The following is a 118,777-nucleotide window of genomic DNA, read 5'->3' on the forward strand; positions in this document are numbered from 1 at the left end:
ATTTTTGATTCATTTTATATCCGATTCAATTCCTATCTAATAATTTGACCCGACCAATTGCCGCCCGTAAACTTATATATAAGGTGATGGCTTTTCATAATTTAATTTATGTAAAACAGGTGGTATCACCAATAATTCATCATGTAAGGGGTCTTGCGCAATACTTAAATGTTGTTCCCCATCTAATCTTCCAAAAATCAACTGTCTATCAGCCCGAATCTATGAAGTAAAGAATTTATGAAATATATTTATTAAAAAAAAACACTGATCATGGTGTACTTGACCACATTTTTCAGACCATCTTCTTTTTCCTCTGGACCAACAATGGTAGACGTTCAACATGCAGCATTAGTCCATAATTCAGGATAAAAGAAAGATGGAGTCCTTTTCTCAACCTTCTAATAGAGACTTGTTGCTAGATAGGGAGAGCTCCTGGTCTGTACTCAGTTTTCAAGATATATGCCATGCCCAAACTGTAGGAGAGTACCAAATACTTTGGGCCAATCTTTTCGCCACAAGGATAGATACTTAGAAACAAACCACAGAACTGCCCGCTCATGGCTAAATGAACTCATCATTGATAAAAACATGAGATTAAACAGCACAAATTGTTTTTTTTTTTTTTTTTTTTTTGCTAATGCGGATGGATCATACCTGACGGGACCAGATACACCCAATAAGGTCAAAAAATAGGATACCTCGGAGTGCCAAGGGCAACTCTCCATCACCAATCCACAAGGTACCTCCGAAGTGACAAGCTACATACGCAGCTACCCAATCCGTAGCACCATTACCTTCACGGTAAATATGCTTGGCCTGAAAGGCCCATCCATCCCTCGCCATAGCCCAAATGTCACGGAGCAGGGGATGGTCACAACCGCCACGCCTTGGACCCCCCTGGATCCAACTGACAACGGTGGCTGAGTCACCCTCTAGGATAATGGACATAGCCCGTAAGACACACCGGGCATGGTGAAGGCCCGCCCAGGCTGCTGTCAGCTCCGCACTCGAAGCCGAAGTGTCAAATAACTGACTGCCACCGGCATAAATTGGCTTTGCCTAGATAAATCAAGCAAGTATCTGCCCAAGCCCTTGCTACCAAGGGCCCACTCAGTTCATCAAAGGCTGTGTTTGGTGATATCTATCTTCTATTATTTCCTTGAAAAAAATATCCATCTTCTGCTATTTAGACATATGAATTTATTTGCATTACCTTGAAGATAGTGTGGTATTACTCGGGATTGGTGGATGAAGAAGGATGTTTTTCTTATTACTTCATTATTTCTCCAAGTAATTCAAAGCCAAATATAGTTCAGAAGAAAGTTAGCATGCCGGATTTTCTCTATGATAAAATATTGTTGTTTTGAAAAAAAAATATTTTAGGTAAAAGGCTAGCTAATTAATTTGTATGTTCTCAACAATAATAGAGCTGAATATTTGTATATTAAGGTGAAGCATGTATTTAGAGAGGCCAATAGAGCCGCGGATTGGGTAGCTTTTTTTCTTGCCGACCACTCTGAGACCATCTCTGAGTGGAAGAAGCGGAGCTACTCGGTGCTCTCCACCATATTTTACTTTTTGACTTTCTTGGTTGTATCCGTACACGTTATATATAATACTCCCATTTTTAGGAAAAAAAAACTAATAACAAAACTATCTCGTATGCAGGTACACTATATCCAAATTTTTAGCATAACATCTTCTCGAGCTAACTGGGCCGTGGGCTTGGTTTGGTGGCCCTTTATGATTGGGCCCCAATGTCAGGTAATGCGTCTCCGAGCTGCATTGGAACTTGTTGGCCCATCTCTCACTCCGAATGGCCCATTGACACTGAGTTTAGTCCAGGGCGCTCTCTAGCTGGAGATCACATTTTATCTCCAGCAGAATTATGTTCAAAAGATTTACAGACATAAATCAAGAAAATTCGTAAAGCATAAACATTTAAATTTAGATTCTATGAAAAGCTACAAAAGGTAAGGTATTTTTCTTTATTAAGAGCATAAAAGTGTGACGAGCAAATTCTAGTCTTGAGATGTCAAAAAGTGCAAAATCAATTTTACATATTTTTTTAGAAAAATAGATACTTGACCAAATATAAGTTGCTCTAAAATATGCCATTTTTCCATCATCAACTAAACATACAAAAACTATTTTTATAGGCATCATTTATTCAGAAAAATATTTTACAGAAAACATATTCCAGTGAAAAAAAATTCCGAGCAAATCAAACGAGTTCTATAGATAAAATGCTCTTTTTAGGTGCGAGGAATGAGGAAACCTGATGTCAAAGAAGCAATTGGAAGAGGAATGAGGAAAAACTTGGAAGGATATGTTCTTTATTATCAAGCTTCCGAGGTTGTGGCTCATATTTTCTCCAACTGCCCCACCATGAAAGAGTGGACTACTATGCTGTGATATGCAATGAAATGATGCAAATATTCTAGGTAATTTCTGGTCTGAATTGTCATAGTTGATGTCTTGTTAGGGGTTGCACTCGTGCGCCAAAGAATGATTCACCTTCTTTTGCATAAATCCATCGATGGATCGCACAAATATCATTTCAAGATCTGTGTAGGCTGATGAAAGGAAAAGCCGGGAGTGCTTTGAGAGCGGTGTGGGTGCATGATCCAACATGCGTAAGAATTTTTAATTAAATAAATTATCTTAGGTGCCCATCATTGTGAGAATGCTATTTATCCTGGGCAGCAATTTTTTGAAGATAATAAATATGATTGCAGTGGCATATCTTAACGATTATTGTGATTTGGACTTTTACAGAATGGATGCCGACATTATTTTTATAATCTGCATATACTAAATGCAATTGGCAAGCGATGTTCTGAATATTAGAATCAAACGTTCATTACAAGTGCAGTATGATCGAGGTGCATGAAGACTTATGTGCTGATGCTGAGGAAGTTCTCCTCTTTACTGTGGGTTGTCCCATTGGCACTTCAATCCTACATATCTTGCAATTTTTATATAATCTTTTATATTATAATTGATTGATTGATTGATTGATTGATTGTGTTAAATTTAGTCAGCCTTACTAAACTTCATCTTGACTGATTTGTAATTGATTGTGCCAAACTTCGTCGACCTTACCAAACTTCGTCAGCCTCCTATTTTATATAAAGGTTGCTCATGTACATTATAACTAATGGGCAGAAATATAATTCTCTTCTATCATTTTTGTTTAACATTATATATGTTCATATATCTATTAAAAATTTATGTTTAAGTTGGAGAATGAAGTCTTTCCAAAATTCTGCTAGCAGCTATCAGTTGTGGTCATGTGCTGATGGAAGAGAGGAATATGACCCAAAATCTTGTAAATTATGCTGATGGAAGTCTTTCTTAAGCTTGTAAATGCATCTACTTTTCTTACTCCATAATCAAAGCACGCAACTTACTACAGCATCGTCATATCATCATACCATCACACTAAAGTCATGCTATTGTTTTTTTTTTATTATTCTTTTATTTTATGAGTGCCTAAGGTTCGTAGGTGATTTCTAGAAAACGCCTTAGATGGATTCCAGCAGTCAAGAGATACTATCCAAATAAACAATAGAGCCTATGTTCCAGTTCTAAGGGGGAGTTGCAAGATGGACAGATAAAAAGCTTCCACGTTGTCCCAAAAGGTCACCAAGTCTTGCTGTTCTTTAGTTTATCTAAGGGGTGGTGCTTCTACCGTGTATACACGGCGAGTATTGGCGCTCCTTGCCCATTTCAATAGCTCGAGAGGAATTCAGAATTTTTAAACTGAGTTCCTAGTAGCCTACTTCCAACACAAATTTGGACTTCAACCATGAGGCTGCCTATCAAATTTATGAACCCGCAGAGTTGCAAGTATTAGGCCATAGTTCGAGTGATTTCACGATCTGTGCCTTTTGAAATAGTAGCTGGAATAGTGGAGAAAATAAGAATGGAGCTAACGATATTTCAATTCATATAATTCTAACATAAGTACAATCTATCAAATCAAGTAAAAATAAATAGTATAAAAAATGTAAAATACTAGCTAAATTTGTTTATTTTTTTTTCGAAATGCCGAGCAGCATAAAAAAACGTCCCATTCTACTGTACTGTTTATTTTTGGATACACACGAGTTATTTCGGGGGAGGTCAGCTTCTCACCATCGAGAAATAATCCTCCAGAGAGAAACTTACAATGATTGAGACTTCACCTCTTAGATGCAGGGAGGAAGTCAAAGCAGGAACCTTTTTATATAATAATATATAAAGGAAGTACGAACACTAGCGATAAAAGAGGAAAATCTAAAGGGAAGGAATACCAGATGCACAGTTTCCGAAGATCTCGAACACCAAGAAACCTAGAGGCATGTGAAATAATGGCCAGTTTAGGATCCCAGTTGGAATTCGTCGATAGCCACGAAGGGAAACCCAAGTATATACTTTTATGGTGTTCGAACGAGCTCCACGTCAACACCACGTGCCACCAAGTCTTGTTCAACGGGGGGGACGGACGGAGGCCCACCGCGCTCTCACGTGCCGCCTCCTTCCCCTCCATCCGCGCGCTGTAGCTCTCGTGGCCGCCCACGCGTTTCCCGCCGGAAAAGTGGATCGCGTCACACGTTCCACCGGGAGTCTATATTCCTCAATGCCATCCGTTTGATAATAATAACAATCGAGTCGAGGTCAAGCAAGCCCCTGGTCCAGCCATCTTCAAATCCAGCCATCTTCAATTGCGACTAATTTACTGAAGGAATATAGAGCTTTATTGACATTTGAGAGATGCTAACAGCTTAAGTAGAGTATAATCTTTGCTCCTTGGTCCATCCAACCACTTATATATTGACTTGTTACCACCGGATAACAAAAAAAAGGTCTAATTGCATGTGAACCTCTAAATGAACAAATTTCAAGTGCTTAGTCAATGGACACAGGCTATGATCCCATGTACCAAGGCTTTGTATGTAAGAAGGGTGCAGGTTGTATCTTTTGCATGAAGGAATGATTCACCTCCTTTTATGATTGGATCCAATGATAGCTACTTTAAAATTTGTGCAAGCAAATGAGAGAAAAATTTAGAGTGCATTGAAAGCTATGCGCGATGCAATTCTACGGTTGATGTCGTAAAAGGAGATGAATTATTTTAATTTTGTGCTAAAGATATATACAACCCGAAGCCATGTACGTAGGAAACCTCAACTTAACCTGCTAAGAAGCTAGCAGCCAGGAAAGCAAATCATGTGCGACCTCTTAATTGAGCCACATTAGTAGAGCGAAAGAGCTGGCGGTGCAATTAAGGAGCTTAGACCAAGGAATGCAGGCTTTTGGTTTGTTCACGTGAACCCATGACAGTTTTGACGGCCTCTCTCTTTCAAATGTCCACCTAACCCCCCTAGGGCCACCCTACTATCAAGAGAAAGGAGGCGAGAGCGAACAAGAGGAGAAGGCGAGAAAGAGAAAGGAGAAGAGAATGGCCACCACGAGCCTCTCTTCTCGACGACTGGCGGCCTCCATTCTCCTGATCACGATCGTTATGATGATCGTCGTGGAATCTCACATTGCATCCGCCATGGAGGACGGCTATGGCAGCGTGATGATGGGCCATTTCCTCGGCCTCAACCCCCGGTCCGGCAGCCGGTTCCTTGCCGAGAATGTGAAGAAGGGGGACCGATGTGATCCGGAGACCAACAACATATGCTCGGGGACGAAGGCCAAGGATGGCTCCCAGCTCCTCTACTGCTGCAAGAACCATTGTCGCAACGTTCTCAGCGATCGCAACCACTGCGGGGTCTGCGGCAGCGGGTGCAGGTTCGGGCAGCTCTGCTGCAATGGGAAGTGCACCGCCGTGGCCTACGACATTAAAAACTGCGGCAAGTGCGGGGAGGTGTGCAGCCCTGGGGAGAGGTGTGAGTATGGGACTTGCGGGTATGCTTGATTTCGTAGTGTTATATATCCAGGGGGAGTTCATGACTATGTTTCACCCTTCTGAAGTATAGAGAAGACACGAGAACGCCCTGGTATGGTTGGGTTTGGGTTTCTGAAGTATAGAAGTTCTGTGTCCAATAAGCTGTTTGAGTCTCTGGTATTGTTTCTCCCATGAAGGGTGGGGATGGTATACGAGCGTTATGTAAGCATGTTACCTCTTCTTTGAGTAAAAATAATGATAAGCGCGAAGGCATGGCTCATGCCCCAAATTACTTCCTTCACCTTTTCGGTCATATCCCTTATCATCATCATCATCTTGGCATCATCTTGCTTCTCTTTGTTTACTTCGCAGCGTTATAGGCAATGACTTTGCTTCTCTTGGTAGGAAACAAGAGAGCTTATATGCGATCTCAAGAGACCTTCGAGTAAGACCTGCATCGTAGATTTGTGGTATGGCTTTATTGGTATTGCTACGGGCTCACTCATAATAAAGAAAAACTCCTCACAGCCGCATCGTAGATTTGTGGCATCATTTCCTGCTAGTAGTGCATAGGTTCCTTCGCTTGTAGAGCGTGGGCCTCGTACCAATTTTTTTCTTGTAGTTTTCACCCGAGTTCCTACGGCCTTAGGAGATAGCTAGAGGATCTAATGCCCCCCTTCCACAAAATATTTTTTTTTTTATTTTTATTTCTTTATTTTTACTTTTTATTTATTTTTGAGAACTTGCCGCATCTTAGTTGTAAATTGAAGTTTGGTCATTTGATATCCTTATTTGATTCACGTTTCTACGTTTTGGTACTGAATGTTATGAATATTTAAATTTTCTACGTCCAGTATCATGCTAAGAATTACAATGCATTAGCATCACGCTGTACACAAATTGGCAAAATGGTTTTCAAGGGTAAGGGCCCGTAATGCTTGCTGGAAGTTGGATGGATGGAAGAGACAGTGAGAGAAGACATAGTAGAAACTGTACGCAAATCCAGAAACTCAGACTGCAAGTAGAAGCACTCATTGTCACATTCAGATTTGTCCAGATGATGATTAGTGCATGAAGATACTGGACTCACTCTTTCAGCTAGCTTCACAAGGTAGCTTATAATTAATATTGGTGAACTGCATCAAATATACTCATCATAGGCTGCTATGTGAATGTATAATACCCCTGAGTAAATTAAATATCTGATCAGAAGAAAGGCTATCTAGTTCTGCCCAATTTTGAATATACCACCAAATTCATCTCCTTTACAAATCTGAAGCTTGAAGGAAGAGAACACAATATATAACATGAAATAACATATTGATCCTGATTGCACATAAGCAGCTATAGCATAAATGCTGACTACGAAACAACAGCTACCCTAACAAAGTACAAATCAAACCAAGAGAAAACTCCATTATAAAAAGTAAAATCAGCCAGTATTTTTCATCAGTAAAAAGTTAAATTAACTTTCTCTCCAAAAACAAAACTTAAATTAGGTAACAGCTGAACTGCTGTTTATACAATGAAACTCAAGAGACCTGCATATTGATCCTTAATAGCTTTTGAAACCTGCAGTAAATTTAAATGCTTAGGTATATACTGATATGAATTCGAGAAAATTCATCCTCTTAAGAGTGACGGCAGCTTATAAGCTAACAATCAAGGGATATATGAAATAAAGAACCCAGTACCATAGATTGAGCAGCATCTTTCTCTTCGCACCCGTATTTTGGAAGTTATACGAGCCTATGATAAAGAAATAACTCTTGGATAGAAAATCCTTGGAAGCACATAGTATGAAGCAGGTGAGGAAGCAAGTTTGGGCCTTGCAAATCCCAAGGAAAAGATTGAGGCGCGTAATCAGGGTGGAAGATGCCCATCTCAATCATAGCCCAGCTTTTGAAACATTGCCCATATGCTCCATAAAAGAAAAAGCCCATCTAGGGGTGCAAGTTGCCCATTCCAGGTCAAGTCAACTTAGCGGCAAACAAAAGCCCGGTCCAAGACCTAAAGCCTACTTCTAAAACTGAGCTTGCCCACCCTTTAACTGAGCCCAACTTGAAATTGTATATAGATATAGATATAGATATAAATATAAATTTTCGTTGGAGAAAGAAAGGGAATCCATTTTTCCTCTCGAGATCCAAGTCAAGTTGGCGTGGATAACTTGCAAGCTTCTTCGGTCTTTGAAATAGATGTCATGGAGAACTCATGAAAGGGGTGGCTTTATGTAATGTAAAACAGAATTTGAAGACCTGCTGCGTCAAGTATATATGCTGGTTTCGAGTGTTTTGGTCTATGTTCATTGTTTGTCGAAATCATGAGCTTCTATTACTGGTTTGATTGCAATACATGACAAAACTTTAAATTTTTTGTTTTTATGAAAAAAAATTGCCTATCCAATCAGGATAGTCCTCTTCAAAACATGGTTGCCAGGAAAGAGGATTCGGTCTTATGGGAGTTCACCAGAAGACCAAATTAGGGAACTCTCCAGAACGAGACTTAAAGCACTTGAGGAAAATTTGGAATTTTAGGTAGGAAAAATATGCTGGGAACTAGGACATCATAACTTCAACCACCTGCAGCACATCACAAACCAAAAATAAAAATATTTTATATATGTTAACATAATATTTTTTTAATTAAAATTTGATGGCATCTAAGGTGGCCCTCAATTACTTCCGTAGCTTTTTTTTCATATAAGAGGAATAAATCATACAATTTTAATACGAAAACATCTAAAAAAATTCAGAAGTAAAGGAAAAAAAATCTCCATTAAAATATTTTTTAAAAAGAAAAAAAATAAAATAAACGGTACAAACTCTATATATAAAAAATAATATAAATGATATATGATCTCTAAAATTACTGTAACGAGATTATGTTAGCAAAAAAATAATATAAATTGACATAAAACCATGCTAATAAAAAATATTATTTTAAGTCTAATGCTTCTTCCATAAACAACCTGCATAGCGTTGAGCCAGGAGGTAATAGCAGAATTACTTTAGTAGCTCGGCACTTAGTGGCTGTATTAAAAATTAAGAACCCTAGGAGATGCCCTAATAAAAAAGAATTATTACTGTGGCCGGAGTTTGAGGAACAATTATGAGCTGTCGGGTCCTCATGGGGCACCCCACTCTTTCCCCATCGTTTGACCTCTCGAGAGTGAAACGCCACCGGGGCTGCTCCCGTTCATCGGTCCCCTCCGCGGTGGCCCTCCTTCTCCACTTATTGCGCTGCTCCCTCCCCACTAAAACCGCCTTTCTTTCCTCCTCCTCCTCCTCCTGCTCCTCCTCCTCAGAGCGAGTAAGATTAAAACGACACCCCGACCGGTTGTCGCCCACTGCCGCACCCCTCTCCATAGGTTATAGATGCTTTCATTTGCGGGGGCCACACGAAGGCCCTGTCATTTTCCCGCTTGCGGGTGGGTCCCACCACTGGTCAATATTATATCCGAGCCATGGTGGCCTTTCCATCGCATGAATGCATGATCGTAGCCGTGAGGACCCTTATCGCACATCCAAAAAAAAAAAAAAAAAGAAGCAAAGGGAGAAGAGTTTACTCACCGTCCTTGGATGGTACTTGGGTGCCTTGGTTTCATATATATTTATGTCACTCCACGGAAATGTTCATTTCAGTGGACCACATGGAGGCGTTTGATGGACAGATAGATAGGTTAAATTAAAAGGATTTCCTAAACTTATTGCATGTTATTGCTGGAAAGTATCTTTTGGCGTCAATTTGTGAGCTTGAGGATGAGCGGTCCCCCTCCCCTCGACAAGAGGAAGATCTACGAGGCCATTAACTGGGAATCGGATTCTCTTCTACTTTGGCCCTTCACAAGTCTCATGTCCAACCGAAAATTTGAAATATTTTCATAGCGCATTAAGTCCATGATGGCTACGATCATTAATTCTCGTGGATGACCTTTAATCATCCCTTCACTTTTCTGTAAACTCACCAGCCTCTACATAAATCACACTCACACGCCCCATTTCAAGCGCGCGCGCGCGCGCGAGAGAGAGTTCTTTTTACCAATATACCTTTGCTGATCTAGTTCGGGTTGTATACTTTGCACGAAAAAATGATTCACTACATGCATCATTAGATCATGCAATAGCTGCTATAAAATTTGTGTTTTAAGATTTGCACGATCACTTTCGCGAGGCATATTTTAGGGGCTGACAATATATCCTTTTAAAAGGAGATTCAGCGATGGTGATCGAGTAGATTCGGAATGCGAAGTGACGATGACCACTCTCTATTCAAACATATCCGTAGAATAACGAGAGATTGTGACTCATTTCAAATTGCTCATATGTATCAAAAGACAAATAAAGTTGTTTGCAGTTGCCCCTCTATTTTTGCACCATCTTCTTTTTTTTTTTTCTTCGATTCTACTGAATGTGCTCACACTAAAACAGCCTGAGCAGCGGTTGTACCTTAAAAAAAAATATACGATCAAATTGCTGGTTTTTTGAAAAAAGATGAATTATTTTTTTTTACCTGATGGACGGTTCTTGGTCAGTCGGATTACTCCATTTTACCGTACCTACCACCCCTACCATGATTATTTTGGGATCTGATGGTGGGTGCACACTGGAGAAACCTGAAAGGAGGTTGCATTGCATGTGACTATGAATGGGCTGCACTGAAGTCAATGGCGCATCTATTTCAAATTTTGGATTTGGGACGCAAAGGAGAAGGTAGGGCACCCACGCCTCGTTTCTCTATGGAACCTGCACCCCGTTTTTTTTTTTTTTTTGGTACAAACCTACACCCCGTTGTTTTTTTTTTTTTTTTTTTTTTTGGCTAAAAACGGGTTTTCATACAGTACGTGTACGAATACACCCAATAAAGTCAAAAAAGACTAACTCACGGAGAGCCAGTGGCAGCTCCCCCTTCCCCACCCAAAAGGTGTACCCTGAATGATGAGCCGCGAAGGCAGCCACTCAGTCGGCTGCCCTATTGGCTTCTCTGAATACATGTTTGGCCTGGATGGCCACCCCAACCCCACACATCGTCCCTATATCCCGAACCAAGGGATGGTCTGAGCCCCCACCCCTCAGCTTCTCCTGGATCCAACTGATAACTGTGGCTGAGTCGCCCTCCAAGACAATCGCGCCAGCCTGCAGTACCTGCCTCGCATATCGAAGACCCGCCCAGGCGGCTCGTAGCTCTGCCCCGGGAACCGACGTACCGAAAAACTGACAGCCTCCTGCTGCCACCACTCTGGAGTGCGGATCCCGTATCACAAAACCCGCACCTCCTCGCGCGCCTCCATCCATAACCGATCCGTCGAAATTGACCTTGAGGAAACTCGGGGGTGGGGGTTCCCAGGTGAAAAACACCTGCTGAGGAGCTGCCGGAGCAGAGAGGGAGCCCCAGGTGTCCCGAGCTATCAGAGGTCTATCTGAAGAAGGTCTGATCTCCAATGCCTGGACTCGCGCGAACTCCGCAACGAACCTCGGTGACACCCTGCGCTTACCGAAGGTGCGGGCATTCCTCGCCAGCCAGATCTGATGTGCTGTGCAGGTCGCTCGAATAGCCTCCTGACATGTCCGAGGCTGGGCCAGCCACTGCCGCATCGTCTGTACAAACTGAGGCCTCCCACACCAAGCCTCCTGCGGGAACCCTGCCCACAGCCATGCCGACCTCGCCCACGTACACTGGAAGAGCACGTGGTCGATCGACTCCTCAACACTACATGTCCCGCACTCCGCAGGGATCCCCCAACCTCGCCTGCTCAGCACTGCTCTCGTCGGAAGGCGGTCCCATGCCACCTTCCATAAGAATAGTGCCGCCCTCGGATGAAGCCCAGACCTCCAGATCCAAGCATAGTCCTGCCCCGGCTCATGCTCCTGCAGGATAACATCGGCGAGGTCTCCCAGACTGACACTGGACCGGCAGGAGGTGCCCCAAACCCTGACATCAGGCCCCCCGCAACTTGGCACCGGAAGGGACCGGATCCTCTCGGCTAGACATCCTCCAAACAGCTAACATAGCCTAGCGTCATCCCATGCAGACTCTCCTGGGGCAAGAAGATCGGAGACCCGCAACCCCTCCGCTGCCTCAGCATCGATCATGGTCGGCCAGCACCTCAGTGGAACAGTATCCACCCATGGGTCCGCAGTCACGTCAATACTCCGCCCGTCGCCAATCAGCCACCTGGTATTTGCTGACACCGTCGGCAGATACCTCCCAATCTCCCGCCACATGAAGGAGACACGCCGCGCTCTCCGTGCCGCCTCTGAGCCCCCACGGCCATATCTGGCCGCCATCACCTGACTCCACAGCCCGTGTGGCTGTAACAAGAACCGAGCTGCATGCCGAGCAATGAAAAGCTCGCGCCGCTCCCAGGCCACCAAGTGCACCCCGTGGCCTCCGCCGTATGACCCCCACAGAAAACACCGCAGCAATCGCTCGACCCTCAGCAAGGTCATCTTCGGAACCACCGTGTTGGCCATGAGGTATACAGGCATGGACCCCAACACTGATCTGATCAAGGTCAGTCTCCCCATCATAGATAGGGAGGCCGCTCTCCATCCCTCCAACCTGCTCTCCACCCGCTGCACTAGGTAGGAGCACTCTGCCACCCGCAGTCTGCGGCCTGTGATAGGAACTCTCAGGTAAGTCAATGTCTCCTCCTGCTGAGGTATCTGTAGAATCCCTCGGATCTCCTGTCTGACCCTGCTCTCCGTGCTCGGGCTGAAGTGGACTGCTGACTTATGGAAATTAACTCTCTGACCTGACGCCGCGCAATAGTCCGCCACTACCCTCCGAAGGACCCGTGCATCAGAAACCCGCGCCCTGGCCAAAAGAAGGCAATCATCAACGAAAAGTAAGTGGGAAAGAGGACTAGCCCCCGGGGCGGGGACATAGGCCTCGAGCTCTCTACGGGCACACACCCTCTGCAAATCACGAGACAAAATGTCAGCACAAAGAATAAACAAATAAGGCGATAGAGGGCATCCCTGGCGCAGCCCCATGGTGGACTCGAAGAAAGGGGAAGGGGTGCCGTTGACCAAGATAGAAAACCTTGGCCCCCGGACACACCCCATGATCCAACCGATTCACTGTCTGTGGAAGCCGTACGCCTCGAGTACCTGCTGAAGAAATCTCCATCTGATCCTGTCGTAAGCTCTCTCCATATCCAGCTTAATAGCCATCAAGCTACGTCGCTTCGATGCTCGCTGCAGATCCCACATCATCTCCTGGGCCAACAGCACATTATGGGAGATGTTTCTGCCAGCTATAAAAGCCCCCTGCTCCTGACTGATAATGCCAGGTAGTAAGGGCTTCATCCTACGGACCATTATTCTGGCCACAACCTTATACAAGGTTGTGCACAAACTAATGGGTCTGAAATGGCCGGGCTCCGCCGCCTCCTGACGCTTCGGGATGAGCGTGATGAAGGTAGCCTTCCAGTCATCCGGCATCCTCTCCTGAGAGAAGAAGCACTGAATAGCCTCTACCACTGCTGTCCGAATGATACCCCAATACTGTCGGAAAAAAAACGGGGGGAACCCGTCCGGACCCGGAGCCTTGTCCGGAGCCAAGGCCCAGACTGCCTCCTGAACCTCCTGAGCAGACACTGGTCGGACCAAGGCTGCGTTCTCAGTGTCCTCGATTCTCGCATCCAACCTCATGGGATGGTCTCTGACGCCGGACTCCTCATCCGCCGTCCATCTGTCACGGAAGAAGTCCAATAAAACCTGGCGAATGGCAGGCTCACCTTCCACCCGATGTCCAGACCCGTCTCGCAGCGAGTGGATAGTGCTCCGCTGCCTCCGGATAATCGTAGACCGGTAGAAGAAGCTAGTATTGCGGTCACCCTTATGTACCCACTGAACTCGAGATTTCTGTCGCCAGAAGATCTCGTGCTGCCGTAGTAGTGAGTGGTGGGTCGCTAGAAGCCCCCGGAGATCACCCATGTCATCCACCGAGAGCTCACCTTCTAGATCTTCTTTCCGTTGTAATTCAGAGATCGCAGTCTCTACCCCCTCTACTCTCCGGAAGATATCACCCACAGTCTCGCGATTCCACCGCCGAAGACGCCTCTTGGCCAATTTTAGTTTGCGCGACACCCGGTGCATAGCATCTCCACGCACCGGGATGCGCCATGCCTCACGGACAATATCCCAGGACTGGGGGTATGATAGCCAAACCTTCTCAAAGCGGAAGGGGCTATGATGACTAGGTCCCGATGATGTGGAAATCAGCAGGGGGCAATGGTCTGAGGCGATCCGAGGTAGGTGACTAACTCTGCAGGTAGGAAAATGGAGGATCCAGTCCGGGGACGCAAAGGCCCTATCAAGACGCTCCCAAACCCTAGCACTGCCAAGCTGATTATTGCACAAAGTAAACTGAGGTCCAGAGAACCCTAAGTCCACTAGGCCAGTACGCAACACAAAATCGCGAAACTCCCTCCTGTCCGCTCTATCCATAACGGCTGCCCCGCCCCTCTTGTCGCTCGAACTCAATATGCAATTAAAGTCGCCAACTACAACTGTCGGGACACCCTGGGCTGTAAGGCTGGTAATCTCCTGCCAGAGGACTCTCCTGACCCTATAATCCGTGCTCGCATACACCCCACACAAAACCCATGGGGCAACATCCGGAGCCGAAACAACCATAACTACCTGTTGGGGGCAGTTGTGGAAGACATCAAAGGTCGCCACCCCTCGCCTCCACAGTAGCAGGATACCTCCCGACAGCCCTCGGGAATCGACTGCGTATGACTCCCAGTCCCTCCCTAAGCGCCGTCTCAAGCGTACAAGCCCCTCACCAGATAGCCGGGTCTCGCAGATGAAGCAGATCTCCGGACTATGAACTTGCACTAACCGTTTGAAGGATGACATGAAGGACGGCTTGGCCGCCCCCCTACAATTCCAGGCTAGGATCCTCATGGATCACAGTCGACATAGTCGGCCTCTGACCCATCCTCCCCCTGGGCCGCAGGGCCAACCTCAAGCGTGCTACCTGGGCCCTCCTGCTGCTCAGCAGATACGACCTGCATGACTGCCGACCTAATGCGCTGCACAGCAATCGTGTGGTCAGTGCCCCCTCCCGTCACCATCGGTTCGGCCTGGCACCCCTGCAAAGCGGCACGATATGGTCCCTGGCCCCGCTCCCACTGGGTGCATCCTCCCGCTGCTCATCTCCAACCGGAGGCCAAGGGCCAAACCGGAAGACTCCATCATGGTCAGTGCCCACCCGCACATCCCCAGGCGGAGCCCCACTCGTCACACCCAAAGTGAGAGGAGCATGATCGTCGTGTGCGGGGGGACCCATCTCCGAATCTGCTCCCTGAGGAGGACACCTAAACCGAAAAGGCCCAGCTGGTTCCTCGCTCTGGCCCTGCAGCACCGGTCCAGTCTGACCCCCCAGGCCCGTATCTGAGTGGGCCTGTGGGCCTAATACGGCATGGGCCAAAGAGCCAACCGCAGGCTGGGCCTGAGGGCCCAGCGCCCGCGGTTCCCCAACAGACCGCGCGGCCCATCGGCCGCGCGCGTCATCGCACGGGCCCAGCGTAACCTGGGCCCGCTCGACCCCAGCACCGGGCGCTTTCAGCGCGCCCGGCGCGTCCCTAGCCCCCGGCGCGCTGCTGGCGCAGAGCGCGCCAACAGCGCCGGTTGCGCCGACCGCGTGGGCCACGCCCGCGTCGCGGCTCGCGCCCCGGCCTGCCCCCACCGGCCTACGACCCCAGCGCCCGGCCTCGTGGGCCCGGCTACGCTGGGGAGGCCCGGTTGGGTTCCCTCGGCCCACAGGTACAAGGGCCAACTGGGCCCCCCGCCCGGTACCCCCCAGTGGGCCAAGGCCCGCCTGCGGCCTGGGCCGCTTTTGGATTTTGGCCCGGGCCGCAACCGCCCGACTGGGCTCAGAATCGGCCACAATCGGGGCTTTGCCGGGTCGCCGACTCAGCCCCGGGTCCCCAGACTCGGCCAGGAGGTCATCGGCCGAGTCCACCAGGAGGGGGCCGAAGGATGCATCCGGGTGGCCGTCCCCCCCAACGGCTAGCGGGGACCAGCGGCGAGCCACCTTCACCGGCTTCTGCCCGCCCTCGGTGTCCACCGGGGACACCGGCATAGCTGGTCGAGCCGCCGGAGACATCGGCCGAGTCGAGGACAACCCGGGCCCCGAGTGCGCCTCGGTCGTCTTCCCCGGCCCCGGGGGCCGGTTCTCCCGCGAGACACGCTGCCGTGTCGCCACCATCCAGGGACCGTAGATCGGTCCCTGTACGTTATCCCCGGCGCCCGGAGCTGGCTGGGCAGGCCCGCCCCCTGGGTCCACCGCCGCCGCAGAGGCCGAAGCCGAGCCCCCCGAACCCGAGCCCCCCCCCAGCGGTAGCGGTCGCCGGAGAGCGGCAAGCCGCTACCTGGTGGCCCATGCGCCCACACCGGGAGCACACCGGGGCGTTTTCGAAGACGAAGGGCTGCCATCTCACCTTCGTCTTCCTCTGGATAAGCACTTCCGGCAGCAATGGTTTGGTGGTGTCAACCATCACCCTCACCCGGGCGAATCCCATCGCCTGCCGCTGCTCTGTGAAGCTGTCCACAGCTACCGGCCGGCCCGCCCGAGCGGCTATAAAGAAGATGGTCGACGTCGACCAATATTCCGGCGGCAGACGGGGTAGGCGGAGCCACACCATCGCCGTCTGCACAGCCTCCTCCCCGGGTTCAAAATCCGGAACCCATGGGGTCATGGCGAGGAGTTGCCCGGCCACGACCCACGGGCCCTCGCTCAACGCCCGGTCCCGGTCCTCCGTCGACCGGAACCTCAGGGCGAGGTAGCCGTCCGCAAGCGGGACGGCCACCACCTCTGTCAATTTGGTCCGAGCGGCGACTTCCTTCGCCACCCACTCGGCTGGGACACGGCGGCCGAAACTCCGGACCACCGCTGCCCGACCTTCCCATTCGAGCCGGGCCGCCGTGATCGGCTCCTCCGGAGGATGCAACACCTCCGGGAAGCAGCGGCTCAGCCGCTCGACCTCCGCGGCCGTGGGCCATTGAGTCACCCACGGCCCCGGCCTCGCCCAGGCTCCAGACCCCTTACCAGTGCCTCTCGCCGCTCCCCCCGTTGCCGTACCAGTGCCTCTCGCCGCTTCCCCCGTTGCCGTCCCCCTCCGATCCATTGGGCGCCCTGCAAGGAAGAAGACGGTAAGTTCCGTCGAGCTGTAAGTTCCGTCGAGCTGTTAGCTTGTTCCGTCGCAAATCCCGCCACCCGGATGGACGACCGGCCTCCCGCGACACCGGAGACCACTTCGCCTAGGCCGGCGTTAACACCGACAGGCAGTTCTCCGGCAGGAAACTATCCGTTGGAAGTTTTCCCATAGCTCTGTTCCGTCGTCAGACCACTGCTAAAAAAAATGTGGGGATGTTCATGCTGTTACCTACACCCCGTTTTTCGCCACAGCACCCAATCAACAAAACAAAACAAGCAGACAGATCCCAAGGCCACAACTTTATTTCAAAAGAGAAGCGAACCCAGAGCTCCCATTTATTTATTATTATTATTATTATTTAACTCGCACGCTATTCTGCACTCACTTTCTCCCCCACCTCCGTTCCTCCTTTTCCTCCATTTCCTGTGTTTCTTTTTTTTCCCCCAACCACCCACAAAAGGAGAGAGAGAGAGAGATTCAATACTTCTCTCCCTTTCATTCCTCCCACTCATCCACCACGCCATCTCCAGTCTCCCGATCCTTCACTGCTCCTCCATCTGCTAAAAAGGACGGGTTTTTACCTCAGGCATCAATGGAAAACCACCCAAAAACCCAAGACAAGGCGAGCGCCCCTCTCCAAGCCTCCTCCCTTAACACCACCAGCAATAGCAACAGCAATTACAGTAATGGAGCAACCACATCGTCGCCACCATCAGCTCCACCACCGCTGACTCCAAAATCCATTCCGAAAGCCCCCGAAGTTAATCCCTACCCGACCACCTTCGTCCAGGCCGACACCTCCTCCTTCAAGCAAGTCGTCCAGATGCTCACCGGCTCCACCGAGACCGCCGCCGCCGCCGCCGCCACCGCCTCCTCCTCCGCTGCCGCCTCCAAAGGCCCGATCGCTCCCGCCGCCAAGCCTCCCGGCCCAAAGAAGCCGGCTTTCAAGCTCTACGAGCGTCGCAACAGCCTAAAGAACCTCAAGATCACCAGTCCTCTCATTCCCGCCTACTTTGCTTCCTATTCCAACCCAGATTCGCCCGTCGGCGCCACCGCCTTCTCTCCTCGGATGCAGCCGGAGATCCTGTCGCCGAGCATGCTGGATTTTCCCTCCCTGGCGCTCAGTCCGGTGACGCCGCTCATACCCGATCCCTTCAACCGCCCGCCACACCCGTGCTCGGAGGCCGCCAAGCTGGCGGAGGACCGGGCGATCGCCGAGAAGGGTTTCTATCTGCACCCATCGCCGAGGACCACGCCGAGGGATGCCGAGCCTCCACGGCTCCTGCCGCTGTTCCCGGAGACCTCTCCCAGCGTCTCTTCTTCTCCTTCTCCCGTCACCACTTCTTCTCCCTCTCCTTGAGATTTTAACTTTGGGGACCTGTATCTTTATTTCTCCTTTACTCCTTTGATTTGTTAGAGGGAGATGGGCTTATCCAATATTTGCTTGCTTGCTCGATAGCACAGTTCTCTGCTTCAATTGTACAATTTGACCTCCTCTTCTCGTATTATTATGCTTGTGATGCAAACCGACCACCATGAGATGAATGATCCCTGGAAGCTGGTTTCCTTTCTTTTTTTCCCCCTTTTTTCCTCCCCCCGCTCTTCATTACTAGCTTTCGTTTTCCTTCTTTTACTTTGTCAATCCTTTTGGTGTTGACCATGGAGCAGGGACTGAGAATCTAACTCATATTAAATGAGAGTGAAGAAATGGAAGCTAACACAATATCTTTATCAGTCCCTTCTCCAATTGACATTTCTATGTGAGAGTGTGGAATAAGGATGCTGAGCTTGATGGAGGCGAAGGTGGGCCAGAGTTGTTAAAAAGGATGTCAAATTGAAGAAGTAGAAGGCCCATTTCCCATTCTCGATTTAGGATAATGGACCGGAGCTACGTTTTAGGACCTGATCACATGGGCTGAGGTATCTCAACTTCAAAGGTTTCGTGGGCTTTTTGGATCCCAATGCACAATTATACACAACTGGACAGGCGAGAAAAAGTAAAAGGGCCGACCAGTGGGAGCTATGTCGTCTAAATTTGTATAGGGGTTGTATCTTTTGGCAGGTAAATAGGATTCACCTTTCTTCGAGCGTATATCCTCTATTGGTCGCTTTGAGATTTATGCAGATAGATGAATGATAGAGTTTGGAGTGTTTCGAGCAGTGTGTGATCCACTGGTGGATTTGTGTGACGGAGGGTGAATCCTTCTTTCGAGCAAAAGCTACAACCCTTATCCAGTGGCATCGTGCTCCAGACCAGTCAATGCCTGTGGTAGCAATGGATTGAGGCAGGAGAGAGTGACCAACCTCTCAGTTAGTCATGGACCGAATTCCGCATTGAAAGTATGGTCTCGAATGATGGTGATGGTTATTATAAGAGTTACAACCACTTTTCATTATATCGTGGAGGTAAGCAATATGAAAAAATAGAGCTGTTATTATTTTTTCTTGTATATATATATATATCAAATTTTCTCAAAATTCCCTTCAAAAATGATTGTATGGTCCAAAATATATATTCTTTTATTTAATAAAAATAAAAAACGGACAATACGGTTACAATGGCCATTATTTCGATGATTATTCAAATATTTAAAAAAAAATATTTTTTTTTTGGATAAATAATAGGTGTTATGATAATATCCGTAATAATGGTTTTGATGGGTGCGTCGAACTGTTTAACACTCGAGAGGGTTGGCAAGATAAGGCTTAGCTCCAACCTGTAGACATCGCGCGGAAAAGACTTGTGGGAGAATTAAGGCTGCATCCGAGTCCAGGCTAATACTCGGACACACCACTTGATAGGGGTAGGGATTCTGAGACGGGCATAGTGATTGCTGTTAGGTTTTTGGATAATATATTTTGTGAGCTATTTGATGTGTTAGCAATTAACGAAGACGATTCGAAAGAAATGTATATAGAAACCTAGAAGGAAAAGGAATTAGAAACACAAGTATATACTTTATTAAAAATATGTATGCCAGATTAGAGACGGAGAACCTTCAATTTTTAGCAGACGTGTTAAGATGGAACAACAGACAATCCTACATTTCATTCAAAATCATGGTCAAGTCTTAAATTAATCAAAATAATGAATTAGGTGATATAGATGTCTCGCCTTAATACCTGCAAACCCAATTATATTTGGTCTAAGCCCTACCACAACAACAAGAAGAGAATTGCAGGATGATGGTTTTTATTTTATTTTTTCGAAAGAGATCTAAAAAGAATCATACTTTTTGTTTGGCACTGAACATGGCAGGTCCATGTGTAGGAAAGGTTGGAGCAACGAACAATTTTCAATACAACGTGGACAAACTGATAGTCGTTTTAAATGATATTAAAATAAAAACTCAGTCAAGCAAGAATCGGAAGGTATGTTTCCAATTTCTGATTTTTTCCCCAGAATATTTCTTTAGCATCTGATTCCTGTTTCCTGCCCAAGAATCCAATTCCCCATTAATGATGATGCGAGCATATTGTTTTATGCTCATTACATTGCATCAGAACCAAAACAACTGATCACCATGATCAAAATTAAAGTCAGCCAGAAAATTAAACACATTGGTTCCATAATCACCATGATCAGAGTTTTACGCCTCCTTTTTTTAATTTTTCTTTTCGCCAATGCATCGCTACCGATGCTCGTGTCTGTAATTGCAAGGAAATCAAGAAAGACATGAATCATGAGAGTGGTTGGATCAACACCTAGTTATAAAGTGTTACCTCTGGGTGTTTTGGACGCATAGGGGTTGTGTCTTTCGGGCGAAAGAAGGTTCACCTTACTTCACACAAATCATTGTTGGATTAATCACCGCACAGTTCTTAAAGCATTCCAAATTTTATTATTCCTCCATCTGTCTAGATCTCAGAGCGAGATCCAATGATGGATTCGTGCGAAAGAAGGATTGGTTTGGGACTTGGACGCTGCCAGAGTCAGAGACCCTGTCAAAATAGTCCATCGCATGACCACGCGCGCCTGCGGAGCTTAAGCAATTTAATTTCCAAGTCCCAACTTGAGGTGGGTCGTTATTTAGTGCCTGTAGAGCGTTTAACGAGCTTCGCTCCTTGTGGCAACCTAGTGGTACACGGTTCGCCAAACATGCACGAAAGAGACCACTGAAAGAAGAATCAAACCAAAGAGATGTTTATAAATTAAAAAGAAAAACTAGTAGCCCTGTTACAGAAAACGGCAAATAGTCTACTTTCCACTGATAATTTTTCGGCGTCCCCTAATGAATCTGAAACAAACCCTTTTCACACGCACTCACACACACGGTAGGCTAACAACATCGCCAGCATTGGTTACAAGCTTTCTGTAGTCTCTCCAACACCTTGCTAGCCTCAGAAGCACCTCTAGGATCCGCGACCTACACCATTAACGACACTTCCATGTTAGAAGAAGAAATAGGCGATTTCAATAAGCTAATAAGCAACCAAAGCTAGCAACAAGTGATTGCAACTAAACAAAAATTCATGTTCAATATGGTCATCACCATGGAGTGTATGATGTGAAAAGCCTTGTCGCCGACCACCGAGAAGTTGGCATTGAGAACCGCCCCCCCTTCCTCCTCCAGGACTCGAATCGCCTCGTAGAACAAGAGCCGATCCACTGGGCTACTTATCTGAACAACTCGTAACCCAGGGCCCAGGTCCTGGACCTCTATGTGGGACGACCTCATCCCCTTTCCCATCTCGCTTCCCATACCTCGGCTCGTCCCCTCGGATCCCATCAATTGTTTCTTCCTCTCCTTCATCCTCTCCAGCCTCCCTTGCAGCCCTTTAATATAATTCACAGCTTCATCTAGTCGATCCGGTAGCGGCAACGTCGACGCCCCCTCCTACCAACGCAAGTAAAAGGTCGGTAAAGAAAGAAGAAGAGAACCATTTGTTCTACCTCAAAAAACAAAAAAGAGAACCTTTAAAAGCTTGCCCTAGCCTCCATTTACATCAAAAGAAAAAAAAAAGAGCATCTGTTCACTTTCTCCATACATACTTTTTGATCGATCAGGGATTGACTGTTTTCTGTGTAAAAAAAAAAAAAAACATACCCTTGAGGTTGGTGAGTTGGGGAGGAGGGATTCGAGCTTGGAGCAGAGAGCCTTCATCTGGATTCTTCTATTCTTCTCGACGGTCTTGCGGTCCGGCCTCGTGGAGCCATGGGAGCTCTCCATTTGAGGTGATGGGTTCCAACCAGCTCTACCGGCCGCTGCGGCTGCGTTGGTCTCCATCTCTTTATGTAGAAGAAAGGGCGAAGGGAAAAAGTTGAGCCCAATGAAAGAGGGAGGGCATGCCGTCGAAGTCGTCAGAAGGCGTTATTTAAGTCATCAAAAGGAGTTTTACGTAGTTTCGACACGGCTGCGAGGGCGACGACTCTAGGTTGACATATGACCGGGCCGAGGTGTGGAATCTGAAGCCGTGTATGTTGACCCCAGCTTAGTTACCGTTGGGTTGGTTCGCTGTTTGGGTCGAACAGCGGACTTGAAGTTGATCTTGATCATGACCGTTCGACCTCCATAATTCTTATAGATGGATGGATGTGATCATGCTGATCATTGTTTTGCTGGTGTGAGCTGAAGAGCAAAGCGTGTCGAATCACCGACCATTAGTTTCCGTCGTCGTTTAGTCTGAGAAAACCAAGTTGGTGGAAGGAAGTGAACGGATGCTAATTCCGGGAGCGGACGCTGATTGCCACACTTTTTGAGCGCATTGCATCATAGATATTCGTGAAAACGAAGTGGGGATGAGTGAGAAAAAGAAAAGAGAACACATTCACAGTCAAAGAGCATGCCATTTGATGAAGTTCATAAACATCTACATCACTTTTCTGAGTGTTTTTCCTTACAGTAGCATTGCTCGATTGATGATATACCATAGGCAAGGGTGGGGCAACAACTATAGAACTTGGAGGAAAATGCGGTAAGAAGGACCAAGAGATAATGACAGTGCTAAAATCACTATGCACTTGTCCCAAAAGCTTAAGCTAATAGGATGAGTTAGATTTTTTTGTATCTTTTATATTTTCTTATACTCTCCATTATATGTGGGCCAGATTTTTTCTTTTAATAGGTGAGCCTTACATGTGAAATTTTTAATAATGGAGTTGAAGATTGCAGAGACAGAATTCAAACTCAAAACCTTTGCTCTGATATCATGTTAAAAGCACCATTTGTTCTAGAAGCTTGGATGAGATAGATTTATTTATATATTTTATATTTTTTTTATAAATGGCAGTTGATGGGTGAACTTAATTTATAAGTTTACATTAACGTATGCATGAACCATAAATCCAAATTTATATCCATGTCTGCATGATTTGGTGACAGCCCAACTGATATCTTACAAATTTTTTAGGATTTTTTGCATAGATACCTTTCTAAATATAGGATTTTGCGTGAATACCCTTCCAAAATTGATATTTACATATATACCCTCATCAAATATTTATTTTGCTATTCTACTCTTTTTTATTCTTATTTTTGTATATGTACCTATGCCATCTAACACCATTAAAAAATTAACAGTTTTAAATTAAAATGACAAATATTCTTAATAGGTAGGCGTGTAAATAGAAATTTTTATAAGGATATACAAGTAAATAGAAACTTTGCCACACTTTTGGATAAAAATTTGGGCAAATCTAATAGTCATACCATAATTATGAGGTGCTGGGCGACCCATGACTTGAAAGAGTTGCAATTGAAAGAAACAAAAAACAAAAAACAAAAGGAAAAAAAAAAGCCACCGATCGAGACACTAGAGGTATCAACAGTGTAATAGATCGAGAGAGAATCCTGATGGGCCGAGGTTCTTTTGGATTCTGTGAACTAGCAGTCCTCTCTCTCTCTCTCTCTTCTGGGCCCAAGAGATTCTGAAGCAGAGCACAGCTGTGTGGAGCTCTTGTCTTCTTCTTCTTCTTGGGATCGGGGCGGAGGGGAAGCCGAGCACCGGGGGGGTGTTGAAGCTGAGCATCGGGGGGGGGGGGTAATAACATCATTTCAAATTTTTATTTTATTTTTAATTAATATAAATATGATTTTTTTAACACCGTTAAACAACCATTATATTAGGGGTATTTATACAATAATAGAGTTTTACAAGGGTATATATGCAAATATCAATTTTGAAAGGATATTCACGCAAAATTCGATATTTAGAAGGATATCCATGCAAAAAAAAAAATTAATTTTTTATTAATGTTCTGACTTGTTTGGAAAAAATAAACAAGAACAAAAAAAAGAAGAGCGAGGGAAAAATTAAAATAAGGTCCGACTCGAGTAGTTTGTTGAACGGCGTGTGTGTGTCTCAGGGGATGGATGGAGTATTCGTATCGTCTTTAAACATCATTGTCGTGGGATTCACGTAAATCTAGCCTTCAAATATCATGTGACAATACTTATAATGATGGCTGTTGAAAATTATCAGGTGATCCAAGGTGATATGCTGTCACGTGTACTGTGTGGGGCTTGCTTAGTCACCGCTGTCCTGCAATATGTTGATGAAAATGTTGAAAATTAGACCTTTCTAGTTCAACCTTGGGCGGGTGAGAATCCAAACACCAAATTCCCGTCTACAAACTTTTCTACGAGGAAATGAGCAGTCCTCAATTGGATTTGTTGATTAACTAATGCGTGTTTATAATGGATTTCCATTGCCGGGTTGATCACGGGCAAAATCTTTCCTATTTTGATACTTCTTGTCTTCTGTTTTGACTATCGTCGCTAGGCGTGGCACGCCACCGATACTGTTGTGGATCGCCGGTCACAAGTGCGTCAAAAGCTTTTTTCTATTTCGGAAGGGAGAGACCCTTACAACTCTATGTTCCTTCTTTCCTTATTTTATCTCTCCTCTCTCTACTTGTTCTCTCTCTACTGGACCAATGGCGGGTCTAAGTACTTTGTGAAGTTGGGCCGACTCTTAAAGGGGTCCCGGCCAATATTGTGTGACCTGAAACTTCGAGCTAGTATTGGTCTCGAGTCGGCGTTATGTAGCCGTAGGAAGAGTTCCAGGTCGGTGTTATACGATCGTACAAGGGGTCTCAGGTTTTTGGATTGACTTCTCTCTCTATCTTGGTGTTTTCTTTCTAGTTGTTCCAGAGAAATTATTGGTTAAATGGGACCGATAAGTAGTCCTGGGTTACTACGTAATGGTGGACCCTTTAGTGGACCAATAGAGGTTCTAGGTTATCGGATACCTTGGATAATTTTCGATATTGATTTGATTCTGTAGGAGAACAAATATTGCAGAAATAAATTCAGTGCTTAGGTTTAAAATTACTAGAGATTGTGACAGAAATGTATCATGGCTTGTTGTAATGATTAATAGGGACATGACAAATATTGCAAAAATAAATTCAGTGTTTAGATGTAAGATTACTACATATTGTGATAAAATATATGCACTGGATTTGGTATACGATACGTAGAAAAGGATTGAATGATTTATCTCTAATCATAATAAGAGAGGTTGGTATAAAAAATTCATCATGGCAAACCGGTTATATCGTATCATATTTTTATATTATTTAAATGACTTGAAAGTTTAAATTTGTTAGGGGTGTAATGATCCGAAATATATCCACGGATTTGAAAGCAAATGGGCAGCCTTTTTGGGTGGTATGGGGTGTGAACTGGGGCGTCTTACAATCATTGCCTACTTTTTTTTTGGACGACCCAAATGTTGGATGAAATTGAGCACGTTTACGTATGAAATGGAGCAGGAGAAAAATTTTAAGAAAAAAGTGTATAGCGTAAACAAGAGGATATCATGATTGACTAACTCATGATTATCGATATTGCTTAATTACTTAACGTTTACCAATTTCGTAAATTATCAGTTTCATGTATGTCACGACTTCAGTTTGGTTCAAAGCACTAAGGTTTTTTGACGAGGAAAAAGAAATATCATCAAAGGTACTTAAGATGTAAATTTGATGGAAAACACTGGACCCAAAATTTCCCAACTGTACTTGTTGAGTTGGTGCCTTTCACAACAAGAGCCAAAATGGGACACGATACAATTTCTACGCATCATGTAGCAATTGAACACAAATTGAAACATATTTCAAAAATATCCTATGATCTCAAGATTATTTGCGTCCGACATCCTTGGTTGGCTGGATGCTCATACTACAAACTCGATTGGACATGCTTTTAATTAGGAACAGGCTTCATACTAATGAAGTTCTAGCTGAGCGGGGGATCACCTTTTTCTTCGGTGCACCTTTACCATTCCTTGAGCTTGTTTGAATCTTAAGAGGATGTCCTTCCAATCTTCTTTCCTATTGGACCTCTTGGAGCTTTGAGGCCTCCATTCTTGGAGCTTGGAACGAGCTGTTGATGGCGATCTTATGGCCGGGAGAATTTTCCTTCGCTGCCGATGCTCGCTCTTCTCCGTCCTGCCAAGGACTTCAAACCTTCCGACATTGGGAACATCTAGGCTCAGTTGAAGCAAGGTCGCTGTAGTATTTGGAGTTGTGTTTCTTCTTTGGCCACTAATGGATCCTCGTGACTTCTTTGGCCTTTGTTCTTCTTATTTTTCTTGTACTCTATTGTCCTCTTGGTAACGTTTGCCAAGGTTTGCGGCTTTGAATAAACAATCGTGTGATGTGAGCCTGCACGGGACAAAAATGAAACATTTGAGGCGTAGGCTTCCCATATGACATATTGACCGGGCAAGCGGCCGGAATTAATGTGTTGGCTCTCGTCTATCTTCTTCTCTTTCTTTTCCCTTCTGTTTCTTGTCCACTGAAGACTCTCTGGTCTTAAAACTTTCCATCCTCTATTCATCTATCTTTCCTTTACCTCCCATAATCCTCCTCTTCCCGCGTCCCTTGTGCCTTCACCTCTACGTCCATTCCCCATGATTGTGGAAAACAGCAAAAAGTGGTGCTGTAAGTATTGCTTTTGTAGAATCAGTTAATGAATCAAGAACTCCATTTGTGATGAGAGACTCGTGAGCTGTAAGCTGAAGCATAGTGTGTTTCTTGTGCACTAGAGAGAGACCGAGATAGATGCGGCCATGGTGGGGGCTGTGATAGCCATGGACAAGTTAAATTGCATGGAAATTTGAGGCTCTCGGATCTTACTCAAGGTGGAGATAAAGACAGTTGGACATGGCCTTGTGGAGGCGGCCGGCTCGGATCGTGCAACGATGACCACAGTGGAGACGGTGAACGTGGAGATGGAGTTGAAAGCGACCATGGACGGTGAAAGTGGAGATAGACATGCAATGTGTGCGAGTGGACATCATGCGTAAGACCTGTTTGAGTAATTTGGTAGGATTGGACTGAATTTTTTGATGGATTCGTAGATCGAACAATCTATTTAGTTGTGGTCCATATCAACCTAATATCCCTCGCATAAATCCAACCAATCAAATTCTACTTCAAATCATTTATGAGATTGCTTGGCTTGTTTAATAATTTAACATGTCTACATACAGATCACTATCTTTTGTTAAAAAAATTTATTGCTCTTTTCTATTTTTTTTTTTGTAATTTTTTTATAAATAGCTTCTGTAAATTAGAAAAGGCTAGGCGGCTTCACTTCCCCCATCATAAAAAATAAAAAAAAACAATCCAATCCTACTTTATTACCAAAACAGATTGTACTTCATCCCAGATGGTTACTATTTTCTTCTTTGAATCATGACCAACTAATTTGCCACTTGCAATGCCTGCATCACGACTTCTTACCTGCATATGCGCCAAGGTGTAGCATTACTCCAACCATTTATGATATTCTTGTACGTATCTCCAAGTTTGTTGAACCACCCCAAATTGCTTGGCCAATTCATGCTAGACTAAATGATTTGTTTGGTTTATTTTCTTAAATCGTTAATAAATAACTACTAGCCTAAAGAAAGGCTGGGACCAAACGATCACTTGGGGCACATTTGGCACGAAAGGGACAACAAGATTTTCTTGAAAGGAAAGCTTTAGACAGCCACAAAGCAATGCCAAATAGATTGGCCTCCTTGCATTGCAATTAACAAATCTCTCGTGTTCCTCCTCTTTCTGTAACTTCTCTGTAACTTTACGTATCAAAATGCAAGCATTTTTTACATCATCTTCACTTCAATATGATTCACAAAATACGATACTTTCACATGTATAAGAAATGAAAGTATTATTAAATAACGTTATGTTTCTACCCTATGAAGAAGAGATGAGCTACGTCCAATACTCGGTGGTCCATATGGCTGTTTAATGCAGTATCTGTCACACATCGCACATTTCTACTCTTTGAAATGCTTGGCAAATGCGTGTAGCTTACGTTTTGCTTATGTCATGTGCATCTCAACATTTGATGCCCACACGATACTGCAATATTAAGCGTTGGAGCTACCCTGAAACCAAGAAGCTACTACAAATAAATCAGAAATCATTATGACAATGAAAAATCTCCCTAATTCTAGAATTTGCTGACACGCGGATCCACTCCTCTCGAGCACATCTTTCCACCTTTATGATTGGAAATTGATCACCCACAATGCTAACAATGATCTATATAAGGCCGGGTAAAAATTTTGTATTTGCTAGGCCCAAATCTTCATTCATGGAACCAGGCCATGGCTCAAGCCTGATTCGAATAAAATTTCAGGCTTCAGATCAGATGCCAGCTTACCTTTGTTCGAACCCTGAGCTGGATTCGAAAATCGATTGCACCGGCTCCGATCTAAGTCCTCCTAGCTTTTCCGAGTTTAGGGGAAAATTGTGTGTGAGAGAGAAAATAGAGAGAAATTAGAGAGGAAAAAGAAGAGTGACATACTCAAAGAGAAAGATTGGAAGGGGGAGGGTAGACTTTAGTTGAAGAAAAAAAAAAAAAAAAACGATAGGGCTAGGCTGGGCTGAGCTCAAATAATGTCGAGTCTGGCCTGACCGGTGTCATGCTGGTCCGGGCCTATCTCCAGCCCTTAGTATTGATCTCGGATCTTCCACCTGGCGGAAAAAAGGCACCTTCTAAATGCCACGTCCCCTCGCTTGGGTGTGCCCGAGCTCAGATATACCAAAGAAGCAAGTAAAAACCGATAGCCGGAACCGGAATCTAGAGTCCCGATTCCCTCCCCCCAGCTCGCAAACTCGCTCGTACTAATAAAATCTTTCCATCTACCCCATCTGTATCTGTATCTGCCGCTTGAGAGATCGCTTTCCAGATAAAAACCCCGGTTCGTTCCAAACAAAGAAGGGGCCGGAAGATCTCTCTGCCCCTTTCTTCCCCTCCGTCTCTCCTTCCCCTTTCCCCGATTAAAGTAAGGGTCGCCTCCTCCAATTCTTGGACGAGAGGTACGGATCCTTGCTTCCATCTGTTTCGTTCGATCGCGTTTTCTTGATTTTTTTCCTCGATTTTTCCGGTTCGGGATTTTGTTGTTTTGGGCCTTTTCGAGATGGCATCGTTTTTTGTGTTCGTTGTAGAATCTGGGTGAAGGTCGTCGAGTATCTTTAGGGGGATTGATCTATTTTATAGATCAAGATTGAATTTTTTTGTTTATTTGTACGATTGCTGTCTTCGATATGATTGCTGATTTAATTTATTTGGATGGTGGTAGGTTTTTTACATTTTTTTGGTCAAGGAGGGATTCTTTGGTGATATGATCGTTTATTTCTGATGGCTTTCTTTTCTTTTATCAATTTTTAAGGATTTCTTTTGAATTTTTATATGTTAATTTAGTCTGTAAATCGGAAAAGAAGAATAAAGGGTTTTGGAGGAAGGCGATTACAAAGAGAAGAGAAAGAACACCTAAAGAAACGGTGCACAAACTGGCTCTTTCTTTGTGCATGCATGATTCTGTTTTGCTTCTTATATTGTTTATCTAATATTTTGAAGAACAGGCTTGGCTTATCATTTGGAATGCTTATAAAGAACATGCTTGAGACCTGAACGAACATTAATACTTTAAGCTCAGTGACTTTATGTTATGGATTCCAGGAAACATGTACTTTTGGAATCTTAGAAAGAGCAGCGTGGGGCATAGCAAATATTTCGGTCCACATAATGAGAGAGAATTCAGGAGCAGTTTCCTTGCAGGGAATATAGTTGATAGATAGGACTGAATTGCAAAGTAGATTTTGTTTTTTAAACCCTCAATGGATGCGATGACTGATGAGGCTCATCACTGTAATTTTTTTCCAAATAAATTTAGTTTTGACATGATAAATTATATTCTGAATTGTAAGGTTCAATGAGTTTTTTGGCGGGCGGATATGGGCCTTTTCGGGTAGTGACAAACCAGCTGTATATATTAGTATTATCTGGACACATATCCTTGCTCTCGTGTATACTTGTTATGAGTTATTCATATGTTTGACAATAGCCAACAACTTGTGCTGATATTTAGTTTAAAAAAAATTCTATATGCTTAGATCCTGAGAGATGGTTATTTAAGGAAACTACAGGCAACTAAATGAGCATCCGATTTGGATTTTATGTGCTTTTAACCCAACCCACCTCCCCCCCCCCTCCCCTGCAAAAAATGGAGAAAAACTCTTTTCAATATTCCGTATGTTTTATGAATGTGATGGTTCTTCCTTGCTTCTAGGCTAAAGAGATGTCTAGTGAAGATGACGCTAGGACGTGATATTTGGGAATAGTTGGCAACTACCAATGCAAGCAACAAGGAGGAGCTTTAAGATGATGTATACTCTATATATTGGACTTAAATAGAAAAAAGCATGATTTATGAACCCTTTTTTTTGTTTTTTTTTTGAGAAGCACGGTTTATAACTCTAATCTTAGAAAACTTAAAAAAACGTTTGTGAAGTAAGCCTGCCCCCTTCTTCATTCATCCATTTAGGTCAGAATGGATCCAGGGAACCTGGCTCGGGAATAGCCCAGACTAATCACAGTAAGAGAGTCTAATCTTTGAAATATAGCATTTTATCTCCCTAGTAGTAGTAGAAGGCTTAGTATTTGACTTGATCCAATAGAGTCAGAACACACAATAAATAGATCCAGATTCTACACGTTGCTATGGACTGGGGAGAGAGCTGCTCTACGAAGCTGGGCATTCAGTGTGATGCAAAGCGTCGGGATGCTGGCTCCCGCAGAGGGAAGCCCAACGAATGTCAGATGCAAAGCCCCGCACTTCACTCCCGTTACATAGCCGATTGGTAAGACCATGAGAAGATAAAGGCTATTCATGTCAAAGGATTGATAGGGACCACCCTTTTTCCTAGTATCATAGGTGACCGAACGGCCGCCCTAATAAGCAATGGCAAGGCCGAAGGAGAGGGGGGAGACTCTGGACCCAACTGAGAGTGAGAGAGACCAAACATGGAGAAAGAAGCATCCAACAACAGTAGGACAGAAGCCGAAGGAGGAGGCGATGAGGACCAGGAGCCTAGAACAAGTTCGAGCTTAATCAATTTCAAAGCTGCTGGTTCGGGCTTTAATGGATTTGGACAATCCTTGCTTCATCAATTTCGAGCTTAATAAATTATCTATCTATTGGGGAAAGAAAGCATGAATCTACATGCTAGACAATAAGATAAAAGCAAAGTTAAAGAGGTTGGGTGGACTGGCCCTCTCTATTGACCATTATTGTCCTAATTGTTAATATCTAGTTTGCTCCTCATGTGTTGAGCCTTCTGTTGTTTCTAGTTGCAGGGGACTCATCCAAATTCTAGATTATTCTAATTGCTCTCACTATATATATATATATATATATATATATATATATATATTATACATATATATTGGCTTCTTATATACTTGTTACTGTTAAAAGCTCAGGTCAATTCTGTTCTTAGGATGAAAATGTAGAAACATTTTGGTCAGGTCAGATAATGTCAACTCTTATCTTTTTGAAGATTTCTTGCTAGACTAATTCGATTTCCATTTTTTCTACCCTCAAAGTGGATCTTTGCAGCTGTTGATTTTGCTGTAAGGATCTGTGGGCAAAGCTTGGGTGTGGAGAGTGGACTGCTAACAATTACCCATTCTTTAGTTGGTGGAATAATGTCTGTGCAGCCAGGTTTCCTTTCTTATCGGTCAGGGAAGATGATTAGTTCATGTAACTTTGAAGATCTTATTCATGTTAATATTCCAAATTGTAATGTTTTCTAGGAATAATTCCTTTCCACTCTGTATTTTCCACATGCTTGTTTTGCTTCCCATTAGGGCCATAAACTCACTGATGCTGTATAAGTGTCTGTTGGGAAGTCTTAAATTGAAGAGATGATGTCTTGCTTAAAAATTCACCTGGTTTCTGTTAATTGCCTTCCTCCTCCTCTCCTCCTCTTCCCGAGAAGAAATATAATGCTAAAGTCTCCATCTAAATGTCTACCTGTGCACTTTAATTTTATGACTTTATCAAGTTCTACCATTTGATGGTTTGTTCATTTGTCCACCTGCTTTCTCCTCCTATTCATTCCACATCTCACTTGACGAATTGTTGATCACTCATTCGATTTTCTACTCATGGAACCTCTTTGTGACTAGCATGTGGCACCTTGTCAAATTCCTTGTGATAAGATCTGCAAGCGAATTTCCTTATCTTTTTTCTGCATAGATTTAAAAATAGAACTTAAGATCTGAAAACTTATACGATCTGCAGAGATTTCTACATGTGTGAGAGGTGACTTCCTGGCCCAAGCTCGAAGACAAAGTCAATAAATAGTGAACTGAAAAGAAAAATGAAAGGAATCTTGTCGCTGCCTAATGTTTGACTTTGACAGTTACAACAGTATTTTTTTTAGCTGGAACAAGAAAACAAATTGAATTTCTTTTTTCCCCAAATTTTAATGTTACTCTCTTTTATGTCATCTAAATTGCTGGTTCACTTGGTCTGTAACTGGGTTCATAATTCAAAATTTGCTGTGTGATGAACCTAGTTCATTTGAGGTAGGATTAGAAAAGGTGGATATCTTATGTGAATTGTGAAATCATATATGGCTTCATATTATACATGATCCACATAGAGTCATATTACACATGACCCTATTTTATATATGACTCTCATAAAATTCCTAGAATATGTTACAACTGCCATTGATGCATGGAAGGCCATTATCCTTGTTCTATGATCTTCCGCTCTGAGGTTGGTTATGCTCTCCCAACTTTTTTGAACCCTTTGTAGGAGTAATTTTTATTGGCGAGGTTTACTTTACATGGTCAACACCCGGCCCCTAGATCTAATTGAATCTAATTAAAATTTCATGCCTTAAAAGCCAAACCTTATCTTCTCCACTGACATGCCCAAACTTCTAGTTTCTTAATTTTTTCCACTAATTTATGGGATTCTTCAAACGGTTTTTGATGTGTATTTCACCTGTTCGATTGGAGCCAGCCATAAAAATTCCTCCATTTGGTTTGGTAAGTCTCTTGATAGGTATTTCCATACGTGTAAACTACTACTTTTACCATTTTAGAATAATAGCATCCCAAAATGTTACATTTCGAACTGATTCACAGATCACATAGTTGTCCAGCGAATTAGTAACTCTGCTATCCCCTACAATTTCTTTCATGGAAAGGAAGGGACAAAAAAGGAGAGGGGAAAATTTTTCTACGTTGTTAGTAGGGGTTTTTGTATCATATTGTCCTTAGATTGGCTGAACCCTTGCTTTGAAGGCGCCACCATCCCTTCTTTTGTCTGGGCCAAGCTCTCCATCTCTTTGCTTTCGAAGATATATGCAGGCTCACTCAATTGCCTTTACTTCTAAGCCTTCTCAGTTAAGTTGTGGGTTTGCAACTTGCAAGCAAGTATGGAATAGAAAATATTGTTTATCATAACTTGTAATATTAAACTTTCTCATCTGGTCATACAGGTTCGCCGTACCGGTCAGTACTATACCGTACTGGGCATACCATATCACATCATTTCCGAACTAGTACACAGTCTCGTAGCATATCGATACTCGGTATGCATTGCCGTCTCGTATCGTACCACATTTTGACACTATCATAAGATCGTATGTGTACGAGGTCCGGTACCGAGATGGCGAATCTTGGGCCACAAACGATCTTTTCCTGTAAGTTAAATTACTATTTACTATAAATGTATAAAAACATTAGAACTAGAACTTAGTGTTATGAGTTAATTGGTACTCTCCTTGAAATAAGATAGATGGAACTATTGAAGCCAATTGTGTGGGAGCTTTGCTGATGAAAGGGTCACTAAGATTAAGCATGACCTTGTTACTACTTGGGGTTGTGTTTAATATGGATCAATAATTGTTTTTGGTCGAACCGATATGGAACTTTTGAAAGTAATACCCCCGTTCATGGATCATTCCTGTGGCTATTGTCCACGAATATAGGATTATGGAGCTGTATCAATGGTAGGAGAGAGGATAAAGGAAGCTTATGTGGAGATTAGACGAGTGTGGGGCATTGACTGTGAGTGTAGGATTTTAGAGTGCATTTGGTTTGCAATCGAAATCGCAATTGGAATGGCCATATTTTTGATGCATTTGGTTTGTGACTGGCATTGGAATCGAAATGAGATTTGAATACTAGGAGAGATTTGAGATTGGGGTATTGCTATTCCTCTCTGGAATCGGAATGGGAATGAGACTCCCTCCAACCAAATGGTTGGAATGGGAGTCACTCACTCCCATTCCCATTCCCATTCTACAGACCAACTCCCACCAACCAAATATGCCCTTAAAGTTGTATCAATGATTTTGTGGCTCTAGGAATAAGAGTAGTGCCAACTCCCACCAACCAAACATGCCCTTAGAGTTGTATCAATGATTTTGTGGCTCTAGGAATAAGAGTAGTGCAAAGATGTTGGACTAGTCTATAAAGTGGTATATGCGGCCGCATATGCAGATATGGTCTCTTGACCGCAATGCATTCTTATATGTGGTTATCATATGCGACTAGGCTGCATATGGGCAAATAGACAGCCATGTGGCTGCATATGCATCCCTACTTAACATTATGTAGCGGTACATGTGGCTTGCTTCGCATTATTAAGTTGTGTGCATGACCCACTCTTACGCAAGCCCATGCAATGGATTCATTTGGTTGGTAGGTAGATGCAGGTTATGGCTATGCCAGATGCATGTATTGTCAATAATGTTAATTTATAAAATGCTATGATTATCACTATTCAATTTTAAGTACTAAGTTGTGAGTAGTAAGTGTTACTTATTATTCTTGTTAATGCTGCTATTATTATTTTTATGATAGAAAAACACCAATCACATATCTCCTGCATAAATCTGCATACCACATACGCACTATGTGGCCCCTTGACTGCCCACATATTGTTGCCTCCTTTTAAAGCACTATATATACCAAGAGGAACATTGAGATGGCTGTATATTCTAACAGGCTTCTATCTTGCCTGAGAGTGAGAATGGTGGAGAAACCATTAGGTTCAAGGGTAAGCAAGAAAATGGGCAGGGTTGATGTAAAGCAAATGCATAATTTAGTATCACTAGATCATGCTGAGTAAGTTACAAGGGTTAATCTTAGCCATCTATTTTATTATCTGAAAGCAATGAATTCAGATTGAATAACGCATGTGTTTTCTTACTAACTTTGTAACCTAGGACCAAGTGCACCTCCTTTTTTCTCTCATGCGCATTATGGGGTGCATGGGGGTGGGGGCTTGGGGAGTTAGACTACTTCTGCAAGTGCATTAGTCTTGCCTGTCTGTATGCAACCTTGTTGCTCAGGCTATGACTAAACCTGACCACTACCATCCAATTGGCACCGGCTCAATTATAATATGTCTGGTTGAGAAAACAATATTTGATTAATTGTATGAGATTGATGAATCAGAATCACGCTTTTAGGAATTGTGCTTCTAATCTAATTTCCTTGAGAGGTTAATTGCTGTGTTATGTAGGGAAAGGTCCTTCAACTTGGTTTTGTAGCCAAGAGAAGAAGATTTGATAGATAATGACCTGTTGTCTTCTGCTTCATGTATCATATTCAGCTTGTCTTGGTTAAATGGGGGTACGTCTAGTGGTCATTTGGAAGTGACGAATCTCCGTTGTCTGTGCAAGAGGAGAAAAGTTACCAAGCATGAAAGATGCCTTTTTTTGACATTTACCTTTATTGGTTATTAATGAACTATGCACTTAATTGGCAGAAAACAAAGACATATAGCGACCTGGAAACAAATACCTGGAATCTGACAATTATTTAGACATGGAAAATGGTGAGGATGGCATCATAATCTTGGAAACTTTTCTGTGTAAGAGTTGCATTTTTGACTCTTGTAGTTTCATTTCATCTACCTTAGTTTGAAAGATGAGCTGTTTTAGTTTTTAGTGTGATTGCTTTTTCTCTCTAAGACATTTCCAGGTATTGTTGAGTTCTGTGTTTTTGCCTGCAAGGAGTTGGCTACAACTCTTGGTTAGAGTGAGGTAGTATCTCAAATAATTCAACTAAGCTTGCTTATTAGAAACTTCTATTCATGCGTATATATTTTTTAATAAAATAATGCTAGGCGGTTTTCTGCTTGACATGTTGTTTAAAGAAACTATTATAATAATCAAGAATTTTGAATTTGTCATCTAAGGCCTTAATCTTGCTTTGCGTAATTTCTAGTATTACCATCTATGATGATCTACTTTTGAACATGTTTGTTCTTACACTTGGTGGCATTTTTACTACTGAGAATTTATTTAGTTGCATCTCTTTCTATCGCATGGTGCATACTTGCAAACAAAGTTCGCCATCTCGGTACCGGACCCTATACCGGTACCATCCTATTATTATGTTGGTATGCTCGGTGTGGTATCTAGTTCGGCGTACTGAGTATCGGTACGCCTCCCCAATACCGCATATCAGGTTGGTACCGATACAGTACAAAACGGTTATTATGCATCGGTACCGACTGGTATGGCAAACTTTGCTTGCAAATGGATATGCACCCATCCATTTGTCTTTTATGGGCAATTTGGTATGTTTGTGTGTGCCAGGTGGGTAAATACATAACTCCATGGTTTCTGGAGGTCCATCTTTATGGGTACAGGACTCTGTGGTTTCTGGAGATACATCTTTATGGCTACTTTGCATGAAAATTTCCTTCACTACCATGTTAATTTACAGAAAAGCTTGGGATGGCTTCCATGTCATTTTTGTTTCATTCTATGTAATTGTTACTATATGGGATGGCCTCTTTTTGCTGAAATTAAGGAGGATTTGAGCCTATTTTAATTTGGTCTTTTGTAAACCTTTAACAGAAATTATGGTTGTGGAGACAGTCGGAGCTGATATTACTCCAAGCCAGGTCAAAGAAGGAATTGAAGGAGACAATACATTTCTTGCTGAAATGGATAGCAAGACAAAATCTAATCAGGGACACGGACTCGATGGACTGAGCAAATTTGGTTCAGTGGATGATTCACATGGAGTGAATGGAGAGGGCAAAGAGGGAGATCGTGTTGCCAATGTCAATTTTCCAAAGGATGCTGTAGATGAGTGGCCAGCACCAAAGCAATTCCATACCTTCTACTTTGTCAAGCACCGTTCTTATGAAGACCCAAAACTGAAGGCCAAAATTGAACAAGCTGACAAGGAGATCCGAAAGAAGAATGAACATCGATTCCAAATAACTGAAGCATTAAAGGCCAAAAGGGTGCGCTACTCCCAAATTGATTTGCCGTGCTGTTATTTTTAGTTTTTTGTGGGAGAATTAGCTTTATCTACTTTATTGATTAGAATGCACTGCTATCGTGTTGTGACAACAGAAAATCAAATGGGCCGTGATATGGTCCCATTGATTCTAAACTTTCTTTTCTTTTCTTCCCCTTCTCTTGGTATAGTCTGAGCGAGCACAAGTGATTTCGCAATTAAAGCCTTTGACTGCTGAGGACAAACAATACCGGATGATTATGGATGAGAAGAGAAAAGAAATGAAACCATTTCATGAAGCTTTGGGCAAGCTGCGTAGTGCAAATAATGATGTGAGGGAGAAAGGAATGGGTTTATGCTCTTCAGAGGAAGAGCTTAATGAACTTGTAAGTGAGCTGTTCTATTTCCTCGGTTTTTGGTGCCCTGGCATCTAACTCCTGCTTTTGTTTTAATGTAACAGATTGAAAGCCGGCATTATCATATGCAACATGAGAGCCTCACTTTAGTTGAGGAGAAACAGTTGATTAAGGAGATCAAACAGCTTGAAGGAACAAGAGAAAAAGTTATTGCTAATGCTGCTATGAGAGCTAAAATTCAGGATTCCTTAGGTCAGAGAGAAGCTATTCAAGACCAGGTCAAAGTAAGTTCACATTCTTTCTGCATAAAAGCTTAATCCTCTAATCTTATTCTGTACCCCAAGATCTTGTGATTTCACTGGTTCTTTTTTTTTTTTGCAGTTACAAGGTGGTGACATTGATGGATTTAAAAAGGAGCAACAAGCAGTTAGGATGAAAATCAGACAACTGGAAGAAGAACTGAAGACCATAGATGATGAAATCATTTCCTTACAGGAGGAGTTGACTGCTGTGAATGAGAAGAAGGACAAAGCATTTGAAACTCTCATTGAATTGAGGAAAGCACGTGATGTAGCAGTATGATTCTTTACATCTAACTCCACGTCCTTTTTTTTTTTTTGGAAAAACAACTTTTATTTTTCAGTATACAGGGGTAGTTACTTTTACCTACTTACACCGTATTATTTCAATGGAGGCATGATTTACTTTTCATTATGATGTTTGATATCATAAGCTTTTATCAATAACTCTTTAAAATAAATTTGCAGGTCCCACATAGAAATGACTTCAAGCCTTCCTTCAATTTCTAATTTTAGTGGTCTAGGATCTGTATTTTTATTCAGTTTGGAACAGATAGGCATATGCTGGAATTTGCAGTTGCTATATTAGACATATAGCAAACAGGGGCATGCCAAACTTGCCAATAACTTGAATATCAAGAGATCGCCCAGCTTATCAGCCAAAGTCAAAATATTTTCAATTTGGGGTGCCACACGTGCTCGAAAACCTTATTCTTGCAGATTGTTCTTGATGCCTTCAACTTGATCTCCTACTTGGATAGTCAAACAAGACAGTCTGTGTTTCCATTTTAGTGCTCTTCTTTTCATCATTTTAGATCCGTGCATTATGTCTTTCCTTACGAAACCAACCAAATCATTCATATATGTGGGTATATATATCACTCTACATGCCTATAATTTCTAGTTATTCATGTGCCCAACATATGTAATTCTGGAGCTGGGCTTTCCTCTTTTTCTCTGTCTGCTATGATGCTTGGTCATGGTTTAGGTTATTATTTCGGCAAGTATTTTCTCTCTCTATCAAGGGCACAAAACCATCAGTATTTTATCAATCAAGATATCAAGATCTGACAGGCGTATTAATTTTAGTGGCATTTAAATCTTCTACATTATCATAACAATTTTAATCTCTATCTTTGTTGTCTCTAATGTTTGATCTATGAAAATAAAATTATCGGTGCTATGGTACCTGCTTCATCCATAGTAGAGCAAGATCAAAATTTATGCCAATAGGCATTGTTGGGGGGCCTCAAAACTCCATTACCAGCATCTATTCACATGTTTACATGCATAGACAGCCCTTGGATACCAAATAGTGGAAATGGGTGGTGATTCTAGGTCCAGCCAAGGTACAGAGAAAATCGTAAGCATTCTTAAGTGTGAGAAAATCTCAGTACTTATACTAAACATATGGAAACATTTATGAAGCATTTAGAAGGTCCGCCGTACCGACCGTGCCGACGTATTGGTTGGCGCCGGTACTGGTTCGGACCGGTACCGAACCGGTATCATTGGTTCGGCTTGGTTCACGCATCCAAAAGCTCCCAAAAAATTTAAAACCGGTATGGGCCAGTATTGATTTTTAACACCGAACCGGACCGGTTAGAGCCGGTACCGATTTGGTACGGGCTAAACCGGCCGGTATGGGCCGGTTCAGCATTTCTTGATTCAGATGTATAATGGATGGCATAGAATGTACGTGATCTGACTCTAGGATTTATGATAAGCTAGATAACTATAACCCAAGCTAATTCAAGACTTTTTAATCCAATACTGCTAAAACCACAACCCAAAATGGGGAAATTATTGTTTTGAACTAATAAATATGTGCCTAACTTGTCATCATCAGTTTTATGCGTAACCTTGTCTGGCTATCCCAGCATGCCTTCTTTTTATGTTCTCCATGGTATCTGGTCAATAATTTCTAGTTGATGCAATAGAAGTAGTTAATGGGGTTGCATCATTTAAGAGCCAGAGATCTTTCTTAGAAGTACTACATAAGCCTTGGCATATGTAATGAACTTGGGCTATCTTGCTATGTGGATAATGGGATTCTCTAATTATTGATCTGTAAATTATAGATTGAATGATTATAACTAGTAGGCCTTGAATGTCAGAAATTTTACATATTTATTCTCTAGATTCCTTTCCGAATTACTTTTGGATGCATTTATTTTCTGGTGCAATATACCTTCTTATCCTATTTAAGCTACAGCAAGGCTGTTGGGATGGGTGGGTTACATGGTGTAGCTGCATAGTTGCCATGGCGAATGAGCCTAATGCTGATTTTGATTCTTCGGTTTCAGAATGCATGTTACTTTCAAAACCGTTCACTCTTAAACACTGCCAAGGATCTTGCTGCAAAGAAGGATATAGCAGCACTGCAAGAGCTTGCCCATGCTGAGGTTTGTCCTGGACATATCTTTTCCTTCTTCCTGTCAGTTCAGCTGATTAATCTCTTTCTTCACATGTTAGGAAGAGAAATTTATGTCCCAGTGGAGAAGTAATAAAGACTTCAGAGATGATTATGAGAAGAGGATATTGCCATCGCTAGACCTTCGTCAGCTTAGCAGGGACGGACGGATCAGGAACCCGGATGAAAGGCCAATTATTTCAGAGGCACCATCATCCACAGGATCAGAGACCATGCCAGCTAAAGCAAGTGTAAAACAAGCAAAGGAGGGTGTGAACCCCGCTCCACTCAACGATACTGTCACTAGCCACAAGTTACATGATGCTGGCAATACTAAATCAACTGAGGTGGCATCGAAAAGAAAGATGAGTGGTCCTATGGACACTGAAAACGCTTCAGTGACTGAGATGTCCCAAAAGGAGTCTTCCAAAGTTGAAGAGATTGATACTGTGAAGTTGAAGGAGATGAAAAGAGAAGAGGAGATTGCAAAAGCTAAGATGGCTTCGGAGAGGAAGAAGAGGCAAGCTGAGAAAGCAGCAGCAAAAGCAGCAATCAGAGCTCAGAAGGAAGCTGAAAAGAAACTCAAGGCAAGTGTTGGTTATACTTTTTATTGACTTTACGTACTGATAAACTATCTAAATGTCATATGTTGTCTGCATATTTAAAATCCTTTATCCTTCATATCTAAATGATCCTTTTTATAATTCGTACAGGAAAAGGAGAAGAGAGCTAGGAAAAAGGCTGGGACGTCTGCACCTGCTGCACTTGATGAGCAGACTGAAATGGACATGAAGATCGTGGAGCCGGAAGATACTAATGTGAATATAGAAGCCCCAATTTCCAAACCAAACAAAGAACAAAAAGGAAAAGCTAGGTACAGAAATCACCCAAAAGGTCGGGCTCCGCTCCCTAGGGTCATCCTTAAGAGGCAGAAGTCACATTCATATTGGTTATGGGCTGCCCCAGCGATAGTGGGGGCTCTGGTGCTTGTGTTGTTGACTTACTACTTTTCTTTTGGAAGAAACTGAGCTAGATTAGTCTATGTTCAAGATGCAGACCAGTTTTGCAGGGAGGGGTTACATTGGTAGACGATCGAATTATACTCGTGTCCTTCCAGTAAGTGAATGTGCTCAGTTGAGAAACGTTATATGCGAGGCTCATGCAGTGTTGAGTTTTCATTAGACAGCATGCTGTAGGTTACCCTCTTCGCTCTTTGAGATGTCTATTTACTTTGTTGTTGTAGTTTAACTAACTTTGAAAAATATGCTGCCCGTCATAAGATAGTTGCATGGTGTTGTGAGATCATCAGATATGGATTTTATTTGTTCCTTTATGTCAGATCATTCTTAACAGAGTACTTCAAAGAATAATTTACATCGGTGAATGAATAAATGTTGTCATGTCAAAGTGAAGTTGCTGTTGATTTTGATGCATTTATTTTTTCCGAATGGTGCATACAACAGGTGACATCCAAGTAATGGATGGGGATCAGCGGCCCGGTCTTCTCTCTATAGGTGTTCTTCAATCTGCAATTTGCGGCATATAGATGAGATGAATGGAGATATGTGACTGCATTCAATCTTTACACTTAAATCTTTGTTATTTTACTTCGTTTTTCATGCATACGGGGTAGCATAGGCGAACTGGAGCATAAGAACTAGAATATATGCCTGCTTCTGGACATTTCGGTCGTCAAGGTGGTTTACTGCTGCGGGGTCAACCTCGGGGGCAACAGAACTACAAGGAACTGGCAGCTTCAAAATATTTCTCGGGGAAGTTTAAATGGGGTTGATGCACTAGATCCAGGAGCAGTTAAATGCGCCCAAGGACCTGCGGGCTTAAAAGTTTGGAGACTCGCTCGCAGGAGACTTGCTGTTGAGGACCGAGCAGGTGATCTGCCGCCCAATCAGCTACAAAGCCGGCCTTCCGGCGTCACCTCCGGGTACTCACGTGCGTCTCTCCTCCCCACGCAGGCAAATTATTAACCCCAAATCCAATGGACTACCGCCATATTATCTATATTTTGTACCCTGGTCTCTTAAACCCACCGACTTTCTCTTGCCGCTTGGTCAGCCCAAACCGCCGAGGGTCGTGGCGAGGGACGACCCATTTCCAATGGGAGATCTCTCTCTTATTTTTTGGAGAACGATCTCTCTTTCTCTCTCTCTCTCCCACTATAAGAGTGTTCCGTGTTCGTTCGCTGAAGAGTGAAGAGACTAGAGAGAATGGTTCAGGCGAGGGGCCGAGTGGTTCAGCTTGTATTTCTGCTCTTTCTGATCTCCTCATCGGCCGATGGTGTTAATGAAGTAGAAGAGGAGGCAAAGAGGTTGGTCAGGGAACCACCACCGACACCTCCTCTCTTTATTAAGCCACCCTTCCACCTTCCACCATTGAGGCTTCCCATGGTCGTTGAAGGGGTGATCTATTGCCGGTCTTGCAAGCTCCGCAACTATGACAGGCTCCTTGATGCATCACCGCTTCCTGGTCTGATCTCTTTCTCATGCCTCCACTTTCTTGTGTGCTACCAGGGAAACTGACAACACCGTTGATTCTAGTTTTCATGATTCAGAGGTTTTACTTTGGTTAAATGCCCATGAGCTTTTCTGATGCATTTCTGGGGCGTACAGTAAGTATGTGCTCTTAGATCTTTTGTGATAGGGTTTCAAAGAGACTGATAATGTACATATGTGATCCAAAGCTCATGATAAACTTCAGACAAATTCAGAGCTGGAAGAAGTTATAATTTCTCTTGCATTATAATTTGTAGTGGACTTTTCTTTTTTATATTTTCTTTGGCTTGATGACTACATGCAATAAACAATCCAGGCCCACCCCAAGCTCAAAAAGGCTTATTTTTGACAAAAGCTTGGTTCACAGCATAATAACAGATGTGTTGTGGCTTTCATTTGCACGAACATTCTCAATATTTTATCATGATTTTACCTTCTTGTGGGCTATACAGGGGAAATCTGTGGATCAAAAATGTATATAGCACCTACCAGAAAGAACAACTTATATCAGGAAAAGAAAGCTGATAAACATTCAGAACATTTACATATCTTCATTATCATAATTTCATCAGCAGATGATAAAATTATTAGATCAATATGTTGATTCTGTTAAACTTATATATAGGAAAGGTTTGTAACATGAATTTGCAGGTGCAGTCGCAGAGCTGCGGTGCAATAACAGCAGGCATGAATTAAGGTTAAATGGAACGACAAATGCTGATGGCTACTTCCTAATCCAGGCACCAATGAGGAAGGTGACAACGTTTGGCTCCCACAAGTGCAAGGTGTTCCTGATGTCATCGCCCTTGGCATCGTGCAACCGGCCCAGCAACCTCAGTGGAGGAGTAACAGGGGCTTATTTGAGGTTTGAGAGGATTACAAAGGTTGGCCCCGACCAATCGGCCCTCTTCGCTGCCGGATATTTCGAGTTTTCCCCTGCCAAGACCACCCTATGTCCGCATTTGCCTTGAGGCATCTCGTTTTGGATATTCAGAGGGACTCAATATATGCAGTTGAGATCATTGGTTGTATTGAGGTCAAAGCTCTCTTGGTTTTTTTTTTTGCCTGAAGTGAGGGAAACTAAGGTTGGATTGCTTGACTGAAAAGATATTGTGTATTTTTTTTTAATCTATTATATATTAATAATCATATCTTAAATTTTCAAGGAAGATTAATCTGGAATAAGCATGATTTAAATACAAATAAGACCAAAAAAAATTAAGTTTTGTTAAAGTAGGTTTATATATACTTATTTTATAAACTATTAAGTCATAGACCTCAAAAAAAATAGCTAGGCTGGCCAAGAGAATTTTATTAGAGGGTATGGTAACAAAAATACATACATGCCTTCTTCGAAATGGATTCGGAGAACTTAGCTTTAGATTGCCACCTCTTAAAGCGTAATACCGAAGTGCATCCATCTCGTGCAGAGAAAAAGTCCAATCAAGTAGAGTGAAAGCAATAATTTAGCTCAAAGGAAATGATGTAATATATTAGGGTGGCTCAATATATTAAGTTGCCAAGGTGGTATTACTGGATCTGAGGAATTTTTTATGTACACTTAACCATTGTCTTAGAGTATTTTCTGTTTTCCTAGATCAGTTTATTTAACACTAAACTAGTAAATAAGTCTCACAATACAGGGAATCATGGTCAGCTCTTAAGTAGTCATGCATGATTGGATGTTTAAGTTCCATGTGCTTGGGTACTGATCTAGACCATGATTTTTTACTTTGTTATTGAGGATTAGCACTAAGAAGGGAGGGAGGAAAAAAGGAAAATATTAACTTTTAGAAAAAACTAAATTCATGGAGTCAGATTAAGATAAGACTCCTTGGGACACAAATCTTGAGCTAAGGCAAGCAAAAATTTATAAGTATGGGATGAACTGAGTGCTGATCTGACGCAAACATTTAAGTTTTAGGATAAATTACAAATTGTTTTTGAGATTTATATTTATTATATTTATATTTAATTATCTATAAAATTTATACTTACACCTAGATGAATTAACGGCTTAGTAAAATTGTTTACCTCATACAAAAAATTTATAATTTATTTCTAATCTCATAAAATTTTTTGTAATTTATTCTAAATTTTAATTACCTTATCAAGAAGAAATAACATGTTACAAGTTGATGACTTGTTCGTATACAAATATTTGTAACGTAATGGACAACAAACGCTTACTGAGAATCCCTACCATGCCTGTTTGCCCGGTAAACAAGGCCAATTTGTCAACGACTTGGGCCCTGCTACCCCCCCAATGCGTTGACCCATGAAGTCTGTACCGCGTCAAACGTCCATCATGTGATCTATAAAGTTCCAAGCACTGTTGTGTTCACACCGGGTTTCAAACACCGAGCCATAGAATAGATTCCACTGGCCTAAATTACGTTACTGCCGACAGTCCGTTGCGCCCGAGCCATAGAATAGATTCCACCGGCCTAACTCACGATGCTGCCCGCCCCCTTCCTCCCCTACTGGTAAATTATATTTATATCCGATAGTTTGTAAAATGGTCACTTATCCTCCCCAGTGCTATCAACTCAACTTCTCCCCACCTCAAATTCTGTGAGCAAAAAAAAAACATCCACAGATTTGTTTTTATTATTTTCTTAATTCTACAGCCTAACAGATCCATAGATGAAATTTAGGTTAAAACTAAAAGGGACCTTTAGAAGAAAACAGGCTGAAGATACTACTAGATTTGATTCCTATAAAAAATCCAGCTCTATCTTGCTAGATTTTCCAAATAGATCTCGAGGTTTATTTTATCCTAACATTTAAACCCGTAATTTAATAGAATGTTAGTCAAACCTTTAACCTTAAATAGGATCCAAATATTACATCAGAAAAATTTCAAAAATGATTAAAATAACCTTAAAAGCATGTTTCGCTATTCCTACGAGATTAGACTAAAAATTCTTATCGGATTTGTGGATTAGAGCTTCCTCTGTTTAAGGGATTTAGCTCCCACTAAATTAGAACTGAAGATAGGAAAACGCCTGCTTCCTCATCTCGCGATTGAACTTTTGGCTTTGTTCGAAGATGGTTTCTGGCCTGCCACTTTTTTGCTCTCGAGTTTTAGCGAACCACTTGCTCTACTCCTACATCTGGACTTTATGGTAGAGACGTTCCTTGCTGTCATTCCTTGTCGATGATGACTACGATGACTCTTCGATATTGATCTCGGTAGATCGGTCAATGAAAGTAAGAAACAAGAGCTTAGCCTCTCATGAGTAGTATGGGGTTCTCGTACCATCATCACAAACTTGTTGCATGCATTAACAAATCGCTTTACCCGGACAATAGTTGCAAGGTCAACGTTACCTTGTGTTTTGGAGGTATTGATTGTGAACTCCTTCCTGTCTTTTATGAGATGATACTTCTTCAGACGCCAGTAGATATCTCGATCCCAAATGTACGGAATCATAAGAAAATCCGATAAATATCTAAAAGAACTACTTTTCAAGTTACCTCATCACTATACCTTTTAGATATGACGAATTTGAAGGAACACTGCTTGGTGATCTTCAATTCGACGTCCTTCTGAATCCAACCAAGACGGTAGGGACGTGGATGAGGCTTAGTATGCAATCCTAGCTTCTAAACCATATTTTGAGAGATGAGGTTCTTCTGGCTTCTAGGATCTACAATAGCCTCCATAATGCTCTGTTTCATCTGGATCTTCAGGTGGAAGAGTTTCTCTAGATCTGCTTTAGTTGCTATCTCGAGTTTTCTCGCCATCAGGCTCAATTTGAAGTTTGCTTACTCAACCTCGGGCAGCTCCTCAACTTCTATCGCATTGAGAATCGTCTTTTCCTTCCTTTTGGAATCCTCATGCTTCTACGCCTTTCTTATATTTCTCACCTTTTTTTTATCTTTTCTAGGACGATTCTTCTCCTTAATCCCCATGGCCTTTATGCTGGCTCCGCTGATGTCTTCAACTTTGAAGAGTTTCAACTTTTTTCGAATACTCTCATGGTGGCTTCCAACGTATTTCATAAAAACTATACGATTGTTAATATAGATTTCAAGAGAGATTGCTTGCATGTGGAACTCGTTGGTGTAGTCCTGGACAGACTGATCATACTTCTGCCATAGGTATTGCCACTTGGTCCACCGATCCTCCTTGTGGCCGATTGGATAGAACTACTTCTTGATTAAGCTCTTGAATTTGTTCCATGTCAGATTTGAAATGTTGTTGTTCCTCATGTATGAATTCCACCAGATAAGAGTATGGCTAAAAAGCTTGAGACGGGCAAATGCTACCTTCTGGACACTAGAGTGTCTATAGATAGTAAAGTATGTCTCTAACTGATCTAGCTAGTTATATAGCTTCTTTGCATCAACAATCTCGTCATATATAGGGATTTTGATTTGAGCCCCTACTTTAAATGGTTGAAGAAAGAGAATTTTTGTACCGGTAGGTTTTTCATTTTTATCCTCCTCATTGGATGGTGGATCTTTATCTCGAGCCATAGGAGACAGCTTCGCAACAGGAGCTGCTAGTGCTTATGCTGAAGGTACTGCCAATCTAGAGATGATCTCGATGAGTTGAAACATCTTATCCTCTAGTTGTATGAGACGTCCTTTTGTCTCATCATCCATGGAGGAAGAACCAGTAGCCATACTCATATTTGCCTTTCGATGTATTTGAAACATGGATAGCCTTTCTCTTGATTGCTTGTATGGCTTACGCATCTGGACCATGAATGGAGGCCATCTCTAATACCAACTTGATCTAATCGGAGAGAGAGAAAACTTTCTTCAACATGCTCAATTTGAATATCTCAAAAGAAAACTAGAAGAAGATAAAAGAATTGTAAATGTATAGCTTAGGTTCACTTTTCTTTCATTGATTCTCACACCTCCTAAACTGAGGATATGGCCCGCTATTTATAATATTAGCGAGGTCCCCTCTTTCACAATTTAGGTTAAACTCCTCTCCTAGTTCAAATAGGACTAGGTATCCTTAAAAAATATGACTAATAGAAATTTTTTAGAAAAAACAAAAATTTAGAAATATTCTAAAAAAATAAAATTTTTGAGAAGATAGATTTTGAAGCTAGTTGAATCTTCTTAATTTTCTTGAAACATGCATATATGGATTAATAAATGGCTTTTTCTTAAATTTTTTTTTGCAAGCTTTAAAAGTTTTTAGAAGTCTTTTAACTAAAGTTCTATTATCATTCTAAATAGATATCTTTTCAATCTATGCAATATAGAAGATAAAGATATTTAAAGTTTCTTAATTTTCTGAAACACTCACATATGGATTTTTTATTAAAAGATTAATAGATAGCTTTATCTTAATGATTTGTTGCTGAATTGATGACATTTACTATGTACACTCGGCGATATTCGTTATGTATGCTTGGCCATGATACATGCAATCTCTGCTGAAAAAACCACCTTTTATATTCAAATAATAAGTAGTATAAAATGGCATGTTTTTAAAAAAAATTAGAAGTTTTTGATTGAAGTTCTGTTTATCATTCTAAATGGATATGTCTTCAATCTATGTGGCATAGAAGATGAAGTTATTTGAAGCTTCTTAATTTTCCTGAAATACTCATATGTGGATTAATAGATGGCTTTTTTCTTAAATATTTTTTTATCGAAGATGGAAAGCTTTTAAATTTTTTAAAACTCTCTCCATTAAAGGTCTATTTATCACTTTCAATAAATACCTCTTCAATCCATGCACCTAACAAGATGAAGGCATTTGGATCTCCTCAATGCTCTTGAAACACCCATATGTGGATTAATAAATGGCTTTATCTTAAGAATTTTTCATTGAATAGATGGTAGATTTTTTTAAAATTTTCCAAAATCTTTCATTTAAAATTTTATTTACCATTCTAAATTAATATTGCATCAATCTATGCAGTACAGTAGATAAACATACTTGAATCTTCTTAGTTTTCCCAAAATACTGATGTATGGAATTTCCTAAAAAAAATTATTAGATAATTTTATCTTAAAAATTATTTACCTAATAGATGTTATATTTTTATTATATGCACCTCATAACAACTGAAATGAATAATTTTTAAGTTTTTATATTAAAAAAAGAGCCAAAATATAGTCCACCCACCAGATGAATCCGCCACCGCATTCTAGATGGCGACATCCATTCTATTATTCTTAACGTCGAATTTTCCTTTGACTTTCCAACTCCTCCTCAACGGTGGACCCCACAAACGCTTCAAACGTCCGCACAAGCAATATCGAATGGTGGTTATCATAATAATACCGGTTCCAACTCCTGTTTGTTCCCGTATTGGATACGTCCTCGAATACTTCCAAACGAGATCACGAGAGAGAAACGAACGAGAGAACGGCCAGGAGAAGGAGAAGGAGAAGGAGAAGGAGAGGGAAACGGACGGATTCCGTACCAAACCCCTCCTTCTCCCACCCTTCGCGACGAAGATAGATAGATTCTGTCTTCGAGGGGGGAGAAGGGGTACCGTACGAGTCTCCAGATGCCTGGCTCCTTCCATGTACGCTTCGCGTTATCTCTTTCTTTTCCATTTAGAGCTCCGTTGTCTTTTCGGATTTTTTGAAGCCTAGGATCAGGTTTTTTTTTTTTTTCCGTGATTGGATGCCGGAAAAAAAGTGTCTTCTTTTTTGAAATCTTTGACGTTTCTTTAAATTTTTCGAGAAAAGAAGGATTTGATGTGATTTCTTCGTCACTAGGGGTAATAATGGTGGTGAGTTTGCATGTTTGCGTCCAATGGGACTCTTGGTGTCGCCTTTTCTAATAAATTTTGCTTCTTGGGTGGTTTTTCCACCCCTTTTTATATAATTATTATAGGATTCGTGAAAGGGCTATCAGAGGTGGGGATTTCTTCTTCCTCTGCGAGTGGGGCTCTATTTTTTTTGTTTTTTTTTTTTGTTTGATTATGGATTCATCTGGTGGAGGCCATTGTAGGGAGGAGTTCTCTTTTTTGAGGGGTTTGATTGGATTGGGCGCCTTGGATTGGCTCCTGAAGGGGTTGACGTGGACGGAACTGGGTTCCAAAGCCCTTCTTGACGTGGGATCTGGGTTCTTCTCTCCTCAGCTTCTTTGAATGAGGGCTTCTTGCGTTCGAGGCTCTGCGGAGGGAATTTAATTGGTTTTGGCTCGGATTTCGGGGGTATAATGGAGGAGGAGAGCTCCTCTTGGGTGAGGAGGGCGAAGTTCTCCCACACCGTCTGCTACCGGATGGATTCTTCTCGTTTGCCGGCGATTCCGCTCTCCAGCCGGGCTGATCGGGATTTGGAATTGAAGATAAAGAGCTTAGATATTTCTTCAACGGCAAATCGAGACATGGGGCTGAATCAGAAGGGCTCGATCCGGTTTTCTTCTAGCATGCCATCATTTCCTTTGTCGTTGCAACCTGAGGGCAATAGCGGTGTGAGGTCGCAGAGGTCTAGTTTAAAAGATTCTAGCTTTTCTTTTCACCCTGATATAGATTCTAAATCAAAACAGAAGAGTTTGAGTTCACCGTCTTCTAGTTCCTCTAATCAAGATCCTAAACTGAAGACAAAAAGTTCGAATTCTCCGGCGAGGTTTCCCTTCGATTCTGTTTCTCATAAATCAGGCCCATTATCAAATCAAAAGGAACAGGAATTCAGACCTAAGCGGAGATCTTTGTCTCCACTTCCAGCTACCATCCTTTCTGACGCCTTTAAAGCAGGTAGGGCTAGCAGGGAGAGGTTCTCAACGCCACCACCTAGCAGGAGGGGATCAGACAATAGTGTCTTGGGCAAATTGTTCTCTAGGGAAGCCCGTGATCATAATGCGCTCAAATCCAAATCACCTCCCTTGAGTCCGCTCGAACACTTGTCTTCTATGAAAGCCTTGGAAAAGCGCAAGAATAAGAAGGAGACTCCATGGGCAAGATATTTTGACCATGGTGGAGGGAGGGTTAATGCTGTGGAGACCACGGATCAGTGGACGGTTGATCTTTCCCAGTTGTACGTTGGGCTTAGATTTGCTTCGGGAGCTCATAGTCGGTTATATCATGGCATTTACAAGGATCAACCTGTTGCTGTGAAAATTATTAGGCAACCTGTTGAAGATGAAAATGGAGTGATGGCTACCCGACTGGAGAAGCAGTTCACTAGAGAAGTCACCTTTCTGTCTCATCTCCATCACCGAAACGTAATTCAGGTAGTTGCCAGATATCTGTCTTTTGTGTATTGGTCATGACTCTGCTCTTTGTTTCCATTATATATATTTTGTCAGCATGATCTAATATGCTTTCGGTGCTTTCCTCTTCTGATGACAATTGATGAATACATAACTAGTTAGTTTGCCTGTATGTAGCTGTATATGTTTGCAGAAGTATAATGATCTCCAAACTTATATACGTGAAAGGGAGAAAAATATACATCTTGCTGAGGTGGCCTTATATAGTCGACATAATCAACTAATGAGCTCCCAATGAGTGCTATGTTTGTGCTCTAATGATTTTTGGTCAAAATACTAGCAATACTCTATGCTCTTGATAATTTGCAAATTATGTGTGGAGTGTTATTTGCTATTTCTATCTCAGTTGGACTTCATCGGTGGTTTTATGCATGCTGTTTCGAGCTTGTCAGAAGTTCCTAATGGACTAACATAAAAAAGTGAGGTTGGGAAATTTTTATATGTTCTTTAAAATCTAAATCCTGAATTTTAAAATGAAATTAGTATATATGCCATTTCCTTGGCAAGATGGGTGTCTGTGGATATACTATTTACTTGAAAATTCTTCTGATAAAAATATGAATATAACTCTGGATTTAGCGGAGTTGTAAAAAAGGGGGTGGTTTGTCTCGGTCTTTTGGTGAAACAGTGGCGCAGTCATAAAATGGATAACAAAAGCCATTTTATACAAAGTTTTGTGGAACAGCTTCGCAAACTTTTAATGCTCAAGGCATCCGCCATAATGTGGCAAACTAGGGGAAAAGGAAGGTGGGACCATGGGTGGTTGCATATGGAAACATTTCATATAGTATTTATAATGTGCATGTTAGGTAGGGCCACCACCTTCATAAACTACTATAGCTAAGTTTGGGATGACTACGGGTCTTCTCTCTATTGATTTGTTATATCAACGCTTATGCGGTACTTCACAATCTTGTCTGACTCTATGTATTACTTGAATTTCTACTGTCTCGTGCAATCTTGTATGGTGATGCTCCTTTCTGCCACCCTCATGATTATCTCTGGTCTGGTGCAGCTGGCAGCAGCATGTAAGAAACCACCAGTCTTTTGTGTAATTACTGAATATCTTTCTGGAGGATCCCTCAGGGCATTTTTACACAAGCTCGAACACAAATCCCTTCCTCTGCAGAAACTTATTGCAATTGCCCTTGATATTGCTCGAGGAATGGAATACATTCACTCACAGGGAGTTATTCACCGAGACTTGAAACCTGAGAACATTCTTTTTGATGAAGATATGTGTGTAAAAATTGCTGATTTTGGAATAGCCTGTGAGGAAGCATATTGTGATATGTTAGCTGAGGACCCTGGAACATTTCGTTGGATGGCACCTGAGATGATCAAACACAAGCATTATGGACCGAAGGTAGATGTTTACAGCTTTGGACTAGTATTATGGGAGATGTTAACAGGAAGAATCCCATATGAGGATATGACACCCATCCAGGCTGCTTTTGCCGTGGTCGATAAGGTATGCTCTTCAGTTATGGTGGATGCTCCTTGTCTCTTTATATCTTTCAGTTCTTTAACCTTTTTCTTATACATACATACATAGCATTTTGCATATATTGCCTTCAAGCATCTTTATTGATTACTGTAATTTATTGATGCATCAATATTTGACATGAATCTTTCACGTGTTTCAAAGGCCTGCTGTCATCTACTGAGCGTGTTGCGGAGAAAGAATCACACACACACACACATATATATGCTGCATGGTATAATGTTTTAATAGATCTTTTGAATACATTTTGTGACACTTTTCATGTGAGCACCAAGATTTTTAGTTACTCATATCAAGATTTGTACATAGGAAGCTTTGAGCAGTCTAAAAGTAGCGTAGCGGTGATCATAACATGAAACAACTACAACTGCGAAGTCTCCTATCAGATTATTATTAACTGGAACTAGTATTTTTTGGCTGTTTCTCGTTAGTAAGTTCAGTGTGCTACACAGTGAAGTGGAACTTGTATTAGATGTTTATGTTGATGTTCTGCTATGTTTATTTAGTTTCTTGCGACTCTGTTTACCTTCCTTTTGGTTTTTCTAATGCCAGAAGTATGGATTTTTTCAGAACTTGAGACCTATCATTCCTCCTGACTGCCCGGCGGCCTTGCGAGCCGTGATCGAGCAATGCTGGGCATTGCATCCAGGCAAGAGACCTGAGTTTTGGCAGATTGTGAAGGTGTTGGAAGAGTTTGAATCTGCTCTCGCTCGAGATGGCATGCTGGGCCTGGTTCCGAACCTGACCTGCCAGGATCACAAGAAGAGGCTTCTTCATTGGATTCAGAAGTTAAAACCTTCGGATGCTGATGGCTCAGGGCAACTGGCTCCCAAATTATTGTAACAAGTACTTTCCCTCCTAATTTTTGTTAGCTCCCTTTGTAATTATGTTCATTTCTAGAGCCTCATCTGGGAAATAAGGACCATGGATTGATTCCCCCCTCCCCCCCCCCCCCCCCTTCTTTGTGGCTACTAGCAATCTGGTGCATGCAGCGCTCATTTAAGAGAAATAATAGCAGTCAAAATAAGATGTTATTAGATATATATTGTATTTTATTATTTGGCCTTGGTAATCAAAAATAAATTAAAATATAAATCAAATATAGAAACGGATTAAAGAACATAAATTAGTCAACATGAAACTAAAAATCTATGACATAGAATAAAAAATAAAATGAAATAAGAAGACATATAAAAGAATGAAAAAATGGATCACTTGAAGAAATAAATATTTAAAGTATAGTAAAATAAATAGAATAATAAAATAAACATTCAAATAGAAATAAAATTTAAAAAATTATAGAAAAGTATAAATTGGTACAAATGTATCTAAACCAAAGAATAACAAAAATCAACAATATGAAGAATTCAAAATAGGAAAGCGAGTTAAATAAATAAAAAATATTAAGTAATTAATATGATAGTCAAAATAAATCAAAAGGTTATATGTATTAGCAAAAAGAATGGATCAATTAGCAAATAATATAACAAGATATTAATAAATTAAAATAATATAAAGTAAAAGTTAGACTTAAAAATAAAATCATAAAAGTACAAATTTTGTTAATAAAAATAAAAATAAAAATGTCTCTAAATATGAAAAATAATGAATATAAAAGGGACAAATGAACTACAATAATTGAGTATATATAAGAATAAACTGAAAACAGTGAATAAAAGCATAAAGTAATGTTGATGAAGTTTACTACAGAATATGTATCTAAATAAATAGAGTTGTAGCATTTAAGAGGAGATGGGGGAGTGGGGAAGAGAGAGAGAGAGAGAGAGAGAGGGAGAGAGAGGATGTGGAGGGGAGGCTGGAGAGGGGAAGGAAATGTGAGGAAGAGGGAGGTGGGGAGAGAGAGAAAAGAGAGAGAGGGGAGGGTGGAGAGGAGGGCTCACCCTTTAGCAAAAAGGAGGGCTCACCTGACACTGAGAGCGCAGAGAGCAGAAAGTAGTTATTAATAAGGTAAACTTAATGATAGTAGTAGCAGTAATAATAATAATAATAATTAGTAGTAGTAGTAACAACAAGCAACAATAACGATAATAATAATAATAATAATATTGTATATATGGGTAGATATGGTATTTGATGCTTTATACTTGGACCAATATTAGGCTGCTTCTGATTTGAGTCCGCTGCATTCTCCCTCCTCCCTAATGGAACAGGCCACTTGAAAGGTTCTTGATCCTCACAATTCTTGGTTGCTCTTCTTGGAGTTCGTCCATTTGGCAGCAAGGTTTTAAATAATACCTTATCCTTTTATAGCAGATTTCTATTAAAACAATCATTTGTCATTATAACTGTGAGGATCCGTGCGAACGTGTGTTTAGTCCTACATCGGTTATTCGCTGGGTAAATCTTGAGTACTTATACAGGATTAAGAAACCCAAATAATAATTTCTAGCTAACTATTTTGGATGAGGTACTGAATTGTTACAAATGGTATTAGAGCGGATCCGGCCCACGGATCCATTAGGGCTGACCACGGGTCAATCGTGGTGTTTGTGATTAGATTAAATAGATTTGAATCTTTAGCCTGACAAGAACATCAGGGCTTAAACGGGAGGAGTATGTGAGGATTTGTGCGAGCGTGTGTTTAGTCCCACATCGGTTATTTGCTGGATAGATCTTGAATATTTATACAGGATTAAGGAACCCAAATAATACCCTCCGACTAGCCATTTTGGTTGAGGTCCTGGGTTGTTACAATAACAGTCAAAATAGTCATTATTTATCTCCAACAATTTAGATATGTAATATTAAAATAACAAACATTATAACAAAAATATTGGACAATAATGAAAAAAATTATGGTATCATTTTTTCTCACTTTAAAATAATAATATTTTTTTAAACCGTACTAGAATCATAATTTGCAGTTAAGATTGAATTTGGAAAAAAATATTTTTTATTTAAGAGAGAGTACAAGTAAAAACAAGGCCTGGTATTTAAATTATTACGGTCTGTTATAATAATAATAAAAAAATGACTGCTATATTTTTTATATTACTAAATTTAGTAATATAATAGGAGGTGTCTGAAACTATTATAATAGCGCTATAACAGTTAGTTACAGCACCATTATTTAAAACTATGCACAGCAGCATTCATAGAAATGGAATGTAGTGGAAGCAAAGGAGCGAATCATGCGGCGAAAGAAATCGGAGAGAATTTTATGCCATAGTAGGTCAAGTTTGTTGCATGAGATGATCTTTCAGATGGTCTCTCTCTCTTTCTTTTTCTTTTTTTTTTGGTTCTTTTGTCAGTGGAACATATATGGAATCTATGAAGAGCTTTTACCAGACATTGTTTCAATTCAGACCCTTGTTTAAGAGGGGTCTGAAAGCTCGGATGGTGACTAGGAGAGGTAATAAGGCTAGATGCTTCTTACTTTATGGATCCAGCGAAAACGTGCCAAGGTTGATGGTGGCTAGCCATTTGTGATTAGGGACCACTTTGGTAGGTTGATTGCGGCAGGAGGGCGGCGCACGCTAGGACTCACAGTGGTCGGGGCAGAGTTGCAGGCTGCTTGGGAGGATATATCCTATGCGTGGCAAGTACTTAGTGTGGAGCGGGTTTGCCTTGAGGGAGACTCATCTATGGTTATCAATTGGCTCCGAGGGGCGGATCGATTTGGAGATGGTCATCCCTTCATTCGGGAGACTCGTAGGGTGGCGCGGGTGATGGGCGATGTTCAGATAGGACGTGTTCAGGGAGGCGAACAGAGCTGCAGACTGGGTCGCCTCTTTTGTTGCTCGGCATTCTAGAGATTTTCTTTGGACGTCTGTAGAAGACGTTCATCTTTATTTACAACTTTTACTTTCCCGCGATTTAGCAGATTGTACTCATGTTAGAGTTATATGAAATAAGTAGCCGCTTTTACAAAAAAAAAAAACGTGCCAAGGGATTTATCATCCAAATAGGTTAGGTTATACCTTTAGATAATATACTACATATTTTATAAAATAATTAAACTTGAACTCGTCATAAAAGAAATTATCTCTTTTTTTTTCTTTGAGAAATCTTTTAAGAATGCAAATGAAAAACTTCTTTTAATAACTTGGAATTAGCTTTTCTATAAACATGCTGGGCCTGGGCCTGAAGACAAAGTCGCCACTTGACATGCCTGAAGACAAAGTACAAAGTGTAATTACATCGATGCATTTAAAGGTGACAAAAATTGAAAATAGTAATGCTTTAGAGTCACTGGATCTGATTTGTTGAGGAGTCTGGTTTACATTTGAATCCATACCTTACCCATTTAAGAATTGGATCGTACCAGTTTCGTATGAGATCAAGTTGGGTAGAGATTGGATGCAACTTGGATTGATTACGGATCTAGCTTGATTGAATACGAGTAGGACCAGGTCGACATCTTGAGGGGGTACCATTATTTAAGAAGTTCAATTCTCTTCATGCCCTTAAAATTATTCAACAATGATATAAATCCAAAGTATAACTCATAAGATTTATAAAAAATGTGGGGGATATAGGCATAAAATTTATATAGTATATTAGATAAATTATCAGGTACAGGTCGAGTGATGACCTGGGTCAAGTAGGATCTAGTAATTTTTCAATAACCTCAAAATCGTACCTAAGAGAACATATAGATCTTGCATGCCTTGCATTTTACCTATAGATAGATTAGTCCATAAAGTGTCCATGTCGGATTCGGATGGAATTCAAATCGAGTTATAGGTTTGCGTGTCTCGTTGACAACCCTAACTGAAAATTGTGCTCGATATTATTCTTTTACTGCATTTTTTAATTACATATTATGTTTTCTTGGAGCCCAGCTTCATGCAATAGCCTCCAAGACATGTAACCACGCAATTTCGACCTTTTCTTTTCCCTGTCCATCGCACCATGAAAGGGGCTATATTTCTCATAGATTTTCCCCCTAGGCTTTAACTGTTTCTTTTTGAAAAGCAAAAAAAAAATCAACCATGGTATTGAGTCCTGTACATAGTCTAGACCGAGGCTTTCCATTTACTTGCAGCCTCGAGTAACGATGGATGCACAAAAAAATCACCTTGGATCCACTGACACTAGCTTTGCAACTTAGTGTGTGCAATCGCTTCAGTGTGCAAACACATCCATAACTAGCATCAATTCAAGCAAATTAGAATCGCCCCCCTTACACTACAGGATGAGGGATATTTCCGTGTGCACAAAATGGGCATCTGACAAAATTATTTAGAATGCAGAAAGCTATTGGAATGATCTCAATTTACCCTGAACTTCCTCTCATACCTCAAGCTCCTAAGAAAATCAAAGATGGCGCATGCCCAATCAACCATCGGGTTGGTGAAGTCCTCCAACCAAAACCAACCCAAGAGAGATGAAAAGCTAGAACGATGACACTACAAAAATAGACCCCAGTTCAATTTGACATAGATGGCTAAGTTTCACCTCAATTAATAAATCACTTGTTCATTACAAAGATTCATACTAGACAAGCAATGCAAAGATCTCTATACATCACCCTGACTGCAATCCCACCCCAAAAGCCAAGAGATCCACAATTCCCCAATTCTAACGAAAGCAGCAGCGGTCCTCTTGTTCGACTTCATGTTCCATCAAGCTTATAGCTTGAGCAGTCGTTTCTGCAGGTTTTACTGCACGGCACCACGGTTTGAAGTAAAAACTGGAAATGGTGGCCCACGGCTGGAGGGATAAACTGGAATGGCACCAAAATCACTAGGCTTGGCACCAATTTGGTTACCATTGCCCTGAACTTTCCTAACTTTTGACTTGTCAAGCCGAGCCCGTCGGAAGACTTCTTGGATCTGGCGGTCGTGATCCTTGAGCATCTGATCAATATTGCCTGACGGGCGCGGTAGCGGCCCCGAATAATGGATCTTGTTTCCTTTAGGTCCGTAACTCTGCTGCTGCAAACATAATATTTAACAAATCTTGTGTCAGGGCCCATGAACACAAATTGCAAACAGGAAAATAATAACATACTGCACCTTCAGGTGGTCTTAAAACACAAAATATAGAGCATGCACAATCACTTGTCTGATTAGATGGCAACATGTGCGAGGTTAACACCTGCTAAGTTAATAAATTATGTACTTGGAAAGCACCGAACCACTGACTTTTATTAACATTGGCGCCATTATAAGAAGAAACGATCCTACCTGGCTCCTATGTATGAGATATCATATCAAGGTCATGTAACATCATAAGAAATGAAGTAGGGAGAAAATTAGATCCGCATTTTCAAAAACCTCAATCGGAGTCAGAAAGGTCAAACTCTAGCAAATTTACCTGTATTTAACAAATGTCACATAACTTCAACAAAATCATGACGTCTCATTAAATAAGCACCTTGCATAAGCAACAGCAATGCAAGTGTTCATGCTTCTATTTTAACATATTACAGCTCATCACATCTGCCTCTCCATATGCAATCCATCCGTACAGAGTCCTTTTTGGAAATCTTATTGGTCACAGGCTCGGGAACATGTTTCAATCGATAAGGAAAAATGAAACAACCAGGCCATGGTTACTAATATATAGAACGTCTGTTTTTGCATGTCCCAATTTATTACTCTGTAAAGGTAATACTTATGTTTCTTTAGAAAATAAACCAACAGTAAGCAATAAAATATATTACTTGATGCAGGCAATTTGCCTGGATCTCAAGCAAGTGATGGGGCCCATCACCCAAACCAAACGTTGATAACCTATCAATCACCCTAAGAAGACATCGATATCAACAAAGATTCACCCATCCTTCTATAACCTATTGAATTCAAATCAAATTAAGATAGATGAAAAAATCGTAGCAGCAGTTCAGACAGTTATAACTACTTACAGTATATTGATCCATGTTGCTGTTCCTTTCATCTTCTTTCCGATGATATATTTGAGCATACTTTCTGGTTGCATCTGAGGGTTCGTTACTAGATTCGGACAACCTGCCTGTTGGGGCAACTTCTTCTAAATGAGCACCAATTTTTTCACTGTTCCTCCTTGCTGCCACAAATCCAGACAAAGCTGATAGGTTAGCAACTGCAGTAGCCTTAGGTATGTCATCCTCATTCTTCCGAGCTTTTGACCATTGACTTCGATGGACCAAAGGTCCAGAATGGGATGACCTATTAGGATAACGAGACTGAGAATCCTCAGTTGCTTCTAGGACATGAGTTGGTCGAGGTGGCTCTATTGGAAATCCAGAAGCAACTTCCTCCTGATGTGGATTGAACTTCTCACTTCTGCTTTTGGTATTGAGCTGGCCTTGCCTTTTCTGGAATAACAATGTACTTTCATATTAAAATTATGCACAAGATTAAAGAATAAACTCTCCAAGTAGTTGAAAAAATTCCCATCGAATATGATCAAATGTAATAAGTTTTAAAATAAAAATGAGAGATTAGTATAAAAAAATACTATGCCAACAAACCAAAGAATTCCACAGCTACACATGCTGCAAAAAAAATCTAAACAGCAAAGCAAATTTAACAATCTAATCTTGGACATCAAATAATTTGATGGAAAGTCTAGTCTAAATTTATTAGATTTGTCCTGATCTTAATCATCCCCAAAAAAATCTCACCAAGGAATGATTAGTAAAGTACGAGGAAAAGAAATTGGAGTTAAATGAAGAAAATAGAATATTGTAGCAGAACCTGCAAAAAGAGGGTGGATATTTCCAAGTCTTAAGCAGTATGGATTATTGATCAATAAAAATCAGCCAACGCTGTACCATGTAAAAACTTGAAGAATGGCAGAGAGAAGTTCTGTACAAATTGTGGATAGACATGCAGACAACTGGTCACTCACCAGATTGATCCAGAGGTCTAGTTGAATATATCTTAGTATTATTCTCTCACTATAAGTTCTAAAATAATGTCTCAGTAAGCAAAGAAAACCCGATTCCACATTTCAGGCTTTAGAAAGTGTTGGAAAAAAGCAACCCAAGAATTTATTGAACAAGGTTCTTCATGTGAATCTAATCCTAGTGCTCAGAAGATCAGTGCTTTGCTGGGTCCAAGGATTGCACAAACTGTTATAGGAATGTATCGTCAGGTTCTTTCTTGTGCCTATATTTTTGACACGTTTATATTTTAGGTGAAAATATTTTAGTCTTCTGCAAGACCCATAAGAACCGCGGGAAGAGAATGGGATGGGGAGGGGAGGATATTTCGTACTCAGCTCATGACGATTGAGCAGTTTTATTCACTTATGTCAACTCCTCTCTCTTGATTAGAACAATGTAACTAGACAGAAAAAAGGTCAAAGTTTCCATAATTATTGATTCAGTAAAGCATTAAAATAAAGGAAAGATACAGGAGGGAAGAAAATGAAGTTAGCAGGCCAAGGGACTTGCAAAGCAAAGGTATAGTACATAATAAACTAAAGAAACTTTAATGATAATGAGCAGGCGTGCTTGTGTGTGTTATGTGTGGAAAAGAGAGAGAGAGAGAGAGAGAGAGAGAGAGAGTTACCTGCAATGATGAGGCTAACTCAGCATTGGCATCAGGTGCAGGAATTACTCTAGACTCTCTTAGTCCTCTCTTTTCAAGGTCAAGTCTATGCACCTTGCCTCCTGCAGCCCCTTGCCTGATAATCAAAATTAGGTAGTCTCAGTATTACAACTTTAGTAGGACAAGGCTGTAAGCTAACACCAAATGAGAAATACTTTAAAAGTACATATTCTACAGAGCTAGCCCTAAGCTTCTATTGGACACCCAAACAACTTTTGAATTATGCTTAGGAGGGAACAATCCAAGTAATATTATCTACTAAAATCTGTCTCTGGTTCAGACTAACCAATCACTTTGCTGAAAGGCTACATCAGAGTACACATAATGCAATGCTTCAAAGAAGGAATAAAATGATGTCTCAAGTACTTGGCAGGTGTTAGTAAATAAGCAATCTGAGTCATTCTTGGTAGGAAAAATTAACTAATGTTGAATCCACATAAATACCAAGTTATATGTTCTTAATTTCATCATAATATCTTTAAGATGACAAAAATTGATCTGAAATTATGTGAAAACTTAAAACTTAAGTTTAAGACTGCTTGCTGACAATGATAGAATAAATATACCTTTATTCTCACAATGTAAGAAATATTCCAACAAAATGCATGAATGTTGTGAATGCATGCATGAGTATATATATATTGAAAAAAAAAAAGAAGCAAAAGCACAAACAAACTCAAAATGAAAGAGGTTTTCAAGGGTCTCATCCTTCAAGACCTACCAAATCTAAATCCCATTTAGCCAAAGAACTCCACAGTAAAGAACTCCCATGGAGTGGTTAACCAGGCTTACTTATAACACAGAATTGAAAAAATTCAATGATTCCACACAAACACTCCAAACTCCCCAAAATATAACATGTTATAACATTAGAATAGACTTGGGTTTATGACACCTCTCCTCCAACTTTACCAGGGCTTGTAAAAAGGAAAAAAAAATCTCCCTCAAAACAAACCTCCTAAATCTGAAGATAGTGCTCCAAACACCACCTTCCATGCATGTATTCTGAGCTCAACCATATTATGCAAATAGAAAATATACAGGTATATGGTACAAACCTTCGAGCTTCCTCATCCCGTCGTTTTGCATCAAATTCTTTGCTTGGAGGATATTTAGGCAAGCTTGAAGGATCACAAGAAAGTGGTTTCGTTGTAAAAAACTACAAAATAAAGAATAACTAGCTCATTTTATTTACAAAAGGAAAGGGCACAAAACAAACTGCCCATAATACAAGAATTTAAAAACAATTAACTGATCCAATAAGTAATATTTTATGTATGGATATCCCTCTTACAAATTAATACCAGCATGGTAGAAAGGAAATAAACAGAGCACATTGCACTTAACATAACAATGTATGTATAAACAACATACAAGGAAAGAAAATTGCAGGAACTCAAAAAATTGAAGCAACTCCTCCAATTACATGATGATGGACAGGGTTAGCGATAAAGACAAGGATTCATTCTTGAAAAGTACAAAAGCATTTGGCATGCGCTGCAGCTTAGTATGCAATTTGGGAAATGGCATCTATCTGTATGGCATCATCCTGACAGCTGCAGCACCGCAGACTGGTCTCTTTCAGCATGAAAAGAGAGAAGCTAATTCGTAAGTCTAGAAACACGATGTGTTTGACTAATTGTCTCCTCTTAGCTTCAATTCCTTCCAGAAAAACATCTTGCCATCTTGCTTCTAAAGTGCATTCCTTCATTGAATTGTTCTGAACTAGAAATGGTCACCATATAATAACAAGGAAACTTGCAACACCACAGACTAACCCCTGTTGACATATCTTAAAACGCAAAATGATGTACCACAGGTAATCATGTTCCATTGCCACTATCTCCAAAGCCACTTAAAAAGCAAGGCTGAGATGAGTGTTTTTAAGCAAGTTATTTTCAATGCACCATCTTTAGAAGTTTGACAACATCTTGCACATAAAAATTCGGTATCTGCCTTAATGATCGAAACTCTCCAAAGAAAGTCACTCAGAAGCTTTTTTTTCTTCTAAATCGTAGACTGGCATCATGACAGAAGGAAAAAGTAGAGATCAGTCTTAGAACAAAGAAGCATAATTTCTTCTTCTGATTGCAATCTTAAACCCAATCCTTGAACGTAAGGAAACCCAAACAGGAAGAGAATACAAGAGAAGTACTCAAGGACCAAGCATAGGATGTGCACATATTTGGTTTCGCAATTCAGTGTGTTTGACAATTTTGTTGTTCGACAACTCTAGGTGGAAAAGGACAATATAAGCTTCTCGAATTGAATACATGAGTAGCTGAATAAAATAGATAGCATGATGTTAGAAACATGTAGGACAAAAAAATTAGTTGGAAAAAGCCATTCCCTTGATGAAAGACTATTCCTCGTTACTAGCAGATAAACAATTCCTTTAAACCTTTCCTTAGAAACCCACCTTCAATTGCATAGCAACAAGTCTTAATCTGAGAATTCACAGAATTATGAAATAAAGGAACAGTTTGAATTTATTTACTGAATTCTGATGAGCGTGCTCATCTTACATGCAGAATCTGCTATTTACATATGATATAATATTGAATAATCGGACAGGTTTCAATGCAAGGTTTACATTATGGAGAATAAGTCAGACTACAGTAAAATTAGGACATGGTAAATGGAATGCATTCCCCTGGTAAAGATTGTTCTGAAAGATGAGTTCTCTCTTCAATATTAGGACAGGTAGTTGATCTAGTCTTTAGATTCAACCACAAGCTTGTGCACTTAAAACTTAGAATTTTGCATGATATGGTAATATCTTAACAAATATCTTGAGCAAGGATCGCCGAACCGGTACCGGTAGGCATACCAGTCGACCACCGGACCGGTTCGGCCCGATACCGAACCAATACCACTGGTTCGGCCTGTTTCACACATCCAAAAGCCCAAAAAAAATTGGAACCGGTGCGAACCGACCGGTTCCTAGCCGGTACCGGCCAGTACGGGCCGATACTATTTTTCAACGCTGAACCAGACCAGACAGGTTCGGTACAAGCTAGTTCCGCATTTCTTGATCTTGAGAAAGAAAATTAGTAATATTGAAAATGCAAAACAAAACAATACTTCTCTCATCCTTTTCAATTCTTAAGCATCGACTTACACTTGACATCGTTTAAGACAATCCCAAGAATAGTCCATATACGAAGACATAATTGTCATCAATTATAACAAGTTTCAATTTACTGTAAACTCTCTCAAATATTTTCATAAAACATCATGCATTAATGCTCCCACCAGCCCATTTCATCCAACAAGTTATAAATACCTTGTGAACTTTTGTAGGAGGAAATGAAAGGTGAAAGACAAATTATAAATGTGAACTTAGATACCTAAGACAAGGCATATTGGTTATGCAAGGGTATATGGTGGAGCTAAAGTCCTACATGTACTCAGCTAAATGCTGCAAGGATCTGGAAGGAAACAATCTTAATTGTTGAGACGAAGTTCAGTAAAGGAATAGGATAATAAGCAAAAAAAATAGGAACAAATGTTTAAAAGGAGAAATTGCATGGCATGCTCCTAGGATACTGCAAGAACTCCAATCAGATGAGAGCTAGATTGCAAAAAAATCACAGGAAACTATCTTTTACAAGCTTTAAATACTAGTGAGCTAAAGGAGAGGAAAATAATTATAAATGATACTTGAAAAGCAACAAATGTTGCAAAATAGTAAAATTAAAGGATCCTTATAATCCTAATGGTAGAATAACCAAATAAGATTACAGCAAACATGTGAATTTTTGGATCAATACCAAAAAAGGATCAACAAGACAGACTCATATAATGTAATTAAGAACAAAATGTTTGATATACGGTAAAACCACAATTTGATGATCTCCAAATGGAAAAAGATCTACACACCTCACTCTTAAGGGCAGAATCAGAAGTTCCACGATCTGCTGGATCTATTGAAAGAAGGACATCCATTAATGCTAAAGCTGATGCAGGGAAATCTTTAAATGTTTCAGCAACACATCGCCTGTAGGGTTGTTGTGGTTTGAAAATGGTGGCATGAGGCAATTTAGATTTCCTCCAATATTCATCAGAAGGTGAACCACAAAGCTTGAATATTTTGTGTAACTGCTCCACCTATAGAAACATATAAAAAACAGTTAACTTACTGTTAAGTTAAAGTCATCATAATTCTAAAAGAAAGCTCAAATAAACTATCTGCAAACTATCATAAAAATGATGATAAAAAATGAAAATACTTATCAGGGATGGATAAATAGATATGTCTCATTGACTTATAACTAGAAAAGATAAGGTGAATATATGAGCTAGACCTTCGAAGTATGCATTTCTAATGACTACTAGACTTTTAGATGTACTTTAGGTGATATAACATTTCACTATAATAAAGAAAGGAGCGTGCCTCCGTTCTTCCCGGCATTATAGGCTTGCCTGCATATAATTCAGCAAGAATGCAACCAGTGCTCCACAAATCCACAGCAACCCCATAACTATTGGACCCAAGTAAGAGCTCTGGGGGTCTATACCACAGAGTAACTACACGGCTTGTCAATGGGTGTCGCTGATCAGGATCAAAGAAGCTTGCCAAACCAAAATCTGCAATTTTTAAGATGCCATTATTGTCAATTAAGAGATTGGAACCCTTAATGTCCCGATGCAGAACCCCACGACTATGACAATGATCAAGTCCACGTAGCAGCTGTTGCATGTAACATTTAATCTGTAAAATGAAACTAAAATGTTATAATCTACATGATTATGCTTCAAAATGTTAGTAAATGCATATAATTCCTTACTAAAAGGCTAGAGCATTCTTGCAACCATAAGACAGCACTATAAATGCTCTTCTTCCATAATCTTATTCAAATGTGGAAGAAAATTATATGTATACCATAGTCAAGCTGTATCAGGGAAGTAAATATTTTTTTCCCATTTAGAGATGGTAACAAGAGGAGGGGCAAATAGATATCGGCTGCAGTTTTTGTAAAAAATAAAGATTTTAGCCATCCTAGGTACCTGGGGTTCAGTGAACTTGAGTCCAGGGAAGGAAGCGAGCCCAGCAAGATCGTGTTCCATATATTCAAAAACAAGGTATAAACTGCAAGACATCCGTGATGTTACCAAGCCTTCCAACTTTATTATATTTGGATGGTCAAGCCTGCGCAAAATGAGAATCTCTCTAGCCATAAACTTTACACTTTCGGGCTCCAGGTTATCAAACCGCACTTTTTTCAAAGCGACAATTTTGTCATTATCAAGATCACGAGCTCTATAAACATTACTATAAGTTCCTTGGCCAATCTGCATAATAAGATGCCATTACAAGACAAATATTCTTTAAAATTGTAACAGCAAATTTTATAAGACAGATAAAAAAAGTGGGAAGAGTCTTAATATACTTGTTTTTATTGAAAGAAGAGTACCGCACCACCAAGATGCAATTTAAAGCACTGATCAGCAAAGAGTTTCTGAAAAATATTCGCAATAAGCAAAATTTTGCATCCACCAAAGCATGAGTACAAGCTAGTTCATCATTTTATGGTCAAAACACCTCCTTCTCTGTAACAAATTCTTCAATTATACAAAAAAGAAAAGAAATGATTCCAGGCCTCCTGAAACTAGGAACATAAACATCCTGCACTGACAGTCTATAATCAAAAAGCAAGCATGAGGATTGTATTATACATCATACTCAATGACAACGAAGTACACTGGCCGTTATCTGTTGAAGAAGATGTCAAGCATTTGAGTAACTCCACAAACAACTCAGTTTAGATTATCATTATCAATATGCGCTAAATTTCTAATTTGGCAGTTCAGAATACCTCAAGGTTTTGCTATAGTCCTTTTCAATTGCATAAACATTACTAGACATGTCAAGAGATGGTTAACTTTGATAAAGGAACCTCATAGAGATTATGGATGGAAGTTTTCTTATTTATGTCAGAATACCATCAGTCATTTTAAAAAGAAGAATTAGATCCCAATGTCCAAACATCATCAGCCTTTAAAATAACTATTACAGTAAGAAAATCATACTTCTGTTAATGAAGTAACCTCCGAAAACCAGACATTTGCTGTCATTGTGAACATCTAAGTCTACAAGCTTGAAAATCAATTCTTTCTGAACTTAAGATGATGCTCCATGATTTCTGCATTCAAGTATTCGAATCCACTGGTTCAGCTTAAAAGGAACATATGGAGTCAAAAGTGTACAAATACATGAACCACTACACTGTCCTACAAGAGATTAAAAATGTTTCCATCAACTCTAGTCCCTCATTTGGCCATTTTAGTGGATGTCCCAACCCTTGTCGGTCCATTTGCACCTTGTCCCATCCTGACACTCACAAAGGAAAGAGGGAAGAGAGGGGGGTGGGGGGGGTGGGGGAGGCATAATAAACTTGGAATGAAACCTATCTTCCAAGCACTTGGACATTATGACATCACCAAGAAGTTTAACATGACATGAGCAAGCATAAAATGAAGTTTTTTAACTTCTCTATTTATATAAGGGGCATGGAGCAAAACTTATCTTTCTGCACCACAAATCTATGTAGAAATCTCACTTCATTATTATATCTATGCTGGACATGAGACCTATCTTAAAACTCTTGCACAAACAAAAGATATCCTTCCATCTTATCTACCTGCACCACAAATCTATCTAGAAATCTCACTTCAGTATTATATCCATGTTAAACAAGAGACCTATCTTAAAACTCTTGCACTAACTAAAGATATTCTTCCAATTTCTTGAAGTGCATCTTAGAAGCTGCATCATCCCAACCATTTTTCCGTTAGCATATCTGTCTACCATTGCTTTTTTAACAAAATATCTTCTTTCATAACCAAATAAATGAAAGCGCTGACTACAGTTCACACAAAGCCTCACACGAAACTCCTTTGATTCTAACCCTAACAACAGATCCATTTTGTTGGCATGGAAGCTCCATCTATAAGTTTAAATGTTTCCAAGTTTGGCCTCCAAGGCCTTAAATACCCTCAGTTGGTTCACATGGAGAACAGCAAGAATATCCTACCCCAATAGGAAACAAATCCACATCTTCCAACTAACTGCCTCCATGTGTTTCCAGTATTACGTTAAAGGGCCTCGGATTTACCCAATCTCAATCAAAGGCCTGAGAAAAAAATTGACAGTTTCACAACCTCAATCCCCAACAACTCAACACAATCCTCCACTCTGTTTTCATCCATACAGGTGCATATCAGGGATAATGCTGAAAGTCACCTGCAACCACAAAACATATCCTGTGGTTGCTTAAACCCCTATAGTTAGATGCTCCTACCATCAACTGTATGTCTATATTAAACAGCTTGACCACAGTATAAAAAGAAAGATCGACGGAATCATGGTATCATAGGTCTTTACATGGCCCAAAGAGACCTTCAAGGACCTCCATGTTGTCTACAAAGGGGTTTTGCATCCCCTTTGTATCTCCAAAAAGGCGAGGTATGGAATAGAACAATCATTTAGTGCACCTCTTTCCATCAACCTCAATCACTTATATAGGGCTTTAATCTTCTCCTTCCACTCACAACATATAGTTAAATATAGTCAGGTCTATCTAGATCTCTACCTGTGAGCCACGCCTTCTAAGCAACCATTCATATTCCCTTGTGAGGCAATATCCCAGTTAAAATTCTTTCCTCCTGGATAGTCTTGTCAATTCCTTCAAAGAGGCTATCAAGCCACTGTTTAACCTCCTTTTTCTCAATTCATACTACAATTCTCAGTTCTCACTATATTTGTTGCAAAATGTTACGTTTGATCCACTATTCACCATGTTATCATTTTCCCTCTAGATTACATAATTTCACCACCTGCATTCAAATTTCAAAAAAGTTTAAGCCCTAATCCTCCTAACATAATCTAAAGCAACTATTTTGTGATCAATGGTAGGTGAAGGAAACCGATATATTGGGCTATTATGAAATGTTAATTCCACTTAAAAAATGAAGAAAAAAGTTCTGGCTTTCTTCCTTCAATTGGACCAAGTGAATATATAGCAAAGCAACATGAGTTAGATAGATTTTTCTTCTTTTAATAGTATAAAATAAGGCACTTATACCTATAAAAGTAGAGCATATAACAATAAAAACAGCACTTCCTACCCAACAAAATTCTCCTACTTTGCCTCTCCGACTTTTAAAGTTAACAAAACACAGCCAAAAAAAAAAAGCAGGCTCGCTTTACAAACTCTCTCAATCACTCGAAACAGAAACTTGTCGATACATTGATATTTATCATAAATGACTATTATACCACTGAAATGTCTGCATATTCCCTTTCCTTTGCTCACCCATCAATCCAATCACCAAATCCCATGCATAATATCAACACTAATCATGTTGTTTTTTTTTTAAATCATGAACTGAAACCCTAAAACTTATTCAGCAGCATATTAACCATCTCACACTAGCCCCACAAAACATTATACTTCAAAAAACATATCTATATTTGACTAATCACCTCAAGATATCCCTTTCCCTATTTGAGAATTTTCTAGTCCACCACCTTGCTGATATCTATACATTCAAATCCAAAATTAACATGTTTCCAATTCCAATTTGACTTTATACTTTGAGCTTCTCTCACTGAATCAATTCCTGCGGTCTTGGTTGTCTCCTATTCCAAAGTTAAGAATTTTGTTGTATTATCAGTAATAACATTACAATCTCTCCAATCACCTAGGATTCCATGCTCACATAAACCAACCTCATGTGATCTGCATCAAACTTCCTTAAAAATCAAAACAATAATAAAAAAAAAAACTCTGCATACATGCACGTGTACAAAAAATTACTAGTTGCATATTAGTGTCCGCATCAACCCGCTAATTTTTCCATCCTTCAGACATGGAATTCCCAAAATGCCTTCTCTCAAACTTGGATGGAACCCTGACTTATCCCAAATAACTTGAGACTTCCATTCCCTACCTCTAATAAAATAGGAGTAAAGTAGCTTCTAAGAACACTCACTTCTCCTGAATCTTGAAGCGGCACCCTTGTATTTTCCATCAAAGATATATAGAAGCAATTATGATTTTAAACAAAACTTGTCAAATTCCAAGAAGCCATATGACCTACCCTAAATTTCCACAAGTACAAAAACAGCACACATCAAGGACTTCCTCTACTATTGACAAAAGTGAACAATCCCCAGCCACCCCAGGCCTAGAATTCAAATTGCTTCACTTTCCTCCAGTGCCACCAATCATCCTCGTTAGCCCACACCTGAAGCGAAAAAAAGGAAGAAGAAAAGGAAAAGGAGAAGAAACTGATAGTGGATATGGCAATTCAGCCGAAAGATGTTGCAAATTAGTACATAAATCTAACAACTCAACAAAAGCTTGCATTCTCAAAGAAAATAAGAAAACACCAACAAAACTATAGTCTAAGGAAAATACTAGTAATAGTAGACGGCAATATCCACAAGCTCAAATAAAGTAATCTGCTTAAAAGGGCTTCACACCCTAGCGATGAGTGTGCAATAAGTTGCCACGCCTTGAAAAAAAAATCTACTAATGATTGCTGTATAAACAAAGAACATTGGAGATGAAGATGGTATTTTTCTATCAATGATATTAAATCCGAAGCACAAACTCCTCTGAAATTCTTACTTCCACATTAAAGAACCAACTACACTCTCCACCTAAAAGTACATAACTAACCTCCTCCATATAATACAAATTGCCCCTTTTGACAAAAAAAACATTTGTACTAATGCCACTACTAGTCTTCACGCCCATTCTGCTAGATAAGTCCCTCCACAACCTATCGCAGTCTCTTCGTCAGTTGTGACAGCAAAAATTATTCAACTGGCACAAATATCCAAATGAAGTAGGCAATGCCTTAAGACTCCCAGACATCACTGCACTTCAAAAACAAAGAGAGATTTCCTTCTGAAGTGGGATCATCAACTTATTTCAACATAATAACAGGCCATGTTCTCCTAAATACAATCCCTGTCCCATCTTGAAGAACCCAACAAACACGATCACTCCTTACAAACCCTGAAAAGTGCTCTTTTGAAAACAAAATTGGAGAGACCCACCATACAGCAGAACAAAGAGGCATTCAGCCACCTACCTCATGAATTATCAAACAACATGCTATGCAGCATATCAAGCATTCCCAATAATTGATTACTAACTCAAAGGCACTGTCTGTTCAAATAGAGTGGTTTATGAGTTATGACAACCCGCTGGTAAATTCTTGTGAATACAAGGGCAATATGGGATGTTAACCCAAGAAAGTCTGAATTTGGCTATAAATTATCAAGTGACAGCCTCTGTACTTATAATTCCTTTATCAAGAAAATTAATTAAAAAGCAAAGGATTTTCATAAAGTTTTATTTGTTTGTTAACGGAAGATAAAGAGTACCTCCAATGAACAGCCAAGCGGATAGAAAAGAACTCACTTTGTCAAGTTTTTCAAACGAATCCGCACGACGAGGCACCCAACCCCGAATGGCCTCTCCGGCCACAGCTGCAAGCCAGGGCGGCCACCCAGCCGCCACCTGCTCCCCTTCCATAGCCTTCGGAACACCGCTAGCCACCCTCATAGGATGGTTGGAATAAACCTGCCTCTCCCTCCTCCTCTCAGCATCCTGTCCATTAGCCCTAATCGGACCACTCATGTGCTTCTTCTCCGCCACCAACACCGCGCCCCCATCTCCCCTAACGGACACCACCTCCTCGCGACTCAAAGAAGACACCGTCACCGCCGCGGAGGCCGCGCGCTCCACGGAAGACGAGAGCTTGGCCGGCGCCACCGCCTGCACCGTCCCCGACACCGAATGCGGCGCTGGCGGCCTCTCCCTCGGGCTCTCCCTGCTGTCCTCGATCGCGGAGGGCTTGCCACAGGCGCAGCCCATTGCTTCCACGGGGGAGAGAGAGGGGGAATAACACGAGCCCCCGGCTTATTTACAGAAAAACGCCTCCAGCCGTCCCCCGATCGGCGCCCACGCCACCGCCTCCTCCTCCGCCGCGTCCATCCGATTCGCGGCGGAGAGTGAAGCCAAACCCGCGGCTTTTGATCGAGACGCAAGGAGATCGAATCACCAAGGGCGCGAGAAGCGAGATAGGGAACACCTAGAAGCTTTTTTTTTCTAGGGTTTTTTCGTCTTCTTGCTTTCTCCTCTTTGGATTACTTAAATAGGATCTGTTACCTCAGCTATTAGGGCAGCCCAAACGAAATTTCCGGCAGAGAATATTTAACTTTCCGTTCTATTTCCTCCCGGGAGCGGAGCTCTAAGTAATTACAAAGGACTCGTTTGTTTCGGGCGAAGGAGGGAAGGCAAAAAACAAGTCAACGAGAAATTAAGAAATACTGGTGTTTAAAATTTTTCAAAATAAAAAATAAAAATAATTTTTTTATATTTTATAAAAAATATATAGAATATGAAAAAACTTAGTTTTTACTGATTAAAAATTTAAAAAAAAATCTAACAATACACTTTAGATCGAATGAAATAAAATATTTTTTTATTAATAGTATGATAAATATTTTACATAATTTTTTTAAAAAAAATAGATGCTAAAACAAATATTAGTCATTCTGCAATAGGCATGTTAACGAGCCGAGTTGCTCGGGCTCAACTCATACTCAGCCCAGTAAAAGCTCGGCTCGTTAGTCAAACGAGCTTGAGCCCGAGCCTAAAATGAAACTCGTTTAAATTCAAGCTCGAGTTCATTTTTGGCCCGTTTTTGAGTCTCCCCTCCCCTCGCGCTCCTTTCCTCTCCCGAGCCCCAGCCCATATCCGCCGTCTCTTCCCAGCCTTCCTCCCCTCTAAATCCTTCTCCTCCTCCTCCTCTTCTCCCACTCCAACCACAGCCCCAACTCCCACCCCCGAAGAAGACCTCGTCGGTCTCATCCTCCAATAGAAGACCCCCTCTGCCGCCCTCCACATCTTCCGATGGGCCGCCCGCATCCCCTCCTTCCCCGCTGCCTCCCCTGCCCTCCTCCGATCACCCTGTTGCCGCCCTCTGCCTCCTCTCCACCCTTCCCTCCCCTCCTGACGACACCACCCTCGTCTCCCTCATCCGTGCCCTCTCCCGCACCGGCAAACCCCGCGCCACCTTCCTCGTCCAGCACGACATCGACCTCGCCCGCGACTTCTTCCGCCGAAAAATGGCGACTTTCGGCGTCCACGACGACGAGCGGACCTTCGGCATCCTGATGAAGGGCCTCTGCCGCACGAATCGGATCGCCGAGGCGTTTAAGCTCTTGAAACTCATGAAAGACAGCAGCTTGATGCCAAACCTGGTGATCTACAACACTTTGATCCATGCCCTCTGCCGCAAATAGGAAGTTGGGGAGGGCAAGGAGCTTGATGAGGGAAATGAATACCCCGAGCGACATTATCTTCAACATTCTAATCTCGGCCTTCTACAGGGATGGCAGTGTGGTTCAGGCCTTGGTAATGCTGGATCTTTGTTATCGAGCCCGAGCTCGTGCTCGGGCTGGAGCTTGTAACTGGAGGCTCGTGCTCGGGCTTGAGCTTGTAACTGAAACGAGCTTTACGAGTTCAAGCCCGAGCTCGAGCCTAATACAGAGTTCGGTACCGAGCCCGAGTTTGGCTCGGCTCGTTAATAGGCCTATTCTATAATATGCCATCGACTAACTAGATATATAAAAATTATTTTTTAAGTATTATGTACGTAAATATTAGCTTTTAAAAAAAAATATTTTAGCAAAAAAAAAAATCTTCCTCCAAATCAAACGAGTCCTAATAGTAAGCAAGTCTATTCCCATCCTGCTGCTAATTTTTCAGTCCCTACTCATCGAATTCTTCTTTGTAAGACACGTCTTATCTTAATTGGTTTGGATGGTACTGATCGAGGCAACACAAGATGTATTTCTGATTTAGATCATGTATGGCGATGGAAATGGAATAGTAGACGTTATCCAAAGATCCATATGGTAATCCCACAACAGAATTCCAATGGGACTAGTGAGTTGATGAGATTTGTACCACTACTTTTTGATGAGAAGTAAATTTATTAAATATTCTCCGTATCTTGTTTTTTATTAGAATATATTTATTATATTCATATTGATCTAGTGGCATCAAAGAAATTCGAGTAACTTTTTATGGCATCAATTACTTCAACCTTTCATGCGGTCAGTGTAGATTCGGGTGGTTCTATATACACCCCCCCTATTGCTCAGGACACCCCCCAAAAATTAAAAAAAAATTAAATACTCTCTACACCCCCCCCCCCCCCATTTGCTAAGGACACCCCTAAAAAATTAAAAATTCCTAAATTACCCCCCACCCTTCCCACCCCCTCACCTAAATTGCTCTCTACACCCCCCAAACCCCCCCCCACCCCGCTCTTCCCCTCCAAAACACCCGCCGGCTTCTCCCTTCCGCCCAAAAAACCTCGCCTCAAGCACCCCCCCAGCCATCTCCCGAGCAACGAGCACCTCGCCGGCGGAGGAGGAGGGGGGAGGCGGAGGAGGAGGACGGGGAGGCGGGGGGAGGCGGAGGGGGAGGTGGGGGATGGGGAGGAGGAGGAAGGAGGACGGGGAGGTGGGGGAAGAGGAGTGAGAGGAGGTGGCGGAGGAGGAGGGGGGAGGCGGAGGAGGAGGACGGGGAGGTGGAGGGGGAGGTGGAGGGGGAGGACGGGGAGGTGGAGGGGAGGAGGGGGGGAGGTGGGGGATGGGGAGGAGGAGGAAGGAGGACGGGGAGGTGGGGGATGGGGAGGAGGAGGAAGGAGGACGGGGAGGTGGGGGAAGAGGAGTGAGAGGAGGTGGCGGAGGAGGAGGGGGGAGGCGGAGGAGGAGGACGGGGAGGTGGAGGGAGAGGTGGAGGGGAGGAGGGGGGGAGGTGAGGGATGGGGAGGAGGAGGAAGGAGGAAGGGGAGGTGTACTGAGAAAATTTCAAGGGCAATATGGTAATTACACTAAAGGTTAGTTTGGGTATTTTATTTTTGGTTTTTGGGGGGTGTCCGAGCAATAGGGGGGGTGTATATAGAACTACCATGTAGATTCTTATAATTACATATAAAATTCAACGAATGCAGTTAATGGGAGAAGCATATTTGTATATTATATTAATATTAATCTCCTCTTTTTTTGTCACTTGAAGTAGGTGGCATACAGCTAGTGAGACTATAAGTTCATGCATCATAAAGCTAGTGGAAATGTATGAAGATCAGGCTTGAGATGCATGCATGTCTCTAAATATAGTCGGTAATTTCAGAGCTACTTTTGCTAGCTATTAAATCCAAATCCTTCCTTTCCCTTATTCCCTTTAAATAAACGCTAAAATCAAAAATGATGGATTGGACTCTGTTGTTGCTTGTATGAATTCAAGATTTCAAACAATAACATAGCTTTTATAATTTTTCAGAAAAAAAAAAACATAGTTCTCGTCATATAATAAGACTAGATAAGATACTCAGTCCTCTCTTTGGCCACCATTAGGAAGCTTGAAAAGCTTTAGTTTAAATTAGTTGATGTAAAAAATCCACTGGTGGTCGAGGTTTCATCCAAGAAACTAATACAAATCTTCAAGGAATACTTCAAAAATCCATAAACAACCATGGGAAATCTCAAATTTTCCACTGTCTTCGATTTGAAACTTGTTTCCTTTTTATTTGTGGAGCTATAAGTTCCTACATATATATATTTCTATACCTCGCCTAAGCTTTCAGAGTGTCCTACCCCTCACCTTCCTCCTGAAAGGGAAAGTGATGTATTACTTCTTAGATATCCTCTCGAGAGGCATGGGTAGATTCGCCTGCAGTCCCTTTTGTCTTTTATCCCCAAGTTCACGTGCCATGCAATAGTTTCCTTCGCTTTGACCTCAACCAAAAGCCAAACGCATGCATGGAAGCATGCGTTGTTTTTAAAGATGGAGGAAACAGGAAGGATGCCCCTCTTATCTGTATGGCATTTGGACGCGGAGGCAGGCAGTTGTCTCATTCCACTTTCCACCCCCACTGGTTGCATTTGTTATCTAAAACATCATAAAGCGTACTTGGCTGCTGCTGCTGCTGAACTTTGGACGCCTTTATTACCTTGAAGACTTCAAGATCAACATTTTTTTTCTCCCTTGGATGCTTTCTCGTCTCTCGAGGTCATCAATCATACTTCGTGGGTGCAATGCGTTTGTCATCTTCCCTTCTGTGGTTTGCAAGGGTGGCAGAAGGCAACGCAGTGCGGGCAGTGGGATGTTAGAAGTAAAAATAATTTTCAAACGTCATATCCTGGTGGGTTTAGGTGACTTTGGATCTCGCCAGCTTTGATTTCTAATGCTAGAAGTAGTGCTATATACTGGGATGCTCAGTGTGTGCATGCAGAAATTCTCTCCACACGATGCAAGGGGATCGATTAATGAGAATTGGTATTAATACGCAAAGAAAATTGCATGGAGTTGCTTAAACCCGAGGACTTTTCATGGACACTGATGGCTGCCCCCAGTGCATCTCCCATTGGTCCTTACGATGTTGCCCAATATTTTCTCTCTTTAATTTGGATGACTTTAAAGTTAGAAGTTACAAGTCGATTTCCACTATCAAATATCTGTACAAAGCTAAGCCGGAACGGGCTGACATGTATCGCCATTCTAATGGCCTTTTTTTTTTTTGGCAGGTAAAAAATCGGATTTTATTCATACCAATCTAGAAAAAAAAATAGAATCAAAAAATAAAATATATAAAAAATCAAAAAAAATCTAACATAATAATTCATAAATTAGTTTTATATATCCCCTTCGAAGTAGCAGCACTGTCAGTCTCGGGAAAATATGTCACCTCATAATTAAGTAGAGTAGCAATCAGTCTCCATCATATAGTAATGAATGAAAAGTCTTGGAACGTCATAGATTTAATAACCGATCTCCTCCAAAATTAATACATACAACCATTCTAGTAGCCCAAGCCGACAAGCCTCAACAATCTTTCAAAAAAGAAACACCATTCTCATTGGTTTCTACCTAAAGCCGGGAATCTGCTCTTATTTGATTCCACGTCATTTTGAATCCTCCAAATGCACGCGATATCTAGATCTAGCATGAGGCCACTGTCAGGCCACGTGGGTTTGTAATAGAATATGTTTAAAAACAAGTGTAGTTGACTGTATTTCACAGTTAATGAGATTGAAGTTTCCAAAGCAGAGAAATGGAAAAGTTGTATTTCCGTAGAAATATGATTTCCATGTTTCATTGAAAAATTTTTTCCATAAAAAATATGAAAAAGTTACTTTACTGTGCCGTAAATCACTTCATTTTAATTTTTTTCTCCCAAAAAAGTCCTTTATCATTAAAGAGGCATTAAAAACCTAATTTTTATTAAGGGTATAATAGGAATTACACATAATTTTTACAGAAAAGTGGATAGTCAACCAAACATAAGCATTCTAAAAATCTGTCACTTTTCCATTGTTAACCAAACATGCCAAAAATACTTTTTCATGTATTCTCTTTTCAAAAATCTATTTTTTATAAATCATATTCTTATACTTTCTGTGAACCAAATGAGCCCTTAAAAATTATTGGAACATCTTAGAACTTCATCTATATCAAATCGAGGTGCTTATCTTTATGTGCCTGTATACAGATTAGATTGCCTTGTCTTGTGGTGAGTCTCCTAATGTACGATCCAATGCTTCACTTCTTTTCTAAGGTACTCCTCATCTTAAAGTGTTCGAGTGAGTCTGGCAAGCTTGGTGCTCCTCATTTCCAAATCTTAGATGTATGGGTTGTGCATGACCCAAAACTAAAAACCAAGACTAATGATAGGTGCGTATGGCTTGAATGAGCCTATAACCCTATCATAAAGAAATGAATACAATTAGAGTTGAAACAAAAGTATCATAATCAAGATCCTGAGACATTAAGACTCATATTATGCCAAAGCTGACCCATCAAGCGATTGGTTTAGGTCCATTGTTAGTTACCAGGGAACTTAAAATAACTCTTATATCCTCTAATTATTAGTTTCTTGAAGGCTTGAAGGTCCTAGGATTCGATGTCTTAAGGTTTCGACGATATCATGTGCCCGATGCTAGCGGTCGGTGAATGTCTCATGTAAATCGAACATTAGTTCAGACTCAATGTGAAGAAAGCCAATAATAAAATATGCCCACAAATGAAATTAACATGCTGAACCTGGTCTGAACAGTAAAAGACTCGTGCCGACCAAGAGCCCCAGATGTTATTTTTTATTATAACAAAGTTTATACAATGTAATCTGAACGAAGAACACTTGTTTAACCAGTTTTTTGTGAAGCTTCTCTCTCTTTGTTTCCCCCTAAGTGAGATAGATCAAGTTAAATAATCTGATTTCCTTCAAAAAAAAGTTAAACAAACTGAATAAAACACACCGACTAACTTTCTTTTTGTTTTTCCGCCAAACAATCTTCTTGGCACGGCAATAAATCAGGTTAAACAAAGGATAAATGTCATTGGAAAAAAAAAAAAAACCCACAAGTACCATTTTGCTCTGCTGATCACCCAAGCTCCAACTTTGTCTAGACCTAGATAAGCAGTACTAGTAAAACAAGGCTCAGAAATGTTTGTCACGTTCTTCAGTCTTTTTCTATCCCCCTCTCTTCTCCTGTCGTTTACTTATTAATTTCAAGCTTTGGTGGTGATATACATGAATTTTATGTTCCTACCTCTTTCTCTCCCTCTCTCTTCTCCTGTCGTTTACTTATTAATTTTAAGCTTTGGTGGTGCTATACATGTATTTCATGTTCCTACCTCTCTCACACTCTCTCTCTCTCTCTTGGAAATGAAGTCTGTTAAGTTATCATATAAGGTGAGCTTAGTTGTCCATGATTCGAGTTAAAACATTTCTAAATTTTTTGTTTTTCAAAAAAAGAAAAAAGAATGACCTATGATAGCCTAGCAAATGCCTAATATATATAACGACTTAATCCAAACTCGACTATTTTCAAGCCTATCGTTGAAGTCGAAGTCCGGTGGAGGGTCATATTTTGGATTGTCTTACAATGTTAACTTAATTTTAGTGTAGATATGGTCAAAATTAACTTAGGTTTGACTAATTATCTCCTTTAGTATGGTCGAAAGACCTATTCCTACATGCTTTCTACCTTCCCCTTCTTTCTATGCGGTGGTTCTTGTTCTCTTGTCGGCTTCTTCCCCAATGTAAAAAGAGATATATGTTCAAGTATATTAATTTACTTAAAAAATTTAAATATATTAAATTATCTATCTAAATACATATATTATGCTAGATTATACTTACCCTTGACCTACTCTCTCACCCCAAGAATCTAGTTCAACCAAATATAGTTAAAAAAATATTAAAGCACCTCAAAGCAGAGATGAAATAAATATAATTACTAAAAAACATTAATAAAAATAAATACAGAAAATATACTTGTTTCTAATTTTTGAGGAGTGGAAGGTACCAAAGTGAAAACTATACAAACCTTGATGATTCTCGCATCCAAGCCAAGAATTGTGTTTCCCATAAAATTAAAAATCTAATTTTGCCCTCTACGTTATTACTTGATGTGAGTGCAACTTCTTGCAATTTGAGCATGGTCAGTCCCGCTCTAATAAAATCCCACAAATCATTTGCCGAGTCTCCGTTGTTTCACCGCCGTCGTCGCCGCCCTCAAAACTTCCTCCGATCTTCCTCCCTCCGCTCTTCAATAACCCACAACGAACTCCAATTCCCTGGAATTCATCCGCCCTCTATACACGGGCGGCCGGGGGAAGAGAGTAAGGGAGAGATGATGTTGGGGCCAATGGCGCTTCGCTCGGAGATCGACGGCGCCGCCGCTCGCCGTCCGATGCCATCCGAGGGCGTCCCTCTCGGGGTCGCAAGAGACGGAGGACGGCTTCTTCCGGCGAATCCAGAGGAGTCTTTTAAGGAGAGAAATTGGGATGTTTGCTCATGTACTTCGTCTCGGCTGCTGCCTTCTTCTCGCCCTGTTTTCGCCTCCGCAAAGGTTCAATCTTTGGCCCTTCTCGTCTCTCCTTTTCCGTCCCTTGTGCTCTCGCTTCATTGTTTGTAGTCGTTTCTTTAACTCAAAGGCGTAATCTTAGAGTTGTATCCATTATCTTGATGCCTCGGTTTGGCCAGTTGATCATGTTACGAGACTTAGTAGTACTTTTTTTTTTTTTTTTGGTAAAAAGATAGGAGGGGAGGGGGAGGGACCAGCCCACCCGCGTAGCAGCCCCATTACTGGGCCCCCCTTTCACCAGGGAATGTTCGATACAGGTCGCAGGTTTTCGCGTGCCTTCACCGACCCGTGGGCTCACCCCACTGGGTTCACCGCCTCACGTGTGGGTACGTCACCCCAGCGCCACCTTGGTACAAGTGGAAGGAAAGCATAACCGCCAACAAGCCAGCCGGGCGTGGGGCATCCGGTCCCCTAATTTAATCGTCGCCCGCGCGTTTCGAACCCGGGCAACTTGGGCGGAATTATCGCCCCCTTACCACCAGGCTACTACCTTGGTGGCGACTTAGTAGTACTTTGATAGTATTGATTTAATTCTGTTTTTGTCGATTCTTGATATTTCGTGTGTTTTTTTAACTCAAATTTGTAATCATGGAAGACTGAGCAGTGCTTTGATTCTATTAGTTTAATTGGGTCATCGTTGATTCTATTAGTCAAATATATATCCTTCAATTGAAGGCGGAAAAGAGTTTTGGCTGGCCAAATGTATTTTTTTTTTAATATAACGAACATGGGAAAACTTAACCTTCAAAGAGGCCAGTGTGAGAACCTGTGCGGGCGTGTGTTTAGTCCTATATTGGTTATTTGCTGGGTAGATCTTGGATACTTATACAGGATCAAGGAACCTAAATAATACCTTTCGGCTAGTCATTTTGAGTAAGGTCCTAAGTTGTTACAAATAGTATTAAAGAGAACATGATCCATAATCTATGTAGACTAAAGGACACTGCAGCACGGATCTATTAGAGCTAACCACAGGCCGATCGTGGTGTTTGAATAGATTTGAATGAATTTGAACCCTTAACATAACGAGAACATCAAGGCTTGAATGGGAGAGTATGTGAGGATCTGTGCGGACGTGTGTTTAGTCCTACATCAGTTATTTGTTGGATAGATCTTGAGTATTTATACAAGATCAAAGAACCCAAATATTATCTTCCGGCTGGCCATTTTGGGTAAGGCCCTGAGTTGTTACAGCCATTACCTATGACCATCATCGAAGTTGAATTTTTGTCAAGAAATACATTGTAGTAAGCCTAGTCAACTCACATCTAGATGTACATGATCTTGTGTTGCTGTATCAGGAAAAAAAGGGAGATCTAACTCATCTTCCATTTTTGTACATATTATTTTACTGTCAGCTTCTAGTAAAGATTGAGCTCTGCATGAATAGGTCTTTGCATTCGATTTAATGTTCACAAAGCTGTATTCTCCATTTCAGTAATTCATAATTGGCCAAAGCATAATAGGAAGCTGCTGCCAATAACTATGGAATTTACCTTTCTATCAGTGCATTTGTGCATACATAAGTAATCAGTAACTTGCATATCTAATAATAGGTGCAAAATTTAAACAGAGCACCGTGTATTTTCTTTATAAGTTTTCTGGACTGCAGTTACTTTGCGGTTTTAGGTAACTATCCAGTGACAATTTGACTATTTTCATAATTTAGTCACTTTGTGTCGCTCCTTCATACAAAATCAAGGCTGACGAAACACTAGATAGTGTTGCATTACAAGGTTTCATTGATTAACTGGTTTTGAAGAACTGCAGGATTGGATCAAAGAAATGGCAGAATATGTGAAATCAGTTGAAGAGAAGCACCTTCTGACAGTTGGATTTAAAGGTTTTTATGGTCCCACAAGCCCTCCAGAGAAGCTGATTGCGAAGCTAGGAGAATGATACTGTACTGTAGATCATATTTCATCGGTAACTCTAGATCTCAGCCATGGACTTTTGCCTCCGTCCTTATTATTGCAACTAATGCTAACCAACAAAATTCATGAATATTTTTCTTCTTTGTGTTTTTTTATTGATAGGCCTAAGTAGTCTGCGTTAGTGAATTTGCTAAGCAATGAAACTTTTCTCTTTTTTTTTTGATGGAACCAGGAAAAGAACTTGACTGAATGAAATACTGAAACTTAGTATTTGGATCATTGATGGGAGGTTTTGAATGCTGGGGCTCATTTATTCTCATCAGAATTTGAGGCTAGAAAAAATGTGTTCTTTTGCAAATTATTGGAAGCAGAACTTGATGAAAACTTTGGAGTACATTGCCAAATGGGTGACCTCTCTCACATTGAAGACGGGGATAGAGAGCTAAAAAAAGCCTGTCTTGTTCACTGAATTCGGCTCTCAAACAAGAACAAGAACTTTGATCACTCACACCGAGATGCATTCTGTAAGTCTGCAAGGAATAATGGGGCTGCGGGCAGCTGGCAGTTCTTGGTCCCGGGCATGGAAGAATACAGTGATGATTTTGGAATCATCCCCGTGGAGAGGCCATCAATTGATAGGCTGATAAAGGAGCAGTCATGTCGGCAAATGGCTTAGTGCCACCGGCATCACTTGTCGAGAAGAAGTTCCAAAGGAATATGCTAAAGGAGATCATATAACTGGAACATCATTTGTTTTCCTCTACTTTTCATTTAGACCTTTCTTTTGGTGAAAGATGCGTCTATGATCTGATATTTGCTCAATGGGGTTTCATCAAAAAAAAAAAGAAGATATTTGCTCATTGGAGAGCAAACAGTCTTGTGAATTTATTCCTTTGGATATTGTTCTTTTGACTTCGCTCTTATCCTCTTGAAGTGGAGAGTACAGTAACATACTTTCATTTGAAAATGAAAGGAGAGACATTCTACTTTCATGTATTCACTTGCCATGGTAATTCTATATTTGTTTGTGCTCTCTTTTCAAAGTCTCATGCTGAAGTGTAAAGTTGATACTTTTGCAGAACACTGAGCGTATCATATCTCATGCACTGTTGTTACACATGAACTTCTGCGAACTTCGCAGACCACTGATATTGGCTTATGATGCAAAGAGTAAAACAGAATGGAAAACTAGTGGACTTTAAACTATTATGATGTCTTCCAATAGAATCTAGTTTCAAAATTTGTCATGAAAAAATTATGTGAGTTGGCGTATGATTTCTACCACTTGTCTGCTGAATTGTTGCAGTGGTCCAAGCAATTATTATGACTGGAGTAGAGATAGCTTAGGCCCTTGTCTCACTCATTTAGTTCACAATGCTTATCATCTATCCTAAAGAATGAGTATCATCACAGCGAAACATATTATAGTTTTCATTGAGAGAGAGAGAGAGAGAGAGAGAGAGAGAGAGAGAGAGAGATTAATTGCGAACTAGTTGACATGGTGAGGACATATTGCAACAAAAATCTGAGATGGCTGTGATAAGAATGATTTGGCAAGGGCCTAAGCTATCGTGAATTAAAGTTTTTGAGAAAAAAAAATCTCACTATGTTATAACGATGAAAATTACAATCTTCTAATATTTAGATAAACTTTCAGAATTCTTGATAAAATCCACAGTGAATTCAATATATGAATCATTCGCTACGTAGGTTTGGAGCCACCGGTTTGTATGAAATTTCCTTCCACCATGAACGACACAAGGAATTTTCAAATATTCTGGCAGTCAAGAAGGAGAGCTTCTACTTGGACAAGTAGGCATTTATCTGCATTATAGCACGAGAGCTTAAACAGTAGGCGCAGATGGTTTTAAACTAAAGCCAAATTATATTAATATAAGTCCATTGAACAGGATAGGTGATAGATATTATTAGATGAGCAAGGCAAGCATTGGCTTAACCCAGGACTTACATCACCACCACATACTCACATTATGTCAAGACTTAGAGCATTATTAATTCTTTTTCCAAATATAGGCTTTTATTTGCTGCAGTTGCAACCCGAGCAGGAGCAGTTGGAGCTGCACTTGCAGTCAGGCTCGGTAGCTGCTGCTTCCTCCATGACTTCCCCCAGGTAGCTGCAGCAAATAATATCAATCCAAAGCATTAGGATTTGATCTTAACAACATTTTTTTTCTTTATTTTTTTTTTCAGTTTATGTTCATGAGAGGTTGTTTAGCTAAATGGGCATTCCCAGAAAAGAATACGTCAAGAGCTAATGCAGCTTGTTGGGCTCCATGTCTCTTTGGGCATCATAGGCCTCATAACATGCATGAGCAGTGTTAAACAGTAAACATGGACGAATGGACAAATGGTCATGGCTGAGTGCGAGTTGCCATAAAAGCGAAATTCAAATAATACCTCTTCTTGGTCTCAACGGTCGCGACTCCGTAGCTGTTTCCCTTCTTCCTGAGATCGAAAACAACAGCAGCAACAAGAAGATGATGTTTAGAAACTCTATAATTTAGCCATCATTAATTGAAATTAAATGAAGCATCAACTGCGAAACTAGTGATGCAAGCCACAGCAGGGCATGACTGAAAGCACCAGTTTTGTTTTTTTTTTTGTTTTTTTGATGAAGAGGGAGGCAAAGCCATTCAGCCTTTATTAAAAAAAATGTTTACATAAATTATTTATGAAAAATTTGCAAAAAAATTAAAGAAAGAATAATTTTTTTAATAAAAAATAGTGATTAGTAAGTAAGCCTGTTAAACTTTTATCTCTTAAATGATTGGAAGGATCTCTGTATGTGATTGAAGGCACCATGTCAAAATATAAGGTGAGCGAACATGGGTGGGACATGGCGAAATTATCCATCCAGCGCTCATTGTCGGATAAAGTCAGAATATCGATATACTCGCATTACTGAAGTCCTGTGAATGTGTTAGTGGTTTGTCACATCATGCTAGTGAGTTTCCATAGCTTCCAATTTCCAAAACAATGTTTGGGTTTCAAACAAGTAAACACTAATAGATTTTTTTAGCCGGTAAAAAAATAGATTTTAACTAGACCTACAACAAGGAGGAGATAAACATGGCTTGCAGTATTGCGTTAGTTTTACAACATGCATCAAAATGGGGAAGTGGTTCGAGCGAATTGGCTGCGTTGGTGGAAGGAACTGGGGTTGGCACCCTATTTATAGGTCTCTCGCACGGGGAAATGAGCAAGCCTATGCGCCGCACGCTTCAAGAAAACAAACCATCCCATGAGGAATCTCTATCCGTACCTTTTTTATCTTTGGAGCGATGGAATAGTTTTGCGTCCCTCTCACTCTCTCTCTTCCTCACCCCCTATCTTTATTTATTCTTCTTATTTTTTATTATTTTAATAAAATTTTCAGGGATACCTTTATTAACAAAAAATTAAAAAATAGTTATATCGACGGAATAATATTTACCTCTAAATACAGTTTGCATGTAGAAGATAATAACTATTTTTTGGTTAAAAGACAAATATTGCTATTAATTTTTTATGTATATCTATTGAAATCACCACTTATCTCAAAAGCTTAAGTTGATAAGATGTGATAGGTTTATTTATATATTTTATATTTTCTTACACACATTCTCTCTGATACTATTTGTAACAATCCAGGACTTCACCTAAAATGACTACCTAGAAGGTATTATTTGGATTTCTTGATCTTGTATAAGTACCCAAAATCTATCCAGTAAATAACTGATGTAGGACTAAACATACGCTTTTACGGGTCTTCACAATATCAATATACTGCATGCTAGCTCACATAGATAGATAGATGCCTTTTCATAAGTTGATCTCCATGATCTTATAGCTTTTGTAGGGTTTAAAAGATTCAAATCTAAGTAGCATCCTCACAATGGTTTTAACATTGAATTATTTGCAATCTGATGCAATTATGTTAATTAGATGAAAGCTCAACCGGTTCCTTTGGCACGACGTTTTAGCATTCTCTCTCCAAACCTTATTGCACTCATCTAATTACCTTCCTCTTCTTTCAACCATATGTGCTGCATGTCCCAAGTTCAAGTGCCCAAAAATTGATTCCAAGATGTGATTATGTTATTACAATGCCATAAGAAAGCTGAAATTAGATTTGTTCCTTGATTTTAACATAATGAAAATTAACTCCTTGGCTAACATCCTACCAAAAGTATATACTAACCGGTGATGCTGTACATGTAGCATTGGGACGTGGGCTTGCTGCATGCTTTTGATCCACCAGTAAAAGCAACACGCAAATTAAAGAGCCAAGGGCATACGTCTGAAAATTGTGCGCCGCATATTTGACTCTCTTTTTCTCAAATTATTAGTTAGACCAGGAGCATCAACTTGGACCAGTTCAAATGCAGTGGATTTGATCTTACCAATAATTATATATAGATAGATAGATAGATAGATAGGATTTCCTCCCAAATGCGAGAGGTGAAATTTTTGGACGGAGCTCAGTTTGCACCTACTACTTCATTTAGATTTAGTTGTTCTTGTAGCATGCAAGGTTAAACAAGCAGCACCACAACTTCACATTATTTTACTCAAAAAAAAACATAAAAATGACTACTCAAACCAAAGCCAGATCTTATTTTTAATATAAGTCCATTAAACATGATAGGGAGGAGACATTACTTAGCTGAGATAGTTGGACATTAGCTTACTCCCAGACTTACATCACCACTACATAGAATGACACTCCTCCACAACCAAACCCTAGATAACTTGCTTCATTTTTCATTCCCTTGCTTACATAGTAATAATTTTAGCAGATAGGCTTTCATTTGCCACAGTTGCAACCAGCGCAGGTGCAGTTGGAACCGCACTTGCAGTCAGGCTCCGTAGCTGCTGCGACCTCAACGACTTCCTCGAAGTAGCTGCAACAAATGACACAGTCCAATACATTAGGATTTGCCCTGAACTAAAATCTCCAGAGCTACCAAAGAGAGGAAAAAAAAAAACTAAAATCTTTAGAACAGGTTTATGTGCATCATGACTTGAGGCTGAACGGTGAAAAGATTTGGGCCTTTTCATGACAATCCGTAGAGTTCTTAAACCATATTCACCATCCAAGGCCCATGGAATAACTACATATGTCGAGCCAAATTTGAGTACTGTCTTTTTTTCATTAATATCTTTACTAATATACATAAACATGCATACGTATGTACACACAACACGAGCACATCATGCACTGATGAGCACAGAATGTCGGATTTTTTTTGCAGATGTATTATTTAGTTATTAGAACTGATTAATACCTCTTTTCAGTCTCGGTGATCACGATGCCATAGCCATTTCCCTTCTTCCTGCAGTCACCAAATAGATTCGTTAGCTTAGTGCACTTTTCTTATGAGAAAATCTATAAACAGAAGCTAACACGAGAACTTTTGTCCCCCCCCCCCCCTCCTTCACTTTAGTGATTTTAAAGGGACCTGCGACCGCTATGCTATGCGTTAGGTAGGGCTTCCATGGTGAGAGACTACTTACACGCACTGGCTCTTGTCAGCGCAGTCGCAGTTGCCGCAGGTCGACATGGTGCGTCGCTAATAAAATGGAGAGAAGATGGCAACTGACTTGAGAGAAGGTTTGCTGGGTCTGGCTGCGAGGAAAGAGGCTTGGCTTCCGCCCATATTTATAGGCTGTTTCAAGGATGAGAAAAGCCACAGTCACGGGCACACGCGTCGAGGGAGCCATCCAAATGGAATCTCAATAATGGCGGGTTGAAGTTTTTTTTTTTGTTTTTTTTCTCTCTTTTTTGCTAAAGTTTTTTTTTTCTTTTTTGGTAGGAGGACTATAAGCCACTGATGTCAAATCCTCCACTTTTTTTTTCTTTTTTTCTTTTCTCTCTCTCCTTTGCTTAACGCACAAATACTCTCGCAAGGGCCATGGATTCGCATGTACACCATGAAAGGTGATGCTCCAATGGGATGCCCCGTCGACCTATGAATAGATTAAATGAATGAAAACTTCTGAGCTCATCAGAATGGCTGGGTGTATCCCAATCCATCTTATCTTATGGATCGCTGCATTAGCTGGTATTCTATACAGTCGAGAAGATCTTATTCCCGTTTTATTTTTTTCCTATATTTTACTTTTGTAATTTGCTAGAGTTGATTTTTTTACAGGATTAAAGTTCCTTATTCGAAGTTTGCTGGTTTTGGTTTTTCCCTATTTACAATTAAGGTTTTTCCAGCTGAGCATACAAAGCATCCAAAATTTCTAAAATTTGTTCTCGATCAACCAACCATATTAACAGTTGTTGGCTGCTCGTACATGTTATCTAGTTTCCAAGTACAAAATGTTCTGAAAGCATCCAAAAAACTTAATTCTCCAATAAGATGCTACAGATTAATTCAGACTCATAGAAGTAGGATAATATTTCATAAGACCTTACTACACCATATGATGTTCTTTAAATGATTATAGTTTTAGATGTCAGCATGGGTATGCATGTAGGATGTACAAATCAATATCAACATTAGTTTCCTCCAGGGGTTTCGTAGGTCAAGCTCTTTCTTGTGGATTTGCAGCATTCCACTACATAAGAAATTAATACCTTGCGTAGTGGAACTTCTTCATTGTCTTTTTATAATGTTCATGGCTTTTAGAGGTAAGATGATGCCCTGGCTATCACGCCCACGCAGGTAGTTTGTGATTATTAAAATATGAACACTAATTTGCGCATTACTTGCTGCCAGCGGCCCCAAGGGATAAAGGTTAAATGTGTTTGATGAAGCATGAGCAGCCGCCCCACTTTGGAGTGGCATTGAAGCTCCTTTAGAGCACATGGCATGCATCCGAGATAAGTCGAAACATTAAAGCTCATTAAAGCTCACTGCTCTGGAGAGATTCTCTGGACATGCTTTGTAGCCGCTCCTCCATCTTTACATCATCTTCTTTCTCTCGACTCTGTGGGCTGCACTCATACTAGGATAGTATAAGCAGCCATTATACCAAAAAAACACGGTATAGCTCACATAAATCTACTTAGAGGCAACAATAGGGAGGCCTCCCTCATACGTGGCCAAGACAGTTATCCATTCTTCCATGCATGTACATGGCATACCTATATAGAACGTAGATCTTTTGCCATGCGTACAAATTACCTGTCCTTGCTCACCTTTCATATCATTCTCAAAGAACTCCTCGATTCTCTTTTTATCCGTATATAATTCCGGATCACACCGCCAACGGCCGTTTCCAGCCACTTTCTTGCGTCCGCTTCACGCCTTCAGTGCGAGTCTGACCTTAAAGATTAGAGCTGCAACACCCCAGATTCTCTCTTCCATTCATTATTTATTGTAGTGCTTGTTAGGCTGAGTAAATACAAAGAAAGTTGACAACAAGATATATTCTCTTTCAATCTCAATCAGAATCTGTGAGCAGTGTATTTCCCATCATTGATACTGTTGAAGTTGATGCCTCGGCTCATTGGTTTAAATTTTGGTCCCTTGACTTACATTTGTGAGTCAGAGCAGACTACAGGCCATGGGATCTAAGCTTACAACAAGCACTCTGCAGCATTGTAATGTAACACCACTCAAATCAACATAAGAGCTGGTATCTAACATAGAAATGCAAGCCAAATTTCTCAGGGAGGCATGCCCGATGCAGTGATAAACCTACAGGCAAAGAAACGGGGAATAAATAAATTTAGAACTAGTAAATAATTTGATGGAGCATACTATGTTCTCCACCTTAGAAAGATTCCCATATGATGGCTTGCATCATATTCAAAGTTTTAGCATCTCAAAAGAAGTCGCACTACCATCAATTGGGATTTTTTTTTGATTTAATTTATAAACTAGCAGTCGGCTTGAACTTTATTAACTCAAACAATGGACTGCCTGAACCAGAGCACGATCAAGACTCCCTAAAATTTCTCTTGGAAATAATTCAAAATTAATAGAAAAAAGCTATTTGATCTAAAAGTTACCTTCTATGTAACAGAAAATAGAAGTGCCGCCTCCTCTCAAGCTCAGGTTACCTTTATGTCGAAGCAAAACTGATGGCTCAGACAATTTCCATGCACCTGCAGAAAGTTGTACTTAGAAACCGGATGATTTACTGGTGGAAGTATTAAATTTAAGAAAAGGATTTACTGGTAAATGTCAGAGAGTAATTGTTCTACTGATACGACAGCATATTTTGATGGTGAAATCCAAAATGCTGGTTATAATGCTGGGAATCAAATATGATAACAAATAAAAAAAAACCTGTGGTGCCATTTTTTTGTTTATGAAAATAAGAAAAAACTTTTGATAGAAGAGAACTGTATGCATTATGCAGTAGGCTACAGAAGGGGGTAGAGCCCTCCACCACATATCCTAAGGTCTCTGTCACGCTCCGAACCCAGGGCCCAGGACGCGAGCAGATGCCGCGCACCTGTAGGGCGAACCCCGCAGGCACACAAGGCAGATAAATCAGATCAACCATCAATAACTAAATAAAAATAAATTTCAATTTTCATATCAAATGTCCACATATACATATGTCAAAAGAAAAGTCAATATTTACTAGCTAAATACATCATGATCACTCCATCCCGTAATCCCTATAATCACATGTCATTACCTGCAAAAATGTAAATAGTAGGAGTGAGCTAACAGCTCAGTAGGCAACATCATGCAATAAAGTCATCATATAACATGTCATGATGCATATAAAAAGCAGCTAAAACTCATGAATCCAAAAATCCACACGATAATCCGTAAACCCGATCCGAGACTCAAAATAACTCAACCGCATGACTACGGCCACATCACCCAGTGGCATGGTTACACTGAAGTGCCAATACAACTCTCCGCAGAGCCGCTCCACTGAGCCAATGCACCACTGTGCCGCACCTCCTGGTGCCAATCTCACACTCCACCGAGCCGCTCCGAAGAGCAAAACGCACCCCTGTGCCGCCACTATTTTATCACCGGTGGTCGCGGTATCGGAACTAGTTCCTCAGTACAAGTCGACAGGGCCAATGTATCATCCCATTGGCGGGGCCTAGACTATAGTCACGCGGTTTTAAAAATCAATAAATCAACTTTCCACATGGTAAATTTCCAAATCAAAGTCATGATCATACTCCCAATAGTAAAGCACATAACAGTTTATAAAATTAAATATTTAATTCTAATTCTATCACATAATGCCAATAATAAATTATAACATCAACCTATGCAAGATACATGTTAAAATTCTACTTTAAAGCAATAGGTCACCTACCTGGGCTAGCTTAACAATCTCTGCCACAGATATCACGAACCCCTTATTAAAACATAAACATTAATTATTTAATTAATTAAGAAACATAATTAAACTATTTCCAATCCCTTAAACTCCTAAGTTCATAGATCCAAGAATGGGCCCCCAAGATCAAACATAGACCCTAAGAACAAGTAAACCAAAACCCCAAAATCAGAATCCTTTAAACCCAAAACCAATTGTGGCCCAAAACAGATTAGGCCCAATTGAACCAAACCAGATTACAGGTCCAGATCAGATTTCGGGCCCAAACCAAACCAGCCTACAGATCCAATCAGGTCCAACTCAGCCCAAAAATAGATCCCCAGCCCAACCCAAACCAGATCTGATTAGACCAGATTAGATCAAATCTTAACGAACCAGATTACACTCAAATCAAACTAACCCAAATTTCTGACTCAGATTCAGACCATAACCAAAACCCATTCACTCAGACTCGGATCAAACCCAATTCCAGGAATAGGTGGGACCGGTTCATAGCCTCAACCGATTCAGGGTCTGATCCACAATGAGGAACGGAAATCAAAGCAAGAAAAGCTCTGGAAGAAGGAAGAAGAAGAAGAAGAAAGAGAAGAAGAAGAAGAAAGAGAAGAAGAAGAAAGAGAAGAAGAAGAAGGGGAAGAAAGGAAGAAGGGAGGGTGGCTGGTGGTTCCGGTCGGCCTTCGGCGGCCGACCGTGGCCCTCGGCTAGCCATCGTCGGCCACGCCGCTGTCACGAGCAGCGGAAGCGAAGAAGAACAGAAGAAGGAGAGGAAGAAAGGGAGGGAAGAGAGAGACCGGGGCTGGAAAGCCCGGCCCCCGTTCGTCCACCTCCGGCCGAACTCATTTCGGCCTGGATTGACTCCGGCCGGCCACCGTCGGCCAGCCGAAACTCACAAAAACTTCCCCGAAACAGGGGAAGTGAAACCGATTGACATACCATCATTCCTCTCTCCTTAAATCCATAAAAAAAATAGTAAATAGGTTGTCTTTCTCACCTCCGGTCGTCGACGAGTAGATTCCCCGCGGTGATGGCGGCTCCGGCGGCGACGGTGGCTCCGGCGATCCTCTCAAGAAAAGGGAAAAAGAAGAGGGGAAAGCTTAAATTTTTTTAGAGGGATGAGGGCTCCTCTGAGAGTTCCTAAACTCTCTTTAACGAAGAGAGAGAGAGAGAGAGAAGAGGGGTGCGGGGGTTTCGCTGGCCGTTCGGCCGGCGTGGTGATCGTGGGGATGACCATGATGAATAAATTGAAGTCGGCACCCATTGCCGACTTCAGTTCGTTGGGCCCAAGGACGGGCCCAAATTCAGATCTTTACAGTCTCAAAAATATCAGCAAGGAGAGACGAAGTCTCCTGCACTAAGCTAACCGGTGGTTGGAGTTCTAGCATGGAGTGGTTTACAGCATACTGCAAAACTAGCAGCATCTATAATGCCTAGTTATTTTAAACTGGAGAATAAAATAGTGACAGTATTTGATATACCATTACTGATTCCTACTTTGCCTTTTCTCATGCACATTATAAGTGCACATGATGCACCAAGCATGGATTATGGATTAGAGTTTAGGGTTTAGGGTTTGACGTCCAGCTGACATACAAAAAGTTGTGGGTTCAAGTATCCCGATGGCACATGTGGCCTGCAGTGGTTTGTGCAGGGTCAAGTGCGGATAGATGTAGAAGGTGATCCTGGTGCTCTGTTTGGGTCAGGAAATATGGCATGTTGGGGGAGGGCTACCTCCTGTTTGTAGCCAACACTAACATATAAACTGAACTTTCCCAAAGAAAAATACAAAATGGAGTAAATTAGATAGTTTTATAATAATCAAACTCCTGCTAAATGTTGAAACAAAAGGGGGTAAAGAAAACCAAAGAATGAAAAAAGTAAAAGAAAAAGGAAAAAAACAGTGATCAAATTGTTTCTATACACACGATGATTTATAGCTGCAGACTGATAGAAATGGTTTATGTTGATCTTCTCTTTCCAGAGTGGATAGCTATTGAATTACCTCCTTTATCTCCTTAGAGCCATTTTGACAAGCATATACAGCTTTTTGATTGGAATCTGAAACATCACACAATGTATTAGACCAACAAGAATATTCTTGATATCAACAAACAAATTGCTGATGCAACCAACTACTCAGAGAACATCTTACCTCACCTAAGTTATGATGCACATTTTAAGGTGACTACCTGGGCATTGGACCATCACCCACACCATTACATTCGAAGGATTACAAATCAACCCGCATTTCACTAGTTGAACTCCTCACAAGTATGGCCAATTCTTAAAAAAGAAAAAAAAATGTGACAACAAAAATTGGGGGTGCATATACTAATGCACATGGATTAAAAATTTAAAGGTTTCACTGATCGATGGGATCACATCCATCTATCATCAATTCATTTTTCTTAATCTAGGAACATGTACCACACGTACCAATTATATGCATCTTCTTTACTAATATGATAATGTCAATGCTTTAGGGGAGTTGGACAACTGACCGTTATTCCAACTTCTGGTAGGTCACTCCAGTAAATAATACATCATCATTACTACATGCAGTAATACAAAGTGGGAGTGCATACATTAATCTACATATAGATTAAAAAATAATCTTGAATCAGATTGAGACTACAGCAGATCCTCCTGCTTCTCTCATGTGCATTACGTGTGTTCAGAGCCATTGTACGATAAGGGCCAGTATGGGTAATCATACAAGATTTAAATATATACTGTAAAACCATAGTCAGCGAGCAAACTTTCATGCTTTCATAGATGTAGATTAATTCCTCTATTAGAACTGAAACCTAAAAATTCACACACCTGTCCAATAATGGAATCATGCCAAATTGCTGTATAGGACGAGCTGCAAGTGCCCAAGAGCCTAAAAGTAAGGTTTATGTTTTAAGAGTTCCCACGAAACATCAATATAACCTAACATCTGACATAATTATGGTGCAACTCGAAAGATCTGGATGACAGGTAGCATTACTGTCATCATTTAAAATTGATTCCTATTCAATGCACGAACTAGGAATGTACTGCTAAATATGTATAACTCCCTACAGTAATGCAGTGCCAGTGCTAAATATGTACTGCTAAATTGGTGCTTACAAAGCATACATATATAATATGGACTAAATTTCAAGAAGTAAATGAGATAATTAATTTTATGGCTATTCTATTAGTTTCTCAATTCACATCAAGCAAAATTAAGCTGCAAAGATGATCAAGTGGTCATAATCAGCGACCCGGAAGAAGGCCGTGCAGTCAAAAGCAAGGCAAGAATGCTAGTGGGGATGAGAAGGGGGCAGCTAGGCGAGGTGCGGTTGGAAGAAATAGTTGGGGAAAGTCTTCATTTTTATTTATTTTTGTTTTAAGAAGTGGATGAGAATAAGAAAAGTGAACAATGATAAGCAGACCTCTTTTCTATACACACCTTTGGTCTCCTTTTCTGTAATTGTAGTTCCTCAAGGGACAAGTCAAGCTGATAATGAGATAGTTAGTTCCCTCCTATTCCTAGGAAAAGAATTTTAAATGGAAGAATGTAATTGCTCAAAGATCAAACCCTTGTTCCAGGTTTACACTTGAAGGCCTAGCATTCAAACCTTAGGCCTTAGTCCAAGTCTCACAAATCTCTAACTCAAAAACCAAAGAAATCAGAATTTCATGGGATTAGTGTTATATTCGGACCCCAAAACATGTCACAGAAAATGTACACACAAGGTTTTCTGTACCGACTGCTCAAACTACATATTTGTAGAGAGAATGCCTTCCTAGGATAAATAGAATATGATGTAAAGAAAACTATGAGAAGCAACTGCTGAGCTAAAAAACTATTTAAGAAAAGGAGTTGTCAAACCAGCAAGAATTTATCCGGTGTATTTTTCATAATAAAAGATGAGATTAGCAACTTGGGTTTACCTGCATTGTTCAGGATCATCCATGGATGTACCAAAAGCAGCGACAATTTCTTTGAGGGCATGCAAAATGTCATCCACAGTAAGTCTTCGTGCTCTCCTCATCTAAAGGTTTAGCAAGATCATCCTTGCTTATTTGTCAGTTCAAGGCAAATGAAACTGCATTTTTGACAACACATTCTGTAGCAACCTAGGACCTCACCCAAAAATGGCTAGCCGAAATGTACTATTTGGGTTCCTTGATCCTATATAAGTACCCAAGATCTACCCAGCAAATAACCGACGTGGGATTAACCACACGCACGCACGGGTCCTCACATACCCTCCTCCCCCCGTTCAAGCCTTGACGTCCTCGTCAGGCTAAGGGTTCAAATTCATTCAAATCTAATCACAAATACCACGATTGGCTCGTGGTCAGTCTCAATAGATTTGTGTTGCAGTGTTCCCTAGTCCACATAAGTTATGGGCTGGGTTCGCTCTGATACTATTTGTAATAACCCAAAACCTTACCTAAAAATGGCTAGCTGAAAGGTACTATTTGGATTCCTTGATCCTGTATAAGTACCCAAGATCTACATAGCGAATAACCGATGTGGGACTAAACACACGCCTGCACGGGTCCTCACACATTTTATCTCAACTCCACTATAATTCTTCATTCATGCAGTTGCATCCAAAATATGAAAATTATTTATAAATAAAAAGGTCTAATCTGTTTATGATTTAAGCCTCACTTTCTCCATGCTATTTGAGAGTCATGTACTTGATTACTAGTAAAATCATCAAAGATTTAGTTGCATGACCGCTCCTAATGAGATCTATAGCATTTGAATTCATATCCCTACCTGAAAAAAATGCATAGTATCAGATAGTAACGAGCAAAGCATAAACAAGATCATGACAAAGTACAGTAAGTCAATCAACACTAAAACATGTACAGTTCCAAGTCACATAAGATATTTTGTTCCACAAAAATTAAAAAACACCCTCTGCCCTGTTGTCATAACCTGAATGGCACAGGTCAATTGCAGATACAAATTAAACCAAGCAATACTTTGAGAAAAACATCCAAGCAATAGAAAAACACACTTGTCCATTTCTACTACTCTTCTGCCTGTAGGATTCCAACTCCAAAGTAAGCAATGCAAGCTTATATTATATTTATCAGGCAAGACAAATATATGCATATAGTCGGTAAGAAGTAATCAGGCTAAGAAATGCAGATCAAGAGCCACAAAAATTAATTTAATAAATGAATCAAGTATGAAGACATCAAACATGAGTATGGACATTGTGTTGCCGGAAGAAAGCCAAAATCTTTCTTAAGGATTACCTATGGAAGAGGACAGATTACCGACAATGAGAAAACTGCTAGCAAATCAAAACATACATAAGAGAATGTTCAAGAAGAAATATTATTGCATTCAATAATCACCATTTAGTTCAATCTTTTATGCCATAACATCAGAATCCTTCTTTTACGAACCCATATTGGCCTAACCAATTAAAAATACAAATACAGAAATGCTCCAAATTACTGAAAGTAAATAAAATGAAAATAGGGCTAAACAATTACTGTTCCTCATAATTCATAAGACATTAACGATTCTTGAAGAAGGGTATCCTGGCAATCAGGGAAAAGAAAGAGAAAAAGAAACTGCAATATAACAATTCCATTCAAGAATTCCAACATTCGAATCACCAAATATATCAATAAAAAGCAAAAGATCAAATCTTCCATAACAAATAAGAAATCTGTTAAGCACAAAAAAGAAAGAAAGGAAGCAAGAAAGTAAACACATAGTATTCAAATGTTGCAACGTTGAAATCACCAAAAAGACAAGCAAGGCGGCACAAGATTGAATCTTTCAGAAGAAATAAATAATCTATCAACCACAGAAAAGAACCAAAGAAAGAAAGAAATAAAGAAACCCCAGTACAATAATTCTATTCAAGCATTCCCACATTGAAATCACAGAACACGCAAGACAAGCAGCACAAGATCAAATCTTTCCGGAGAATAAGAAATCGATCAAGCAAAGAGAAACAAAAGAAGAATGAAACAAACAACCCACAATACCATAATACTACCGAAGCATTCCAACACCAAGATCATTATACACAGGTAAAATAGCACAAGATTAAATCTTTCACAAGAGATAAGAAAATTATCCAGTACAGAGAAGAAAGAAAGGAAGTAAGACACGGAAGCAATTCCGTCCGAATGTACTAACTTCTTTCTTTCGTGTGCGAAACAAGCCTTCCAAAGAAATGAAAAATCAAATCTTTCAAAAGAAATAAAAAATCCAAGGGGCGAGGAAAAGAAAGCTGGAAAGAGAGGATTAGCAACGAAATCAGAAAATATATAAGAACAAGAATATTTCACAAGAAACAAGAAATCTATCAGGAACTGAAAAGAAACTTGAAATCATCCAACATATCAATAAAATAAGCGCAGATATCAAATGTGTCACAAGAAAAATAAAAGACGAGTTTCAGCAAGAATATCGAAGTGTGAGAACTACGAGATCCGCCATCAATGCGACAACGTGGCTCGAGCCGGGATTCAAGAACATTTCCGCAGATCGCCGGCGGAGCAGTAGGCGAAGCTGGCGAGGCTGAGCTACTGGGTGGGCGCGTTCGCCACCTCCATTGTGCCGGTGGCTAACGAGGGGCCGAACCCTAACCTCTCCGCCACGGGAGGTGGCGGTGGAGGAGGAGAAAAAAACGCCAGGGTTTGGTTCAAGAAAGGTTGGGGAGAGCGCAGAAAAGGCCAGTAACTGAAGAGGAGGAGAAACAAACGCCAGGGTTTGGTTCAAGAAAGGTTGGGGAGAGCGCAGAAAAGGCCAGTAACTGAATCACATCAAACTCGCCCGCAATTCATCATCTTTAATTGCTACAGTCCACGGCCCAAAGTTGCTCGGTCTGACGGCAGAGCAACTGTGTACAGAGCTGGGCTTCTCGGCCTTCCACTGCCGTCGCACTCAGCCCATACTTGGTCCCCTCCTCCATAAATCATACTCTCTCTCCCTCCCTCCCTCCCTCCCTCAGACCCTGAAATCCCATGCAAGAGACTGGAATCTGTGCTCCACGTGACTCCACCATGGCCCGGTCGAAGATTTTTTAAGGTCGATTGCGGAGGACAGCTTGATGGGGAAAAATAATTTTTGTGGACCACTCCAATCAGAGGTCGATAGGTATAATAATTATCTATAGGTAATGAAAAAAAATTTAGTTGGATAAAATCCATCAGTTCAGCTGCAACAAGCGGCACGAAGAAGAGAGAAGCCCGACAATTCTAATGAGCATCTTGGAAGAGAGAAAAAGCACGAGAAAGTGAGAGGCCATCTCGTCCTTCCCTCCCTCTTCTTGTTTTTTTCCCACCTCTCTTCTCTTATCCTCTGCTCTCTCTGTAGTTTTTTGGTAGATGGAGAACATCAAGTCTCTTTCTCCGTTGACCGTGAGCATACTGGAGCGGTAGTTGGGGGGTGGTGGGGGAGGATCTGAGTGGTGAAGAGGAGACCGAGGAGCGAGGTTTTATTTGGTGGAAAGTGGAGGTCAGTCAACCCAAGATCGAGCGGCTGGTCCCCCATGAGTGAGCCAGTGGTGGCTAGGAGTGGTGTGTGGTGATACGAGGTGGTGGTGGTGATTGACTGAATAGACTCGGGTAGAGGTCGGAGGAAGCTTGGAACCGGCGAACCCAACTCTTCTCTCTCCCCTCTCCTCCCTCCCTTACCACCTGAGGAGGTATCTTTCTCCATTTGAGTGGTTTTTCTAGGGTCGAAATCAATAGAAGGATTTTACTTCAAGTTTTGGCGTGCAAAGCAGAAAAGATCGCTGTGAGGGGTGATATTAGCGACTGTTTTGGACGTTAGGGGAGAAAAGATCGGAGCTTGAGCTGTGTTCTACATGTTTGGTTTTCGATTATTGAGAAAGATTACTTTTTTCTTTCTTTCTATAAATTTTTTCTTGACATTCTTGTAAAACCGGCGGCAAGTGGGACTTGGAATGAGATATCTAAGATCAAGATACTAACTTTCTGTTGGGAAATTAATTAAAAGAATGGATTGAATAGGAAGTTAGTGTTCATTCCTCTCTATTTTTTTTTAAACTTAATAGAGGCGCATTTCTCAAAAAAATATTGGTTGGACCAAGCCCACCAACTCGATGTTGGACCGAAAGCAACACGAACAAGAGAAAAGCTCAGAAGAGGGAAAGAGCGCAAGGAAGAGAGAGAGGCCATCTCATCCTTCTCCCTCGCTTCTCGCTTCTTTCCCCTCTTTCTCTCTTCTCTCTTCCTCTTCTCTCTCTCTCTATATTTTGGTAAGTGGAGAACGTCAAGCATTTTTCTTCGATGCTCGTGAACCCACCGGAGCAGCGGTGGGGGAAGATCTGAGTGGTGAGTCAGCGGCGGAGCCGGAGCAATCTTGATTGAGAAGGCTTGGAATAGAAGGAAAAGTATGGGGTTTTGTTTGGTAGAAAGTGGGGGTCAGTCAACCCGAGATTGAGCGGCTGGTCTCCCTCCATTACCACTTCCTTTCATTTCCGATTAAGAGGCGAGCCCTAAGCCCTGCATTGGATTCGAGTCATTTGGAAAAAATATTGGTTGGCGCAGGAGGGATATTTTTTCATTTGAGTGATTTTTGTGAGGTTGAAATCAATAGAGGGATTTTACTTCAGGTTTTGGCGTGCAAAGAGGAAAAGGTCGTTGTGAGGGGTGAAATAAGCGATTGTTTTGGGGGTTTAGGGGAGAAAATATCAGATTCTGAGTTGTCCCCTGCTTGTTTGGTTTTCGATTATGGAGAAAGATCATTTTTTTTTCTTTCTATAAGCTTTTTTTTATTGACATTCTTGCAAAACCGAGGCCAAGTGGGATTTGAAGTGAGATATTTTAGATCAAGGTACTGGCTTTTTGTTGGGAAATTAAGAGAAGAAACTGAATGGCATGTTGGTTTTTGTTTATTTTTTATTTTTACTTAATAGGTGTACATTTTTTTGGAAAAATTATTGGTTAGGCAAGGCCTACCAGCTTTGTAGTGGATCAATCCAACTAATAAGCAACACGAATAAGAGAGTAGCTTGGTAGGGGTGGAGTGGAAAAAAATTTACTTCAGGTTTTGGCGTGCAAACCAGAAAAGATCACTGTAAGGGGCGGCAAGATAAAGGATTGTTTTGGAGTTCAGACGAGGAAAAAATCGGATTCTTAGGTTGTGTTCTACTTGTTTGGTTTCGATCACTTTATTTTTTATTTCTATAACTTTTTTTCTTAATATTTTTTGCAAAACAAAAGGTAAGCAGGACTTGGAGTGAGATATCTGCGACCAAGATACTGACTTTTTGCTGGAAAATTGAGAGTAGTGGTTGAATATAGGAAGTTGGTTTCCATTCCTCGTACGATGCAATAAAAATATAAAATGGCCACCATGAATTGACCTTGATATCAACTCCCTACTTAGCGTATAAGAATATAAATCTAATATTGTTTCGATGAAAAGAATTGGGGTTGGAAGTCATCCTACGAGCTCTAATTTTACACTTGAGGGCATTGTTCTAGATATGGCCTTCCCAAGACCAAGTAGAGGCCACTGATACTTTTAACGAGCGGTTAAGACCACCAAAAAGCTTTTGTTTTCTCTCAATGCCTCCAAAAAGCTCTTATTAGAGTGGATGCCCGTAGCATCCGAAAGGCCAACCCCAACCACGGCTTTGGAAGGCTTGAGGTACTGTTGCCGAGCCGAAGGAACTGTTCAAGTACGACTATGATAATTAGTCAAAAATGGTCCCCCTCTGTCTCTGTTGTAAGGCCATAAAAAAGAAAAAAATGACTCAGATTCGTGTAACTTAATTAAGATATATATGACTCAATTCACCATCGTTATCTACATGGCTTTGGCCCCCCTAAGGCCAAATCACCATCGAAGAAGATGATTGATGACGAGAACTGTACCTTCTCCTTCGTTAAAAACAAAAGTTGAATAAATGCAAAATCACTGGCCCAGGATTATGGACCGCTAATTATCTAGAGATGTGCAAACAAGATGGCTTTCTCTTACGTAAAGGGCATTTCAATGCTCAAGCATCGTATACTTCCCCGTGCAGTAGGCATAAATAACTGTAGTTAGAAGGAATTAGAACGTCAGAATGCACCAAGTCAGAAGCCACAACTTTTGTCTACAAAGGACTAGGTGTCCCATCGGAAGAACAAGGCGATCAAGCTTAGAGACCCACCGTGAATTCAGAGCTTACAAGGTTTGGTTGTCTAAATAATTGATTCCGAGGTTGGGCTTAGGTGGGCAAATATGGGGCCCAAAACTAGATGATGATTGATGAGAAGGGGAGATTTGAGTAGAGTTTGAGTGGAAACTAGGTGAACATGCCGGAAGAAAAATTTAATGAAAAGGATTAAAAAAAACCTTAATTGTACCAGTTGGGGAACCGCAGGGCGTAGGAAAAGATGGTTTTGGTGGAAATTTGACGAGAGGTCCGGCCGGTTGCGGGTCGCTTCCACCCTCTTTCTACTAAAACTCTCCTTCCTCTACACCTTCTCCTCCCACCTCCACTCCTTACCTCCTCCTTCTCCTCCTCCTCCTCCTCCTTACTGCCTCTCTCTCTCTCTCTCTCTCTCTCTCTCTCCCTCCCTCTCAGATTTCGTTTCCTTTTCTCCCCCACCAATCAGACAGAAAAGCTTACAGCAACTCACATCTCCTCCTCCTTGAAAGCAAGTTGGATCCTCATTGGCTTCTTTTTCTTGTTTTCTTTCTTTTGTCGACAAAACCTTCATCTCCCAGCCAAAAGATGAGCCCTCCCCTCCACTGAACCAAGTTAGCATCTCTCTCATACACACGCTATCCATCCATGCACTCGAGCCTCTACTTGTACCAACCAACGCAAGAAGCGTAAAGCTTTGCTCTCTAAGCAAAATGGAGATCCTTCATTGACCTTATTGCAGCTTCTTCCCCAGTCCATTCAACACCAACACCAACACCAAAAAAGAACCCATTTTTTCCCTACTTCTCCCACTAGACAACATACAAAACCACAAAAACGCTGTCTTTTGACACCAATGGCCGATCGCCCCAACTCTTCTGAGCCCGAAAGCAGCGGCGCCAATTCCATGTCATCCCTCTCGTCCCCTTCCTCCCTCTCCCGGGCCACTCAGAATCCATTGCCAAAGACTAAGAAGGGCAACCCCAACTTCTCTCCTGAGTCCAAGAAGGGCGGTGGCGTGAAGCGCTCGCGGGATAGCAGTAGGCATCCGGTGTACAGCGGCGTCCGCATGCGGAACTGGGGGAAGTGGGTGTCCGAGATCCGGGAGCCCCGCAAGAAGTCGCGCATCTGGTTGGGGACCTTCCACACGCCGGAGATGGCGGCGCGCGCCCACGACGTCGCCGCCCTCAGCATCAAGGGCGCCTCCGCCGTCCTCAACTTCCCGGAGCTTGCCGGCACCCTCCCCCGCCCGGCAACCCTCTCCCCGAGCGACATCCAGGCGGCCGCGGCCAAGGCCGCCTCCATGGACCTCGCCGCCCCGCAGGAGGAGGCGACGGAGGCCCCTCCTTCACCGGCGACCCCCGAGGAGCTGGGGGAGATCGTGGAGCTGCCCCGGCTCGATAATAATTCCTTCCTCGACTCGGCCGACTCGGGCGGCGAGTTCCTGTACCACGACTCGGTTGACTCGTGGGCGGACCCGCTTCGGTGGGCGGCGGAGCGCGGCGACGAGTACGGGTTCTCGTCGGATCATATGTGGGGTTTGTCGGACGGATTGGTTCCGACCAACTTTGAAGCTCTCTTGTGGGATTACTAGATAGAAGAGCAGGGAGGGAGCTTTTGAAACTCGTCGATCTCTCTGAATCTTTCCGTGCAATGGTCCTTTTATTTATCTGCAAGCCTTTTTTATGTCTCTTCTGTACTTCACCCTTTTCCTTTTTGTGGGGCTTTTTGGATTTTCCCACGTTAGTTTTTCATCTTGATCAAATTGGCTCCGGGAGTAGCCACCATTCCCTCTCGCCGCTGACTGATCAATTGTATAGCGTTTTGGAAAGGATTGGGAGAAAAAAGAAATAAAGATATGGAAATTAAGATATTCGGTTTGTGCAAGTAAGAATATTTTGCTCCCCTTACTTTTGGGCATAGATTCACTAGGATGCATGCAGCATTGCAGCATGCTACCTAACCATTGTTGAAAAATGAATAGCAATCAAACAAAACAGTTTACGAGCGCATACCATATTATATATATATATAATATATACATTCTAATATTTTTTTTATGATGGTCATCCAAAGATGTACAGGAATATATCGTACTAAGTGTACCTAAAAGGATTCTGATTGCCAGGTTAAGGTTTTCTTTTTGTTTGCTTTTTTTATTTTTATTTTTTTAAATGTTTATCCTCTGCAAAAGCAATGGCTAGTGCCAGTGGAACCATCCATATGTCCATGAATACCTGTCTCTAATTTCCTGTAGCTTCTCACATCTCACTGTAAAGAAGAAAAAGATATGTGTGGCTCAATTAATCCATGCCTGTGTAAGGTATCGTTCCACTTTGGACCACCTCCTCTCTTCCTTGGTCTGCATCATGGATTGACCGCCCCAGAAGATGGCCATGATGAGGAACATGTGTCCTTAAGGATGGTTGTAAAAAGAAGCAGTCTACTCTGAACTTTTTTGTTTCCTCTCTCTCTCTCTCTCTTAACTATAGCTTCTTTACTGCTCAGGTCCTCTATAATCATTTCCGCTTGAAAGTTTTTAACAACACAAATTTATCAAATATTTATGGATTTTTCACTATTCTTGAAATATTGGACTTTGTGCTTTCAAGCTTGGACTAATCTAGAGTTGTAATACATGATTCATACATTTTCATGACAATAACATTATTGTTGAAGTATTCTTCTTGGACAGCATGACCATGAGCTTGCTTTTCATTAAGCCTACAAGTCACTGCTCTACTAGTTATAAGTGGTGAATTTTTTTTTTTTTATTGAGAAGGCAAGTTTAGATGTAGCCTTCTCATGGTTATTCTTAGTTAAGAAAAGCAAAAAAAAAAACATGGAAAAGCATAAAGTCAAAATGCTTTAGAGATCACATCGAGCCTTTGACACTTCTCATCATGTATGGATTAGGCCATGCTTACGCAGGCATGAGCGAATCAAGAAAACAAATAAATTTGAGTCCATGGCCTTTAAGTCTGTACCATATTAACCTATCATTAGATCAAAAAGCTTAATCTACTATGTGATGGGTCAGTGCTCTGTACAAGAAGTATGGCAACATGGTGTTGTTACAGGCCAACAATTCCATTAAACTTTTAAGAATAAATATTGTATGGTGCTATTGCAACACATTAAATTCGTTCTTGGCATAGGAAAGAGCACCATAACTAAAAGTACATTATTTAAATTCTAAGGGCTCAAGGACAATTTTTTCCTCCAATTTACACCCCCCTCTCCTATTTTTGGAGGGGAAGTCTTTCAACCTAAGCTTGTTTTTGAAGCACAATTTCAGTGATAAGTTGCAATTATTCTCAATGTTATATAAATTGCAGAAATACAAGATGAAATAAGATGGGATAAGATTTTTTTCCTTGATAAACCATTTTATTCTCCATCTCATGATTATGTTTTGTCAGTATCATAATTTTTGTAAGAATTATAACAATCCAGAACCTCATCCAAAATGGCTAGTCGAAAGGTATTATTTGGATTTCTTGATCCTATATAAGTACCCAAGATCTATTCAGCAAATAACCGATATGGGACTAAACACACGCCCGTACGGATCCTCACATACTTCTTTTGTTCTAGTTCTATTGTCCTCATCAGGCTAAGAGTTCAAATCTAATCACAAACACAACGATCGGCCCGTGGTCAGACCCAATGAATTCGTTTTGCAGTGTCTCCTAATCCATATAGGTTATGAACTGGCTCCGTTCTAATACTATTTATAACAATTTGATATTGCACCCAAAATAGCTAGTCAAAAGGTATTATTTGAGTTCTTTGATTCTGCATAAGTACCAAAGTCTATTGAGCGTCAAAAGCGCCATTCTTTTTTACTAATCACAGATTTTCCCTAGTTCGGCCAGATTACAGAGGGTAAGTGGTCCAGATTATTTTTTGGCTTGTTTATTATTTCTTACAGGAATAAAAATATAAAAAAAAATATGTTGAAGTGAAGCAAGTACATAACCCAGCATTAAGAGCTGATCAATAATGCGCAAATTAAATGACAAATTTGCCCTTGTACGGTTCCCACAGTATGAGAAGCGAGGGGCATATCGGTCATTTGGTACCTTCCTGGGTCATGTGTCCTACCAGCGCCAGCTTTCCCGCAAGTTGTCAGACTCCGTACCGCGCATAGCCAATCATGTCACGACTTGAAACAAACATAAAAGCAAATAGGAATCGCCCAACTCTCTCTTAACCCCATGGGGACCAAACAATGGCTGCCTTCTCAACGGTCACAAGGCCTGCTCTTGCCTGATTTTGGATCTTTCTTTCATTTGGAAATAGTTTGATGGCAATTCACATAGGTATCAAAGAGAGCACACCATGAGATTTAAATGTTCTTGTCTATTATGCTATTACTAAATGAGATTCATGGAGATTTCATTACAAATAGGGTTGGCAATTAGGTCTGATCAAAAAACAATCGAGTTCAACCTAACTTATTTATTCAACAAGTTAAAAAATTCAAATTTAAATTTGACCATTTTATTAAATACATAGTCTAGCTCAATCTACAACGTGTTGAAATAAGTTTAACAGATTAAATGGTTAAGTATTACCATCCATAATTATAAATATCTCTTGTCGTAAGCTCTCACATCTGATTCATTCTTTCGTAATCAATTATATGGATGAGTCTAACTAATTGTTGGCCGAGTCCCACCTTATATGAGGTGGGACCCAGCAATTTAAATAAAGAAAAAAAGGAAATAAAAAGAGGGAAAAGAGGGGTTAGGGTTTATTATTCTACTAGAGGGTGGATGAGAAAAAAAAAGAGGGTAGCCGTCTTGGTGAAGTGCTTGTAGAATCCATCTCAAGGAGGAGGTGAAGATCTTATTCAAGGCATCTCAAGAGGAAGAAGAACCTTGTGCAAACCTACATTCGGTGAGATTGTTCTCATTTTATTATTAGAGTCTAAACTCTTTTTCATATAAACTCTTTGTTTGTGATCCAAGGAAGAGATCATTGATATATGTGATCATCTAGCTTAGCCTAGCTAGAGAAAATACTTTGTAAGCCCATTATTATTGATAGTGGAGGTTTGTGGTAGACTTAGGTCCGGTGGTTTTTTTTTCTCATATTGGAGGGTTTTGCATCTAAAAATTCTTGTCGCTTTCTTGTGGTTTGATTTTTTGGTAGTTCTTACATTGATTAATTATTGTGGTATTCTCATTCTACTCATACAAAGATAGGAAAGTTTTCATCTAGTGAAAGGATCTTTTCTAACAATAATTGACATGGGTGACTCGAGAAGGATCGAACTTGTGCCAACATTTACCTTGGATAGTGTCTTATATAATTGGGAACCATTCTAGATGATGCAAGTCATTCTCACTAATCAATTGTGGCTGAACGAACAAAATACTGAAAAAACAGGATATGTAGGAAAAGTAAGTCATCAGGTTTGATGTTCCTATTTGATTGTCCGCCATTCCTTAGCGCATCTCACTTACATGGATACCTAATTGTTGCCCAGTAGATACAACTCAAGAGGGAGGGTGAATTAGGTTTTTTAAAACTTTTAACCTACTTCTGAAAGTTTTTGATTAATTATGCTAAGTTGTATGGATGCACAGTGAAAGTCAAACTTAGCAACAGTTTGATGTATAGAATGTGACTTGATTGAATATACTTGCAACTAAAGGATGTGCGGATAACAGTTAAGCAAGCAATCTATCTAAGTAAGTAAGTGTGTTAGTTAGACAATGACAAGAGGCATTACAAACACAACAAACATATAGTGGTTCGGTGCACCCCAGCACCTACATCCACTCCTCAAGACCTCTTGGGAATTTCACTATAATCCTACAGATTACAGCCGGTTGTTTTACAAGCTCACAACCCAACTTGTTGTTTTACGAGCGCACAACGAACTCGGTCGGTTTTCCTAGGCTCACCGACTAGAACCACCCCGATTGTTTTTCCGGGATCACAATCAAACCCTTACACCGTTGGTTTCAACCTAGGCTCACCAACAAACCTCTCACCGTTGGTTTTCCCTTTGGCTCACCAACAAACCTTAACCCCTTGATTCAATTCCTTGATTGAATCAAGTTACAAGATATTAAAAATAAAGTTTAAAACAAATCAAAGCTTCTTAAACAAGCAAATATAACAATATAAACAAAATAGTGTAAAGAGAAGCCCTCAACTGAGTTTTGAAGATGAAGGAGCTCGGCTTCTTCTTTACTTGACCCTTTTCTGATTTGGCACGAAGTAGAGGATCACCGAGGCAGCACACGGATGGAGAGGAAGCTTTGTGATTCACTTGGATGCTCTTCTTCTCTCTATTTTGCTTTGAATGGCCCTTTTTGTGCTTATGGGAGATTTCCCTTGTAATCTCTTTCCTAAATGTTTTCTCCCACTTTCATAACTTCTCCCCTAGCTCTCTTCTTGTTTTTATAGCTTTAGATGGTGTGGAAACAAGAATATAGCCGTTAGAGACAAAAATAGAGCCGTTGGACATAGTCTGCACTTCCTGACAATATTACCGTTGGGATCGGAGTCGACTCGCGCGATCAGGAGTCGACTCGTCTGTTGCAGGAGTCGACTCGTGCTTTACTGGAGACGACTCGGCCACTGTTCCAAATTTGAATTATTGTGCATCCTCGACTGGGAGTCGACTCGACTTAACCCGGAGTCGACTCGCCAACATCTGGAGCTGACTTGGCATTTTTGGAGTCGGCTCATCCCATGAATTCAGAGGACATTCTTTCTGATTTTCTTCCTCGAGTCGACTCGGATTCTCTTGGAGTCGACTCGGCTTTCAGAGCCCGAAAACTGATCTTCTGCATTTTTGGTTTGTCTGGTCTTGGAGTCGACTCAAACTGTTCCGGAGTCGACTCGGCTCTCAGTTTTCGAAACACAGCCTTCTGCCATCTTGGTGTAGCGCTGCCTTGGAGTCGACTCGAGCTGTCTGGGAGTCGACTCGAATCTCAGAGTCCGAAAACTGATCCTCTGTATTTTGGGGTCGCGCTGCCTTGGAGTCGACTCGAACTATATTGGAGTCGACTCACCTATCAGAGACAAAAATACCGTCTTCTGTCTTTGGGGTTGCGCTATCTTGGAGTCGACTCGTACTTTGTGGGAGTCGACTCGAATCTCAGTGTCCGAAAAAACTGCTCTCTGACTTTTTTCTTGTGTAACACTGAGAGTCGACTCTCGCTTTCTTTGGAGTCGACCAGCCAACCATCGGAGTCGACTCGCGTTCCACAGGAGTCGACTCGAATCTCAGGGTCGAAAATCGCTCTCTGACTTTTGCCTTGTTTTCCTTAGGAGTTGACTTGCCAGCTATTGGAGTCGACTTGAGTTCTTTAGGAGTCGACTCGCCTCTCAGGGTCCAAAATATCTTTTCTGTCTTTCTGTCTGTTACTCCCTGGAGTCGACTCGTTCTACCCTGGAGTCGACTCGTTCTACTTTGGAGTGGACTCGACAAGCATCGGAGTCGACTCGAATTCCTCAGGAGTCGACTCGAAGACTATTCTTTTGAATTTTCCTTTGAATTTGCTCCTCCAATTTGAATCCTTTGAACTTGAGACTTGGGCCAATAAATTGTAGCTATCTTCCAACTTTTCTTGAGAGCTTTGGAGGCCTTCTTGTGTTTTTCCAACTTGCTATGTTCCTTGCAAAATAAATATCTTTCTCCTTGCAACACAAACATTAGTATTTATACTTCAAGATTTTGTGATCATCAAAATCAATCTTTAAATCAATCTTTGGGTCATCACTAATAAATAGACCTTCAGGTATCACTTTATAGACGAAATCGCGCTATAACGCGATTTCTTCACTCCAATGAGGAATCATTTTGATTTTCAAAAATCTCCTTTTAGGGGAGAAGGACTCTTGTTCGATTCAATGTGGGAATACCCGGCAATCGTAGATCTACGAATAGAAATTTTTTTCGTGACCTGTGACAAGGGAGACCTCTCTTCGCATACCGACCTGTTGCCGTAGCTTGCGCCTCAAAACGGTTGCTGACTTCTCGTGCCGCTCCAACGGAATGAACAAAATGGAACAACTGCTTCATCAAATCCATGGCTAAGCTGCAATAACGGAAGCACTACATGAAGAGCTTCTAGTGATAATACAAACTCATAAATAAAGAAATAAAAGGACTTGCTAATGTGAAACTCATGACTACTACTCCCCCCATTTCATTCTCCCATCATAACAATGCCTGTACGTGCAAGGGTCCACTTTCTCCTGGACAAGGAGTTAAGTAGAACCAAGGACCTCAGTTAAAAACTTATGATTAGCCCTTTAATGTGAGATCTGGATCATTACAATCTACATAAATTTGGAGATGGAACAACATGAACTTTTTTGGAGCTCATCAACGGTTGGTCATGATGTTTGCGACTAGGTTTGATAGGAGTTGGACCTTTATCTTGGCAAGAATGCTAGAACTCAAATGGTGCAGTATGTGAGAAAATATGGGCAGGCATGTTTTTTTGTTATTTATCAATTATATGTTGGCGAGATCCTAGATATTTATACAAGACAAAAGAATTTAAATATATCTACTAGCTAGCCCTTTTGGATGATATCCTAAGTCATTATAATCATATTGTTGCATTGTGTTTTAGTAAGTTAAACTTATTTTTATGTTTATGTTGTTATATTTTTTTTATTATATTGCAAACCAACCGATTGCAAGCACTTCAAAGATTAACTTTGGTTGCTTTGATAAGTACAAACCTACATTTATCAAAATTTCCTAATTTGTATTACACGTGCCTAACATGCTAGTTTACTTAAAATTTAACGTAGAAATGAAAAAACCAGCTCTCAATTGCTTTCAGCGGGCACTGAAAAATAAAGACGGGAAAAAGTGAAAGAAACCAACTGAATTGGACTGCACAAACTAAATTATGATCGATGGTGCAAGTCAAAAGGATGAAGATTCAGCAATCTGATTCGAGAAGATTGATTCGTGTAAAATGGTGTAATGAATTGAAATTGCACACATTGAGAGAGAGAGAAATAGAGAGAGAGAGAGAGGAATAAGTGATGGTGATCATTAGGTTTTCTGTTCCTTTGCAAAATTGAGTAGAGGTGAGATTAAAGGGCCAAAGACGTCTCATCTCGTTAAATATCTATTCAACTAAAAACGCAAAACAGCGGACAAACAATTCATAATTAATCTCCTACTAATTAATCTACTACGTCAGAAAAGAATAAGAAAATACTGATACAAGATTTGCAAAACCAAAATCTCTCCGTCACGCTCGCACAACCAAGATGTTAATAGGCATTGGTCGGCCAAAGAAAAGCTCCCATGGCGAATCTCCTCTTCTCCTTGAGGTTGCCGAAGACGGGCAGGCCGTACTGGGTTAGCAGGAAGTCGAGCTTCCACTCGGGCATCGTCTCGTAATCAGCACTCCTGTACCTTGGGTAGTGCACCGGCAACCGGAAGCTACCGCCGCCGCCGCCGCCGCCGCGACTCTCCTTAGCTTGGCTGACGACTAACCCCTGCTCCTTCCCTTCTCTCGTCTCCCTCATCACCGACTCCATCCCACCTCCTCTCTCTCTCTCTCTCTCTCTCTCCGTCTTCCCCTCTATGAACTCTTTGAGTGTTTAATTTTCTCCACCCCTACTCGCCGCAAGGGTGGCGGGCTTTTATATATATATATATATATATATATATATATATATGTATGTATGTATAGATAGAAAGATAGATAGGTATATAGGAGGAGAATAACAGGTTGAAAAGGCTTTGGAGCTCGCGGAGGGGATACCAAAGTTGGGAAACATAATTATTGCTGAGGTGGGAGCATAATTCGATTATGATCAGTATTTGTTTGGGAGCATAGTTCGATTATGATATGTTCGGCAACGGACAAGACAGGCGACACTGCAGCGATCTAATCAAGATATATTTATCTCACCTGATTCGCGTATTGTTGGTTATATCCTATATGCTTATTGAGAATTAATTATTAGTATTCACCAAACAAATTAGATTTAGTCCTTGTTGTTTCCTTATCGGGTACTATTTTTTTAAATATTCCTTCCATCATATATCATTGTAACTGGATTTCTTGCAAAGCTCGCAGCTACTCTCCCATGTACTTTTTGACAGGTTGTATCAGTGCATGCAATCAATTGCAGTCCGTACAGTATACTTTGTTTTCATTTTTTTTGAACTTCTTTTTAGCTGAGAGTGTTAGCATAATTTTAAAAATTATGTAGCAACTTGCATCATATATAATAATTTTTTATTAGTATGATTTTTTTTAGAATGATTTTAGAAATAACATAATAACTTATATCGATAAATAATATTTTTCTTTGTTAGCATTATCCTATATCACCCTATATCATTTTTTTATAGAGTTTGTACATGAGTGTATATAATTTTTGAGATTTATCGAATATAAATAAAACAAAAAAATAAAATTATTTCTCTTTCTTTTTATTTTATTATTTTTATAAATATTTTAACATATGGTACTATAATTTAGATGGAATATGCGCAGCTCTCACAATACACCACTTGTTTGATCTCTTAATCATGTCTAAAAAGTTGATGTTGGACAGGAGCATGATGGTCCTAACCTTAAAATTAGGTAAATCTTAGGATAAGAGCGAATGCAATTAGTCTAACTAAAATTTGTCTAGTGATTGGATCTTATCGTTTGGGCAGTACAAGACTTAGCCTTACCTTCATTCCTAGTGAAGAGCAAGCACGTGTGAGTGTCGCATCCTTTTGCATTGCTAACGGTAAATTCTATTGTACTTGCAGTGTCCCAATTGCACCATAAACTACTTCGACCGGATCATCCTAGTTGCATCTTTCGAATGTGCAAAATTTTTCAAAACTACAGCATGGGAGAGTATTATTAGACTATTACAAGACAACCTCACCTAAAGTATGCGAGTGCATGCGACCTGAGCTCCGATGCACCTCAAATTGCATTTCCAATGACAAACTCAATTATACTTTTAATTACACTCTGTGTATACTATGTATGAGGAGCCGTGCGGGCGTATGTTTAGTCCCATATCGATTATTTGTTGGATAGATTTTGAGCATTTATACAAGATCAAGGAACCTAACTAATACCTTCCGGCTAGCCATTTTGGGTGAGATTCTGAATTGTTACAAATAGTATCAGAGCGGACCTGGCCCATAACTTATGTGAACTAGGAAACATTGCAGCACGAATCCATTAGGGTTGACCACAGGCCGATCGTAGTGTTTGTGATTAAATTTAAATGAATTTGAACTTTTAACCTGACAAGAATGCCAGACCTTACATGCAGATTATCATAGCTGCTCGTTCATGTCGAGATACATCGGAAAAAAAAAAAAAAAAAGGTGTATATGATTGTAATTGTACATGGTCATATAGAGTATGCATTTAAGAGATAAGTTCTCCTTAATGGCTTATGATTGTGCGACAAACTACAACACCATGCCACTTGGTAACGTCCAAATTTTCCGAAACACTTGAGACGCATGAATTGCTGAGGTTGGTGGCCAAACTTTTCCGGAACGGTTGGTAACGTGTACTCGCCGGTGGTTGGATGGCCAGCGAAAACGAGCGGCTTGGGTCAGGAGGGATTGGGACTCGGAAGGGACTTGTCCTGTCCGGGTACGACCCCTTCAATAATACAATGGGTTCGTGCAATCAAAGGGTGGAGCTCCTTCGTCCGTAGTCCTTTAGTCCGACTCGACAACTCATCCTGACGCCGATTCTTTTCCCTCCCTCGAGGCAAAAAAAAAAGGCCATGAGGGTGAGGACATCGATGACACGGAGCTGGCAGAAGCCTAGGTGTATTTTAACCATGACACAACCTCTGAATCTTCCGTGGTTTGGTAAGCCTCGAGTTATCGGAGCTTGCTCGTCGTCACGATCAATTATTTCGATTATCCAGCTTGGATTTGTGAGGCAATTCGTTCTTGTCAGAAATATCTATGGTGTTGATTCATTATTTTTTTTTGCATGAGCTCTAAACATTGAGAAGAGGAGAAGAAGATGTTTGGAAAAAAAAAATGTTGGAGTTTCAAAAAAATAAAAAATATAAAAAGCTTTTTTATGCAAATAAAATTTTTATATTTTATAAAGAAAATTATATGAAATATAGAAAAATCCAATTCTTACGAGTTAGGAACTAGAATAATTTTTTTTAAAAAAAAATTCTTAAGTTTTTAGAGAGAATAGAAGAAAACTTTTTCTTCATTAAGGACAAAATAAGTATTTTACAAAATTTTCTTAAAAAAGTAAATATTCAACCAAACATAAGTTACTTTGTCATGTGCTACTTTCTTATGATCAATCAAACATGCAAAAAATATTTTTTTTTAAAAAAAAATATTTCAGTGAAGGAAATTCTTTTTTAAGGCCCAAATAAATCCTAAGATGCAGTATTGTTAGATTGAGATTTCTGACATCTTCCACTTTTCATAAGAGAGAGAGAGGGAGAGGAAGGAGGGGGGATAATATACCCATTGCCGAGCCAAATGTGATCTAGAAATATTTTATTTTTAATTTGATTGAATTAATTGGTCTACGGTCATATCTAAGAATATGGCTTGCTTCCGATGAAAACCGGTAAGAGATGATGGAGTATCCTAATCTAACCTTGAACTATTCCCAAACTAATGCATTATATATTTCATAATTCTCCTTTAATTCGAAGAAATTAATTTAGTTTTAATAAATTTTTATTTTCTCAAAATTATTTTAGCTATGATTTATGTAATGCATCATAGTTTGTTGAAGTTTATGCCAAATGGATTGTTAATAAATTTTATGTGCTGTTTAATTGTTATTTCTTTGCATAACTTTTCTTCTTTTTTTTTCCGCCTAGAGTAGCTTTGGCAAAGTCCATTCAGATTTATGATCAGGATAATGAAATCAAAATATACTTATAATGTAATTGAGTAGCCATTTCATACATGCTCTTATTGTTCTTTTAGGGTAATTCTTGATCAGATTTGACCCTAAGAAAATCCAATGGATCCCTTCTCACACACAAAATCAATCTGAATAGAAATAAATTAGCTTTTCATTCACTTTTTGATCAGATTTCACTATGGAAATGCCAATCTCATATATGAAACCTACTTGCATTCTGCTCCTAATCTCAACTATCTATTTTAAAAGTATGGACAGTTCAAGAAAGTTAGAAGTTACCAAGCAAAGTTGTATTCACATTAATATGTCCATCAGGTAACCCAAACCTAACCTGCTTTTCACTCCCAAATGTTTAAAATACATACTAATCATTGCATTTTTTTTGTGTGTCATAATAATGCCTCTCATTCTCTTATCCATAATCATGAAATTCGCCAACTTTTTGGAGAACTTTGTGATCTATTCATATTCGATATAATCAACAAGTTTTGCAAATAATTTGTTAGTTTACAAATGCATGACGAATATATCACAAAATTTACTATACTCACGAACAAAATGAGGTTTCTGACTTTTGATTCGGATATGAAATGTATAATCTTTTCTCCAAAAAAGGAGCATTAAAAGCTGCTCTCCAGCTGGGCAAGTTAGGCCCCGTTTGGTTTAGTTCCATGGGAGTTTATCCCCATTTTATCTGGGATAAATAGCCAAACGGCCACGGGGGCCCTGATGTGGTTTGAGAGCCTGGGAGACCGCTCAGGCGACCAAAACCCAGGATTTATAAGTCCCTTATTTCCATGGGAGTTTATCCCCATTTTATCTGGGATAAATAGCTAAATGGCCACGGGCAGATAAGGCCCTGATATTATCTTAAAAACCCAGGCCTTTTGCATAGACCTCCGCTGCACGTCCCCCGTCCTTGCCTCCTTTCTTTCCTTTATATTATCTTATAATATTATTCTAATAGTATAATATTACTAACGTAACGTATTATATTATATTATAATAAATATAATAATGTTATCATAAGTATAAGATTATAACATATGGAGGACATGGAGCTTCGAGCTAAGGATATCAGGTGGCACAGCAATCCTTAAAAAGACACCGAGAAAGATCTATTATATTATGTATTTTATGTCATCGTATAGTGGCACAAAGGGGATTAAACAATGAAGCAAATATTAATTAAAAAAAAGTAAATTTCTCTGTTTTAATTTCTTAGTTTAACCGAACGGTTACTGTTTAGTGTTTATGTTGATGCCGTTGCAAGTATTTGAATACATAAAAATTATGGCTAGGATTATTTTCCATAAATTTTCTGAAAAACAATAGCGAAAGGATGCAGACTCTTTCTTTCAATTGCTAACTGCAACGAGACGAACCACAGGCATTTTATTTTACTGCGTCAAAAGTGAAATTGTGTAAAACGAAACAAAGCTTTTAAAATGAGCAACAGCAACAAAAAAAAAAAAAAAAGTAATGCCGACTTCAGTGCAAGTTATTGCCGACTTCTGCACTACCAGCAGTTTCAGTATTTTCAGTAAAGTTTTTAACAACGATCATCGTTAACTATAAAAACAACCAAAATCGTTCATGAATTTAAGAAAACATGGAAATCCCTGCTTCAAATCCAGCATCATGCAGGGCAAAAGTTATTAAAGTGCAAAGATAAGCCTCCTAAATAAAGCAAGCAAGTAATAGTTAATATTCATCAGAAAATTACATCAAAATGAAAGAAAAAAATAGATCATTGTAACAAGCTTAACAATGTACCTGAATCCGTCCTGATAATAACAACGGGTTAAAAAAATAAAGGAAAAAGAAAAAATTAAAATAAAGCAGCCAACTCCATCGTGGGAGATTCTCAGATTTACTTCTATTCCTGTTGTTGGAACACAAACAGAACTTGTACTCAAACCAAGTACTGCTGTCTAGGTTAAATAGGGTCCATATAAGGGACAGCAGGCCACGATCATGAAGGCCTCTAAAGCCACAAGGATGCGGAAAGATGGAATGATCCATGAGACCGCCGTGCTTGGAAGTGGGGAAGGTGAAGGGCCGGCCATGGATGGTGGCAGCTGCTGGCCCTTCACTTCGATCATCAGCCTCTGGCCTTTTCTACAGTGGTCAAAGTCGCCGCTTACAAAGTAGTAGAATCCAGTCTTATCAAGAAGAAACACAGTGTTTCCATCCTTATACATCGAACCCCGACTGGTCTCGTTGCAGTGGTAGTAGCCTCTCTTATCCACTTTAACAACAGAATCATTCTTGTACTTGAACACTGGGTGTAGAATTATTATGAGGTAAAAGAATCAACGTAAAAGGCAAGGTGAATTCTGGAAGCATTATAGAATCAATAAAATCATCTTTATAAGATTGGTAGGATACAATAGTTGTTCATTGTCCTTCAATTAATCCATTTTAACATAGAGAAAATGCAGTCCATGCTCAAGAGAACCCTGCTAAGAGTATGAAACTTGGGAAACAAACACCAACAGGATGGCAAAGTACTCACCAATTGAGTCTCCGACATGAAACGTGATCTTGCTTGCCCAAATCTTGTATAAGTCTGCGTTGTTCTCATTGGGCAGCTGCCAGCCCTCGGCGTCGCCAACTTTGTATTGATTTGAGGCTCCGGCGGGAACGTTGATGGTGGCGATGATGATGGTTACGATAATGTAGGAGCCCAAGGATGAAGCCATCTCTTCCTCACCTTGATTGATTTCTTAAGGTCGATCGAGTAACGAAAAGCTCCAACCTTATGAGGGAATGAGATGGGGCATCAGAAATTTGAGAGAGAAGAAGGTTGGTTATAAGGTGGGAGTAGCGGAAAGGGACCGTTATACCATAGTTTCGGTCGCTGTGTAAGTGGAGAACGTGGTGTTAGTTAAAACGGTTGAGGGAGCAGTTATCGAATATGGGTTGGCCGATTTCTGTGAATTGAACAAAAAAGAAAAAAAAAATCTTCTTTGTTCACATTGATATTTTTTCTTGGTTAATCAATAGATGTGTTTTTATGCAAGGGCACTTCGCTTCTTTATATATTTTTCTGATACAATTTCCTCCTCAATGTGCTCTTGTAGATCTCCCTCTTTCTAAGCAAGAACTAGGAAACATGTAGAATTTGGGGGTGTTCGGATAAATTTTTAGGCTTCGCCTATGTTAAAGAGCCACATCCTCCGTTCATTAGGAAACCTCGTTCGTCTGAATACGTCACAGCTCCAATATGAAGCAAAAAGGCGCGGTAATTGATTATGATAAACTTGGTTTAAATGAATCAAAGTATCTAGTAACCATAAAGCCTGAGGGTGTGTGAAAATGTAGAGGAGAGAAGAATTTTTGAAAATATTTCTGTGTATTCCAACAAGTATAAGAGAGCTTACCTATATATAATTGACTGTGGCCATACAAAAATGATAAACAATCAATTGATGATGTCAAATGATGGTGGTTATACAAGAATGATAAATAATCAATTGGCAGTGTCAATTGACGGTTCATATACACCAACGGAGTGTATTAGATACAAGAGTGAATATTAAACTTTAATCCTATTAAGAACCTAGTTTATGCAAGGCATTGAAGTTAAATGCATCTTCGGGCATCGCTTTCATTTTTTTAATTCAAAAATAATATATATATATATAATATTTAATATAGTTAATTATTTTTAAAATTAAATATTATGAAAATAACGAAAATAGTGGGAATAATAGCGAACACGGTGGAGAAAATGGTAAATGTCGTTTGTGGGGCTGAGGATGATATGACAAAGATGGGAATAATGATGGTAATAATATAGCAAAAGTTTTGGTAATGATAGTGGCAATGACAATAATAATAGTGGCAGCAAGAGCATTGCAATATAATAAAAGTAATGAGCATCGACAATGTAGCCTAAGTGAGGATATTGACAATAGTAGTATGATGATGACGGCAGCAACAATGGCGAGGGTGGCAATGGCCGCAACAAAAATAGGAGAGATAGTGATGATGATGGTGTAGGCAGCAACAATTATAATAAAAATATTATTTTTTATTTTAAAAATATTTAAAATATTTCTTTATTCTTTAAAAAATAAAAAAATAGTGTTAGATATGTTTTTATTTTGTCTCTCTAATTTATTTTTAAAGACAAAATAAATGGAAAGACATCACCTATGCAAGACGGATGCTAGAGGCGGATTGCATTGCTCTTAAAAGAGACTCAATCATGGTTATCGAATGGATTCAAAATGAGGGTCGGCAAAAGGATGGATACCTACTGCTCAG

General features: G+C 40.6%; 9 protein-coding genes and 2 long non-coding RNA genes across 19 annotated transcripts; 7 read left to right on the forward strand and 4 right to left on the reverse strand.

Annotated features, from left to right (window-relative positions):
- The first annotated feature begins 5,212 nt into the window (after positions 1–5,212).
- LOC103710290 (protein GRIM REAPER-like) lies at positions 5,213–6,182 on the forward strand. The gene has a single exon (XM_008795952.4). It carries the CDS (start codon positions 5,447–5,449, stop codon positions 5,909–5,911), a length of 465 nt encoding a protein of 154 aa, XP_008794174.3. The 5' UTR covers positions 5,213–5,446; the 3' UTR covers positions 5,912–6,182.
- An 11,246-nt stretch (positions 6,183–17,428) lies between these two features.
- On the forward strand, positions 17,429–19,494 carry LOC103710252 (VQ motif-containing protein 4). The gene has a single exon (XM_008795912.4). It carries the CDS (start codon positions 17,644–17,646, stop codon positions 18,409–18,411), a length of 768 nt encoding a protein of 255 aa, XP_008794134.1. The 5' UTR covers positions 17,429–17,643; the 3' UTR covers positions 18,412–19,494.
- A 1,681-nt stretch (positions 19,495–21,175) lies between these two features.
- On the reverse strand, positions 21,176–22,342 carry LOC103710251 (transcription factor bHLH162-like). The gene is made up of 3 exons (XM_008795910.4): positions 22,100–22,342; positions 21,545–21,889; positions 21,176–21,418 (listed from the first exon to the last, which is right to left on the reverse strand). Exons 1-3 carry the CDS (start codon positions 22,277–22,279, stop codon positions 21,332–21,334), a joined length of 612 nt encoding a protein of 203 aa, XP_008794132.2. The 5' UTR covers positions 22,280–22,342; the 3' UTR covers positions 21,176–21,331.
- A 6,783-nt stretch (positions 22,343–29,125) lies between these two features.
- On the forward strand, positions 29,126–42,060 carry LOC103710249 (proton pump-interactor 1-like). 4 transcript variants are annotated; one of them, XM_039130359.1, is made up of 9 exons: positions 29,133–29,334; positions 29,720–29,799; positions 37,195–37,589; positions 37,777–37,971; positions 38,046–38,225; positions 38,323–38,517; positions 40,547–40,645; positions 40,716–41,240; positions 41,367–41,800. In XM_039130359.1, exons 3-9 carry the CDS (start codon positions 37,200–37,202, stop codon positions 41,679–41,681), a joined length of 1,899 nt encoding a protein of 632 aa, XP_038986287.1. In that variant the 5' UTR covers positions 29,133–29,334; positions 29,720–29,799; positions 37,195–37,199; the 3' UTR covers positions 41,682–41,800. The 4 variants fall into 4 exon arrangements, with proteins under 4 accessions (XP_008794130.2, XP_038986287.1, XP_026661681.2 ...); XM_008795908.3 differs by lacking the exon at positions 29,720–29,799 and having other exon boundaries at positions 29,126–29,334; XM_026805880.2 differs by lacking the exons at positions 29,133–29,334; positions 29,720–29,799 and adding an exon at positions 36,121–36,164 and having other exon boundaries at positions 41,367–42,060.
- Positions 42,061–42,141: 81 nt separating this feature from the next.
- Positions 42,142–44,455, forward strand: LOC103710247 (non-classical arabinogalactan protein 31-like). 2 transcript variants are annotated; one of them, XM_026805882.2, is made up of 2 exons: positions 42,142–43,137; positions 43,815–44,440. In XM_026805882.2, the coding sequence occupies exons 1-2, from the start codon at positions 42,879–42,881 to the stop codon at positions 44,132–44,134; spliced, it is 579 nt and encodes a 192-aa protein (XP_026661683.2). In that variant the 5' UTR covers positions 42,142–42,878; the 3' UTR covers positions 44,135–44,440. The 2 variants fall into 2 exon arrangements, with proteins under 2 accessions (XP_026661683.2, XP_038986290.1); XM_039130362.1 differs by having other exon boundaries at positions 42,143–43,137; positions 43,821–44,455.
- Positions 44,456–49,479: 5,024 nt separating this feature from the next.
- Positions 49,480–53,813, forward strand: LOC103710248 (serine/threonine/tyrosine-protein kinase HT1-like). Of its 2 annotated transcripts, none has more exons than XM_039130364.1 (4): positions 49,480–49,672; positions 49,987–51,327; positions 52,382–52,837; positions 53,441–53,813. In XM_039130364.1, exons 2-4 carry the CDS (start codon positions 50,314–50,316, stop codon positions 53,711–53,713), a joined length of 1,743 nt encoding a protein of 580 aa, XP_038986292.1. In that variant the 5' UTR covers positions 49,480–49,672; positions 49,987–50,313; the 3' UTR covers positions 53,714–53,813. The 2 variants fall into 2 exon arrangements, with proteins under 2 accessions (XP_038986292.1, XP_038986291.1); XM_039130363.1 differs by having other exon boundaries at positions 49,481–49,672; positions 50,104–51,327.
- Positions 53,814–56,172: 2,359 nt separating this feature from the next.
- Positions 56,173–56,964, forward strand: LOC120111942. The gene is made up of 2 exons (XR_005513447.1): positions 56,173–56,295; positions 56,781–56,964. It is a non-coding gene; the product is annotated as an uncharacterized LOC120111942 (long non-coding RNA).
- Positions 56,965–58,266: 1,302 nt separating this feature from the next.
- Positions 58,267–72,602, reverse strand: LOC103710246 (probable serine/threonine-protein kinase At1g54610). Of its 3 annotated transcripts, none has more exons than XM_008795904.4 (8): positions 71,814–72,602; positions 66,385–66,669; positions 65,771–66,088; positions 65,257–65,484; positions 62,433–62,533; positions 61,336–61,450; positions 59,703–60,134; positions 58,267–58,767 (listed from the first exon to the last, which is right to left on the reverse strand). In XM_008795904.4, the coding sequence occupies exons 1-8, from the start codon at positions 72,267–72,269 to the stop codon at positions 58,495–58,497; spliced, it is 2,208 nt and encodes a 735-aa protein (XP_008794126.2). In that variant the 5' UTR covers positions 72,270–72,602; the 3' UTR covers positions 58,267–58,494. The 3 variants fall into 3 exon arrangements, with proteins under 3 accessions (XP_008794126.2, XP_008794125.2, XP_038986293.1); XM_008795903.4 differs by having other exon boundaries at positions 58,267–58,770; positions 71,814–72,593; XM_039130365.1 differs by lacking the exon at positions 65,771–66,088 and having other exon boundaries at positions 58,267–58,770; positions 71,814–72,596.
- Positions 72,603–89,581: 16,979 nt separating this feature from the next.
- LOC113462928 lies at positions 89,582–98,430 on the reverse strand. Of its 2 annotated transcripts, none has more exons than XR_005513449.1 (3): positions 93,488–98,430; positions 90,182–90,819; positions 89,582–89,867 (listed from the first exon to the last, which is right to left on the reverse strand). It is a non-coding gene; the product is annotated as an uncharacterized LOC113462928 (long non-coding RNA). The 2 variants fall into 2 exon arrangements; XR_005513448.1 differs by having other exon boundaries at positions 90,182–90,277; positions 93,488–98,426.
- Positions 98,431–101,555: 3,125 nt separating this feature from the next.
- LOC103710289 (dehydration-responsive element-binding protein 3) lies at positions 101,556–103,600 on the forward strand. Its single transcript, XM_008795951.4, has one exon. It carries the CDS (start codon positions 102,469–102,471, stop codon positions 103,204–103,206), a length of 738 nt encoding a protein of 245 aa, XP_008794173.1. The 5' UTR covers positions 101,556–102,468; the 3' UTR covers positions 103,207–103,600.
- Positions 103,601–116,436: 12,836 nt separating this feature from the next.
- On the reverse strand, positions 116,437–117,207 carry LOC103710288 (stellacyanin-like). The gene is made up of 2 exons (XM_008795950.2): positions 117,021–117,207; positions 116,437–116,786 (listed from the first exon to the last, which is right to left on the reverse strand). Exons 1-2 carry the CDS (start codon positions 117,205–117,207, stop codon positions 116,437–116,439), a joined length of 537 nt encoding a protein of 178 aa, XP_008794172.2.
- Positions 117,208–118,777: the final 1,570 nt, after the last annotated feature.

This window comes from Phoenix dactylifera, chromosome 9 (genome assembly GCF_009389715.1).
Source record: "Phoenix dactylifera cultivar Barhee BC4 chromosome 9, palm_55x_up_171113_PBpolish2nd_filt_p, whole genome shotgun sequence".
Lineage (NCBI taxonomy): Eukaryota > Viridiplantae > Streptophyta > Magnoliopsida > Arecales > Arecaceae > Phoenix > Phoenix dactylifera.

Coding starts and splice junctions, on each gene's coding strand:
- LOC103710290 (XM_008795952.4), top strand. CDS start 5,447: ATGGCCACCACGAGCCTCTCTTCTCGACGACTGGCGGCCTCCATTCTC.
- LOC103710252 (XM_008795912.4), top strand. CDS start 17,644: ATGGAAAACCACCCAAAAACCCAAGACAAGGCGAGCGCCCCTCTCCAA.
- LOC103710251 (XM_008795910.4), bottom strand. CDS start 22,279: ATGGAGACCAACGCAGCCGCAGCGGCCGGTAGAGCTGGTTGGAACCCA. Junction 21,890..22,099: donor CCAACTCACCAACCTCAAGG/GTATGTTTTTTT, acceptor TTGCGTTGGTAG/GAGGGGGCGTCGACGTTGCC. Junction 21,419..21,544: donor TTCACATCATACACTCCATG/GTGATGACCATA, acceptor TTAATGGTGTAG/GTCGCGGATCCTAGAGGTGC.
- LOC103710249 (XM_026805880.2), top strand. Junction 38,226..38,322: donor CTATTCAAGACCAGGTCAAA/GTAAGTTCACAT, acceptor TTTTTTTTGCAG/TTACAAGGTGGTGACATTGA. Junction 38,518..40,546: donor GGAAAGCACGTGATGTAGCA/GTATGATTCTTT, acceptor CTTCGGTTTCAG/AATGCATGTTACTTTCAAAA.
- LOC103710247 (XM_026805882.2), top strand. CDS start 42,879: ATGGTTCAGGCGAGGGGCCGAGTGGTTCAGCTTGTATTTCTGCTCTTT. Junction 43,138..43,814: donor TGATGCATCACCGCTTCCTG/GTCTGATCTCTT, acceptor ATGAATTTGCAG/GTGCAGTCGCAGAGCTGCGG.
- LOC103710248 (XM_039130364.1), top strand. CDS start 50,314: ATGGAGGAGGAGAGCTCCTCTTGGGTGAGGAGGGCGAAGTTCTCCCAC. Junction 51,328..52,381: donor ATCACCGAAACGTAATTCAG/GTAGTTGCCAGA, acceptor GGTCTGGTGCAG/CTGGCAGCAGCATGTAAGAA. Junction 52,838..53,440: donor CTTTTGCCGTGGTCGATAAG/GTATGCTCTTCA, acceptor GGATTTTTTCAG/AACTTGAGACCTATCATTCC.
- LOC103710246 (XM_008795903.4), bottom strand. CDS start 72,269: ATGGGCTGCGCCTGTGGCAAGCCCTCCGCGATCGAGGACAGCAGGGAG. Junction 65,485..65,770: donor TAATGCCGGGAAGAACGGAG/GCACGCTCCTTT, acceptor ATGTTTCTATAG/GTGGAGCAGTTACACAAAAT. Junction 62,534..65,256: donor ATTCTGCCCTTAAGAGTGAG/GTGTGTAGATCT, acceptor TTTATTTTGTAG/TTTTTTACAACGAAACCACT.
- LOC103710289 (XM_008795951.4), top strand. CDS start 102,469: ATGGCCGATCGCCCCAACTCTTCTGAGCCCGAAAGCAGCGGCGCCAAT.
- LOC103710288 (XM_008795950.2), bottom strand. CDS start 117,207: ATGGCTTCATCCTTGGGCTCCTACATTATCGTAACCATCATCATCGCC. Junction 116,787..117,020: donor TCATGTCGGAGACTCAATTG/GTGAGTACTTTG, acceptor TTCTACACCCAG/TGTTCAAGTACAAGAATGAT.